At 34.1% G+C, this 144,179-nt stretch overlaps 1 protein-coding gene across 4 annotated transcripts; it reads left to right on the forward strand.

The window, feature by feature from the left end:
* Positions 1-8,126: 8,126 nt before the first annotated feature.
* On the forward strand, positions 8,127-115,277 carry LOC123549170 (small conductance calcium-activated potassium channel protein 2-like). 4 transcript variants are annotated; one of them, XM_045337039.2, is made up of 2 exons: positions 8,127-8,294; positions 113,014-115,277. In XM_045337039.2, exons 1-2 carry the CDS (start codon positions 8,271-8,273, stop codon positions 114,412-114,414), a joined length of 1,425 nt encoding a protein of 474 aa, XP_045192974.2. In that variant the 5' UTR covers positions 8,127-8,270; the 3' UTR covers positions 114,415-115,277. The 4 variants fall into 4 exon arrangements, with proteins under 4 accessions (XP_045192974.2, XP_045192971.2, XP_045192973.2 ...); XM_045337036.2 differs by lacking the exon at positions 8,127-8,294 and adding an exon at positions 10,130-10,461; XM_045337038.2 differs by lacking the exon at positions 8,127-8,294 and adding an exon at positions 16,505-16,662.
* The last annotated feature ends 28,902 nt before the right edge of the window (positions 115,278-144,179 follow it).

The raw sequence follows: 144,179 nt of genomic DNA on the forward strand, positions 1-144,179 counted from the left end.
ATTTGTTGTGGTTTCTCGTTTGTTTTGTTCTTATTTGATTAACGTCACACCGACACTTTTTTTATGATGGAGTAAAACGCCAGGGGCCGCTTTGTAAATTATTTCAGAAAGGTCGTATACATAAGTAGAACCATCGGCCTTCCATAAGCCATCTGGATGGCTCCTCAAATGACAGTTTTCTACACGTAAGTAAGATTTCGAACCTACGGCGTAGAGGGCAAGTGATTCCAAGTTAGCACTCCTCGATATCTCTTGTGTTAGTCTATTTGGCAAAAAGTGAAATGTTGCAAGCACGAAATGGCAGAATTTAAAACTGCTTTAGGATTAACATTAAACACTTTTCAGGCTCTTGCTAATGATGCAAGCTTCAGGGCTGCGAGGCATCGTCTCTACCACGCTACAACGGCTATCGAAGTTAATGTTACCATCGGTGGAGCAAAAGAAAGAGTTGTGGTCATAATAAAGGGACGCTTTGCACCTAGAGACACTTGGATTTTGAACCCAGGAAGTGGAAGGTCTTTTTTTTCTAGCCTAAAGGGTTTTACATCACATCGACATAATAATAGATCATATGGCGATCGATCTTTTGACGGTAGAGGAAGACCAAAGCATTATTTCATCACATCACGGGCGGAAACCTTTGTAGAACCGCCGACCTTAGGTATTCAGCTGGATGTCTTCCTCACATGAAGAATATTTAACGCCCCAAGAGAGTCGGTGATGTGCAAGTGTTTCGAAGTTGGCTCCCTTAATCAAAGTCGAAAGTCTCGATATCTTTTAAGTTTACAAAGCATCAGTACTATAACTTTCTTGATCCTAGATACCTCTTATATATAATACATATTTTGATTAATATATAGATTTTTTATTTATTTCATTTTTTATTACCTATATAAATTCTGTAAAATTCGGCTTGTATTTCACAAGTAAACATGAACAGGAAGAAAAAATTCGTAATGTATCTTTTGTATGTTGCCGGACTACTTTCATTCTTATACATGACCTGACACAGTTCTATAAATAGCGCACATAAAACCTTCACTAAGTTCCATCTTAACATCGATACATTGAAGATTTCGATCAATGACAAAACAACAAACAAAAAGGTGGAGGTATATAATAAAAGTGTCATTATTACAGTAGCTAGATCTGGGATTTTGTATTCGACTCTCGTGTTTTTTGCAAGGTCGGATCACATTCAGCGCTTGCTTGCCCCGTGGGATCCGATCAGGCAAAAGTCCACTCAAGTCGAATACAGCATCCCAGATCGTGCTACTATTATTATAACCCTATTATATTTTTATGATAATTTTAACCAGATGCTAAGATATCCATGGCATTTTATTCTTAGTTTCTCTAAAGTATCGTGCAGGGAGGTATTTCTACATTCTCATTCAAAGAAATAAAGAAATATTGAAATATTTCAAATATCTTCTTTAGAAACACAATGTATGATTTATTGTTAGTACACACTTATTCTAGATGGTTCGGTGTGGAAACCAATTATGACCACTGGACCACACAACCACTGAGCGATAATAAGAGGTAAATAATCCGCGGTTTTTATTTTTGTTTGCTAATGTTTAATCATATGATCAAAATAATAGTTTATAAATAAATTGTCGCATATAATGTTTCAAATATAAATGAAAATATTTACACAAATTTTAGTTTAATTCATTTTATTCTGTCAGATTGAATGGTTTACTAACATCTGCCAAATCAAGGCTACATTTTCTGTAATCACCAAATAGTATAATTTTTCTTCAGTGACACAGCAGTTAATGCGATGATAGAGTTAGGACGGAAAGATGTATCACTATTGAATCTTTTTCAAGATATGTCAACCACACATGTATTGAACTCGTGAGTACTAAAACTATATATTTTGTAAATAACATTCTTTCAATTATTTTCATACCTGTAAACTAACCAAAAAGTTTGGTAAAAATTTTTATAAAATAAATGCATCAAGTCAAAATAGACATTTTTTAATGAATTATATCATACATAATAGGTACTACTGAATCGAATAACAAATTAATCCAGATATTTTATTTTATAACGTAAAATCACCATCTTACCGGCAGAGTGATTCCGGTCCAGTGTTGCAGAGCATAATGAAAACTTTGTTGTATGTGCGTATTGCACTGTTCAGTATGAAATCATGTTAGGATCATAATTGTGCAAAAATCGGCTCAATGTGATCAAATTTGGAATAATGCACTTTTAGCTTCAACAAGTCGAAGCACTGAAATGATGAAAAAAGTCGATGTATCACACTAGCACTGTGTCACTGTTATGGTATCATTTCATGTTTAGTGCCGACCCAATATTTTCTCATGTCGTATCGCTATATCGTCTGCCTTAGTTTATTAAATGGCTCCGTACTTCCCTACTCAGTTCAAACCTTTATATCTATTATACTTTTACAATTTCAGGAACACAGTTTATCACGTTGTTATGTCTGCAGCAGAGCCGTCGTTGATGCAGACTTGGATCAGAATCTAGAGCTTATAAACGAATTAATCAGACTAGAAACATTTTTTAACCTAATAGATAAGGACATTGGCCCCTTATGTATAAATAGTCAAGTACAAGATGTTTCTCATAAAGTTAACTTCAAATTATATTCACTTGTTCTTATTATTTCAACCAATTCATTCCTTTAATTAATCTTAATCGCAACTTATAACAGCATACGAAACATATATATATTACTCAACACAACAATTGTAAGTTTACTGATATATACATTGAATTCCGAAAAAAGGCAACAAAGAGGGCCAACACTTTTTTACAGTCCAGTGCCTTTAAAATCTCACCATTTTCAAAGAACTTTTATAAAGGGTATGTTCGTTCCGGACTTAAGTGATCTGGAATAGATCTTAAACTTAATCGGGTTTTCTTGAAAATTTGCATATGTACTATCTAACCAGTTTAGTTACTTTATCGATAAGATAATACGGCGTTCTATTAGCACAGTTTCAAAGGTGTTTGTAAACACTAGTGTAAACAAACAAGTTACAATGCCGCCTGTTAATTAAAAATTCGTTTCTGAGAAAGAAATCTTCATGAAACATCAACGGGCACAAATCTTGGCATTTAATGAAGTAAGACTTAGTGATGAACAAATTTTAAAGTGTATGATTGTGCATATCTGAGCTCTTGGTGAGAAAATAGAAGTGTTGTTGGAAGAACATTGGACATGTCAGTTATCTTGAACGTTCCGGTCGGCCTTTGAAAATTTTGAATAGGTTAAGAAGGTGATTGGCGATGTGAAGTATAAACGTGGAAAATCGACAAGAAAACTTCATCGAAACGTCGTCAAAACATGAGAGAAAGCGTTTGTCACAAAACTGTGCATATTTAATTACGGAAAACCAAAACTTGGAAGCCTATTAAACGCCAAAAGTCCCAGATTTTAACCAAAAATTAAATAAATGAAAGGTTTTCGTTTGCAACGAAATATCAACACCTACAGCCAGAAGAATAAGAGAAATATATATTTTCGGATTAAAGCATCAAGTATGTGTTTCTTCACCCCTGTCATAAAAATGATAAAATTTGGGGTCCCAGGGAGATGAGGTCATTTTTACAAGTGGTGATATGAGCCATGAGGTCTTATTGATTTTCTAGCCTTCATATTGTTAATTACAGTCGAGCATTGTCAGACTAAGATCCTTGAGAAAGACCTTAACCCAACTCTAAAACGGTATTCGTGTACTGGTTGGACTGACAGAAAAAAGATCGTTCCAGGCTCAAAGGGTGTTTTACCCAACAAGATGGGGCTACACTTAACATCACATTAAGCACGCAAGTGTGGTGCTTAAACAGTTTTAACTCTTACATTAGAAAGATGAATGGCCTTGGAATTCACATGACGTAAATCTCATAGAGAACCGAGGTATATAAGGACCCCTCTCAAACAACGATGACGCAATTTCGACGTCGACTATGTCTGGTGTGGAACAAGATATATCCAACTCATCCAAGGACTCCGATTCATTCTATGTCTGAGCGTCTTAAAATGTCAAACATGCAGGTGGTCTCTCTGAGCATTAAATGTCAAATGTCAGTTTTCTCTATTATTTCAGGTCATTTTCATTTCGATTTGCAGTGTCCCAGTGCTGAAATTTCACTTAACTAGGTTGGACGTAGTTTGTTTTCAGCAATTGTTTAATTTTGTTTTCTACAAATAGTATTCATTTTTAAAGAGGGACAACTTGAGAATGTTTTAAGTATCTATCGTACGGGACAGTACGGCAGAATATGTAATGGTCAGGTAGATTGTTAGTAAAGATTTTATTCGTTTATGAAATATTTCTGTGTTTTGAACCTTAAACAGTGCCTGTTTCAATACACATACATACGTTCATACATACATGCATACTATAATAATCTGTTACTGGTGGTAGATGAGGATGAAAATATCAGGTTCGAGTGTAATGAGGCTTGTTACCGCTAAACAATTACATAAGAGCCATATATTTCCATTTGCATCTACTAATATAACAAGTGGTAGGTTATTTTTTATTGCATACCATATTAACAAAATGTTAGAATGAACAAAGCAAATTGAGATACTGTCTCTGTAGCACTCTTTCTTACAGTAGCGTATTTAAATAAGTAGCGAGAAGCAAATGTTCATAAGCAAAAGTAACGCCATGACGACTTTTAATGACGCACAACAACAAACATTTTGTTAAGTTTATAATATGTAGCGTACGTTTGTTTTTCTTTTCTTTAAATACTTTATTTTGAATCGAGAAATAGACTATAAGGAACGGAGAGCTACTATCAAAGTATTTGATTTTATCGTATTTTGCATAAACGTTCCATATTAAGTGCACGGATCATAAGTTGTCATTAACAGCACGAGAGTCATCTGGTATAATGGGAGTGAATAATACATCGACAGGATTAAGGTGTAAGCAAATCACTTTCTGATTATTTATCATTTGAAAACTGTTTGTTTACTGGAAAAATACAAAACCCTATTTCAAAAGTGACTTAGCACATTAAATATACCATACTGTGGCATATATCTTTGTTTAAAGACTCCACATACATTGTATATTGCATTTCTATGTTTTAAAGCCGTCACATACTGACCAGTTTGGTTTGTTGTTAGCCATATACTAGATGTACACTGTCTTAAAAACCATCTTAAAATATACATACACGGTATAAGCAAACGTACCGGATACCTATTAGGTTTATTAGGAGTACATCCATCTCATTCTTCCTTACAAAGACAAGATAAAAATAGAGATGAATGAACGTACTCGCGGACGTTCCAACATATGGGTATTCATGTGAATGTACAACAGGCACATTATCCTAGATATTGTTTGAGTAACTAGAATTTAGGATAGGTCTTATATTGATGTACGGTACTATATGCTCAAATTCATACATGTTGGCGTACAATATATGATAATGTAGATAGATGTTTACACTTGATAATTTTGCTGTCTAAACGTCAATACCAAGAAATAGTCCATTAACATTTCTGGCATTTAGCAGACGGACAGACATTCATTTTTTGTGGATAAAGAGACGAGATAGTCAAGTAATTATTCCAGATCTGATCGGAGTATACGAAAACACACAATAGAGAATGAAACATTTTCAGGGGAGAAAAAACGCCAAGATGTTGCAGAAAGTACCTAATGGTGTACTTAAAACCTAAAAATGCAGGGAAATGACAGCTTTTATCTGCACAAGAGATCCCATCATCATTTAATAGTGAATGGTTCAGGATATGAGTCTCCATACGCGTAAAAATACATATGTTTAGTTAAAGTTTGGCTGGATAAAACTGATGATGCAACTGTTGATATTTGCAAAGGTTATTAAACTAAACATATGAGCCGCGCCATGAGAAAACCAACATAGTGGCTTTGCGACCAGCATGGAACCAGACCAGTCTGCGTATCCGCGCAGTCTGGTCAGGATCCATGCAGTTCGCTTTCAAAGCCTACTGCAATTAGGAAACCGTTAGCGAACAGCATGGATCCTGACCAGACTGCGCGGTTACGTTAGTGGAATGGCTCTAAGACGTCGAATGGTAAAAACATTGACATCTACGTTATAAATAATATATTATCAACCGGTGTCAGTTATTTACGAAAAAAGAGAAAATTCGTATTTATCTCATAGACTTTCAGAAAATTTAGAGAGTCCGAAACAAAAATCCACTCACGTCTGTTTTGAAGGATTTAAGAGGAAAGCAATCTGATCGCGTCAACAAACAGGAAAGAGTAGCGACACGCTGTTAACTGATTTTTTTTAAAATAATTCTTTATTAAGATAAAACGAATGTAGCGATTGATGTATGTTTTGTTTATTGAAATCATTTTTGAAATAATGCTTCAATTATCAATAAAATCTACAAAAAAGGTTCCCTGGAAGCAAAGAATGCAAACAAGAAGAATAATAGCAGAAAGCGGATTTCTATTACACATGTTGAATGGACTCCATGATCCCAAAAGACAAGAAAATTTAACAATACTGAATCCAAGTACGAGGAGACTTTTTACAGCAGCCACATGACAAATCTGTAAAAAGATCCTTTCTAGTCACGTAAAATTTCAAATTTGAAAGCTTCTTCATTTCAGTTTAATAATATTTTATTGCAATTAATATATACAATGGCTTGGGCACCAGTTGTATCAACATTATTAAAATCCTCTCCAAGAAAATTAACAAAACAATGGCAACTTGCAAGAAAAAAAAACAATCATGTGGTTTCATTTCAAGAAGGAGTTCCAGTCATTTCCCTAGCAGTAAATAGATAACAGCCTGTATTTTCAGTTGTGAAGACAAGCGAGGGATATTTAGACATATGACCGATTCACGAGATTCAAATGTAGAGTTTGACCAACTTATGTATAATTAGGCTGTACCTAATTAATAACTGTTTCTAATCGTTAAGTGAGTATTACACAATTTCAAGGATAGGATTCAACTTAAAATATAATTTGGGCATGGCGGCTCAAATGTATTGGAAACTTACTTCATTTTTTTTTTGTCAGTATAAAATATTATTCATAATCGTTTTATTTCCGTAACTTTTTTAAAATAAACTTTTTTCCTTGCATACCAGACAGGATTTTCCCGAGCTTCTGTCGTGAGTCATCTTACATATCCCGGGATGTAAGATGACTCACGTGCTGCAATTTATGAATGAATGCGTAAATTTAAACGCTGTTGTAGCAAAATGGTGCTTAAAAGAAAAGCATTCATTTTACTTTATTTCACCTATTTTAAAGAATACAGTAAGCAAGAAAAAGAATATATTGCTGGTAGAAAGAGATGATGGAAATATCTTGCTCTCAGGTAACTGTTTTGCGGAAACTCGGCAGAGCCTCGAAACCGCCGATACAATTAGTCACAAGCCAGATATTTCCATCCGTACCTTCAGCTAGTGAAAGATTCTTTGGTTTCACAATTTAGTATTGTCAGTACGTAGTACGCAATAAAGCTGCTGTGAATAATGCCCCCCCCCCCCCCACCCCCCGTCCCTTGATGCTTTTTTCAAGCAGAGTAACATGTCCTTTGTTTGCAGCATAAATCCCTTTAAAGATATCCAGTGCGCATATTTTACTAAGATAGTTTCTTTTTAGATACTATACTAGTATTTGAATGCAGAAAAATTTCTTAAATGGATATAAATTGACTATAAATATAAAACTAACTGTTTATTTACAACTGAACGCATGCAATACAGACATTTATTTAAAAAGACTTCCAGTTTTAGCGATTTTATACTCTGCTTAGCCTAACACACAGTACTGCTAATGCAAACAAACATGTTAATTTTATGTTTTAAATTACATATATAGTATTAATATTATTCATTTTGAGATAAAAAAGTTACTTTCTTTGCATCTTTCACCCATATACTGTGGTTTTGTTTGACCCATGTATATATATTTTTTGCGGTGTATGCTATTTACCTAATGAATCCAAGATAAGGATTAGCCAGCTGTTCCCAGTTTATTTTTGTACGGCGCTTTTGTTCTAGAATGTACAATCGATGTCCTTTTCTTCCTTGCCCTTTAGGATTTCACTGCAAATCTTTCAGTGCAATCTGTTACTGGATAATTAATATATTTTATGCTATTTGTATAGGTATTGTCAACCCATAAAAGGCCGTATTATACAAAGCGGTGATGAATTATCCCGGTATAGAGATGAGTGAACGTTATTTTTTTCGGAAGCTGAACGGATATTTGTAATCTTTTAATTAAAGTTGAAGAAAAATGGATGGAATGGAGAGCGATAAGGTAAACTTACTTTTTTTCATATGTTATGTTATAGTATTAGTCTAGTATATGGAACGTCTAATGAATGCGTGTAGAAATATGATATTGAAGAAAGAAAATCTGGAATAATTTGATGGAATTGGTATCTGAGTTCATATAATGTAATGTATAACTAATCACAAAATTCGGCTGACTGAATATCATATATATTTAGCTAAATATTTATCTTATTCTATACCTGTTTTCTTCTTCATATCAGCGCTTAACATTTTATGATATGTGACCATCCAAATGTGTTTCAATATTAGGCGGCGCAATAACTTTGGTTCTAATATCCATATGTTGACAAAACGATAAAATCAGTTTACCGAAAGAATTAAACATTTTACGTTTCATAGAAGAAATCATGTCCGTCTGTATTACATTTTTTTGAGAAAAAAAATCGACTAGAATAAAAAAAAATGATGTAACAGTGTGCTCAACAATACGGAATATTTCAATTATAATTAATTTTAATTGACTGAAGCGTTTCGAAAAGAAAATGTATAAAGCAATTATAGATACCTTAATATTTTGACGTTCTTTTCACAAAATGTTTATTTTAAACATAAACCGTGTGACGTGTATAGATCACGTTTTCCTATATTTTGATTCCGGTCGTGCTAACATTTCGCCCGGTTGTCTTCAATAACAATTGTGGGAGTACAATGCATTTGTCTAAACCCATTATTATGTCTATATTTAACCAAATACAGATAATCTTTTTTCATGCGAAATTTGCTTTAGTACACGTAGTATAGTAGTAATTCACTATGATAACAATAATTTCGAGTACCATCAAAGAAATGACACACATATTCAAAGCTATATAATTGTTCATGCTCTTTGAAATAGATTAAAAGAAAAAAATCTGAAATGAGCTTAGATTAAAGCACAGCTTAGTCAGTGGAGAGGACTTGAACTCTTTTTAGAAACGAATAAAAACACATTGAATGTGTTATATATATTTGAAGCATATCAGCAAAAACAGACACTAAGAAAAATAAACATAATAATCATAAAATGAGCCGTATTATGAGAAAACCAATATAGTTCATTTGCGACCAGCATGGATCCAGACCAGCCTGCGCATCCGCTGAGCCTGGTTAGGATTCATGCTGTTTACTCTAATTGCAATAGGCTTTGAAAGCGAACAGCATGGCTCGGATACATGCTGGCCGCAAATGCACTATGTTGGTTTTCTCATTGTGCGGCTCAAAAATTAAATATATTTTAGTTGTGTACATATTTCATTAGAATAATTGGTTGTTTAAATCGTCGGCAAAATGTGTTACTTCCGTTTTTTTATTTGTTGCAATTCCAAATAATTACCGAATAATAATGAACTTTGCCATTTCAATGCAGGCATTTAAGTCATCAATTAAAAATGGCCCGGTTGTAAAGCCAAACGCAACCAATACAGGATAGATGTATTTTTTCTTATATGTATGAAAAAAAAAAAACAACAACAAATAAACAACCGCAATTATACCAGATAAGGCGTGACAAGTGAGGAACATGCGTGTATAAGCTGTCATACTTGATACTGGTAAAAATCTATCTCTAAACTTGTACGTGGTCCTACACTATTTCACTGAAAAAGCTCGTTCTTTTAACAATACTTTTATCGATTTAGATATCAGATCTACCATGTTTTACTTATTCTAATATTTTAATAATAGTGGGTGAATTTGTATTGCTTAATTTGTGTATACGTAAAATATCAATAGTACGTTAAAATAGCCACCAAATGATGTTTTAAACGGACTTGCTACATGAGCAGTAGGATATATATGGACGTACTTAAATCTAACCTTGTGAAATTTTAGTGGAATAATAACACGTGCAATAATGAAGTGCCGGTACTCTAGAACAAAATAATATTAGCTTTATAAAGCTCGAATGGACTAGTTATTTGCAGATTTAGGGATGCTAGAGAAATAATACGGCTACATTGATGAAAAATAGTATGACTATTTATCTTAAAAAGACCTAAATGAGATTTTAACTTACATTAGTGTTATAAAAAGTCTAAGCTTGTATGATGGCGACAGGTTTGATAGAGCTCAGAAATTTTGGAGATTTTTCAAGTTTGCATGGTAATCCAAGCACATCGTCACAGGGGTTACAAGACAGAGAGGCGCGCCAGGTCAGTGTTACAAAAATATAAATGCATTTTTTTATATCTAATAATTTATTTTAAACTATTTGAGTTTTTGAGCCTGATTTGCCCGGTCGATATCGCCTGTACATTAAATCAAAAATAGAACATATAAATCGCCATTAATAGATAGCAATTTAGATATTGGTAATAAAAATAATAATAATAAATTAATATTGCAAACGACATTTGTAATACACTATGGAATGCTACCTTATATTATATTATTGAAGAGAAATATGTCAGTTTAATTGAACTGGTGTATGGATTCCTGGCTGTGCACAACGGCTTTGCAAACCACCTTCATATTTGCAGCGGAAATTTAAATCTTTAAGCCATTGTTAAAGTCAATATTTTCAAACGTACGACTCTATTAAGTCGCAACCGAATTATTTATTTGAATACTTAGGTTTGCAATTTTATAGTGGGAAAACAAATAATGTATTTTTGTATCTAACAGAAATGAGGCAAAATAAAGTCAAAACAAAATGGTAAAATCTGTTTCAGTACTAATAGTACTTTAGAGAATGATTATAATATAGCTCTTATGATCTTTTTGCAAATGATAATATACACTTAATCGAATAAATATTTTTAAAAAAAGAGAACTTGACTTTTGACAACTACCGGGGTTGATAAATTACTAAAGAAAATGTACGCTTTATTCATTGTTGGCTTAAAAATATCACAATTATTGCTTTGAAATTTGATACTACCGCCATCTTTAACAAACATAATGAAAGTATAATTATATTTACTAAAGCGTTGAATTTCTTACGGGACTTGTCATGGCCTAAATAATAACCTTTCGTGTATTTTGGTATCTTAAATGACGTGACTATTACCCGCTTCTAAAATTCAACGAGTGAATATTTATAATGAAGATGAATTTAATTCAACCAATTTTAATGTATAGTTCATTGACAATAATTTGATTTTAGCGCGTTATGATATATTCTAATAGAAGTGATTGTGGGTTTATGATGAAATCATTGTGTATTGTATATAAAATACAAAAGAAATATTACAGTCAAATGTATTTACATTATTATAATAATGGCAAATATTTTGTCAATAAAACCAATATATCTTGTTTCTCTATTTTGACAAATAATTAATATTGTACCAGTTTATAACATGAAAATAGAGTACTTTATGATACTGTTGGTCACTGTGTACTTACTGTGCAGTTTATTTTTTTAAAGATTAAATTATCTCGATGGCACAACATCTTATCTCGAGCGCACGACATCTGATCTCGTCGTGCGCTTGAGATAAGATGTCGTGCGCACGATATAAGATGTCGAACGTTTGAAATAAGATGTCGAGCGTTTGAAATAAGATATCGTGGGTATGAGATAAGATGTCGAGCGCTCGAAATAAGATGTTGTGCGAACGAGATAAGATGTTGAGCGCTCGAGATAGAGTGTCGAGATCTTGAGATAAGATGTCGTTTGCACGAGATAAAATGTCGTGCGCTCGACATAAGATCTCGAACGCACGAGATAATATAAACTTAAAAAATAGTGCATGTCCTAAACATACAAACGTATGTACTGAGCAGTGACTGCCCTTTAAAATATAGGCTCTTCAATGTTGTAGGGTTGTTTTGGTCTGCATGAATTATAAAATAAACCGCACCATGGGAAAAACCACCATAGTGGTTTTGCGACCAGCATGGATCCAGACCAGCTTGTCCATCCGCGCAGTCTGGTCAAGATCCATGCTGTTCGCTAACAGTTTCTCTTATTCTAATAGGCTTTGAAAGCGAACAGTATGGATCCAGACCAGACTGCGCGGATGCGAAGCAAAGCCACTATGTTGATTTTCTCATGGTGCGGCTCTTTTGTAGTCGTTAATTCTGGCCTATAGAGAGGGAACGTATACATTTGTCCGAGCATGCACAAGGAATAGATATTCCTGTATTTTATTGTCTAAAATAGCGCGGATATATGTGACGTCACCTAGTGCTGGCACTATCATGACGACATAAACTATAAAAATAATATCAGGAAATAACCGAATCTATTTGACACCACGATCTATTTTGAATGTGGCATGCAAGAAGAATTATCTAACATGTCTGTTTGTGTAAGACAACTATTTTCCCTGCCCTCGGGACAGCTTAAATAAAAAAACTTCTCGCTAACGCTCGGTCTTTCATTCCACACTGTTCCTCGGGAATCTGCGTCATATGATCGAAGTGTGTGACAGGTACGTCGGTACGAATGCGTGTGAACGTATAACATGCTCTCTATATAATAGGATTATTATAACAGTAGCTCGATCTGGGATGCTGTATTCGGATCGAGTGGATTTTTGCCAGATCAGATCTCACGAGGCGCGCAAGCGCCGAGTGTGATCCGACCTTGCAATATCCACGATAGCCGAATACAAAGTCCCAGATCTAGCTACTGTTATAATGACCCTTTTATTATATACATTTGCCCTTTTGTTTGTTGTTTTGTTATTTGACGAAATCTTCAATGTTTATCGATTTTAAATGGAACTAAGTGGAGTTTTTATGTGCGCTATTTATAGAACTGTGTCAGGTTATGCATATTTAATTTAATGAAAGTAGTCCGGCAGCAATCAATACGGAAGGTACAATACGGAATTTAAAAGGTACAATACGGATTTTTCGTCTGTCTGTTCATATTTAATTGTGAAATACAAGCAGATTTTTTACAGAATTTATATAGGTATATAATAAATTGAACTATGGTACGAATTTCTCACATATCTCTTATAATCTTTTTTGAACAAGTTAATTGGTATCTTTTATCTCTTCATGTTATTCTCTCACAAAGTTCGTCTATTTATAGAAAATAACAATAATGTTCCGCAGTTACATCGACACAAATTCGTGAAGTGATATAAATATAGTTGCAGTACAAGGAAAATAACAAAATATGTCTTTGCTTTGCAATTTACACAAGTCAAGTCAAATATTTTATTGGCATAAACATACATATGTCCATCGCCAAATTACTGTGTGGCGGTTTATACATTTATGTACAATATTATAAGAACAGAAAAGTGTAGTATAAACAATTTTCATGATAACATATCTCTATGACATAAATTTAACACACATAAATAAAAAATTAAATATAAAGTTAACTAATTTCATTCAGTCTTTTTTGAGTCGCCATGTATATAAACTTTGCTAAATTAACAATCACATTTTTCTATGTAGATTTCATTATTGTTTTAAATTTATTTATATTAGACCAAGAACAATAATATCTAGGTAAAGATGTTTTTCTCAAATTATTATAAAATGGACACACTAATAAAAAATGATACTCTGTTTCAACTTGTTTCATATTACATTTAGTACAGAGACGTTGGTTTCTTTCAATATTTCTAAATCTACCCTCGTCAGTCGCTAATTTATGTGAAGAACACCTAAACCTTTATAAAGCTATACGATGTTTCACATTATTAACATAATCTAGATATTTTTCATGAGAAAACTCCTGTTTAAATAAATTGTAACTTTCCAATTTAGAGAAGGTACTAAGTTCTGCACACCATTGTTGTAATTGTTGATCATATATTCTTTGTTCAATATTTAAGATATGTGTATTTGTAACAGTTTCAGCATCCCACAAATATAAAAATCCTAAGTCTGACAATATTTTTTTTTACATTTTTTGACCAATCATTCAACAGATTTCCATTTGCATCTTTTAAAAACATCAGTCTGTACAATAGGGAGTTAGGGGATTTCAAAATTCGGTACCAGCATCTAATGATTCTGACTTTTCTTAATACTGATAATGGGAATCTTCCAAATTCGCCGAGAACTGCAGATGTTGTAGTCTGTTGGCGTACACCAAGAACTTGTTCCAAATATTTTAAATGAACTTTTTCAATGTCTGGTGCTTTATGAAAACCCCATATCTCTGATTCACATGTAAGGATCGGTAAAATCATACTATCAAATAATTTTGTCTTTTCTGTGATATTCAAAGCAATAGCATCAAATAAAGAATTCAAAGAGTAAAGTGCCTTTAATGCTTGATTAGACAAAGCTTTTTGGGCTTGGTAAAAATTACCATTAGACGTTAATGTTACACCAAGATAAGTGAACGTCTTTACAACTTTAAGTAATATATTGTTATAATGTACTTCAAATTTTCATTTCTATTTCCGGATTTAAAAACAATAGCAACAGTTTTATCCACATTCACACAGAAGAGAAGAGCAAATTGGAGATTGTTTGTAAACGCTCAGTATTTTATTGGAATAAACGTAGCTAAAATTGCTCAAATTAAAATGATTTCAAACGCATACGAAAACTTAATTAATTGAGATCATTAATAAGAAATGGAAATTGTTGACTGATCAAGTTCACCACATGATTCGAAACTGTTTTGTTTAACTGGGTTTCCGTAACGAAACATTGGTTGTCTTTAAATGATAATCTGATTGTGTATTAGTATCTTTCTACTGCACAATAAAATCATATCATATCTTTCTCCAGTATCAGATTTTTCTGATTGTGACTAAGTTCACCACATGATTCGAAACTGTTTTGTTTACGTCCGAAACCCGATTGCTCTGTTACTGCACTCTACAACTTTAGAAGAGTGTCCATTAATCTGGGTTTCTCTTTATATTCATCATTGAGAAGACGCTTACCTAAACAAAGAAGTAATGAACTTACACTTGTAGCTACTCGTACACTGACACTTTAAATTTTCCAGCATGTTTTCATTTCAACCAAAAATAGCATAGAATGTATACGACACTGAAAATGATAAAGTCAGTAAAACTACGTGTAAGATATTGGTAAAAAGCATGAAAAATGTTGATTGTCTGCATTATTTCGAACGCGTTACAACATTTTATTCCCTTCTGTACGGTATTTTTGGTAATTTATAACATTACTTAATTTTTAAAAGTCTCTTTAACAAATACATATTCGGAGATATTCTGAGATAGTTTATTTGAGCCATGCATGAGAAAACCAACATAGTGGCTTTGTGACCAGCATGGATCCAGACCAGCCTGCGCATCCGCGTAGTCTGGTCAGGGTCCATGCTGTTCACTAACAGTTTCTCTAATTGTTATATGCTTTGAAAGCGAACAGCATGGATCCTGATCAGATTGCGCGGATAGGCAGGCTGGTCTCGATCCATGCTGGTCGCAAAGCCACTATGCTTGTTTTCTCATGGTGCGGCTCAATTATGTTACCCTGAAAGCTCAAAACTCAAGTTGTAGCTTATCGTTCATTTAGGCACTGCACTGTTACTAAGGTTTGTGTATTTACCATGGTTAGAACATTTCCGTAACGAAGCATTGGTTGTCTTTAAATGATAATCTGATTGTGTATCAGTATCTTTCTACTGCACAATAAAATCATATCATATCTTTCTCCAGTATCAGCTTTTTCTGAATGTGACTAAAAAAGATCTGGTGCGCCTGAGATATATTACAGACTCCGGTATATACCGGATTCAAACTATTTTTATGTCAAGTATTAATGTATATATTTTGTATTCATGCGGACATGCGCGAATTGTGCGCTCCGATGATAATGATTTTGTGACATGCGCAGAACGTCTGCACCATATCTGTAATGAGAAACATCGATTGATAATGATCCAAATGTGATTTAGGCAAAGGACAATACAATTTTGCGTTTGCCTTCGATACTGCTTTAACAGCGTCTCTATTTCATTTTGTTGGCTAAATTTGGTAAACGTATTCATGGTTTGAAACATTTTGCTTATTTTGCGCTTTGACTTACTTACAGTTAACACACTTTTCTGTTGTATGTGTGTGGTTGTATGCCAGGCTGGTTGCTCTCATTACGAACTGGTGCGTTGTTGTTTAGTTTTGTTAGGGACAAATCAAGTATATACAGGTTTAATTTCTAACACCATCTGGCTAAAACCCATTTAACAACAAGAATGGCACCATTATTAACGCACTAACAACTTCTTTCATATCGTTAATTGATTTACCTACATATAGGAAGCATCAAGTAAACGATGCGTCATAGGAACATATCCTGTATAGGCAACAGGATTAGTTTGTTGTTAAATTAATTAATCAGCAACAATTTTCTTTATAAAAACTTAAGTATTACATGAAAGAAGATAACTAGGATATCAAACAGAAATGTTTCAGGAAGATGAACGTTCTAGAAAACGTAGGATTAAGGAGGAAGTATTGGTGAGTGCATGTATATAACATTTCATTTCGTCAGATTTGGAATAATCATATACTCTGAGTTGCATACTCTTGAAATGTTTCATTACATATATACTGTGATGGTTTAGGTGCATTCAGTGATTATACTTCGCTACTTGAATTTTATTAACAATAAGACTGATTGCAGTGTCGGTGCAAAAGGTATTATGTCTCTTTATGTAACTAATCAGTTGCATTTCTATGAAAGGAAAACTTTATAGAGGATGTATAAACATTTTCTTTATCCTCGTATATTCAAAGACATAAAAATACGTCATAAATGTTTTAGCATATTAATTCAAGTTAACTTTTACATTATTATTCACTGAAATGCACTATAGGGTAGTTAACAAAAACAAATCCAAATATTTTATTCTTTATTATAGAGATTAAAATAATTTAAATGGTGATTAAAATAACACATATAATAAAGAATTTAAATAAAATGCATATATCAACAATCAAATATGTTTTATACCTTCTGGCTGAGATTGTATTCTACGTAAAAAATAAGGCGCCAAGTGCATTATTATTAAAGAATTTTCTTCGTCGTATAAGGACAGTCTATAGAAATTATATGAAAGTCAGATTATGTCAGATTATGTCTTTTACAGATACGATGTTATTTATCTATATGAATTACAAGTCTCTTAATATATAGCAATGGTGTGCAAACAGTCTAGAAACATTCACCTATATACTTTTTGCTGTTTTAGTTTCGAGCAAGCATGTTATCTCATAGCGTGTATGCCAAGCCCTTTTATGAATATAATACTGCAGTGACGATAATATTAACATGAGGAGTACTTCAATTTCTATATTCTTTTAGCAGAACACGATAAATGATCGAGAGTTACCAACTGCTCATTGATTACACCAATTGCTTCGATTCAAAGACAATAGAATATTCAATTCTGTAGTAACTATAAATATTCCCTGTATCATACCAGTCTACTAAACAAGAACGAATATTTCACTCTCTTCATCTATATTACCATGATAGTTTTGCAACTGAATGGGCGCAGCAATATCATACATATGATCTATACGTCTAAACGTTACTTCTGGTATCCTCTTACAAAACTCTTTCACGGCGGGTATCGCTATAGATGGCAATAAATTGGCTATTTTTCGGCAGAAGTAGGAAGGTAAACGGATGTAATTCAATGCAATGTTGATAACTGAAGTCAGTATCAATCTACAGAATCAATGCCTTCCACAAATCAGTACCATTCCTTTGAAATCTTGATAGTTTACACTATATTATAACGGATTTAATTACTTGCAAGTTTATGTGCACTGCTATTATCAGACAGACCGATCAGTTATAGTTTTTTTTCAAAGTACACTCATAGACACGAAAACTAGAGAAAAGACTGTATAATACCAGGAACTGTTTGTTTCACACGAAATGCTGTTCTACAAATAGTAATTATTATTATTATTATTATTATTATTATTATTATTATTATACCAGATTTATATAGCGCCCTTTTCATGATAAATACGTTCAAAGGCGCTTTACATATAGCAAACGCAGCCACACAGGGCGCGAAAATCATCCTCTACTAGTACAGACACAGAGCGATCTGACGAGAGGGACAGAGTGAGATAAAGCCCCCAGAACAGACAGAGAGATCTTTTTAGATACAGACTTGTCCGGCTAACTTAGCCCAGCTCTTTGCGAATAGACAGTCTGGTAGTAATTATGAAAGGTGTATACTATCTCCACATTTAATGCAATTTTACCACAAAAATGTCTCTTTGGTCGTGCATACCAGCAGCCATCAGACATATCTGAAAGCACTCGTGCGACTAGAAGGAAATAATTTCGTATTGATTCATCATTGAATGTTACACTTTTTCCTCGTATATCAATATTACAGACAATTTTCATCGATGCAGTGCAGACATCTCTGCATGGAATTGCGCATTTTTTGTTAGAGGAATAGATATATTATGATACCAGCATCCAATATTCTTTATCTGATTTGGGAAGGAAAACGTCAATGTATCTTATTAAGGTAGTGTACCTGGAATGCCAGACGGGAAATGACGTATTTTCCGTATGCGATTTCGGCAATTTCCAGTATTAACGGAAACACCATATTCGCGTTCCGAAGAATGCCGCATTTCCTAACGAGGAAACGTAATTATACGAACATTTCAGAGTTTGATTACGGAACCACTACCTTCAAGACATTGCATGGATTGAAATACTAGTACTTTATCATTGCTATATATCTATGTAAACCGAAGCTTAACCTAAAGCCTGCTGGCGGCGAATTATTCTGCCTTTGCGACCAGTGCAGACCAAGATTAGCTGGCACGTCCGTGCAGTCTAATCCTGGTTTGCACTGTTCGCCATTCAGTCAGTAATTTTTTAGTGAACACCCCTTTGAATAATAAATGGTATTGCCCAAATTGAACGATGAACCAGTCCATTTTAGAAGTTTAGCAGGGTAAGGGTTCAGTTAGAATGAGATCAGTTTTAAAGAAACCTCGCCACAATTCGGTTAAATGTTGGATCTTGACTGAAGAATAAAATGATATAATTATCATTTACTCGTAAACCATTGCACTTCTTTTGATTTACAGAATGTATTTATATAGCTACTGAAATTAGTGTAATAGATAAATAAATGAAAATAAATAAAAAGAATCAGAAATATACAAAAAAGTTATTGCATGGCATTTAATAAATCAGAAATAGACCTTTTAAGAGCCTATGTTTTGTTTGTCAAGTGTCAGATAAGAAAGAAATAAGAATCCATATTTACTAAACAGCAGCGACGTGCTTTGATATTGTAGATGACTCGCTGTACAGGCCAAAATTAACTCACTCAGACACGATAATATCTTTTCGGATATTATAGCTTGTGCCGTAGAGAGAAACATAGTTCACTTCCTATTTCTAGACACTCATTTATCTTAAAATAGCATTTTAAAGATTTCTTTTAAATAAGATACTTCGTGTGAGTGGAAACTGACGAGCTAAATGGAATGAAAAGTGGGCTTCGACTAAGGAATGTATCATTACAGTATAGTTTAATACCAGAACTACGTCACAAAAAGAGGCGGTTGACGTATTTAACCTGAAATTTCATTATGTTGGAATTTTGAGATGGTATCGAAGTAAGCTTTGCGCAGACATTATATTCCAACATTATCCTTTTCTTTATTTTTCTCTGTGTTAACAGTATGTAAGTAGAAACAATGTCATTTAATAAGCAAGGAAAAACAAACAATTTGATTTCATTTTTTCCAACATTTTAAACAACTGTTTATGAAAGCTGACGGCGGAATAATTGATTAAATGGAATTCTTTGTTTATTGATTCCTAAAATACTAGAGTGCAATTAATCATCAAGAGAAACAAACAAAATATTACAGTAACCTTGAGGGAATATATAGTGTATTTGAAAAATCTGTGGTTGACAGTGTTATATATAGCAAGAATATAGGAAAACGTTTACGTCTATTGGCTTTAACGAGTGTTACCCTGAGGGAAATAACATTCCTGTAAACATCTTTAAAGAGGACAGATGTTTTGTTAAGAAATTTTATGGTGTCAGAGAGTCCAATCAATTTCTTACCTTTATGCACTCGTTACGCTGCATTGTGAGAAGTGTTGCACATTCCATTACCTACCTCAAACAGGCTCGATCATAAGAATCTTCTTAAAGTGTATTATCTACTTTGAGGACTGTAGTGCATTAAAATTAATCAAGTAGACATGAGCACATAAAGACGTACAACGTGCGTAATTCTATTCTTTCTTTAAAATGGAAGTAAGAACTTCAAGTATATATCTCTTTAAAACGGGTCATCTTTTGCTACAAAGGTTCTAGTGTTAATATAATCAATCAAGTCTAGAGTTATAGGAAATAACTTGTAATTCTTATTTTTCTTTCAAATGAAAGTAAGAAGAATATATCTCTATAAACATGACACGGCTGCTTTAAAGATTCTATTCTTAATGCAGTGAAGTCTGTAAGTAACAGGAAATAACTTAACCACATTAAAATACCTAACTACATTAATGATCACAAATTACCCACAATTCCTGTAAAATTCGCCAAAACACGCAGAAAGAATGAAACTTGAAGTGTGTTAAAGAGACTTAGCTGAGGTATTTTGCCCCAGCATTAAAATACAGAATGACATGTCAAATGATGAAATAATACGTCATAGCTTATATATCTCTTTAGCCACATCTTATTTGTATTTGACATTTATAATTAATTGAAACGGGCTAGATAAGCTACTATCGACCTGAAATATCGATAGTGTACCCAGCTGCTGTATTCTGTTGTATTTATACATTTTTCCATAGTTTATTGTCCGTAAATATTGACCCCGGCGCTCATTAACCTTCGTCAGTAGTTTCGTGCGTTTTCGTTACTTGCTTTAAAAGTATCTGTATTCCTAAAGTAACCAATATACTTAACCAATGGTACGGTGGTCTAGTTGTAAGCGTAGTAACTACCATGCCAGGTTATCAAGGGTTCGAATTCACTTCAGACCGTATTTTTCTTAATACATGAACAATCTAGTGCAATTTTATCGATTTTGTTTTTATTCTTAGATAATGATGTAGGTTTTTTATTGTTTTCATTTATCATCATTTGCATCAACTGTTATTATCATATCCATTCGCTCCGGTCAATATATCCCTGTGTCTGTGAATATCATTTCACTAGTCAATACTTGTATATTATCATATTTCCTATAAATAAACCACTTCGCATTGGTCAAAAACTGAACAGCTACCTTTCACAAAAGTATATGTTATAGTATTTAACGTGTCTTTGATTTTCTATGTGGATACAAGGTCAAACTTTAAATCTTTGGCCAGGACACTCATACCATACTCCGCTGTATGCGTTCTCTACGATTTTCCGTTAGGACAATCGATATTTCTATTTTTTGAACCCTGTATCTCGAAAGTCGAAATCATGAAATTACGATGGTGAAAGTTGAAATCACGATGGTAAGAACACGAAACTGCATTGGAGAAAGTCGAAATCACGAAACCATGATGATGAAAACGCGATATCATTTTGCATTTTAACCATCGTTGTTTTGTGTTTCACCATTGTGGTTTCGACTTTCTCCATCGAACTTCGACTTTCGAAATTCACTATCGTAGTTTCGACTTTAATCATCGTAACTTCATGATTTCGGCTTTCGAGATATAGGGTTTAGAAATAGCGATAGTCCTAACGAAACACCGTAGTTCACTGATCGGATTTTGTTATTAGGGTGTTGACATGATTATGGCATTGTTTACTTACATGTTTTATACGTTGTTGCCTTTTCAATTCCCTTTTTCTTGGAAATACCAGCGCTATACATGTAGTTACACGTATTGATCATCATTGATAAATAGAGTGGCAAAACATTTCTAGAATGATAGACTTGACTTTCTTTTTCTGCCGCTTTCTGTTTTCAGAGCAGTTTAAGCCAGGCAATAGAACCGCAAAAAGTATATTTATGTTGTTTTTTCCCGAAAAAAAACCACACATAGAAATGGCGAAGTACGACTTGTTACTATTGCTACTTCTCTCTTAAAATGGAATAAAATCCTACACTACATCTTTGTACCCTATCACAAATCGTTGTTATTAGCTAGTAATTTACAATGTGGGAACTAACAGGAAATCGAAGAGCTTTAGTTATACTGATACTTGCGTTGAATTGATTATAGCCACTCGCTGTTTATAGCCAACATTGTGTTTCCTAACAGTAGTTATATACAATGGCGACAGGATAATGTGTACAGTGTTATGAAATATGAAACATATATGTTATAGATATTATACAGTAATACAAAAGAATTAGTTCATTAGTTAAAATTTATTCAACGTTCAACGATCTCAAAATAATGCAGATATAGACAATGAGCATTTATGTTTGCACACTAGTATTTTCATCCCTCCGCCGAAAGGCGAAGAGGGTATGGGAATAGATTCCGTGCGTCCCTGCGTCCTTGGCACTTTTTGCCGGGGTACAAGTCCAAACATATATCAGCAAAATTTTATTTCCATAAACCTTCTATCCGGAGCATAACTGCTTTATACAAAAGGGATATTATCAAACGTCGTACAATGACAGAGACTATTAAGAGAAATATCAGTTTACATGAACCATAACTCTTCTTTGTTTACTTTTTGAATTATCTCACTTTTCTGTTTGGTCATAACGTTGTGGTCAAGAATATAATTTGAAAGCCGTTGAGGGAATATTGCTAAAATTTCACAGAATTACTGAGGCCATTTAGAGGTAATGCAGTGTACAAGAACTAAATTTCGAGGGCTTGGTGCAAAACTATTGTAAGTGTATATAAATAAAGAACAAGATACAATAGTTTTGCGCCAAGCCCTCGTAATGTTCTACCTTGCTCACTTATCTCTCTTGTTTGATTTGGTGATATAGATTTTTTTCTAAAGCGTAACTCAAAACCTATGAAAGAGATATCATTAAAATTTCATACAATGACAGAAACCAGTTAGACGAAGAAACATAACTACCGTACTGAATTTCTGAATTATCTCATTTTTGGTTGCGGGTTTATCCAGGCGAATTAATTTTCTTTACGCATGCAAAATTAAATTCGGATCATGTTTATTATAATTAGGTAATGGAATGTAATAAGATTTTCATAATGCAAACCCGCCAATATGGATAATAATTATAATAATAATAATAAAAATAATAATAGAGTATTGTTCTTCTTTTGATTCTTGTGAATGAAGAATAGATGTTGAAACAAGAAATTTCATTATTGCGCAGTTTTTGTGTGTGTGTGTGTGTGTGTGGGGGGGGGGGGGGGGGGGGGGGGGGGGGGAAGGGGGTGTAGAGAATCAAGTAATTATGGTGGTATTAAAATAAACATATTAAAGAACAATCACTCAGAATATATATATTATCCTCAGGGGAAATAATGATAAATTTGAATGTGTTGAAGGTATTACGAAGATGGCGAGGAATTTTGTTGAACCATTATGTCCCAAGAGACAAATTATGTTCGCGAAAATAGCTATTGTGCATGTTCAGCTTCAAAGTAAATATTCAAGATAAAGTCATTGCATATACAAAATGCAATGCATCACAAAAATATAATTATAGAAGGGAAAAAACACGGAAATTTCTTTGGATCTGCAAGAAGTTGCAGAATAGGCAAAGAGAGGCAACAATAATTTCACAGACGGGCATTTCTTAGGAAATTTATCTAAATAAATTATAGTTTTCAACGAATGTCTTTTACAAGTATATCATTTCTTACACCTCCAGTAAAATTCTAACACAAATCTAACTCCCAGTGAACACAAATAAATGTAAATGATCAACTGCTATAATTTCACTCAAATCCATTACTGAACCATGGTGACCCAAATCTAATAATTTAAAACCACCTTTAATCCATTTTGCTAATTAAAACCAGCTATTTATCACCATACAGACCATACCAATCTTATTCATCCCCATATTGTTTCAAAGTCTAATTGTTTTTATTTGTAATGTTTTGTTTTTAAACAAATCATTACAAATTCTTATTATTTAAAGAAGAATTTTCAGTAGTTAGATAATGCGGAATTTAATGTTCGTAACAACCATCCCTTTTTTAGATGACACGAGAAGAACTTCTGTCATTTAAGCTTCAAATGAACTTTCATTATGTGCCTCCCTGAACCCAATAATGTCTTCATTATAACAAACTAAACCAGTTATTCGCTACTCGAGTACACAATTGGATCACCTATTCCAGCAATTGAATGTTCCGCCTCGTGTTCGTCTATCAGGAACTCAATCAATCAATCAATCAATCAGTACTGAACATACAGACGCAGATATATTATTGAGTTTCATTTAGATTCTTAGTTACAAGTACTTCAATGGTAAAAATAATCTTATCGATTTGGAAGACTTCGCATGTTTAGAGGAATAAAACCGAAGTCCCCTAGTCAACTCGTCCCCGATTTGGTCATTTCTCCGCCTCGGCGATTTCAAATTGGTCATTTCGTCCCCCTTTTTCAGCCCCTTTTTTAAACGTATTTTTGAAAAAAAATCAAAATATGATAAATTAAGTCGTATTTTTTTCAAATAAGTATATTTAATGCTAAAAATATACACAAGTTTTCGTTTCGTTTGTTTTAAGAACATTTTTTCTTCAAAAATGATCGATTTAACAAAGAGGATTTTCTGATATTTTCTGTCCTTTTTTTTTTGTAAGTCTGCTACAACATATTGCTTTTTAATGATCAGAACAGAACAGAACAGATCTTTTATTTGATAAACAAAGATTACAAAACATACATTTTGTAATAACATGTGAACAAATATATATATATATATATATATACACGTATATACACACAAAGGTTGATACGGGTCAATATGGATGTGGGGATGGTGATCACACATTTTTAAATCAGCAGGAATGACAATCTATGTTAAGTCAATTTAGAAGTCCTTTAGTAATACATAATTTTCTAAAGATATTAATGGGTCAGTGCACTTACTTTTAAGCTGCTTTATATAATTATTGTTACAGGTAGGCAAAACGAGAACTTTCCTAGAAACAGATTAGAACAAAATAAACTTAAATTTGTTACTCCTCATCGTCATTAATCATCTCTGTTTTTTAAGACTATGTACAATATTTTAAATAAGATATGATCTTGGACTGAAATAGTAATGAAGTATTAGTGTTACATCATAATACTAGGCTACTACTAGAAGACAGCATAATATCTATAGTAAAAAAGGAACTACAAAAAAGAAATCAACAGCTGTGTTTCGTATTCAAAATGTTAGTAACATATATTGTCAATTTACCGTATTTGCATACTATTGAGTAGCCCGCCTTTCTGATTGATTGACACATCATGTGACCAATTTCGCTGTTAATATTCGTATTTGATGCGGCTTATTTTCAAACTCTTGAATAAGATTAAACGTTTTTGTAACAAATAATTTCCTCAAAACATTTCATTAGTCAATCAACAACTTCTCATGCAATTAAATACCATTAACACCTTCCAATCAGTCCAATCAACGACTTTTAATGTGATTAAATGACAAAATTTTATCATGAGGGTGTCGAAATGACCAATTTTAGGGGACGAAATAACCAAATCGGGGACGAGTTGACTGGAGGACGAGTTGACTTGATACCCTTGAGAAAAGAAAAATAGAGTGACGTGTTAGTCTAGCTAACGTTGAAGACTAACAAGTAGCCATAGATAGATCATCCAAATATAAATCTATCCAAAGTGTGACTTAATAGGGCTTGTTCCTGAAATGTGGGTTTTCCTAAGTGATATTCATTCTCGCTATTTTGCGGTTAAACACGAGAACATCTAGTAATATGACTATACATGAGAACTGCTAATAATATGACTTTATGCGATAGCTGCTGGAAATGTGGCTAAATACGAGAGCAACTAGTACTGCAACTATACACGATAGCTGTTAGTGATTCGGTCATATTATTTTTTTTTTGGTGGCTATACGCGAGAACTGATAGTATTGCGGCTATACAAGTGAGCTGCAAGTAACACAGCCATATTGGTTCCTGGAATGAGGCTTTTCCTAAGTATTATTCATTCTCGCTATTTTGCGGTTATATATAAGAGCTGCTAGTAATATGACTATACACGAGAGCTGCTAGTATTTTGACTATATACGAAATCTGCCAGTAATATGACTATACATGTGAGCTATTGTATTTTGGCTATATACGAGAGCTGCTAGTGATATGACTATACACGAGAGCTGCTTGTATTTTGGCTATATACTGGAGCTGCTAGTAATATGACTATACACGAGAGCTGCTTGTATTTTGGCTATATACGGGAGCTACTAGTAATATGACTATACACGAGAGCTGCTAGTATTTTGACTATATACGAAATCTGCCAGTAATATGACTATACACGTGAGCTGCTTGTATTCTGGCTATATACGAGAGCTGCTAGTGATATGACTATACACGAGAGCTGCTTGTATTTTGGCTATATACGGGAGCTGCTAGTAATATGACTATACACGAGAGCTGCTTGTATTTTGGCTATATACGAAAGCTGCCAGTAATATGACTATACACGAGAGCTGCTTGTATTTTGGCTATATACGGGAGCTACTAGTAATATGACTAAACACGATAGCTGCTTGTAATTTTGGCTATATACGAAAGCTGCCAGTAATATGACTATACACGAGAGCTGCATGTATTTTGGCTATATACGAGAGCTGCTAGTGATATGACCATACACGAGAGCTGCTTTTATTTTTGGCTATATACGAAAGCTGCCAGTAATATGACTATACACGAGAGCTGCTAGTATTTTGACTATATACGGATGCTACTTGTAATGTGTCTACACACGAGAGCTGTTAGTATTTTGGCTATATACGGGAGCTACTAGTAATATGACTATACACGACAGCGTTAGTATTTTGACTATATACGGGAGCTACTTGTAATGTGTCTACACACGAGAGCTGCTAGTATTTTGGCTATATACGGGAGCTGCTAGTAATATGACTATACACGACAGCTGCTAGTATTTTGACTATATACGGGAGCTACTTTTAATGTGTGTATACAGACGAGAGCTGCCAGTAGTTCGACTATATACAGGAGCTGCTAGTGATATGACTAGACTCGATAGCTGCTAGTAGTTTGCTATATACGGGAGCTGCTTGTAATATGTCTACACATGAGAGCTGCTAGTGTTTTTACTATATACGGGAGCTACTGGTAATATGACTATACACGAGAGCTGCTAGTATTTTGGCTACATACAGGAGCTGCTAGTACTATGACTATATACGAGAGCTGCTAGTGATGTGGATATACACATGAGCTGCTGGTAATATTACTATACACGAGAAATGCTAACAATGCGGCTATACACGTGAGGTGCTAGTAATGCGTCTATACACATGAGGTGCTAGTATTGCGGCTATACATTTTAGGTGCTAGTAATGCGGCGTTATATAGGAGCTGCTAATAATTAGGATTTAATGCGGTTATATAAAACTGCTTAGAATTGAGAGCTGTCAGTACCTATATAAAACGATTTAGAAATGGAAACGTCTGATAGTGCGGCTATATGTACAATTGTTGAGGGACATGTAATACAGAAAGGACGTATTTGCTTATAAGAGGTAATTATAAAGTTCCTGGAATGTTGACTTTAACGTAGGGGTTATTTACTTTATATGGAATATAAACATTTCTGATGATACATGTGAATTATACGCTCGATATTCAACCGCAATGTTAACGTCATGCACAACACATAAAAACAATTAAGTAGTACGCAACGGAAACAAGTATCCCAACCATAATCTACGCCGGAACGCATAGAACAGCGTACTGGCATTGAGTTTTGGTAAGAGTGACTTCGACAAGCACGCAGAAGTTTCTCAAGACCTCAGACCTATAGACTTTTCTATATATCCAAGACGCTGATTTTCGCGGAGTGAAATTTTACAATTTCAAAGGCACAAGACGATTGATCAGGTGGGACATAAGGTGCATTCAAGTCATGTTTTAAAAAGCGTAACATCACTATTTTTACGTGCGTGTCATATTGTATATTTGACCCTTGTTAAATGTGTTATTTTATTGTCAATGATTGAACTTTTCGCAGCGCATATCAACGCTATTGAAAACTTACATGATACCCTCTTTTATTAATCCCCCGCCGTGGCGGAGGGATTATAGGAATGGTCTGCGTCCGTCCTTCCGTCCGTCCTTCCGTCCGTAACAAAAAAAATGTCCGGTCCATATCTTTTGAACCCATTGACATATTTCCATTATATTAACAACAAATGTTAAACTCACCAAGGCGATGTGCAGAACCCATGTTCCAACTGCGCTGGGTCAAGGTCAAGGTCCCACTTGGGGATCAAAGGTCATGGGGTGATATTTCGTGTCCGGTCCATATCTTTTGAACCCCTTTACATAATTCCATTATATTAACACCAAATGTTTAACCCGCCAAGGCGATGTACAGAACCCATGTTCCAACTGCGCTAGGTCATGGTCAAGGTCACACTTGGGGATCAAAGGTCATGGGATGATATTTTGTGTCTGATCTCTAACTTTTTAACACCTTGAAGGATTTTGAAGATACTTGACACAAATGTTCATCACATCAAGATGACTTGCAGTGCGCATGTTTCGGATGGCCAGCTTCAAGGTCAAGGTCAGAGGTGAAAGGTCATATGTGTATATTGCTCACCATTACCATGGTGTTGGTTTTTATTAATTTTTGTTTTCCTTTCGCAGTTCTCTTTTCTGTTCACTTACATTTCTTTTTATTGAATATCTTCCCTTTAATGATACTATAAATAGCTTTTTTGCAACATTTTTACTATTGGTTGTAGGGAAAAAACGAGACCACTTTTATGTGGTATCTCCTAAACCCCTTGAAGGATTTTCATGAAACTTGGGTCAAATGATCACCTCATCAAGACGTTGTGCAGAATTCATGAGTCAGCCATGTCAGTTCAAGGTCAAGGTCACAGCTAAAAGCAAAGGTTTACCCTTTCACTATCCATAGCAGTGGCGGGGGATTTAGCTGTCTTTCAGACTGCCTTGTTCAATAAGATTTTCATTATAGCAAATAAAACAGATAAAGTACGTGTCAATGCCATATTATAACACATGTTTCGCCAGTTAAATGAACCTCTAGGCATTACGCAGTATAGCACAGAACGAAAACGAAGCGGACAATAAATGATTGGATTAGAAGGCGCATCAGCTGTAGACTTGCCGCCATCTGATAACCAAATTTGAAGATTAAACAAATGATTTGAGAGAGTGACAATTGAACAACAGTCGGCATGCTTCTGGAAATGTTGTAAGCAGTACAGATCATCGATATTTTTGTATTACAACATCTGCAACATCATAAATAGTTTCACCCTATGTTCGACTGTCATTTCAGAGAAAATAGCAAGGGATCTGTAGAATAAACTGAAGTTGAAAAAATTATTTTACTTCGATGTGCTGTAACGACTGGTCATGCATTTTGATCATTAACGCCATTCATTTCATAATAGCTGGTCTAAGGGGCTATAGGGGTGTTGCAAATTTCATTACCTCTCAGGAAATGATAAAGTCAGACGGAATCTGCTAATTTTAGCTTCGTAACATTCGCCAAAAAATAATCAGTATGCATTCAGCAGTATTCGCGTGAATAGTCGCAGTCGTAAAATGGCCGTATTGTTACTTAATTGTAAATAAGTATAACACGGTCTTTACCTGTCTCAGATTTCTAAATGAAATATTTTGCACATCAAATGTACGAAAAAAAAAAACCACCTGATACTAACAACTTTCTCATCGCGTCTAGTCGCATAATATGATAAATATACACCTATTATAGCAGGTCTCACTAGGTAAACAATTTGGGTCATTTTTGCCATCACATTTAGTGTCCTGAAACCAATATTTAACTCTTTTTCTTCGTAAAATCGACAGAAGTGGCAAGCTTCGATGTCATACAATGAAGTGCTATGTATAAGCAATACTTATACTCTTCACTCCTCTGACATTTCTGAAAGTTGTTTTTCTATTGATTTTTTCCGCAATCAAACATTAACTGTGACATGACAATCTATTTGATAATTTTAGAGTTAGCATCACGGAAAACTTGATTTCCTGATTTCTAGACATTCATTTACACTCCTAAATAGCATTTATAGATTTGTTTTACATATGAGAGCCTTCGTGTCAGGCTAAATGGAATGAAAAATTGCCGTCGGCTTTAAAAGGTATCGTATGGTATTGGCATTACGTCATGAAGAAGGCCGATAACGTTCTAAGCTGAAAATATTATTTCCTCGGAAATCGGGTGATGTCGAAAATATTTTGTGCAAATATTAAGTTAGATACTGCCCCGTTTGATTTTTGTTTGAAACGTACATTCTGATTATAAACTATACATTAAGTATATTTTAAATGAATAAGGTTCATAACTAAGATTGTAAACATTTCATATCGTTAGATAATATGCTTATGGTCACTAGTAATAAGTATGCAAATGTATTTATTAATTCTACAAACATTTAGAAGATGAAACTGTATTTGTGTTACTGTCACTGCGAAGTTGGAACCCAATGCTAAAGGGCACTTAAATTTACTGAGGGCTCAAATTCATTTATTGATGCTCTCATAGTAATAAATTTAGGCACCGAAAAGGACTTTAATTGACTTGACATGATCGTCCATTTGAGGAAGGTCAGTTCTCAGTTAACAGGAATGTCTGTGAAATTTAATTTTTTCAATTATTACAGTATTGCTTTCTCGAGTAATGCAACCATACTGAGTTATGCTGTTTAACTAGATTTCGTTTACTAATTTCCCTTCTGTATGTGAAAAATTCATTTTTCAATAAAAGAAATAAGGATATAATTACATTATGTCTGTGGCAGTTCATTGTTCAGTCTTACACACACAAATGAGAAAAAAGTCATTGAAAAAAAAAATCCTCGATTATGCCTGTTTTGCGATAAGAAGAATACGAATCTTAAGTGTTTTTAGTAATCTCTCAGGAAAATATTTTTCAATGGCAACCGCTTTCATCATTTCATCAGCTTATGGAATAAAACATCTGTGAATAAATCCTTTGGAAACACAGAACGTAAAATAAAATAATAAAAAAACAGTAGCAGACTTGGTAAGACTGAGTCGTGCAACAGTCTTAAATCACGCAGCCTAGCACCGGTTAGTGCCAAACTTTATTTCTTCGTGATTCCAATGGACCAGAAAATATAACAACACTATGTCCAAGTACGAGTAGACATTTTTACAGCTGCCACGCGGCACTTAAAGACTGCTGTTGTGATAGTTAATAAAACCTGTGAAGAGGTCATTTAGAAGCATAGAACGCAGTTAAGTTACAAAGACTCCTCTATTTGATTGAGTCTGTTCATAAGAAAACAGGTAACTGATCGAGAGGTCCACTTTGTTTTGTTTTACTAAGCACTGACATATCTTGTCGCCACTTCATACGCTGACATACAATTCGAGAAAACCTTCTGCAAATTTATTGTAAAATTTGGATGATACCTGCAGCTGGTCGTTTCCCGTCCTTTTCACCAAATAGCACTAAAGCACTAGTCAAGGTTGACTCAATCAATTTCTAACGCTTTAACGGTATATGTAAGTTGAGCGGAATAATTGAAAGAAATAAATTCTTTGTGAATTGATTCCTATAGCATGACAGTCAATTTATTCATCAATAAAACAGAAATGCTCTATCCACAGGAGAATAAATGATGCATTTGAACTATGGATGGAGGAAGTAATTCCCAGAAAAAATCTCTTTAAGGTGACAGTTGCTGTTATTCATCAGTTTCTAGTTAAACTTTTTGTATTGACTTTACCTTGAAGGCTGCAGAACAACACGTCTTGTAAATACAGTTTTGTCTTCTAATATTGGAAGTAAAAGGTATATTTGCTTTTTAATCTTTAAAGTGGATATTATTTATTTAATTCATGGTACACCGAATAATCACCAAATTCAGTATTTTACGAATGTCGCAGCCAGTAGTTTTAAAGTATTAGTGTTACTGGCTGAAATATATTTTAACATTATAATTTTAAAACAAATTTTAGTGTTATGTTTATTTCAACCAAATTTCAGCCAAACATCATTACGTCATGCTCAGCACCATCGGGGGAAAATGTTTATTAATATGTTTGAACTATAAGAGTTATTTATTTCTATTATATTAAAAAGGTGCTGATATTTTTAATTTCTGTAAGAAATAATCTTATTTGATATTTTAACTGTGGAAAGGGCGTATAGATGTATGCTGTAAAGATTAAGTGTATGAAATATTTTGCTTCAACAAAGATGGATGAATTCTTAATACAGATTGCACTAAATGGAGTTTTGCGACCGATATATTTCAGTAGACAGTTTTGTAGGGAATATTTCTCCGCAAGTCAGGTAACAAAACGACTTGGGTTTACGTCAGTATATGCACCATACTTTTTAATAATAGCAAACAATTTATTTTAGTTTTTCAGTCATTTTAGTTTATAATTTAAATTACTTACAAAATTGAAAAGAAAATTCAAACTAGCCCCCTTAATCAACGCATAATTTTACAAAATGCTTATAGATCTACGAGTAGGGATTTCCACGGCCATGGCCATTAATAAGTAATACCATAAAATTTTAATTAGATAAAGTAAATAACCGTTGAATAATTATTCACTGAAGAACTATTTTTCGTTTATTAGGTTTTTAATATTATTTTTATATATAAATGCGCTACAACTAAAATGAATTGTATTTAACATAATAGGCAATAAATAATTTAAAAATGTAATCATTTATATCCTCTGTTTCACTGCTGTATTTTTTTTTCATAACTTAATGTTCTAAATAACAAGCCAAGTTCATTTAATCTTGAATTTAGCTTTCGTCACAACCACCCACTTTTTAGATGAACGGGGTAAAACCTCCCTTAAGACATAAATAAATCGTCATTACGTGCCTTCCTGCACCCAATAATGATTTCATTACACCAAACGAAACCAATTATCCGCTACTCGAGTACACAACTAAATCACATATTTCAGCAACTGAATGTACTGCTTACTGGTCATCTGTCAGGAAGTATCAATCAGTGATAACATATAATGTATAGAAGCAGTAATTATAGTTTCATTTAGTGCCCTTAGAAAAAAAGAATTATATACTGCTATAGGAACTGCTATAGGAAATTCAGTATTCTTAGCCAATATCCGTATCGTACTAAACTTGTTATCTGTAATTCACATGTAACATGTATCAAGTATACTTACAATTAATTTAAGTATACTTAAAAACACTTTACGTTTTTCCGCCATGCAACGTAACGTTAACTTCATGGCGTCACGTCCGTTGTTTTATTATGCATTTATCCTGATGAAGGCGTAAGCACTGACACAAAAGATAAATATTCACGTGTTGTTGTTGAATTTTGCCATCGTTTATTTAGTTCCCTTATAAAACACCCGGTTTAATCAAAAAGGAAAATGATCTTTAAAATGTTATAGTTTTATCGGAATTAACCCGACATAAGAGTAATTACAAAAGAAATGTAAGTAAGCGTACAAATTCCTTAAACGTTGTCTGTGAATAAGTCTGTGAATCAACCGTCATCCCGCCGTAAGTCAGTAGTTGACCCAACTACAAGCCGGTTCAACGTGTGCCTATAATATCGTCAAATTCTAAGACAATATGTCTGTGGTGGCATAACAGCAATAAAATGTCCGTTGCTTATCTATTCTGTATAATAGTTTTACATATATCAAAAGCACGGAGTAAGGACACGTGTAATACTTACTATTGTTTTTGTGGATTAGATAAATGTTTATAACTGTCGGTTATACTACACATTACATGAACTAGATAATAAACTTCGATGTGTAATTTGGTGGTTACTTTAGAACAGATTATTGGGATAAACTATATGGTTTTGTTTAGAATCGTTTCTATTATAAGAAATTAATGTATTTATCATGAAAACTGCAATCATGTCGATCGCATGTTAATTCAAGATAAAAGTCCCTTTTGAGCCAGTGTTTTGGGATGCAAGAGATGTTGCCATCTGATTCCCTCATAGTAAGAGACAAAATCAAACCGAGAAATGAAAACTGAGGTATTCCGCTGTCGAATCGGTTCTGTTTTTAGGACAGGATGACGGTCTCAGTTTGGACAAAAAATGAAATTGCACAGGGAAAAAGTTAATATACATGGCCTGTGAAATATATTTTACGCCTGTTGAATTGCTTTCATCTGTCACGGAACTGATTGATACTAGTATACCACTAAACACGATTTAGAATTGCAAATGATATTTCAAGCCTTAGTATTATTGGGCCATCGTGACCTTAGTTTTCGTTCCACTGTTGAAATGAAAGTGTATTTGAACATTTAGCTTGGGAAATACAATTAAATGTATTCTTTTGCTGACTCAGCTCAGTCGTTAGTTAAGAAGGATGATGATTTCATTTTGGTGACTAAAATGTGTAATTCTGCATAGCTGAAGTTAAGATACAAGGCTTATTAAGTATATTTCCACAGACTGAAATGTTTCAGGCTTTCACAAAACTCGTGCTTATACAGCTGAACGGAAGTCAGAACCACGCACGATATTACAAGCCTTAGTAATATCGGGACACTGTGACAAGTATTAGTATCTCCATTTCATTGAAAGTATATCTGTTTGATTAATCCTGTGATCTACAAGCTGAGGTATTCCGCTGTGCAATTGGTTCAGTGGTTAGGACAGGATGAAGGTCTCAGTTTGGTCAAAAACGTAAATTTTGCAGACCAAACGTTGATATAATACAACTTTACGTTGGTTGAATTGTTTTCGTCTCTCACTGAACTTACCGATAAACCACTCAATACATCCCACACGATAATACTAGCCATAGCAATATCGGGCCACCTTGACTTTAGTTTTTGTCGCTCTGTTGCAATAAAAGTATACTAGTATGTGAATATCAAGCTTGGGAAGTACATTATATGTATTCTGTTGCAGAATGAATTCAGTCGTTAGGGAAGAATGACGATTTTATTTTGGCGAAGAAGATGTGTACTTTTGCAAAGCAATATTTAATATACGAGGTTTATGAAGTATATTTCAAATGGCTGAAATGTGTTTCACAAAACTAATGCTTAAACTCAAATCTAAAATATGAGGTATCCCGGTGTCGAAGTCTAGTGACCCTAATGTCGAAGTGGCCCGATATTTTGACCCTAGCTGACACCTAGGTTATCAAAAGAATTGCACTTAAAAATAGACCCTGTCCTTACTCACATATTCCAAATCTCCCTCAATACTGGTATGTCCCTAATGACTCGAATCATGCAAAATCCTAGAACCTCAAGCCTTAGTAATATCGGGCCTCTGTTAATTAAGTGTTTGTCTCTCTATTGCAATTAAAGTGCGTCTGTGTAATTAAGCATGTGACCTAAAATTATATTTGTTTCGCTACCAAATCGGTTCTGTAATAGTAAATGTCAAATATGCAAATTTTGATATCTGGTACTAGGTTTATTAGTTTGAGCTCAATATAAAATACACATAGTTTTAACGGTAAAAAAGTTATGGAAATATACATTGAATTTACCGACTATTCTTTTAAAGATTTCGACCCAAAACTGCTATTTTTTCTGACCCTCCCCCCCCCCCCCCCCACCCCCACCGCACAGTAGGAAAATTCGCCGATTTGGGAGGGTCCTATTCCCGTCAGTTTCACTGCCTGTATCGAAAAGTTAATTGGTGCTTTGGCATCTAGGACCATAGTTATTTTTTACTTAAATTTCCAACGACACCTTTGACATTAAAATGATATTTTTTATAAGCAGGTCTCAACGCAAGTTAGAACAGACATTTGTTTTTTATTATGATTATAGAACTGTGGATTTCTACGTATAACTAATTGCTTTGTAACATACAAATGCTTGAATCGGTTTCGCTGGCTCTTAGAAGGTGCACAGGTGTGCACTATTTTGGTGAAACAATTGATATTTTGATAAGCACGTGCACGTCTCAACGCAAGTTAGAAATGCACAGGATATTACAAGCCTTAGTAATACCGATTCAGTGCAAAACAAATGTTTGTTGCTCTGTTCAAATAAAATGAAGCTTCTGTATTAAGAATCTGAACAAGACTTTGAGGGATTTTGCTGCCAAATCGGTTATTATAAGTAGTTAGGGCTGGATGATGGCTTCAATTTTGACAAATTCCTCCATCATTTACAAAATTACAATCATCAATTTACGGCCATGATTATGAGAGCGTTATACTCGTAAGACTGTTCTGATCTTTCTCGTTTGGTTAGTGACAAATCAAAGGTATTTCCGTTTAGCTTATCCTATGCTCTTTCAAACGACATGTTTTACATTAAAATGCACATTTGTATTCGTTGGCCACATTATGTTAAATAGAATCAAGTATGGCCCGGGTACATTTTCTGAACAGAAGAGATTTGTGTTCCATATACATTTGGTTTCATCAATATGTTATTCATTATGATTATGGAACTGTGGAATTCCACGTATAACTAATTGCTGTGTAGCATTAAAAATGCTTCAATCGGTTTCCCTAGCTCATTAAAGGTGCACAGGTGTGCGCTATTTTGGTGAAACAATTGAAGTACGTCTCAACGTAAGTTTTTTAAAGCACAGGATATTACAAGCCTTAGTAATATTGGTGTACTGCAACACAAGTATTTGTTGTTCTGTTCAAATGGAAAAGTAGCTTCTGTATTAAGGATCTGAACTGGTTAAGTAGTTACGGCTGGATGATGGTTTCAATTTTGACAAGTTTCTCCATCATTTACAAACTTACAAGCAAATGTTATCGACGTCTCAAAAAAACTGTGCAAATAAGAAACTTTGTTTATCTGCAGTCAAAACCCAGAAAATATTCGTCTCTTGGGTGAGAAATAAATACAATAAAATACGTACAGTATTTAAAGAGAAAGTATATAATAAAATCCAGTAATTGCTACACGTTAAATCTCTGGAGTCTCTTGATGTGAGTTGCTTCATGCCAAATTGCATTGTTGTCAGAAGTTTATTTGAAGTATACAAGATACTAAATAAAATATATAATGTTAAGTGTCAGCCTTATTTAAGTTACATCTTTGGCATTTGTATAGGTAACGTTGCTTGGTAACCATTATTATGCTCTTAAATCAGATAAGTTTGGCTTTTGAAATGCAGACAGATATAATCACAGCACATAGTGTTATTTGAACGTTAACAAGATCGTGTCTTCATGTTGATTTGAATCCAGAAATGAAGGACATCTTCCACCTCATCAGATAGCAGTTACATCTTTATGGATTCATACTTGTATGGCAACTTTACATTTCCTTAATCAAAAGAAGCACTTTGGTGCGTTACTTCGCCGAGGTTCAGTTACAAATTCAAACTTATATAGTAACGTCATTTAATTTAATAAACTATTTGTATTATTTGATATGATGCCAATATTCAAATTTGACTAAATTGACTAAACGCTTGGACTTTTCCAAGAAGACACCTATACTTTTATGAGTATAACAAACCCTTTAATAAACAAGATTCTTGAAAGCTGCTTTCAACACACCTAAACATGCTTTAGTTAACAAGTGTAAATATTTTGAAACGTGATAACGTTCTAATACAAAAGGGCCTAGTTGAAAAAGTCCGCAAGAAGTTAATAATTTTTTAACGTATAATATGTTATAATTTATTGATTTGTCGGTAATTGTTGTTTAAAATCGTTGATTAACTGTTCTTGAAATTATTGGTGCTTCATACGTGTAAAATATTAAATGTGGATCTTGTAATATATGCATTGTCACCATTTACCATGTTTTCAAATTAACATTATTTTCCATATATCGATAAGCTTTATTGTGATAATCAATAACGGTACAACTAGATATAAAGCAGCATTGAAGTTGCATGCAAATATATACATATGTACCGCAAATAAACAAAATGTAATTTCTAGGTCTGTAGCCTTTTTGACAGTAACTATCTGTCTTAAATTGTACAGATATTTATTGAATGGAAGCTGCTGTATAAACGATCCCAGTAGTAAGGAATTCCTTATTAAACCACGTCGTCATTGAAACAGACAGCATATCTTTCACCCTAACTACTACATCATATGGATGACAATTTGGTCTAAAGTTATTGCTGAAAACTAGAAAGCGGCGGGTTTGTTTTTCATTGATTTCTTTCTTTGTGGAATGAATCAAGAGTAATTATTTCTACGTCAAAGTCAGAACAAAATCACACACTTCCTAATGAGGTGCGGTGGGAAGTCAAAATGGTTATACAATTGATTAATTGAATTTACTGGCTGTTCTGTTTTATATAATCAGTCTTTGTCTGGCACTCTATTGCACAACGCCAAATCTGGTTACACTTTGTGCATTTGGTAACATATTGTTATTTGGACTCAATGTTGCTTTATATTCGGGCATTTTGTAGACATGAGTCTATTCAATGTATCTGGCTTATGCCGATGACATTCTTTATGGTGTCACAAGTGATATTTAGTTGCTCCTCAAACCTAATACCTTGTAAGCAAAGAGTATTTCGCGATGTATTTTATTTGACTATTTTCGGCGCTTTTTTTGGTGAAGAAAAATTTCGTCATATTCCCAACTTAATTTTATGTTAATTGAACATATTTCACCGATAACGATAACTGTTTCTTCCTCTCATTTCAAAAGTACTCCTGTTATAAAATGACTCAATCGTACAAGAGATTTCATACGATAATAGAAGCTGTTGACTTAAAAAAAATAAAAATAAATGTTAAATTGATCACGGTGGTGTTGAGTATAGAAAAAAAAACAAACACAAAAACATTATATTTTAAAATATATGGGGAATGAATTAATAATTTGAGCCACCAACAAAGGGAAGTGTAGTATACATTATAAGGACCTGAAGGGAATTGCATACATTGGTTGTAATATCATAATCCCCAAGAGCAAAATTTCATTTGTGAAATAACAGATGTTTTGACTGATCAATTTCAACGTAAATATTTCTGGTGCCTCTTTTGAAAGCTGCATTTAATGAAATCAGACATAGAGTGTACCCAAGTGCATATCAAAGAGCGTATGCAATACGTTTTAAAATTATTGAAAATAACTGCTTCTGTCATTAGCAATTTATACACTGGAGAATATATATACGCCGCAGGAATAAAGAGAAATGTGACAGCAAATCATTTAAGGCAATACAGATGTTATATCGTAGTGGAACTTTGTCATCAATTGCAATACCCTGTTTCGAGGTAAAAAGGAAATTGCTTCAAGAAATAAGCAAATGATTTATTGTATCCGTTAACAACTGCAATATACAGTTGAAACCCGATATCTGGAACTCGCTTATCTAAAAATTCCGGCTATCTCGAAGATATTTCGAGTCCCGGCGCAAAATATAATTTTAATCGAATTTCGGGTATCAATAAGAAAAACGCTCGAAATACCGAGCTTCAGCTGTATGTAGAGCAATGCCACAAGTAGAATTGAAGTACATCAAAGAGTTTACAAGTTTACATTTTCATGCGGTTAACGCCTATAACGCATTGGACTTCGTTGCAGTTTTTCTGATGTTCTGCACTTGCGGATAAAACCTTTTCTCCAATGTATTCTTGATTTAACCCGAATTAGATCTGAAATAATTTTGTGTATGTTGGTGAACTTGGCCTAAATGTTTTATGGTTTAACCTCTTCCAAAGTTTTATAAACAGCTCCGCTTTATTGTACATAAGCATTGCAAAATCTTTAAACACCATCTGCTCCTTAACACCTGATCTAAGGTTTAGATGATCCTCGGGGTGGGGGGTGGGGGGTCCATCAAAATTGTTCAAATTATTATTTGTCACCCCACCCCACAATAAAAAATAAACATAGCCGTCACTGGATGTGCTCACTTTTCCCTATATGTATTCAATGGACATTTTGAAAATCTTTTCAGAAGAAAAATGTGGTCCGATTTTAACTCAGTTTCATACGAACGATCATTGTTTATCTCTTTACCAAGAATTTTCAAATTGTTCTGATTCATCAAAGAATATGAGAGGCCATCGATATGCCTCATCTTGGGTCATTATTATACATAGCAGAAAAAAATAAGACCACATCTATTTGTCAATTATTTAGCATTTATTTGCATGACAGAATGGTCACTGAGATATATTTGAATATGGGAGACATGACAATATGTGTTCTGACCAGAAATTTCTTTGCTTAATAAATTTGATGTGGAACGAATTTCACAGCTTCGTACATTTTGTTCCCGGTTTGGTAAAGATAGAAAAACTTTTAAAAGTTATATAGTGTACAACGTATGTAGGTACGAGAAAATTAAAGTTTTAAGGTGAAAAGAAAGACAAACCATTACTAACAAGTGAATGAAGTATTGCCATGCAATACAAAGTCCCCTACTGAAAGGCACCTAATTTTCTCTACTGCAGTATAACATAATGAACTGATATCTGTCAATGATGTATAAACAATATTGTACTACATATACAGTATGTTATAACAACACACTTGGATTAAAATGTGCATATATAAAAACCCACAGTTGTTTTAATATTGAATTTGTTTGGCTGATTATAAAAATGTTATCATGTAAGTTATTTATAGTAACAACAAAGGGAAATTAATCTTTAACAAAAAAAAATCAATATAATATAAGTCCACAAGAAACTCTTTACCAGGTAGAGATAGGTCAAAATACACCTAAAACTTGGATGTAACATGCATGCTGTACCACAGAAAAGTGGTCTCGATTTTTCTCTACCGCCAGAAATAAAAAAGTTACAATAAAATCTATTTATAGTAATAACAAAGGGACGTAATTCTAAAAACAAGGGTGCCTCATGGTGGTGAACATTTGGTCCAAGTTACATCAAAATCCCTCCATGCATGAAGAAGAAATGTTCCGTACAAAGTCATTCTTGAATTTGACCTTTGACCTCTAAATATGACCTTGACCTTAGACCTAGGGACCTGGTTCTTGCACACGACATGTTGTCTCATCCAGGGGAATATTTGTGCCAACTGATATCTAAATCCTGTTTTGCAAGTTATAGACCGGACAGGAAAAAAATCCTCTTGACCGTTGATCTCAAAGTGTGACCTTGACCTTTAAGCTAGGGTACTGGGTGTTGCGCATGACACGCCATCTCATCATGGGGAACATTTATGCCAAGTAATATTGTAATCCCTTGATGGATGACAGAGTTCTGGATCGGACAGGGAAAAAACCTTATTGACCTTTGACCTCCAGCTGTGACCTTGACCTTTGAGCTAAGGGTCTGGGCTTTGCGCATGAAAGTTGTCTCATCATGGGGAACATTTATGCTAAGTAATATTAAAATCCCTTCATGGATGGCAAAGTTATGGACGGGACAGGAAAAAAACTCTGTTGACCTTTGACCCCCAATTGTGACCTTGACCTTTGAGTAAGGGGTCCGGGATTTGCGCATGACACGTCGTCTCGTCATGGGGAACACTTGTGCTAAGTGATATTAAAATCCCTTAACGAAAGTCAGAGTTATGGACCGGACACGAAACAGACCCTGTTCATGCTATGTTAACATTTGAACTGCTAAGTGTGACCTTGACCTTTGAGCTAGGGGTCTGAATGTTGTGCATGACACATCGTCTTATTATGAGGTACATTTGTGCCAAGTAATATTAAAATCCCTTCATGGATGGGAGAGTTATGGACCGGACAGGAAAAAAGCCTTGTTGACCTTTGACCTCCAAATGTGACCTTGATCTTTAAGCTAGGGGTCCAGGTTTTCCGCATGACATGTCGTCTCCTCATGGGAAACATTTGTGCCAAGTAATATTAAAATCTCTTCATGGATGGGAGAGTTATGGACCGGACAGGAAAAAAGCCCTGTTGACCTTTGACCTCCATTTGTGACCTTGACCTTTGAGCTAGGGGTCCGGGATTTGCGCATGACACGTCATCTCATTATGGGGAACATTTGTGTTAAGTAATACTAAAATCCCTTCAAGGATGGGAGAGTTATGGACCGGACAGGAAAAAAGCCCTGTTGACCTTTGACCTCCAATTGTGACCTTGACCTTTGAGCTAGGGGTCCGGATTTTGCGCATGACACTCGTCTCATCATGGAAACATTTGTGCCAAGTAATATTAAAATCCCTTCATGGATACAGAGTAATGACCGACACGAAATTGCGGACAGACGGACGGACGGAATGACGGAAAAGTGCATTCCTATAGTCCCCGAAACTGGTTTTCAACCAGTAGGGGACTAATAAAAGTATTACCTCTGATAGAAAAAATCTTCTGTACATGAATATTAATTACAATGTTATACATAACGCTGTGATTAGTATAATATTTCATAGTAAATCATTAAAATAGCTTGCAGTACATATATAATTCTAACAAACTGACACCCGTTATGGTATACTCAAACTTGTTTTAAGATGTAATCTTAAGTTTAAAAATTTCATTGATGACATATGCAAAATCAGTTGGTAGAGTGTTTTCTATTTGGCAACAACTTTGAGGTAGTTACGCCATTTATTATTGATTCAGAAAAGTTTAACACGTTGCACTGCATGATAATTCGTGCAGGCATATTTTTGCACGTTGACTGTCGATCTAAGTATTTTATATGAGCGGCCTATCTTAAATTTCAAATTTACAAATTAATCTTTCAAAGAGCAACATCGTTATATAAAAGGCATCTATCAGTTAAAAAAAGGGTGAAAAAACATCATTGGAATTGGTAAATCATGTTCTAAACAAATTCCTGAAACCAGGACGATAAAAACTTGCTCATAATGAGACCAAAATCTAGAAAGCGATAATTTCACTCTTCAGTAATTACTTTCTCACTGGAAACTGGGGTAATAATTCCAAAATCAAAGTCAAAATGAGATCACTTCCCTGCAATATTATGTCAATCACACAAACTTAGAAACGGGGATAATTGTTAAAGGCGTTTTACAGGCTTTGCTATGGCATGCCGTAAGCTGAACTGTTAACGATAGGGAAAAATACGAAAGATGGAGGATTGTCGACAGATATAGGTGGCTAATGGCTTGATTTTGTGGGGATGTATAACGTCTGGAATTTCAGAAAGTCATCGGGGAATCTAGAGGATTTATAGTCTTGAAGTTTAATACATTTCAATCTTAACAAAAACTGTGACAAGGTTCCCTAGAAATCAGTTTTATGATAGTTAAAAGACAATCAGCATCAAAGCAATATGAGGACGTAATATAACGAATTTCATAAACTACTTTTGTGTTAGGACAACAAAACACATGTACTGCTGGGCAAATTACATGTAAGTCATTTATTCAGGAAAATACTGCATTTGGTGATGCAAGCATGAAATTTGGCATGTGTACTCGTCTGAGCTTCCTTCTTTAAAAAAACCCGTTAGCCACTTGAAATTCAAGAAGGCCGCCACAGGAAGTTGATTTTTGACTTGAACAAACCTAAATCGAGTTCTTTTTTGTCAATTTTGAGGAAAAGATATCTTTTAAGATGTTTTGAGTGTGCAAAACCTATTTTTGAGACACAATAAGACTGGTTTCAAAATCCAGTATGGCGTCTTTTTTTCAAGATGGCCGCTGTTTTATATGAAAGAACTAATTTGCCATTAATACTGACGTTCCTAGTTGAATCAAATCTAATGTTATAGTCGAATAACATATTTAGAGTGTTGAAGAACTTTAGGAACTGACGGCGAACTAAGGCGTAGCTTTTCCGGCGGGACGGTGATGACGACGGCGGCGGTGGCGTCAACGTTAAGTTTGTATGTCAAGTCCTTATCTCAGACTCTACTCTGTTTATTGGGTTGAAACTTCACACATGCCTTTGTGGCCATTAGGCGCTATACCAGGCCAAGTTCCATAACTCTGACCTAGATTTTAACAGAATTATTTCTCTTTTTAACTTAGAATTTTCAACGTTAGTTCTTCGTATTAAGTATTTTTCTCAGAAACTATTAGGTTTATAGGGTTGAAACTTCACATGCGCCTTCATGGTCATTAGGCACTGTACAAAACCAAGTTCCATAACTTGGACATGAATGTTAAAAAATTATTCCCCTTTCAAAATTAGAAATTGTAACGTTAAGTTTTTGTGTCTCTACATGGAACGTTATTCAATTATGTCCCTTTATGGTCGTCACTGCTGATTAGAACTTGTGGTCCAGCTTTATATAGCGCAGACATTTTTAAAATTAAAGTGTATATAGCAATCCATGTAGACTCATCAATTTTGATAAACAGAAGGCCTCCTTTGTGTCATAGATGAAACAATGCAGATCTACTGTACTTGTTTCCACTGGAAGGCATGTCTCAAGACTTTATATTTTTGCCAAATAGTTGTCACATTTGCAGCTGTATAAATCCATAAACGGGAGTTTATGACCATGAAGGCATGTGTGAAGTTTCAACCCAATTTAAACAGTAGTTTCTGAGAAAAAAATACTTAATACGAAGACTTAATGTTGAAAATTCTAATGTTTAAAAGGGGGATAAAATGTATGTCAGAGTTATGGAACTTGTCTTTGAACAGCGCCTAATGATTACAAAGACGTGTGTGAAATTTCAATCCAATAAACAGAGTAGTTTCTGAGAAAAAAAAACTTGACATACAACCCTTATGTTGACGTCACCGCCGCCGTCGTCATTGCTGTCGCCTTCGGAAAAGCTACGCCTCTGTCCGCCATCAGTTTTAAAAGTCGCAGGTGAGACAAAACTGTCGTTCAACACTCTAAATATGTTATTTGTCCGTAACATTAAAATTGATTTGACTAGGAACGTCAGTATCAATGACAAATACGTGCTTTTTACATGAAACGGTGGCCATCTTGAAAAAAAGACTCCATATTGGATTTTGAAACCAGTCTTTTGTGTATCAACAAAAGGTTTTGCACACGCAAAGCATCTTAAGAGATTTTTTTTTCTCAAAATTGACAAAAATAAACCCTGTATAGGTCTGTTCAAGTCAAAAATCAACTTCCTGTGGCGGCCATCTTGAAAAATGGCTGCCATTTTGAATTTTCAAGTGGCTAACGGGCTTTTTGAAAAAGGTAGGCTCAGACGAGTACACATGCCAAATTTCATGCTTGCATCACCAAATGCAGTATTGTTTCAGTTATCTGCCCAGCTATTCCAGTATGCAAACGTATAGATACCCCGAATACGTTGTGAGGTAATAACAGCTTATCCATTAACAATGCTAATTTATGAATATTCTTTAAGGTCATAGGCCAGAGCGTACATACATTGTACTTTACTTTTATATCATTAAGAATTTTTGGAACATGAACATCACTTTCTTCAAGATATAAGAAAAATTATTTAATGAGTTCTAGTATCCAATAAGGACTTCAGTATAGGAAATGAAACTAATTATTTGCTAGTCAAGTTCACAACTAAATCACTCGCTTCACCAAATAAATGCACAGCTTTGCGCCCGAAAGGAAAGAAATTCAATTAATTTGTCCGATACATAAGGACAAGATCCTTAGAGGAACTTTTACATATATATCATTTTATATACATGCAATATTTGCAGAAGATTTTTGCAGCTGTAGACCGATGTAAAAAGAAATTATTGGTGATAGCATCTCTATCATTTTATGATAGCCAGCTTTGAATTTTAGAAGACATGTCAAACCACACATGACCTGCCGGGTGTATTGAGTCTTTTGATTTAAATAAGAAAACAGTCTCTTCGAACCTCGTTTAGACAAAACAGTAGCTTGAACAGGACATTTATTAATGCCGTATGTTAGTAAATAATTTACAAAATGGACAGTGTAATAAATCTAAAAATTAATCAAATAACAGTTCTTGTATAAATCTTGGTATTTATACAAAACTGACTTAGTAGTGTGGAGGGATTGTCAAAAGAAACTATAAAACCTAACATTATTCCATTCAAGAACATCTATTTAAAAAGGGACTGGATGGGGTGATTCCTGACTACGTTAAATAAGAAAACAAAATAACAAAAGAAAGATATTTATAATACAAAATAATTCCAGAAATCCTCTATTTTACAGCCGATTTCTATTTCAGGACAGATATAAAGACAGACATCCAATAAAATAGCTGTAGCGGAGGAAAGGGAAATTATCATACAAGGTTAGCTTGATGATATAGGTACTTTGTGCGGTCCGTTTATTAGTCCCCTACTGGTTGAAATCCAGTTTCGGGGACTATAGGAATGCGCTTTTCCGTCCGTCCATCATTCCGTCCGTCCGTCCTTCCGTCCGTGCCCGCGAAATGATGGTTAAGTGACTGCATAACGGTACTTTCTCTTTGATGTCATTCATTCCGTTCTGTTTATGTGACCTTTTTTTTATGTGACTGTTAGAACAATAGAGAGAACAATGGGGGTGTCACATAAATACCGTTTCGTTAGAACTTCCGTCCGCAATTTCGTGTCCGGTCCATAACTCTGTCAACCATCAAGGGATTTTAATATTACTTGGCACAAATGTTCCCCATGGTGAGTAAAGTGTCGTGAGCAAAACCCGGACCCCTAGCTTAAAGGTCAAGGTCACAAATTGAGGTCAAAGGTCAACAGGGCTTTTTTCCTGTCCGGTCCGTAACTCTGCCATCCATGAAGGGATTTTAATATTACTTGGCACAAATATACCTCATAATAAGACGATGTGTCATGCATAACTTTCAGACCCCTACCTCAAAGGTCAATGTCACACTTGGCAGTCAAATGTTAATATGGCATCAACAGGGTCTGTTTCCTGTCTGGTCCATAACTCTGTCATCCATGAAGGGATTTTAATATTACTTGGCACTAATGTTCCCCATGATGAGACGACGTGTCATGCGCAAAACCCGGACCCCTAGCTGAAAGGTCAAGGTCACAATTTGAGGTCAAATGTCTAAGGTCAAAGTCAAGCTTAGAGGTCAAGAATGACTTTGTCCGGAGCATTTCTTCTTTATGCATGGAGGGATTTTGATGTAACTGGGCACAAATGTTCACCACTATGAGGCACTCTCGTTTTTTAGAGTTATTTCCCTTAGTTTTTACTATAAATAGCTTATATTGTAACTTACTTATTTCAGGCCGTAGGGAAAAATCGAGACCAGTTTTCTGTGGTACAACATGCATGTTACATCCAATTTTAGGTGTATTTTGACCTATCTCTACCTGGTAAAGAGTTTTGTGTGGACTTATATGGATTTTATTTTTTTACCTTTTTGATAATCGGCCAAATATGCTATATGAAAACAACTATAGGGTTTCATATATACAAATTTTAATCCAAGACTTTTGTTTTTAGCATACTGTATATATAGTACAATATTGTTTATACATCATTGACAGATACCAGTTCATTATGCTATACTGCAGTAGGGGACTTTGTATTGCATGGCAATACTTCATTCACTTGTTATGTTAATGTTTAAGAGAACTGGGACTGGAAGATTTGCGAAGTAATATAACATCGATCAGTTACGCAAACATTTAGAAAGAGTCTCTTTGTGGTTTTTATATAGCAAATGCTGGTTCAAAACTTGACATTGCATTTGCCATTATTCGTAAGGAAAGCAAGGTAAATAACGCCTCCATGAAATTCGACAGATTCGGTCATTTAAGTTGTTTTAAACAAAAATCTTATCCTAATACCGACCCGACTGGCAGGAATAAAAGATTTTAACATGAAATAGTGAAATACGTTATGCTACATTGTACTGGATTTATTTTGCTTAATTGCCTCTACAGAGGAATATTCTATTCAGGTTTTCATGCGATGCAGGCTACTAAATAAGTCACCTGAGCTAGAAATGGACACTTTGGTCTGTTGTATGTAGGTTGGGTGTCTGTGACCATTACCTTGAACTTGTCTTAAAGAGAAATGGTCTGTAAGAACATCACCGCTAGTTTGTTATGATACGCTATCGCTGTCCATATAATTTGCAAAGATTAAGATTTAGACATAGTTTCAAATTCTGTTTAACGTTTCAAGAATTTCAAAATGGCGAGTATATTACAAAGATATATCAGACGACTAAAAAGATATATGTCCTGGTATATTAAGATATTGATGACATTCTATTTTTGCAAATAATGTTTTGTTGGTGTCGAGAAACATATGTCTCACCAAGCATATTTTCTACTTGTGCTGCAGGGGGCCTCCATGGCCGAGTGGGTAAGGTCGCTGACTTCAAATTACTTGCCCCTCATCGATGTGGGTTCGAGCCTCACTCGGGGCGTTGAATTATTCATGTGAGGAAGCCATCCATCTGGCTTACGGAAGGTCGGTGGTTCTACCCATGTGCCCGCTCTTGATGAAATAATGCACGAAGGGGCACCTGGGGTCTTCATTCACCATCAAAGCTGGAAAGTCGCCAAATGACCTATAATTGTGTCGGTGTGACGTTAAACCCAACAAAATAAATAAATGAATACTTGTGCTGCAGGAGGGGCCTCCGTAGGCGAGTGGTTAAGGACGCTGACTTCTAATCACTTTCCCTTCATTAATGTGGGTTCGAGACTCTGTTGTGGTGTTAAAATTCTTTATGTGAGGAAGCTATCCAGCTGACTTCCAGCGGAAGGTCGCTTGTTCTACCCAGGTGCCAGCCAGTGATGAAATCACGCAGGTAGGGGTCTTTTTCCATCTTCAAAACTGGAATGTCGCCATGTGATCTATAATTGTGTCCGTGTGACGTTAAACCCAACAAAAACAAAAGAAATCTACTTGCACTACGAATACTTATCCAGAAATACTTCTTTTAAATTGCGTTTGATATTGGCGCGTGATATTGGCACGATATTATCTATACACAACCAGTCGACATCTATTAAGCTTTAAAATGGATCCAAATCAAAATAAGTGGTAATAAATTAAACCGACAAGAGACTGAATTATAAACATTTTTTTGTCAAAAGGGCATTACAGCATCAGCATGAAGTCTTCTCTGTGCTCCCAGTATTGTTTGTATTCCACGAAAGAAATGACTGAAATATTCGCATTTGGTAATGAAAAATCCATTTAATTGCCATTGAAGGTTTGTTTGTGGTGACGAGACAAACCGATGTTATTGCTGGATGAACTTCGTACATTCGCTATAAATTACCATAAAAAATACGCGAAAGTTATATTTTATAATATTTATCAGTAGTAAGATAAATTACAGAGAAACATCTGCCTTAAATATATATCCTTGATTGTTTTTACGGATAACATTTTTAAGATTGTACATCTATATATTTCAACATATACTCTATTTATTTCAGTATCCAATGCTTAGATGCTGAAATATTTAGACTTTTATCGAATTTTGTTTCATTATTTGCTTGGGGCCATAACTCTACAATCCGCTTGCAGTCAGAACAAGAGCTGTCACAGGAGACAGCGCACTCGACTATTTCGATGCTGGATAGTGAAACTGGGCACATCTCAGGAAACTAGAGTGTTGTGGATGAAGATATTGCACAGTAGCCTGAGTCTAGGTCAAAAATATCAACTTAAAGTAATAACAGAGGTAAAGATAAAATGTATCAAAAAACTATATAAGTATATCCTAAGCAAAAAGGGGCATAATTCATTAAATATTGGTGCCAGAGTTATGCACCTTGTGTCATATGGTGTGGGTGATGATGTTGAACAACTACAGTCGAACTTCGATGGCTCGAACTCGAGGGTCCCGTTGAAATAAGTTCGAGTTTTCCGTTGTTCGAGCCATCCAAATGGCGGCCATTTTGAATTTGGGAATTCGAGGGCATGATGTGTTACAAACCTTACATCGTAATATATTGTCATATTGTACCTACATGTGTGTATGATACGATGATTTGTAAAAACAAACGCTGAAATAGTCTTTATTATTTATTTTCAAACATGACATAGATACGAAAAAAACATAGATAAAACACTAATATATAATCATAAGAATTTGGTGAAGACAGCATCAAATAAGAAGACATGAATAGCAAACCTTTATGAATCATAGTCCAGTGCAAATATTTTCAAATATAAACACGTTAAAACGCAAACAATTAATTCACGGACATGTACAGAGAAATATTTGAAAACAGTACTAAGTGACGTCACATGTAGACATAGGCTATAAATAGACACATGAAATCTACACAACTAATAAGCATACGTCAGTTTATTTATAAATAATATCAGTGAGTCATGTACAGTATACAGTTTTACAGTTTATTTTTTTAATAAAACCTTGATGGAGGACTGAACCGCCGTGCGTTTGTTGAACTCTAATTTGGAGAGAGATTTGTACATAGTTCTAACACATGAGATTGAGTTTTTCACATTTGATGATGGCGTTATATATTTTGTTTCTAAAGTTTTTTTTATCTTATTTTCGTTTTGTTCCTTGCTTTCCAGTAGCCGAGTTAGCTATCCCCCCGTTTCCGGGTATTTTACTAAGTTATTCAGCCATGCTAAGGCAGTATGAAAGTTAACATCGAATCTCCCGTTTTTATGCAGAAAAAATAAAGACAGACATTGCTCAATTATTTTAAATAATTTTATTCGTATTAATCAAAGCCCATGAAAGCATTGCAGTGAACGAAAGTCACTTTGTTTAATTTGTTTGTCGTATACCGACGCTAATTACATAAACGTGTGAAAATTACGCACGCGCCAGTTAAAAGGGAAGCTTGGCGAATGTCAGGCAGAGGTGTGAAAAACTTTGTAAACACAAGCCATTCCGGCGACAAATTGGCTGTTCGACTGAATAGGTGTAATTATCACTGTAATTGAGCCGAAGGGACCACCAAATGAGTTCGAGAGTTCGAATTTTTGAAGTTCGAGCGATCCGAGGTAGAACTATATAGAATAAAGAAGGAATAAATTCGGGACCGGGCGAAGAGTTCGAGCGATCCCGGGTGTTCGAATGATCCGAGTTCGAGCCATTGAAGTTCAACTGTATTTTAAGTTTGAATCAAATCCATTCAGTAATAACAGAGATAGAGTGAAAGTGCATAAAACTTTAACCTGAAATTCTATGTAAAAAGGGGAAATAATTCATGAAAAATTGTGCCAGAGTTATGCATCTTGTGTCATATAATGTGGGTGATGATGTTGAACAACTATTTTAAGTTTGAATCAAATCCATTCAGTAATAACAGAGGTAGAGTGAAAGTGCACCAACACTTTAACCTGAAATTCAAAGTAAAAAGGGGGAATAATTCATGAAAAAATGATGCCAGAGTTATGCACCTTGTGTCATATGATGTGGGTGATGATGCTGAAGAACTATTTTAAGTTTGAATCAAATCCATTCAGTAATAACAGAGATAGAGTGAAAGTGCATCAAAACTTTAACCTGAAAATCTAAGTGAAAAGGGGGGATAATTCATGAAATATTGGTGCCAGAGTTATGGTCCTTATGCCAGATGATGTGGATGATGATGAGGAATAAGTATTTCAAGTTTGAATCAAATCCATGAAGTAATTACAGAGATAAGTTGAAAAAAGAGAAAGTGTAAAAAAAGACTTTAACCAAGGTTGGGACGCGGAAAGACGCCGACGCCGACGCCGGGGCGAGTAGGATAGCTCTACTTATACTTCGTATAGTCGAGCTAAAAATAGTCCTTTACACACGTTTCTAAAGCATATGCTTAAAGGTTAAGTGCAACCTCTGCAGAGCAACACCCATTGGGAGATACAAATATTGACTGTTATGCAGAGGTTGTTGTTCTGGAGAGGTAAATTTGATAGTATATTCCAGTTTAGGGAAATTTTGATGATGTTGTTATAGAGAGGTTTTTGCTTAAGAGAGGGCCGCTCTGCAGAGCTATATACGTATTCATTCGTAGCCACATGATACAAAGCTACATTTTCTTTATGGTCCGCCGTCTTACCTGTCAACTGGAACTTCGTTTGTTTTATTGCATTTGCATTTCCTCCCAGAGAGAAACCGTCCAGTGTGCTTTTTACCGATTAAAACATGTCCCCCATCTAGTTTGTTCCAGTTCTGTTACCGTCTGTAAAATGTTCAACTTTTATTTAATGAAAAACGATAAACGGACCAGCCACAGCACAATAAGTTGCGCAATAACATCTGCCGAAAATGCCTTTTCCGACATTTTGGCATTATACGTTACGTTTTGTAGTTTTATCCACTCATTGGCACCTGCTCGCCATTATAACATCTTCCATAATAGCCGCTGACGGGATTTTATAAAAAAGGAAAACATTGTGTAAATTTTACTTTGCAAAGAAAAACATTGCGGTAGAATATTCTCTTACCGTAGTTCTATACCTTTTTTTTCTATACCTTCTTCTAGCTTTATTTCATTTGAATAAGATGTACCGTGTGTTTATGTTCAAATCGCAAATACCAAGTTTTATCTTTTTTGCACAAAATGGTTTACTATTCAGGTAAAATTAAATAATGCTGTCAACAACATGTTAGATGAATGCACAGCCATTTCCATGTACTGATCGATCCAATAAAATCCAGTCATGCTAGTACATGTCTGCTAATGACATTAAAGCTCATTTGGTTACCTCTTTGCCTAATAAAGTATGTCCATCAGGCTGTTATGTACTTCTACGGGCAATTATCACCTGCATAAGTTCTAAAGCCTTATTGAATACATTACTATATGAGCCGTGCCATGGGAAAACCAACATAGTGGGTTTGCGACCAGCATGGATCCAGACCAGCCTGCGCATCTGCGCAGTCTGGTCAGGATCCATGCTGTTCGCTAACAGTTTCTCCAATTCCAATAGGCTTTAAAAGCGAACAGCATGGAGCCTGACCAGACTGCGCGGATGCACAGGCTGGGCTGGATCCATGCTGGTCGCAAAGCCACTATGTTGGTTTTCTCATGGCACGACTCATATACATTTGTGCTGCATTTTGAGCCATGTCCCGTGAAGATGCATTTTTACTGCACTAAATTTACAGACTATATACTAGTACTGTACTGATAAGTTTATTTTATTATATTTTCATTTCGTGTAGTCAATGAACGTTCGTGTTATAAGAGCTTCCAGGTAATTGTTAAATATCTGACTATATTTTCATACGTTCGGCAGCAAGAGAAATTGACCATGTTGTAAGTGTGATTGAAGGAAATCTAATATAACAAGAAACTATGGCAGTGTGACCAGTCTAACATGAGCTTGCTCATAATAAAGACTTAAAAGAATAGGTTTTAAATACTTTACTACTTAGTTTTCTCTTGTCACGCTCGGCTATATCTCTCGTAAAAGTGTTGCATGTGGTACATGTATCGACTCGGTAAAAGATATTTCTGTATTACAGAGAAACAAACAAACAGCCTCTACTTAATCATAAACTATAAAATGAATATACAATACATTTTGTCAAAAACCTAAAAAAAAAACGTTATGCAATGTCTTCTTTCAATATTTTCGGGACATTTGCATTTTATTGAGAACATGCCAATAACATATCGTGCGATATAAAATTGATGAAATCCTAAAAGACAGAACTAATACAATAAATAGAAAATGTAGGAAGAAATGTGACGGTTTATTGACATTTGAGCGAGATATTTCAAATGTGATATATTTTCTTTTCATTTGCTTTGTCATTAGTAAAACTTGGTACCGCTACATGACTACATATTTCATGTTTGAAAAGACCTTATAATTAGATGATTACTAGTGGAAAGCACGATACACTTAATACATTAAACATTAAATCTCTACTTATTTCCGATTTAATAAAACCTGTCTATTGTTTATCAATGGTCATCATTCGTAGCGTAATGCCTACAACATTGAGATTTCACAAAACAAATTTCATGCATTCTAAGAAAAGTTGTAATATTAATGGTTAAATAGACATGTGACATTTTAGACTCTCTTTTCTTCAATAAAGATGTAAGTACTAAGACCAGATAGAGCTCTTCAAGACGAAAATCTAAATATTGTTAAGAATAGACCTAAGCCATTTTGGAATTAAGCCGACGACTAAGAAATCAAGAGTCATGCCAATAATTTATGTTTCACACATGAAAATTTGCAGTAATTTAAAAAACATTATGTTAAAACACAAGTGTTCCTAGTCTCTGTACAAACCTGCGATAAAAGAAGTTCACGCCGTAAGTTCTGTATGAAGAGAACAAATATCTCTGAAGTTATTATCAGTTGTTAGAAAGCTGTAATTGCTTGCAGAAAACGGACCAGTATTTGTACAGAAATCCAGGAATACTGATAAGGATGACAGACTTCCTTTGCCTGTCTGAAATACTGAAGCCAAATGGCGGCGTCTGACCATTACCAAAACAAAATCTGACGGTGTTTAACACCTGATGGGGAACGCTCTGAAAAGACTTTTTTCTATGCTGCAACATTAATTGGTCTTTCTTTATACAAATTCCTTTAAAACAGAAAAAATACAAAATATCAACTCTGATCCATATAAAATTGAGCAAGAATAATTGTAAAAAGACATAACTAATCTGAGTAAGTCGTCAACTAGACATGCACACTCAATGCTTCAGGACATACAGATCACAATTATACTTCGAAGAGTATGGATGATATTTGTACAATAAAATGTACTCGCATTTTTCCTTCTGTCTTACTAATTAGATGGTTTCGTTAAATCCGCTCAGAGACTTTGATGTTCTTCATGATACGAATTTAAAGAGGGAAGTTTTGTAAATTTGTGTTATTGTAAATGCCTTCAGGTCTTCGGCGACTGAATTTCTGCTACGGAGATAAATGATCCAACTTTTCTAGTTTTTTCTTACATTAGAATTAATGCACAATTTCGTTTCAACAGCAATTTCCCCAATATCAAAATTTATGTTTATATAATACAACATTTACAACTCATACCTTTTATATACTTTAGAATATCCGAAAATATCTTACAACCACCTTTTATCTGGAGCTTACAAATAAAGCCACACTTTATGAAATATCTTGTCGGAGGAATAAACAGTAGCTATCTAATCTATTTCAGAAACAGATATTTTGTTTGATTAAAGTATAAGCAACAAAGTGAAGGTCGTATTGCAATTGTTCAAGGATTTGATAGTTGAGGAAGGCTGAAGGTGCCCCTCCGTACATTGATTCAGGCATGGGCAGAAACCTGGTTGGAACTTTCTCACTTGGAGAATTCTATACCTAAGTGAAGTTTCAAACCTTGATTGGTGAGGGGTAGTTGACTTGAAGTAAGATACTTTAACAACTTGGCCACGGGGGCCCAAAAGTTTCTGTTTAATATATTCTGATAACTTAATTTAAATGAATGTCATTGCGTTTTGAAAAAATGCAAAAAGCAGACTATACTTCTATGTTATGTTATTGAAATATAATGCCTAAGATGAAAAATCAAAAATACACTTAATAATAAATATAGCAAGAAATGTAATTGAAATGAATTGAAACGAAGAAAGTATAGCAGTAAAACAGATAATAATAACTTCAGTTCGACAACATAATGATATAACAATTTTCAATTATATTTTCTGTCATATCAATGATACATATTAATCGAAGGCGTTGGTGTATTTTCCCGGAGAAACGCATTCATTACCATTAATGCACAGACACACCTATGATTTTGCAGAAATAATTCTGCGTTGCGATGTTTTGATAAATTTCTTTTTTGCCAGCTTCGAAATTTCAAGCATAATTTGCCAACATTGAAATACGTTAGATCATTTCCCCCATTTCAAAGTCAAAGATCGGTTGTAAATCTTCCCTGTCTCGGGTTGATTGATCGTGAACCAAGTTTGTCACATTTGCATTTCTGAGTTTAGAATTTATTTTCCAAAATACCCCTTGAATTTACAAAGTTTATTTTTATATTACATATCATCCAAGTTGCGTTCTTAGAAAGATAATAGCATGAGCAATCACCGAGACATAAATTAATGCTCCCACGAATTATAAATACCTAAATAAATACATTTGTCACACGAGAGTCAAATATGTAAAACTGAACTATATCGTCCGAATAGCAACACAATAATACTTCTAACAAAAATATAGTATTTACAAACTGCCCTTTTTGATTACACATTAGTACTTCTAGTGCTATACTAAGATCTTCGGTAATTATCCACACCTTCTGATAAAAATACCTTTCTCAATTTTCATATGAACTATTCTGAACTTTGATAAAATCCTACAGACATATTTTTTTAATGTATAGATTAAACGTCAGTAGAATGAGTTCTAATCATAATAGGTAGTTAAGTTGAGAATTTGGTTGTGGATTTTGAAAGAAATTTCCAAATGACTCCATTCCATTTTATATATGTGTAAATGTGTTTCGTTGACAAGCTTTTTAGAACTGACATTCCTTCATATTAATTTGAATATTCAGAAAACAAAGAAACAGTTTTATGGAAGAACAGCTAAGAAACACGTTTATTTCATGAAAAGAAAACGGCCTACAGAATTTGTCAGTCAGTGCTGGTACATGAGTCCAAGGGTTTATTTACTAATCAGTTCCTAACCTTACCATTCATTTTCCAGTGTCTGGCTAGTCTCATGTTTGAATATCGGAATTGCTTGTCTGGAAAATAAGCTATGACAGTAAATTTACCTAGTTATAGGCAGATGATGCATCAAAGTAGCTACAATTGGATTCCTTACATTCTCGTTACTTTACCGCAAAGTAATCTACAAATGTGTATTTGTCTGTAAATATATATACTTGCACTATGTTTATCCAAAGGGATATTGAATGTTGAAAGACTGTCTAGATTTTACTCTATTTTGTTTCATTAACGTTTCGGACTGCTGGCCTTACTAAAATGATGAATTTCCAAGGAATATTCTACATGTATGCGTTCTTCGAATGCAACGGCAAATACAATACAATGACAGAACTGAAGTAAATATGTAACATATTATTAATTTTCTCTAATGGAATTGTCTCAAAAGTATAAAATTATATATATATATATATATATATATAATTATATATATATATATATATATATATATATATCCTATGGGCACATTTGATTACATCAAGCTGTACACTGATTAAGCTTATATAAACTGATTTTGTTCTGTACAATTATTGTTATAATAATAGTAATCATTATGTATCATAAGCAAATCGGGAAGAAATATATTTATGATAATTGATATATTTTTTGTATTTTAACACCTTATCTGTATTGGAATTGAAGCATTGTATTGCATAAAATTACGCAGGTATAAAAAATATTAAAATGAATACGTGCCTTTTATGTGTAAGAAATGAACGTATGCAGTGAATTTCTTAAATCAAAGGGATATATTTCCCTTTAAACACAGCAGATACTGACATACATTATTTATCAAAAAATAAAACACAAAAAACTACTTTTTGCCATAAGGGAACCACTCCGCATTTAAACAAATTTACAATTTGAATGGCCGCATAAGATTTCTTTTGAAATTATATTCAATATTGGCATCAGCATCATGCACAAAAGTTAAAACTATTATTCATTTAACCACCAGTCGATACCTTTTAAGGTTTGGATTGGAGCTAATTTCAATATAAATGGTAATGAACCGTCTAGGGATTGAGTTATAAACATTTCTTTGACAAACGTGCAAAACCGCATTGATATAGCCTCTAAATGCTCTACCATTTTTTCTGAAGAGAATAATAGTGTTTGTTTTCCATGAAAGAAATATTCGTTTAAGATAAATGACTTATTCATTAAATTGTCATGTAACATTCGCGTGTAATAATAAATCATACCGACCACGGTGTAATAGCTTAAGGAATTTTTTGCATTTGCCACACATTACCATAATAAGTTATGCAAAAATAATCTTTTTACTCACATCTGTCTGTAAACACTAATGGGATGAGTTCAACTGCTTATAACATTTATCAATAAAATGGCATCTTGCATAGAATCTGCTGTCTGGACACTTTTACAGTATACATTACATTATGTCTATTTATATAGCGAAATATTTCTGCGTTTCTTTATGTGTCTCACAAATCTTGTAAACAGCAAAGCAGCAATTTATATGATAAGATTTTCTGTATTGTTCTTTTCAGATATATCTTACGTAATAAAATGCCTTTTTTCGGCGACGCCGTCTAAATTCGTTTTCGTTACCTATGCCACGTGACTTCAGTTTGCAAATCAAAGTACTTGATAACGCATTATAGAATATTTATCAAAATGGAAGATTTATGCAACACTCTGCCTGATTGGACGAGAGTGTCAATTTCTTTCACTCTGTTGATTGTGCTACGCTGAGTGAAATGTAGACAAAGCGTTTATCCTAAACGACGCTGTTCACAGTTTTAAAGCTAACTTTGGCTTAGTATATTTAGCAAGAATATTGATAGATCTCAAAATTATAAGTAAGTTTAATAAATATGATAAAAACCTGTTCAAATACCAACATATATCAAATTTAAGAAAGAGCTGAATACGGTCTGCGTATCACATGAATAAGGGTGTGATAAGAGTCTTTTGTGTAGAGAAGTGCTTTTTAAAAGAGTTTCCTTGTTACAATTGTCGTCTGTATATGAAAAGGTTTCTTGCTTTTGTGACTTATTCAGATTGTATATTAAAATGAGTATTTGTTTGCTTTGATATATTTGTCATAAATTATTTAACTGATTTATCATATATGAATATTTTTCTTTAGTATGGTATGCAAATATTGAACTCAGCTGAAATCTGTTTTATTATATATATGCTATATAATGACTGAATCTCATGACACTGAAATGAAGGTACGCTGCAAAGTTCATCTATGTGATATGACTACGGTCAAACTTTGCTTATGAAACAGAAATTATATTGAAATAATTACAATTGTATGTTTTGTTTGACCTTCACTTTTTTATAGGTGTGACGTCATTGTCCAAAGATTCATGAATACCGGATATGCATTTGTTGAAAGCGGGATCAGTTGACCTATTTTAGAAATAAATAAAAATAATAAATAAAAAAAACCTTTAATAGATTTTTTCTCATGTATTCTAATCAAACTTGATTTGTAGGATCTTTTATTAGGCCCGCAGCCAACTTTGTTCAGCTGGGACATTTAACCCCTTTTAGGGGCTGCTAGAGCTAAAACTAGAAATGCCTTTATACAGCGTCTCATGAACAGCTTGGTGGATCTTTGTCATACTTGGTCTGGAGCATCATTAGAAGGTCCTCTTCCAAATTTATTTATATAGGAACTTGGGCACTATTAGGGACCACTATAGCTAAAAGCAGATATGCCTTTCTTCGCATTAACCACTAAAATGTAATGGATTTTTATCAAACTCGATGTGTAACAATATCGTAAGGTCTCCTGCTATTTTGTTACAAATGGTGATAGGGACCAATTTAGCTAAAAATATAAACACGTTTAATGACCTCTTCTCATGAACCGCTTCATGAATCTTCATCAAACTACTGCTGTAATTATTCGTCTAAGGATAAACGAAACAAAATTGCAACCCTACGAAACCTTTGCGAAAAATTAAAAGAGAACCATTTAAATTGTTAAAGTGCGGTATTTATTTTTGCAATTTGAAAAATGTTAGATGAAAGATGAATGTTAGATGAAAAATTCATAAACTTTTTTCCTTATTACAATTCGCCGACCATCATTTTTAATGATATTTCTTGTTTGTATTTGTTACCGTCATGTCTATAAGAGCTAGTATCTTGTCAACAATTCAACACATCACATCTTACGAAGCATTTAAAGCTTTACAATCCGACTTCTTCATATGTATCATAGGACATTGATATATGAAACAGTTTAGGTCATGAAATTCGAGCTGCAAATCTGCTGTCAAGTTTTAAATGTTTGTTCGAAATTTCCATCTCTTCAAAACTGTACTTTGTAAGAGAACTAAAATTTTCTACAAATAATGCAAAGTCTTAGATATTATTGCAGTGATTTGAGCTTTCATTTATTTTGTAACCGTCTATCTCAGAATGCAACCAATTTATGTGCAGAAGGTACTGAATGCATCATTTACTATTTGTACAAAAATAGAAATGATGGGATAAAATTTTCCAACTATCTAAGTTATACAAAATACAACAATCGTACAAAAATACAGTTCAGACTTAGTTATTTAATAAAAAAAACACGTTTTGGTTTTATCTAATTTTATAATAATTATATGCAAACGAAATAATTAGTAAAACGGCTAATTGTTCAAAAACGGGTACTGTTCTATTCTTTACGGTCAATAATTCAAGATCACTTAACTGAGATATTTGCCGTTCTAGTCAACAAAGGTGGCTATATTAGTAACTTGCGTAGAAATGTTTTGGACATTTGTAAATTAACAGTTTCAATCAGTACATATTTAACAATGCAGTATAAAAGCAACGCTTACACAACTACTGGAGTATCTTGTGTTTCTATGTGCACAGTTTCGACAGCACAAGAGTTATCTGGAATTGGCGTATAGTTGTCGGAGGGGTACAATCACTGGAAACGCCAGTCTGGAGTGCAAAAGAAATAACTTCTGAAATGATTTTGGAATTAACAAAGTTGTTACTTATTTTACTACATTTAGGATGAAATATCTTCTTTGAATGTAGCTGGATGTGACGTATTTAAAACATTGATTAATAGATATTGTTATCGATATCTTTAAGTTATATCCAACAATGTACATAAACCGTAGAATATCTTAACAGTAAAGCTGGTAACTATAAATGAACGTTTATAACATAAATGGTGAAACACTTTTCACCGATGTTAATTTTCTATCATCTCCGGCGTATTTTATCGGCAAAATGCCTGTGTAGTCAAACCTTCATTGTTTCAGACAAAATAATAAAATGTGATATATTTTAACTTCTCAAATTAGTCCGTTTTCCCGCTTTAAAGTCGAAGATCAACTTTCAAAAACAATAAAGTTTTCCATTTCCGGCATGATCGATACTAGACAAAGTCTCTTCCATTTGTGCTTTCGAGTTTTCTGAAATATTCATTGATTTTACAGTTGTTTTAAGTATAATTTACAAATAATTTCAATTCGAGGTATTTGTAAGCACGTATTTATTATGGGATTATTTTTTCTTTTGGTTTTGGCATTCGTGCATGTGTAAACCGCAGTCCCGAGGGATATTATGTTAAATGTGTACGCTATTCGGTGGGGTTTACATATGCATCGACGCCAGAAAAATATATACATTTAAACATGTTTCCGTACCGATTTTCCATTTTAATGATTTTTTTTTTCTCCGTAACAAACATTTTGAAAACAACTATTTATCAAACTTTAAATCGAAACCATGATCATCGAATACGATGTGATCTGACGGAGTACATGATTGTAAACATAGGATTACACTTGTTTATGTCGGTCGAAAATAACAAAGGTTTCCGGATATACTATCAGTTCCGGCATTGGCACAACGCTGAAAAACGGACATTGATAGGAAAATAGTGAACAAGAGATTCATTGATGTGTGAACGTCATCCATTGCTCGAATTAATAGACTCATCAATATAATATATATTTTTTTAACAGCGTAGTCACCGTATACATGTGAAATCAAACCTTTTCTAAATACATATGTTCATTTTGCTTTTAGAAAATAACAAAATCAAAATACGAAAACATAACATATATATAGAAAAATGGATATTTAACACACATGTAGAAGATTTAGAAAACTCTTTTTTTAATACTTATGTTTTATCATAGCCATGGCTGTGACTAATATATCTTATAGTTTGCCGCCACATATCCGTAATTTTGTAATCACACTGTTAAGTTATGTTTTGCGCTACTTGTAACCACCCACTCAGAACTGTCACAAGGCAAGCTTATAGAGGTGCCTGAAAGTAAATTATTTTGGTTAATTCGGTTTATCCTTCACCTTTTTATTTGTAGCAGATACCCAACACAATGTCATGACAAACGTTCACGGGGTGCCTGTTATATTTATTTTTCAATTACTGATAACATAGTTGATGCATTGCTACTTGGTATAGAAACAAATAGTTCACGTATTTGTTGCCTAAAATACATAATGCTGTCATGAAAAGCAATTAAAATATGAACAGATTTAATACATCAGTTTAACATTAAATATTTCATGAATCTGTTGTCTTAAATAACATACTTTTTGACATGAAACGCAATTAAAACATAAACAATTAATACATAAATTTAACAGTGTGACGATGATGCCTTACGCTCAAAAATGTCCGCGCGCAATGGTTCCACGATTTAGATAAATTAAAGTGTTGTAAAGGTTACAGATTTAAAGTTGATATAAATCATATTTATAACTTAAGGTATGACCCACCTATGTTCAAACGTTCAAAACAATGTTACAGCAATTTACTGTATCCAGTGAGAGACTTTTTGCAAAATTTTAACGACTTTTATTGTGCCGTTTTTTTTATTATAAATTTTGTATAATTCATGATATTTCCTCAAGCTCAAATAGAGACAAATTTCAAAGTGATGGACACTGACCAAAAATCCGCAAATAATTCATTTTACCATTAATTTTGATAAAAGAAACATCAAATTATTTGTAGTTAAAGATGTACTAAATATATGATCTTTTTCAGTTACATCCATAATCAATGCTAATATTATTTTGTTGACAAAATAAAACTGTGACTATCGATTTTTCTAAGGTGCCTCAAGTAAATGGATTTAATAAAACAGAATTTTAACGCCAACATTGAAACATTAAGGCCGTGTCCTGTGGGACTCTTTTAAATTTTGCTCACTTCATTGAAAAATAGCATTTGGGGCAGAAATAAAACCTACCTAGATTTCTTCCACAATATATAATCTAAAGTGTAAAGGCAAAATAAAGAACTTTTACCTTATGTATCTCAGTATTTTAAAAGATGTCTAACTCTGCCCCCTTCTGTTTCAGAGGTAAATTTACTTTGAACAGCAAGAAATTACTTATCACATGGAAATGTTTCACTTCTGTAGAATAAATCAATAATAAGTCTTGAAAAAAGTAAAAACTAACTAGAAAAAAAGGAATATAAGAAAAAAAATTGGTCCCAGTGGGGCTTGAACCTATGCCCCCTGAAAAAATTAAGTCAAAATAACTGTATTGTAGGAATTGAATGCTCCTCACTAGGTACACTATTACATGGGTCATACCTTAACGGGATATGCCATAAACATCATCATTCACTGGAGTTGTAATTCAAATCTTTTGAGCATGTGCTCATGTAGAGGTTCTTTGATAGCTGGATGTCTGTGGTCAATCAATCCGTCTGTCCGTTCATTCGTCGTCCACAATGTGCCTCTAACATCATTTGATGCCGTTTTACCAAACTTGGACAGACGCATACTGTGACTTCTCAATAACTTGTTCATTTTATTCCAATTTACCAAACAACATGGCCGCCAGAGGTAAAAATAGTGAAACAATCTTTGATATTTTTCTTGTACAAAGCCACAATGCCCAGAGTATACAGTATCGTCTAGTGGTGTTCTACAAAATTTGTTCAAATAATATTCCAGGGGTTAAAATTGTCCACACCCTGTACATGTTTTACACATATTCATACAAGAACGATTAAAAAATATTGTCTAAAATACTACGGGATAGAGCTTAGATATCTGGCGTGTTTCTTTGCGTATGGGTTCTCTACCAAGTTTGTTTAACTCATGTCCCTCTGGGTAAATTGGCCTTGTCCTAATGTTCAGCTATAATTTTGAAAAGCTTTGAAAACTTTCTTGTCTGAAACATCAAGTCCTTGACCTAAGGCATTTGGTCTGGAGCTTTGTGTATTGTTTTTTTACCAGTTCCTCTTGGGTAGAAACTGCCCCTGCCCTTGGGTAGCTTATTTTTCATGAGCATATACAGGAAGACTAAATTTAGTATTATTACAGTCTAAAACTGCAACGCCCTGAGCTTAGATACTTAGAATGAGGCATAGTCTAGTAATACTCTTCAAAATTTGGCCAAAAGTCAAAAATTGCCACTTCGTTGAAACATTTGTTTCATTTAAATATAAATAGAAAAAAACTCACCACTTACCGAATTTCATTAATTTTATTTAATGGGTCTAGGTCAACGTATTGCAACCAACGAAAAATTATTGTTGCACAACCGTAGGCATTTTTGCTCTACACAGCTACTGACCTAAACAAAATCGCTCATGTGAAATTGCACTGCCTGGTGAATAACAACTTGAACGATTTGTGTGATCACTTTCTCATATATACTGTAATTAGCTATGTACATTGTTACTTGTTTGTTCAATTTCCTTCTCATTACCAACTGTACGATTTTTATATCTAAGTTTCAACCATATTTTATTACGATATTTACATTCTTAATTGATAATGCAGATATTATATGTTGCATTCTGTTACACCCTCCTCAACCATTACCTTTAATTAAATTTATATATCGTATTGTAAAACCAACATTTAAACAATAAGCAGCATATGTCCATTTTGGTCAGGTAAGCGATATATGGCCGCCATGGACCCTCTAGATTTGGTAACATCGCATAATTATGAAATCAGTCAAAGAGCTATAAAAATAAATAGATCGGCAACTTGAAAGGCATATAGAGAAAATATTACCAACCTCACGTGGGAACTGAATGAGATCTCGTTTTACTGGTGTATGAAACAGACAGCAGAAGGATAAAAATTTGTGTCGTGAAAAACTTTCTATCGGATCGTTTGTTTATACTGATAATGGTGTCTTTTTAATGTTATTAGTATTTTCTACATGGGGAAGGGATGAATTTATGATTGGAAGTCTGAGAAATCAACAGTTGTCGTTTGAAAATTGGACCCGATTCGGTTTATTACGTGCCGGCCGTATCACCAGTGTAATACTTTAATGAACGTCTGTTGATTTGATCACGAGTGATCAAGACAGCAAACGCTCGCTAACACGAGCTTACGCGAGATTATCTCGTGTTGCCATACTGTGTATTTTATGTGTGTGTGTGTGTGTTCGGGTTTAACGTCTTTCTCAACAATTTTTCAGTCATATGAACGACGGTATACTTCATTGAATCAGTATAATAGTATTTTTTCAATGTATCATAAAAAAGTTATAAAGTACCGCTTACCGCTCTACATTTCAATTTACATTCATTATGGATGCAAAAGTGGGCAATTATTTTGTCTTTTATACTGCAGATTTCCAGCATTCAACTGCAGATCGATGCATCATTTCTCCCCAGTGTCAGTAAATCAGAAACGAGCATTCATTTGCTTAAGAAATTTATATGATACCGTTATGACTTTTAATCCGTTAAGAACAGACAGTAAAACATATTAGAACCCTTGCTTAGAAACAGAATGCGCAAATACAGAAGAACCTTTGATGGAAAATATTGATTTAAGGGCTATATACCTCTATGTGTCCACGGTCTTAACAATGGACAATTGAACTCCTTCGTTTGTACCATCTGTCAGCCAAACCGACAAAAAATCTTATCTAAAATAGCCTTTAGGTTCTGCTTAAAATTTGCTTTATACTTCAATGCGTCTTACAACGGCTTATAATACGTACAGTAGCTTACAGCTAAGTACATCCAAAATTGAATATTTTTTTGTATATAACATATTCCAACATATTACAGCTTGCTTCAAGGGACTTCTCCTTGCTTGTTAAAAGTTTGCACATTTCAAAAACACGTCCGAAATGATGTCAGTTATAGTCTGCAGAAAGTTAGAGAACTTTAAATGTTTAATGCCTTTACCCGAGAAGCTTAGAGAACCTTTTATGCATTTATCCGAGAAGTTAAGAGAGCTTAATATTCCTTTGCCCGAGATGCTGTGTGAACTTTAATACCTCTACCCGAGAGGCTAAGCAAATCCTAGAAGCTTAGATAAATGTAATACATTTACCCGAGAAGCTAAGAGAAATTTAATGCCTTTACCCGAGATAATACCTTTACCCGAGATAATACCTTTACCCGAAGAAAAGAAGAACTTTAATGCCAAAGAAGCTAAGAGAACTTACCCGAGAAAATGTTGCGCCCTTATTCTTGTCATGCACAAAGTGGCAACAGTCTTACAGAAGGACTAAAGAAAGAAATACTACTGTCTTAAAATGTATTTTCATATTTGATTTGTAAGCGATTGACTAGTTGTGGTAGGCTAATAAATGAAACGCATTTGTCGTCTGTGTGGAGTGAAAATTGATGCTATATTTCCTGTAGAATTTATGTCATAGTAAACTGATTTGAACAAAAAGGTAGACTACATGTATAAGTAAGCAAGACATTCGTCAAACGTTTCCCAATCAGTTAAACACAACACACTGCCCAGTGGAATACATGTCACATACATGTAGTATACAAATATATGTTAGTAGAAATATTTTATAAAGCAAGAGAATGGAGACTCGCTGAGATGCTATGAAAACCGAATACAAATATAGAATCAGAGTTAGGAAAATCAGTTAACAAAGCTTTCACATTTACAGACAAAGAGGTAAATTGTCATTAATTATGTCAAACCTACCACTCAGTACACGACACTTAGCCTCAGTTTAAAAATCTAAAAGTGAATGACCATGTTGATTAATAAATTTATTTATCATACTGCCTTTTGGTATGTAATCTAATCAGTTCTAATATGGGGGTTAATGTCTGCCGCGATACACATATTGTCCGCCTCACATTTCATACACACTTAGCAAAGCATATGTGAACAAAACCCTAAAGGGGAGCGGTGGTCTAGTTGATAAGGTGTCGGCCGCTCAATCCAGGGGTTATGGGTTCGAGCCCCGCAGTGGTCATGACCATGTCTTCTCATATGACACCAGAACTGGTTTTTCCAGGAAGCGGACACGAGAGTGGTTACAAAAAGCTTGAAGCTTTCATCACAACCGAGCTAAAACAAAATAGTATATTAAACTAAACCCCTTAGAGCGTAACGATCTCGGGTAGAGTTTTCTGGTGGTAAATAACATGAGTATACCTATATTCCTAAGCATTAGTGTATTAATTTGGTATATAATATCCCGTCATGAATTTGATCACTTATAAAAATATTGGTATTGTCATAAATATGCAACCAGATGTTTTTTTCAGTTTGAGCATTTCTTTGTACTTTGGTGAAAGTAAGTACATACAAAGTGTAATTAGTTACACTAATGATAAATAGAGAAAATACATCTTCGTTTAGAGAAGTAATTATACTTTAGCGTATTTCATTATTATAAATGGTCCAACCACACAAGTTAACAAGAACTTTTTTAATTGATTCACGTTCTTGTTGCTGGTGTTGAACTTGCGATCTGATTAGGCCGTAGGTATTCATGAGCAACACATGTCCGCTAGGCAGTTGACAAAGTATTACCCTGGCTTTTAGTTTAATTAATCGTTCGGCGTGATAATTGCTTTTTTTTTCAACTACATACTGTTATAGTTCTTGGGGTCTATAAGATTTGCTTTGTTATCAAGCACCTGTATTTTTACCTTAAGTCTTTTGGAAACTTAGTTTCGTTTACGGCGGTCGGTTTTTAAATCTCGCTCGAATTCTCGTAACTCTGTGAGCATATTGTACGGAACTTGGTCAATTGACGCTACTCGATGATGCCTTCTGTTTTCTGCATGATATCCTTGCCTTATTTTACAGGTAGTCCGATTGCAATAACAGGGCGTTTCGTGTCATTTAAAGGATTGCTTTGCAATGTACGATAGTTCCCGCTTTTTTTCGTTGGTGGTGTTCAATGATTGCACATTCGTTCCGGACTCCATTGCGTATAGCCTAATCGGCACATATTTATTTGTTCTTAGTAGTTGGTCAGTATCATATATAGCTCTCACAAAACAAATCAATTGACAGTTCATCTCGTAAGAGCCTGATTTTGTGTCAGTCAAATCTGTTTTAAACTGTTTTAAACTTTTTTCCGTCTTCTCTTTAAATTCTGTAACTGCTGAGAGTAGTAGTGTATCTAATTGTTTTGTCATACTGTTAAAAGCCTCCATATATCTTAAGAATCCCTAGGTCCGTTGGACACCATGTTTGAATGTTTAAAATTCAAAGTAGGATTACTGTTCTTGTATCATTTACGAACAATGTCTTGGTGTTTATGGGATAAGGATCTTTTTCAGGTCCTTACGTTATTGAATTTGTATCCCTTTAAAATGCCATTCCGTGTGGCTTTTTTCAAGTTTAACCCATATTTTTAATCGGTGGGCCTCCGATTTTGACCTGTTTAGCGCTAATGGTGTCTTTCCGATCTACTACCGCCTCTTTGTTTCCTTTTCCTATACAATCGATATGTTTTGTCAGATTTAAATAGAATGTTTTGTGAAATCTTCTCGGATGCGTTAAGGTTAATGGATTCAAATGCTCTGAAGTTTTAGTGATTCATTTCTGAAGAAAGTGGACTAGCGCGTCTTTATATTTCAGTTGTCAAGGATTAATTTTCTACTTTATACAGCTTAGGTTGGCCTGTAAAAGTTTTTACATGCACATTTGTTTCACTTTTTTCACTGAGTTAGCTTTCTTTTAACATATGTGTAGCAATATAAAATCATATACTGGTATGCTTCTCAAAACTCCTTTTATATACACAGCTGTTTTATATCAGCATAATACAGAAACTCCGTTTAAGTTTGGTTCGAAAAAAATCCAGTTACTATACATAAATCTTAAAGACCATAAACTGTACAGACCGCCTCGGTAGCCTAGTGGTAGAGCGTTCGCTTCGAGTGCGGGAGGTCGTGGATTCGATCCCTGGCCGCGTCATACCAAAGACGTAAAAAAATGGTACTAGTAGCTTCCTCGCTTGGCGCTCAGCTAGGACTGGTAAGCCCGGTGTCAGTATAATGTGACTGGGTTGGGTATCATGCCACGTGTCTACGGCGTGATATTCCAGTGAGGCAGCACAATAAAGTTGGGCATTGTGCTCACTGCTACAAGTAGACACCGTCGTTTATATGACTGAAAAAATGTTGAAAAAGACGTTAAACCCGAACACACACACACCCACACATAAACTGTACATGTTGTGTATTATCTTTAAAATAAAAATGTACTCAAAAATGGTATTCTGAACATATTAATGTCCGCTCCCATGATCCATCATAAGTCAAAGTATTGTGAAAGTTACTGTTCTGCAGCTGCCAAAAAAAAAAAAAAAAACGTTTGATAGTTTTACGTTATATGTCATTAATGGTCAAATTTAATTCAATACAGTTTGTAGCTTCTTTTTTTACAGATTCACATTAAACAACCATACAATTTGATTTCTTATCAATGTAACTTTTTTACAGTATAGCTTTACAATACCATCTGGCGCTTTCCGTGTCCAATTTAACACTAATTGCAGCTGCAAAAGACGACAATTACTTTGTCATTACTCATTATGTATACTTCGAGCACAAAACTGCCAATCGATGCACAATTCCCTCCAGTTAAATTAAATGAAAATCGTAGACTGCATTTATTTACGGAATTTATTTGGTACCGTTACGACCTTTAATCAGTTTAGACCAGACAGAAAAAAAGAAAATATAAATATATGAAGTCACCATAGCGATCTAAAGACTAAGCTTGTAAATAACAGTTGTATTGACATGCCTGAGGTGTGCTGTGATTCGTGACACAAAGCCCGACGAACAATATGTTTTAATACATTAATTCACTGTGTATAACGAATATGCCCCCAAAAACGTGAAAATGGAAAATTTAACTGTTTCTTTTACGTCATCAATTAATATTGCGATTTCCAAAATAGCCAGCCCACTATTTCGATCACAGTTAAGTACTTGCGATACAGTTATATTACACTTATAGCTAAATATATCAAGGCATTCTTTGATTTTAATAGGGAATATTTGTATATGCAGGTGTGTTTTTATTACAAACATATAAATGTTAACACTTTACAAATGCAAAACAATGCATGTGCTGATTTCTTTTTTTATTTTTTATTTTTTTTTCGTGATATTTATGACTGTTGCTTATGCATTTTTTTTTTTGTTGCATATAAGAATCTAATTTAATAATGATCAGTTTCACTTACTAAGTTATATTCTCATTCAACGATAAAGTATCTATAGCCATTATTGATATTATTGCATTTAATGTTCACTCGATGAAACATATTTTTTACCCTACGTCGAAATAAATACATGCATATAAAACAAACAAATTAATACAATGATATTAAATGTCTAATGTTTGACTCCCCCGCGGAAATAGAACTATGAAATTTGGAACATAAAGCGGTAACACGCGTAGTTGTAGACAGATGATGCAATGTGTTGCAGCTAAATAGATATATTACATTCACAATACATTGCTATGATAAAGTACGCAAAGTAATCCGCACAATCAATTGTTAATACATCGGATCCGGATACCTATTTGGAAATTTCACTCATGTAATTGCGACATTTTATGCAGACATGCATCTGTTAGTGACCTTTTTACATCATTCAGGATAATGCATTGCATTTAGGAACTCTAGGTCAAAATAAAGAAAAGCACACGTTTTGTACAAAATACTGTAATAAATAAATAAATGAATAAATTATGTTCCTACAATAAAGACAGATGAAACAGCTGTCCAAATAAATGTTTTGCGTAAGTGCATGACTAGAAAAGTTCTATTTTCGATATTGCGCATGAACTTTTACATCAGAGCCATAAAGTGAGGTTATCAGTAACGTCAGAATCAGTGAAACAAGACATTAATTTATTATATACCTATATAAATTCTGTAAAAAATCGGCTTGTATTTCACAATTAAATATTCCGTATTGTACATTTTAAATTCAGTATTGTACCTTCCGTATTGTATGCTGCCGGACTATTTTCATTAATATGCATGATTCGACACATTTCTATAAATAGTGCACATAAAAACTTCACTAAGTTCCATTTAATATCGATAAACATTGAAGATTTCGTTCAAGAACAAAATAAGAATCAAAATGGTAAAGGTATATAATAAAAGGGTCATTATAACAGTAGCTAGATCTGGGACTTTGTATTCGGCTCTTGTGGATTTTGCAAGGTCGAATCACACTCGGCGCTTGCGCGCCTCGTAAGATCCGATCTGGAAAATTCCACTCGAGCCGAATACTGCATCCCAAATCAAGCTGCTGTTATAATAACACTATTATATTGTATGTACGTAACGGGAAATATGGCAGCCATATTTCGAACAAAGGCAATATGAACCTTTAATAGACCATTTTTGCAGCGAGTTCTTACATCGTTATTTATTTATTTAAGTATCATCTGACAAATTTACATATATTTGAGAACTTCTGATTGAGTTATTATACTTCATATATAAAACTTAAAGCCCATAAGCTTTAAATGTTATTAGTTTGATTATAAATAGACGTATCTAAAAATGTGCTACTATAAAAGTGATATAACGTTGCTTCAGTTTTGATAACAATTGAGAAATAAATTTTAGTTTACAGCCAATGGAAGTTCATTTTTGAAGACTGTTTAGTAATACAGTGTACGCCCACAAAGTGTTTAATATAGATTTGTCATTATTGTTGCGTATAGCTTCACAGACAAATTATCTAAATTGATCTTGTCTTAAAATGAGTTAGGAAACGTCGTTTAGCCACGTCCAAGCGGCCTTTCTTTCCGTCTCTATCCCAGATAATGTAGAAAAGAGACATGGCAAGATAGGATAAGATTGTATGAAAGGTAACGTGCAGTAGATCCTAAGCAGTAGATCTAGAGTTATGTGCTCTTGAAATATATAAAATGACACATCTATATGTTTATTCTCTACCGTCTTTATTTTTTTTAAACAAAACCGAATAACATTTACACATCATGTCCATACTCGGCGGGCTTGGCTCAGATTTAATATATATGAGATTAGAACATCTACAGTTAAATGTCATTGATCAAAGAACTAATAAATACGTCTTGTCTTGTATAGCCTAACGCCTTTTTTAAAACAATACAATATCTTACAATATTTACATTTTGATTTTTCAAAATATTGTTTTACTAGTGCGGTATGCAAAGCTTTTCGTAGGAGACTACAATTAGAGTAAAATCCATTTAAACATTACAAGGTCCTGTTCATATGATGCATAGAAATATTGGCAGTCTATATCTATCTAAGTCTTTTTTTGCGTGATGCTTCAAAAATGCAATTTCGTTTGGAACTATATTCGATATTGGCATTAAAATCGTGCACAAAAATACAAGATTTTGTCTATACAACCGCCCACCAATATCTATTAAGATTAAGATTGAGATCCGTTTCAACATAAATGGTAATGGAGCGACTAGGGACTGAATTATAAACCAATTTCTTTGACAAATGTGCAAAATCCTCATCAATATTTCTTTTACATTTTCCAATTGTTATGTTTGATAAGAGTGTATGTATTCCATGAACAAAATATTTATTCAGTCCACCAAGTTGTCATGTAACATTCGTATGTGGTGATAAGACAATTCGACCATAATGTAAATTGATTTCCTATACCATTATAAATTATGCAAAAGCAATGTTTTACTCATATCTACATCTCTATTATATTACTACTGAATTGCCTAGATAACAAACATCACTGATGGATTATTTGTTTTAATGTATATGATATTTTTTAAGCAACATGACATATTCCATATGATCTGCGCCATTCAGTATACGTTACATTATTTTTACATACGTGTGTGTCGTAAAATATTATTGTTTCTTTTTATAAGTGGTTCACAAACCATTTAATGTTTTATGTAACAGGTAGAGCAAAATATACCGTTTAATGACTGCTCCTCGTATTGAAAAAGTCGATCAAGCCGTGAAACAGCGTCAAAGTCAGATGTATTACAGTAGTGTGATCTCAAAAATGATATGATGTTACTGAAACCCAACGACAGAAAACGTGTTATAATATTCCGCAAAGTTTAAATTGCAAACAACTCTCCTTGAAAACTAATGCTGATTTATATGTATATAAGGTACTTGGGCTGTTGTAAGCTATGATGGCAAGGCTGTTTGAAATTTTCGTACACGGGCATTAATGGACGACACGCAAATTATACGATTATTTCGCTTTTAAATTATAGGTGATACCTCACGCAATTGTTTTGGAATATCATGTCATAAGATCTCCAAAACCGTCAAAGGAGTTGATATTTTGTTATGGTTACAATTTTGAATTCTAATAAACCAATAATAGCGTACCGGATATGTCATAAATGGCTAGATAACGTAATGCATTATAACGCTTATATCTCGTTAGTCATTACTTGAGCCGTGCCATGGGAAAACCAACATAGTGGCTTTGCGACCAGCATGGATCCAGACCAGCCTGCGCATCCGCGCAGTCTGGTCAGGATCCATACTGGTCGCTTCCAAGCCTATTGCAATTAGAGAAACCGTTAGCGAACATCATAGATCCTGACCAGACTGCGCGGATGCGCAGGCTGGTCTGGATACATGCTGGTCGCAAAGACACTATGTTGATTTTCTCATGGCGCGGCTCACTCATCTTTAAGTTTACATTCACGGCTCAGTGCAATGTTATTACATTTATGTAGTTCTGCACGTTTGATACAAATATTGTTGTACAAAATAGACTTTACTGAACCATATTTATTTCAAAGCATTATTGTAACCGAAGGAAATAGATAGAGGCGTGTACTTGATTTTTACTTAAACCGTCATCAAAATAATGGCCAATCGGTCAGTTTCCATGACAGGTTTCTTCAGGATATCACAGTTAGGTTTCTATAGGATATCACAGTTAGGTTTCTATAGGATATCACAGTTAGATTTCTGTATGATCTCACAGTTAGGTTTCTATATGATATCACACTTTAGATTACATTTTAAATTAAAGAAGAAATTTCACAGATCTAGATTTTAATGAGTAGGTTTAGCTATTTTAAATCATGGGCCAAATGAAAAGTATATGTCTTCATAATTCGCCAAACATCAAACGCAGTCTTTACATTGTTGCCTATTTTATGTCATTATTTAGTACTTTTTTTCTTTTCATGAAAACCAATCTATTGTCTAAAAAACCAACTTTACGAAAGACAGTATCGCTGTTCGTTTAACTCTTAATACATGGGATATATTCCGAGCTACATTCGTGCTACCTGTACACTAATCTAGGTTTTCCGGATAAATGACATTACGCCGTTTATTCCGATTAATATGCAGAACTACCTTAAATGTTCTTTGCAAACTGCTTTACGCTTTTAAGTTCACTTTTGCATTCATTCAGCTGCAAACGATGACAATTATTTTGTCTTTCATTTTCCGATTTCCGGCACAAACCGCAAATCGATGAACAATTTCTTTCCAATTTAAGTAAATCAGAAACGAAGATTCAATTGGTTTAAGGAATTTATCTGATACCGATATCACTTTTTATCAATTAAGATCTTGTGAGAAGCTTTGCTCAGGAAAATGCTGAGCAAATACGAAAAGACATTTTCTTGCATCGCGATATAGGCAAATGATTGTAGTTTGAAGATGCTCAAAATTTGCTCTTAATTTAGCTTTGAATACATAAACATAAATTATTGGGTATTATGACCTGCCAAATATTTCTATCATACTAGTACCATTTTATTACAGTACCTTGATCAAAATGGGGAGTGTCTGTGTATTTTATTGTTTTGTAATATGCATAGGATATATTGTTTTCGTTGTTTTTATGTTCAGTACTAAGCCATCATTTTAATTGGGAAACATATGCCATTTCCATGGAAATACACATTACTGCATCACTGAAGGGGCCTTGTATACTACCGTATGAACACATCTGCGATGTCTCTAAATTGTATTTAAGTACTTGTAGCATGTGCAGATAATCCGGGGCTAGAGGGCGTGGATGGTAGCGTGCATCTCCACCACCGTCCATGTACAGGCTGTAACAGAGTCTGAAGCATTTTATACTTTGTCGAACTGTGCGGCCAGTGGAGTTTCTACTTTTTCTATTGCATATTTTCATTCTTTCATGTTGATTGCTGCGGCATAAACTCATAAAGTATTCTTGTCTTCTCGTAAGCAAGTAGAAATGGGCCGACATGAGACATGTTACGTCATAATAATTGACTTCAGAGTGATATATCATCGGTCCCAATGTCAACAGTTCTTTGTTGCCGATTTTAACACTGTTGATTTCGTTCTTAGTATTGAACTTAAAGACAAATCAGATTACGCAAGAACTAAAAATATGACTGTTATTAACAAAGAAATTATCATGCCATAATTTTCACTTGAACAAAGCTACACTTAAGCATACTAAAAATAATCCGAAAATCTTATCACAGTATTATATATACTTCTATAAACGCATATATATACATTTATACCATCAACAACATCGGAATATACTTCTGCCGCATTTAGAAAATTTAAAAGAATTTTCAACTCCCATGTAGCTATTTCAGTTTTTTGTTTTCACCATAAATTTATGACGCCATTAGTCCTTTATTGTGAAATTCCGCGTTGAGCTATTTAAAAGGATGAACTTTGGTTGGCATGACATAAAAGAGCATTTGCCTGTTTTGCATATAAGCTCAAAATATCTTTCGCTTTTGACACAGGATTTTACATGTAATCTCTTGCTTTTGTGGTACTCGGAAAATATTGCTCTTCGAAAGATATTTCAACTATATATTGATTCTCTGACACAAACTTATTAATATGGTTTCACTACATTTTGAAATGTCTCATTTGTCTCCAGTTTGAAAGCAGAAATTATTTGTCTGGAAATAAGCAATGGACATTGAAACCGAAACGTTCATTCACTTAGTTGTGGACTGATGGTGCAACAAAGTGGTCACAATGTACTGTAGTTGTATGGTATCCCTTACATTCCTGCATTACCGTGAAATAATCTTCACATCAGCATATGTCTGCAAACTATCTAGATACAAATGAAATGCATTAACTAATGGAATTGTCTCGACGGCATAAAATATAATACGAATAAATAACTAAATATAATACAGAAACTGCTTGACAAAGGGCACTTTTACGGTATTCGGGATATTACAAGTTTTATCATTCAGCTTCACAAAACGTTAAATACACATTTTGCTCTGCTATGAGTTGATATTATATAAAGAAACCTATGGTGACTTATTTATGTTGCGTTGTTAATTTCGATTTGTCGCACTGGCTCCCGCTTTAAATTTTGTACGCACGCAATCACGCCAAATGTCCTTAATCAGTCACCATAGAAAATGCCGTTGTGATAATTATACATTAAAGATGACTGAAATGTGTATTTTTTGACATATTTATAATTAATGTGTGTTACTACGGTACCTAAAACCTACGGACTATTTTAGTTAATACAGATATTATATGCAATGTGAATAATGAGGTATATATTTATTTTTGAATAAAAATGCGTTAGGAACTAGTTTGTTTTGAAGAGGTAAAAACATATCAGTGTAGACGTTGACAGCAAGTGAAAAGATTGAAAATGTTGTAAATGATGAGACATCTTATTGACATATGAATGAAAGCTTCGTTGTTTGTGATGATTTAGGTGAATATCAGATTCTAATATGAGCCGTGCCATGAGAAAACCAACATAGTGGCTTTGCGACCAGCATCCGCGCAGTCTGGTCAGGATCCATGCTGTTCGCTTACAGTTTCTCTAATTCCAGTAGGCTTTGAAAGCGAACAGCATGGATCCTGACCAGACTGCGCGGTAGTTTAAAAAAAGCTTTAAAACTAAGTTACTGACAGATTCTATGAAACACATGAGAATCAATTGTTTATCTAAAACTTAAAAGCGTTCGAAACGGTATATTAGCGGTAAATCGCCTTAATTATAAAGTTTAAAGTGAGGTCATTTTTAGCCATAATCTCAAATTCAGTCACATTCAGGCTCCTTACATTTATAACAATTAATGTATCTACAATTTTTATTGTACAGAAACTATGTTAATTTATCATAGGTAAAAGTATTATGTATATCAGACATCGCCTTTGTTGAAATTGGAGTTACTTTAAAACTCCATATGTTCCGAGAGCATAAAATGACAAGCTTTCGAAGTTTTAACGAAGTTTGAATTAAAACTTGCTGCAGCTAAGACACATCGGCTGCATTTACCCAAAAAAGAATTTTCATGAACACCACGGCATTATTGTAAAATATATTATGTGCGGACACTAACTACAGTAATAGATGTCCATGTCTTTAAATAAATCTGTGCGAAATAAACTGTAATGCATTTTACATTTAGATTCACTTGTGCTGTAAAGAACAAGGAATTTTGAAAAGGCAGAGATGTCTGCAAAATCGACATTTGCAAAATCAATAATTTTCTCACATTTCTCTCTTTTGTAAGATTTAAATAGAATGTTTCTTGAATTCCTCTCGGATACACTTTGATTAATTGCTATTAATGTTATTTCGTCTATACCCAGAGGTTCAGAGATTAAATTTCTATAAAAGTGAATTAGCCCGTCTTGTTGTTACAAAATTTGCAAGGATTAATTATTTGTCTCGAAAATAAAGAATAGTTTAATCTAAGTTGAACTATAAAGTTTCTACTACTCAAACTTTTTTCAGCATCTTCACATTATTTCCGCTTTTGAAATAAATTACAATTACCATCTACCTATTATGTACAGTAAATAAATATAAAAATCCAAATTTTCAAATATAATAAGCAAAATGTTTAAAAGGTCACCATATATCCAATTAAATCTTTTCAAAAGATTTTAACAATATGAAAGGAAACTTATTCAATTTTGTATAAAAATGATGTTGATAATTTTTTTCTGAACAATTACTTACACTACGTAATATATTTACAGTATTACAGACTTGAGGATTAAGCTGCGTGTAAAAAAAGTGAAATTTATCATTGTATAAAAAGGAAAAGTTGATTGTAGATTGAAGACATTCGTATGCAAATGAGGATGAATCCAAGCAAAGAGAATGGAGGTTGACTTTATCCAGATTATTTCCAAAGTACTCAGGTTAATATAGGAAGGACTATAGCTGATTAGCTTTTTAAACGTATTGAGAAAACATTATTTACCCACTGAAAGTTGAAACAGCAACAATAAATAGAAACATTTAACGATCAATAAATAATTTTAAGCACAGATGTTGATGTTGATAGGTAAACGTTCGTATTTATATGAATGATTTGTTGTTCAGCAACGGAAATTTCAAACTTATTTTATCTAAAGTGGAGGTAATTTGTAAAGTTTCAGTTTTAAAATGCTCCTGTGAAATATTCGAGTAATTTTACTTTAATGTGTTCTGTTACTGATTTCTATTTGTTTCAAGAATTTAACAAAATCTGCAATATTAATATGCAGCGTCTACTAACAAGAATAAAGTAGACTAAGTATTAATTTTAACATGCGACTAATGACAATATCCAGAAAATGACTGAAGTACACTTAATATTAAAATTTATGCATCTTTTAGTCAGATAACTGTTGCGATAAGTATTATAAACTGAACAGACGTTATGTATTTGTTGTTATACATGTTCAAAAATATCTAAACATCCACTCTTAAGTATTCGCAATTCCTTTGGATATATTTCACTAACTTACTAACACTAGACTTTTTCTTAAGGGTTTAAGCGATACACTCCCCTGTGCGATGGCTACACTGAATCTTTATAATCTTAGAAAATATCATATTTTCGGAATCAAATAATACCACATTAATGTAACTGTGTGGGTTGAAATAATGTAGAGACTTACCCTAGCCCATATTTACTTCAGGGAAACAACCTTTTTATGATATTATGCAATAACACTCATCAATATTTCGAAGCCCTTATCAATATCCGCACAGGGGTTGAATGTGCTGACAAGGTAGCAAAGATATAACCGCTTCTATGTTTTACAATATTTATATCTGACGAGAATGATAGTGCTTTTATTTGATGATCTAGATGAAAGACAAATCCATTAACTTGCCATATTACTTCCGTATGAGGTGGTAAGTGAAATTGACCATGGTGTTATAGCTAAATAGATTTCATACTTTCGCCATACATTACCATGATAAATTATGCAAAAGTAATCTTTTTACACATATCTGTGTGTAAGTCTTGATACTGAATTTCCTATATTAACAAATATCACTAATGGGATTGTTTCATCTGTATAAATACGATATTTTGGCATCAAAATGATATATATGCTCCTTAAAGGACACTTATATTATACGTGATATATAAGCCCTACTTCTTTGTCAAATATCTGCTTATTTTTCTGGTGCTTAAAGATCATTTCATTTATTTGCGGCTGTAGGAATATTTCTATACGAGCGACAGATGCTCCATTGATATCTAAATCATGTTTTAAGAGTTGGGGCTATCTAAAAGATGATTCTTCACTTCTTAATAAAATCTGGAAATTAGATCCCTCGGAAGCATCGAGAACAAGGCAAACAATGAAAATTGCAGACTCGGTTTGATTGAGTCTGTTCATGGGCAGTAATGGAAAATGCAACACTGCCCACGCCCCCTAGCACCGGCTTTAAGCAGTATTCAATCTTCAAATCTAAATGAATTGAAATCAATGATCCCGAAGGACCAGAAAATATAACAACACTGAGATGAAGATTAAGACACACATAATTTACAAAAAAATATAAAAATAACCAAACAAGGCTGTATGGGATGAGGCTGTGACTTTAGTATAAAAGTTTTAAATAGAAAATATGGCCTAGTTTAACTGTTATATATATCGTTTTATATTGTACAAGTTATGAAAAGACAATGCTCCAGATGTATGGAAGCATTATGCAGGAAACGATTGAGCTATACGTACTCGAGAGTGCTTGAACATATGTAGTAAGTTGTATTTAGTACGAGTTCATGTACAAACACAAGGATACAAAGCTAAGTTTTAAGGAAGTGAAGAAAGACCTCCGAATTTTAGCTCATTTGTATATAAAGATTTTATTTTTTTTATCATACATGAAGCTGAAAGACCCCCTAAACTTGACGACAGAGATATGTAAAAACAAATTTAATGCTACGCAATATGTTGATAATAACTCTATGAATTTTTAGCTCCAAAAGACATGTAGTTAACCTATTGTTGACATAAGTAGCAATTTAAAAGAAGCAATGTATCTTATATAGTTCCATTTTGAACTTTAAGATAAAACTGAAACTGAAACTGCTTTATTTGATTTAACGCCTAAATGTACACATAGTATATTCACCGGCGTTGTACATTAAATTATACCAGATTTATATAGCGCCAAAGGCGCTTTACATAGTTCAAATGCAGCCACACAGGGCGCATAATTCATCCTTTACTAGTACAGACACAGAGCGATCTGACCAGAGGGACAGAGTGAGACAAAGCCCCCACGACAGAGAGATCATAAATCAGATACAGGCTTATCCGGCTAACTTAGCCTAGCTCGTTTCGAATAGACAGCCTGGTTCTTTAACGTGCCCAGTGTATAGCACTGATACACGCAAGGATTGCCTGGGTTCCTGACCAGTTCACCTCTAGTTGGTCCGTCTACGGTCAAATATGTTCTATGAAATTTTAAATGATTGGTAAGGTTACTGTTCTTAAGTTAATAACACCAAGATAACTGAATAATGTTATTTAAAATAGCTTCATCTCAGTTATAAGTTTTATTATATAAAGTAATGTCTTTTCAATATAGCATAATAGTATAGTTTTACAATACCGCTTCACGACCACAGAAGCTCCAATGGAAGCAATTTATGTTGCTTTTCATATTCAGATTTCCAGTCCAAAACTGCAAATTGATGTATCATTCGAGGGCATTATTTTGAAAGAAACTTGAACGCGCATGGACTTATGAAGTAAATATCACAGTCATAGAACGTATTATGATAAAGGCGACTAGTTGTCTTAAGCAAATACGTGCAACGCATTATATCGTCTGCACGGGATGCAATTTTGTTTCCTTTGGAATTGATAGGAAGTTAATTAAGGGTGAGAAAAAGGCAGGAATATCCATTTTAAAACTGCTATTTCTAACATCATTACGATTTTCACATTTCTCTATTCTGCCAGATTTTAATTGAATGTTTCGTGAAGTCTTCCCCAATTTGTTTAGATTTACTGATACAGATGTTCTATTGTCTATGCCCCTACACTTCAATGATTAAGTGAATTCGCCTGTGTTCCGATTTCGAAGTTTTGGAGGCTTAATAACATACCTTGAAAATAAAGATTTATTAACATTTTAGATTAAGATCTTTTTTATCAAATAGCAATAAAGATAAAAGAAGATCGTTTTGAAATGCGTAACAAAACGAAGCAAAATGTTACCAGACTCCGTTTGATAGTCTGGTCATGAGAGGTAATACAATTTTTAGAACTAGTCAAGACATTTGTGGAATTTATTACAACAGTATGCAGAAATATTGAATGTGATTCATGATTCCAAATGGCCAGTGATTATAATTTTGATATCATCAAATGCATGTAGACACATAACAAAATGGTGTAAATATATCTGTAATTCGTTTTCTTATGTTTTCAAAGCGGCGATCCTTTTGTATAGAAGAAATTTTATGACACAATAAAAGGAAATATTTAAATACTTCAATGAATTAATAAAATCAGAAATATGTTTTAATTCTTAGATAATGTTAATTAATATGTAATATCCAGTCATATCTAAAAGACATATACCTTGAGATGAAGTTTTTTTATTGTTTTTTGTTTTTTAAATAAAAGGGAAATTACAAATTTCAATCTATTTACAACAGGCAATCACAGTAAGAAGTTTTTAGCCCAAATGTCACTCACAGCGACTTTTATCTTGGCTTACCTAATTACCAGACAAATTTTAATTTTTAAGAGTAATTTGTTGACCGGAGGCAAGTTTAATTGTTAAGTCTTAATATTGTACACGTGTATGACTAGAAACAATTTACAGTTTCAAGGTAACTGTTACATTAACCTTTAATGTAATGACTTCTTTATGGAAAGAAATAATAAGATAACTCTAGGAAATCATCATGTGAAGTTAAAATACTTGTATGCCATTAAATGTTAAAGATATTGATCAGAAATGAACAGACAAAGACCTTGAACATTCATAAAGTGCTTCGTACTAATGGTAAGATATAATTAATTAAAATTTATATAGGACCATAAAGTCTTCAGTTTATGACCTGAAACCATTTGCAGTAACAATGTCAATGTGACATTGACATGCTGACCCCCAAGCACCAGGGCTTAGCTTCTGGCATTACTTGATGACAGGAAATTCCTATGAGTTTCAAAACAATAGAACTATATCTTCCTTAGTTATTTTACTCACAGGGTCACTTTGACCTTGACCTTTGTCCTAAATATGTAACGGTCAAATACTAACCCAAGCAGTAATTCTGTACATTTTGGAAGTTGGAGACCCATTTGTTATCCAGTTATGTAGCAAAAACAATCATTGTACCCTAAAACATTATTGCTCAGCAATTAACTACTGACGAATGAAGATAGCCAATAAGTCTTATGAATTTAGAAGAAGTAGTCTATTTCTATGTGTTTTAGTTATTGATCTGAAAGACGTTTCACTGTGAAGGCACTTTGGCCTGAAGGAAATGTGATACCAGTTTCAATAAATAGTGCAGTTCAGGCGTGCGAATAAGTTTGCATTTAAACCAACTTTACTGATTTGGTGACTTTTATGGAATTTGCACACTCCTTACTGTTAGCCGCTTTGTCGTAATTAGTCTGATATAAAGTAGATGATGTGTTGGTACAGATTATATCTATAAGAATTTATATTGTGATCTTGTTTACTCGTGGAGCTCATTCATAGGGAAGCTAAGTGTTCACTTAGATATAGACGGATGGTGCAACAAAGTGGTCACAATGTACTGTAGCTATATGGTATCCCTTACATTCCTGCATTACCGTGGAATAATCTTCACATCAGCGCATGTCTGTAAACTATCTAGATACATATGAAATGCATTAACTAATGGAATTGTCTCGACGGCATAAAATATAATACGGATAAATAACTAAATATAATACAGAAACTGCTTGACAAAGGACACTTTTACGGTATTCGGGATATTACAAGTTTTATCATTCAGCTTCACAAGACGTTAAATACACATTTTGCTCTGCTATGAGTAGATATTATATAAAGAAACCTATGGTGACTGATTTTGGAGTGTTATTTATGACGCGTTGTTAATTTCGATTTTTCGCACTGGCTCCCGCTTGAAATTTTGTACGCACGCAATCACGCCAAATGTCCTTATCAGTCACCATAGAAAATTACGTTAAGATAATAATATATTAAAGATGACTGAAATGTGTATTTTTGACATATTTATAATGAATGTGTATTATTACAGTACCTAAAACCTACGGACTATTTTAGTTAATACAGATATTATATGCAATGTGAATAATGAGGCCTATATTTATTTTTGTATAAAAATGCGTTACGAACTAGTTTATTTTGAAGAGGTAAAACACATCAGTGTAGACGTTGACAGCAAGTGAAAAAATTGAAAATGTTGTAAATGATGAGACATCTTATTGACGTATGAATGAAAGCTTCGTTGTTTGTGTTGATGTAGGTGAATATCAGATTCTACTATGAGCCGTGTCATGAGAAAACCAATATAGTCGCTTTGCGACCAGCATGGATCATGGAAGCTAAGTGTTCTGAATTTAATTATTGTCACCCTTCATATAAAATGATATGGGCTTACGTGTGTTCTCTTCTGGGGTATCTGGGGAAAGAAAGACACACGCAGACAGCAAATGTAATTATTTACAAAGGGAGAGACAAAGATTCTGGCTGTGCGCATGCGTGACGGAAATTGGCGGTGATGTCAACATATTCAAATTGAGGCCTGTCACCGTGGTTAAACTACATGTTAGTTAATGATATAAGAAAATGATATTTATGTGGATGTATAATGGATATAAAATGGAATTATAGGAATGAAATATAGGAAAAATGGAAAAATGCTTGATAGTAATTCATATAGGATATATACAGACAAATGACCCTGCGACATAATGAAATACGAAAATATCTTAATCTTACAATTATACCAGTTGTCAGTCTGGTTACGAATTACTAATATCTAATTAATATAGTACGATTCCATTTAAATTTTTAAAAATTTAGAAATTTTTAAATGATTTGTTGATAATGTACAGTTACTGTGAACAAATATTGTATATCAGTTAAATATAAAATAAAACACAAAACAGTAAGTGTTTTAGTATATAATATATCATGATTTATTTACTTCATTTTTACTTTCGCTCTACAAACATTAGTTGAATATAGATTTGTCATACAGCGCAAACTGCGGGCTGTCAATTTTTTCGACAGAGTCATGAGTTACTAGGATTAATCAGCCTGGAAAATGTGATAGTTACTAAGTCGACCGATTAACCAGCTGTACATGTATTTGACCGTTGGCGAACTTACGTTTAATTTACCAAGATTCACACGACAATTCATTGCAGATAAATTCAGCTTTAGTCTTAGTAAGTGACTACATTCTCAAATTTAGACACAAGGTATTTGCTTAATTAGAATTGTTAAACAATATATGGAATATTTAAAGCATACTTTGGTAGTAGCCGTTTCTTTTCAGATCTTTTTCAAATTTTACCTTTTACCTAATAGTATTAAATTAGCAATCTAATATATTTGAACAACAGAATTTGGTCTCAAAATATCCCGATCAAAAGACATGTTCCTTTTATTACAAAATTATGACAAACCAAATAAAAAATATTTATTGTTCATTGCACAAAACAAATATAATATAATTTTGCAGCAGTTATTGATTTCTTATAACACAAAAGCTAGCATGTGGTACTAATCAGTCAAAAAGTTAAAATTTAACTTAATTCAAAGAATATGCGCAAAATATACTTCTTCTAGAAAGTCGGTTTTCGCAAATTACGAGGGATGTGGATTAATATAAGATCTCACCAACTTTCCTCTTAAGTTGAACGTTGATTATTTTGAACATGATATTCAAAAGGAAGACAGAAACTGATACTTACTACGCAAAACTGTGGTTAACACAACTCTTAATATTCTTTACACGTCTAACATTCCTCTAAGTAATGGAATGTTATCAGTGACAATTATTTTTCAACAAAGTCGTTGTTTTTAATGTCAAAAAACTTTCATAACACAAGTGCAAAACTAAAGATCATAAGCCAAATGATTGAGATAAGCGATTGAGCGCACCAAATGCATTCATAGCCATGCACCTCAAATACAGCTTCTGTAATGACACCGTATTGACTTTAATAGGTTTAACGCTCTGAGACTGGCTCATGTAAACAGATCGTAGTGATTAAACTCTTACGCGTACTTCGTTACTGTTATTTTTTTCTGAGACAATTCAAACTCATCATGTGAACATATACGTTCATTATTGCAAATGAATGCAATTTTCCTGCCATGCATTGTCAGAACTAAATCATACACTTCATGAAATCAAAGCGTCATTTTCTGCCAATCTCAATAAATTAGAAACGGAGGTTCAACTGATAATTGATTTTGTACGGGCCTAAACCAATTAAGACCATAGAATAAAAACACATACAAGACGTTAAGCTTATAAATAGCGGAAATGGCGGTGCTAAACGAATATAAGATAGCGTCTGCTTGTGCGAATGTGATATAAAATCTATATTTGTATGATCTGAAATAGAATTAGTCTGTAATTATAAACCTCCTTATAATACACAGCTTTTAAGACAATGAAACCACATGCCCACAAATATTTAAAGGTCATAAGTTTCCATTATAGCCAGTAGTAGGATGGAGGACATTCCCAATATGGCAGCTAGAAACCATGGATAAATTTCAAGTCTTCCCACTCAACTTCGCTTTTGGAAAGTAGAAGCTGTTTATACCACTTGTTTAATGAGATATGCCACTTTCATGATAGCCAGTACCGAGGGTATCTATTATCTAAGAATGTTTATTGCTTCTTCACGCTGTTGTGTCTGTCGTAGGATTTACTGCTGGTAGTTTAGTACTTTTGTTTCTTGTCTGTTATTCTGTCATACCTGGATCAAGCATATGATTTAAACTGTTTAACTTAAAATCGCTGGTAATTATATCAAATAAATGACAGTAAATGTGAATCATTTTATAGAATGAAATTATATGTTACAGTCTAGATTATTGCTTTTGTAGTGATTTTCTCCAGTTTGCATCTTAATAAAAAATATCGCCATGTTATTTTGAGAAGTAGTGCCCTAAGGAAATGCACACATTGATATAGATACAAAACTAAAGATGACACTTCATATAGATACCATCCCCAGCTTTTATTATATTTGACTGGCTTATTATAGTAGGTTGTCCCCCTTGAAAATTATCCGATACGCAATATTGGTTTCCCTATTGACATTACTTTGAGCAATAGATTATATAGGAAATTTATTTGTAATGATTAATTTCTAATATGTCTTTTGGTTTGTGAATATTTTACCAGATATGACAGGAAACTTCAATTTCTTCTCTTCAATTTAATGTGAAAATATTTATTCTAACTGAACATCTTCTTGCTTCCACTTTTGTTTTAAAAGTATCACCGTTGCTTATATTGAACATATAGTGAAAAACAGTAAACTTTTCAATTTCTTCTACTTTAGAGGCAAATAAATCATATTTTCCAAAGCATGACAATTTATTATCACATATGTAGGTATTTTTGACTTTATAAACAATACAATAATATAATTTTAAGTGTAATAGGGTAAAGGCTTCCTGCTTCCATTTTACTTCAAAGTGTACCAAGAAATAAAAAAAACTTGTGGATTTCTTAAAGTTCTGATGTAACTTAAACCGTGTTAATTTACGGAACTGCATATACCAACAACTGATGTACGATTCAATATAGTCTTTAAAATAATAACGTTCAGAATTGTCTAATTGATAAAAAAAATACAAAAGAATGAAAAGAACAGAATAGAACAAGCAGAACTTTGATTTTTCACCAAACTTTTTATGGAAACAATACGAATGAACATAAATTACATAATTTCCGACTGAAAGCTAAATATCTTTGGAATATTGAAACATTCGACAACAGGAGAAAAACTACTTCAAAGAATACTTTTCTAATGAAATAGTGTAATTTGCAAGTTAGGCCCTCACTGAAAGCTGGTTCAGTGAAGAGAGGGGGGAGAGAATGTGTAAATTTATTTAAACAAAAGACACAGCATGATTTCCACGATGTGCAAAGACAGGGTGAAATTAACAGACGCGCAATATCATGTCTACTTTAGAAATGAAATCCAAGCTTGAAAAAAAAACAATTGCATGCTTTCCATGAGTTTGCACGGTAGGATTATCTCTTTAGAACGACCTACATTTTTTGCCACGGTTTTGTTCGTGGAAAACATGAAAAACAGTCACCTTTACAGCTAAAGACTTCAGTTTACACGATAAATTTGATTTCATGATTGAATTGTATAGTATGTACAAACACATATCTGAATGGCATGTTTGATTTATGTATAATCAAGTAACTTGGACACTATAAATAAGTAGACAGGATGAATCAGAGCTAATTGTTTAAAAAAATGGGTTAGGATCTCTATGATACACGTAGAAAAAATCAGAAACTTGATTCATAATTCAATAGATTCTTTCTTTCTTTGATTTCTATGGAAAACCTTGGATCAAGACCAGTTAATAAAACATGTGTGCGCGTGTTTTAGTAACATGTATGTTTTTTAAGTTTGTTAAATTGCTCGGGTTTTTCTTTGCCATTGCCTGTCAAATACAGTATTGTTTAGTTTATTACTTTAATTTATTGTAATACCATGTTTTAAAAGGCAAACTTCTAGACATGAAAGTTAAACAAAAGTACCGTTATATGGACAAGAACAATCAGTCAAAATGGAATACATGTATCTTCACACAAGTTTCGTTTTTCTCGAGGAAAACTATTATGTATACATGCGTTTGTGGGAAAGCTCGTTTATGAACTAATTTTCGGATTTCAATGTTCGCAGGATTCAAAAAAAAAGTTTCAAAAGAAAAGAAATTTATTTAAATGTTTTCATTTTCTGTTACATGACAGCACGAATTTAGCAATATCATAAGCTAACATAGTGTTTTTTACAGAAATGTTTTATATCTTTACATGAATAATACTTCTATATGAATCTATAAAACAACATGATTTATATAAAAAAAAACTGGCTACATGTTTTGTTGCTTTCTATGGAGTAACATGCGACCCTTATTTCCGTGTATTACCTAAAGCAAAATGCATGTATTAGATCAATGCAAAATCCATGACAGAATTATTGACTTAGGTAATGAAAGACACGACTTGAGCTAATGTAAGGGAGGAAATCCAGTTTGAAGGGAATTGCTTTAACACAGTCAATAATTAAGGGAGAGAATTCTTGCAAATTCTCGTTAAAAGCTGACCATGCATATATTATGATATGTATTTGAAACATAAAATGTTTGGCATTATAGAAAGCATTTGGCAAGATTTTGGAAAGAAAACAAGATCAACGTGATGTTGTCTCAAGTAAACTCATATCTGTTAGCATCAAAATTTCAATGATTTGCTAATTTAGTTGCAAATGATCTTTGTCAGATCTCAAACCTGGTTTGCGAATTATTTCGTGATTACACAGAATAACAGGAGAATTGCTTAATACGACTGATAATTTTTCCTATCATTTTCGAGATTGACAAATTCTACCATTTGGAGCCCTTCTTCTACTAGTTCGCAATATTTTTCGGCGACGCCGTCTAAATTCGTTTTCGTTACCTATGCCACGTGACTTCAGTTAGCAAATCAAACTACTTGATAACGCATTATAGATAATTTATCAAAATGGAAGATTTATGCAACACTCTGCCTGATTGGACGAGAGTGTCAATTTCTTTCACTCTGTTGACTGTGCTACGCTGAGTGAAATGTAGACAAAGCTTTTATCTTAAACGACGCTGTTCACAGTTTTAAAACTAACTTTGGCTCAGTATATTTAGCAAGAATATTGCTATATCTCAAAATGATAAGTAAGTTTAATAAATATGATTAAAACCTGTTCAAATACCAACATATATCAAATTAAAGAAAGAGCTTGCTTTTGTGACTTATTCAATTTGCATATTAAAATGAGTACTTGTTTGCTTTGATATATTTGTTATAAATTATTTAACTGATTTATTATATATGAATATCTTTCTTTAGTATCCAAAGATTCATGAATAGCGAATATGCATTTGTTAAAACGGGATCAGTTGGCCTATTTTAGAAATAAATAAAAATAATAAATAAAAAAATCCTTTAATTGACATTTTCTCATGTATTCTAATCAAACTTGATTTGTAGCATCTTTATTAGGCCCGCAGCCAATTTTGTTCAGCTGGGACATTTAACCCCTTTTAGGGGCTGCTAGAGCTAAAACTAGAAATGCCTTTATACAGCGTCTCATGAACAGATTGGTGGATCTTTGTCATACTTGGTCTGGAGCATCATTATAAGGTCCTCTTCCAAATTAATTTATATAGGAACTTGGACCCTATTAGGGACCACTATAGCTAAAAGTAGATATGCCTTTCTTCGCATTAACCACTAAAATGTAATGAATTTTTATCAAACTCGATGTGTAACAATATCGTAAGGTATCTTGCTATTTTGTTACAAATGGGGGTAGGGACCAGTTTAGCTAAAAATATAAACACGTTTAATGACCTATTCTCATGAACCGCTTCATGAATCTTCATCAAACTACTGCTGTAATTATTCGTCTAAGGATAAACGAAACAAAATTGCAACCCTACGAAACCTTTGCGAAAAATTAAAAGAGAACCATTTAAATTGTAAAAGTGCGGTGTTTAGTTTTGCAAAATGTTAGATGAAAGATGAATGTTAGATGAAAAATTCATAAACTTCTTTCCTTATTACAATTCGCCGACCATCATTTTTAAAGATATTTCTTGTTCTTGCATAATATTCATTTTTAAAAGCCACATATATTGTATTGCTTTTAACACTACCAGAATCTAAAACATTGAAACGAATGTATGATCACTGCAATCTTGCTTCCCCAACATGTCTGCTGCTACAGTGTACATGTATAGTATCTGCCTGTTTAATAGGAAACGATGTTCTGATTTTCCACTAGAGTATGCAATGTGCGTACTTCCCAGAATCGTTGTGAATTTGTTGAAACTCCTCTTGCACCCTTTCTTTTATAGTTACTTTTATAAGTGCTATTCACGCAAATATTCTGGCATTAAACAAATATTTTTGCAAGAGACACGAAGCTTAACGATCCGGCAAAACTCTTTCAACTCTTCATTCAAAAAATATTACTTAAGTAAATGCAACCAATATATCGCATCATTTGCATGCATTGTCCTCTTCAATGAAAGTCACAGAGACATAGGGATTTATGGGTTATCAACAACCTAGCTTGATTGTCTGACATTAATGTTGCGATTTCTAAACAGCAATTACAAATTGCAAAATGTAAACAGTATCATACAGAATTATGTTATGGCATTATGTAACTCCCACGACGTCAAACATGTGACAAAATGTAATAAACCGACATATTTCATTTATGAAAAGATTACATAGATGAAAAAAGTCTTTGCTTTGCTCATGAAAATTCATTTAGCGTTGGAAGCTGTAAATATTGAGTCACACTGGGAAAATGTTCACGTTTGATAAGAAACGGATTACTAATTAGTAATTTAGTAATTTGATGATAGGCTTCATCTTTTAAAACATCTGTGTTAGTGCTCTCAGAAATATAAAGATAAGAAAATGCCACGTTTTCTCTGTTGGAAGAGCTCATTATTATAAAACAAGAACAAGTTTGATATTAGGCATACATGTACTGGTTCGGAATCCACAATACCTCGATAACCAAATTGACAATAAGGGCACAACATACTGAGGCATCGCGTTAGAAAGATCGGTGTCAAAACATCAGTGGGGAGTTTAAACTGGTTAATTGCCCGCAAACCTTCACTCTTTATCCCTACCATGTACCAATGTAAAAATGTTTAATAAAAGTCATGGGCTGTATCCCTTACGCACTCAATGGTTAAAAAAGATACGATATATGAAAACAACAATGTTCAAGTCAAAGTATGTTGAATCAAAATTTTAAGACCCTAAAGCGACAAGGGGCAATTTATTCGAAGACAGCCGCATGCCGTTGTAGCCATAGAGAATTGAATATCCTAACAGCAGTTCTCGAAGGACTGAAAAGATTAATGTGGCTTTTGTAATGTGTTATGTTGAAATTTGTTAACTTTTGATTATCGTTGTATAAAAGTACACGCTATTGACATTAAAAGTAATTCAAAAGTAAACGTATTGATCTAAAACAGACACTTCAACGCTGTGACAATGACGTAATGACCTTACAATTTTCCGTTCCCGCGATCCAGTGATCTATAAAAAGTCCCACTCTTGTCAAGACAACTATTTTGAAGTTTATAAAAACAAATGTTTAATAGCTCTACAACAAATGGTTAAAATATCTTTCAATATTCTTCTATCTCATTTATATCCACTCCTGTTTTTTAGTATGTGATAACAGTAGGCTTTGTCCAAGTCTCCACTTTTACATTCATTACTTAGGAGCTTGTCTATCCGAATAACAAGTTAACATAATTTTGATATGTCTTGGGTCTGCTCTGATTCGAAATATCGAGACATGAATAAATGCACTCACAAACTCTGAGTATTTAAGTACGTTAATACAATATTGGAATAAAAATGTGCCTATAATGGATTAAAATGGAAAATCAAACTGTTAGGTCTGCGTCATTGCTCAGTATCTCCGATAAATATACATGTACCTTTCAAAAGTTATATTTAAAGTCTGCCAATAGTTTCAATCACATTTTAATTCTTCTAGTGCTGTTTTACAACATTTTCAATCGCTTTCAGCTAAATATGCCCCATTGTTACCAAAATATGGAATGTCTAAAAACATACATTTGTTCAAGATTATAAAATACAAGGGCTAAATAATGCAATACATCCTATTGATTACATTTAGTTCTTTACTTGTCAGTAAGTGTATGTTGATATCCGATTAAATAATGACTAACCTGTAAAAGCTGTACAGAGAGGTTCACATACAAAAGAATTTTACATGTTTGGTTATATCTAGACTGGGATTTGGAATTCACTCCCTCCAAGTGTCAAGTTATCCACGTCACAAGAAGGAAACATCCTATTCCCTCACAATACTACCTGCATAATACACTACTAGAATCTGTCGCCTCAGCAGAATGCCTTGGCGTGGATATCTCAAATGATCACTCGAGGGACGTCCTCATGTATAGGTCAACCAAAATGGCAAACCAAACTCTAGGTTTCCTTCGCAGAAATATTAAGGTAAACTCCAAACCCCTTAAGTCCATGGCATATCAGACCCTCGTCAGATCTCAGCCGGAATATAGCTCCGAAGTCTGGTCACCATACACACAAACCCAAATAGACCAGATAGAAGCGGTCCAAAGACGGGCAGCGCTTTGGGCTATGTCCTACTTTGGTCGCACCTCCAGTGTCACTGATATGTTATACAGCCTAAAATGACGCAGGCTAGATCTCCGGCGCATTGACTCCCGACTCTCTCTTATGTACAAAATTGCAGATCAACTAGTTGCAATCCCGTTGGAAGATTATCTCATCCCCCTAACAAGGCAATCGCGTCATTATCATCCACTGTCTTACAGGTTAATCTCTGCAACCACTGACTACTACAAATCGTCCTTTTTCCCCAGGACTATAGTCCTATGGAATAATCTTCCACCTGACATTCCCTTTCTTCCAAAACTTGAGCAGTTCAGTGCCGCTGTTTGCAACATTGAACACATTACACCATAACCTTGCTCTTCACCCCTGTTTTCATCTTTTAAATTACTAACAAATTTTCTTTTCCCTTTTATTTTGGCCCGGTTTTCTTTTATTTTCTACTAACAATCTTTGTGGCTTGACGCGCACGAAAATGTCTACGTCCCTGTAAAGGGTTAGACAGTACTGGAAGATAGAGAGATAGAAGAAAATTATGTAAAATTGCAGTTTAGAATTAAGTAAAACACTATATTTGTAGCTGTATATAAACGTTCTAGAACTTTTAAGTTATAGTAGGTCTCTATGACTTTTGGTGTGTGTTGAATGAGGTGTTTGTGGCGTGTGTTGAATGAGGTGTGCTAAACACTCTTGGCAACATTGCTGTGCTTGCATTGGCAAATATTAGCGTACACTACATTATATATTATTGACATTTATTTTTTTATTTGGGGTGGTGGGGGGGGGGGGGGTACAGAGTTATGAAATGATTCAATTCCTTTCAATTTACCGACTTGTAAATTACTTGGCATACAGATTTTTGATATGAGACGACGAACACAGTATCTTATATTTCTTGCGACTTGCCTCGGTCCAAAGCGTAAAAAGATCAAGCGAGAGAAGCATAGACTTTGACATACATACCAAAAGAGCTTGAAAATATTTGAAATGATGTGACATTTTATTTGCCTGCTAAAGAAAGGCGAAGTTATCGCTCTTTTCCATTTTTTCTTCTCTTTTTTTGCCATCATAGGTCAAATCAGGTTCTATGGAGATCAGATGTTTTATACGGACTCGTACAGAATATCTTTGCAAATGCTAATTGATTGTTTACACTGCTTCAATGCAAACACGAAGACGGACCCATTTCATGATAAAAGATGAAGAAAGAATTCTAACTGCTTGTATAATTGTTTGCTAGTAAAAGTTGTTATTTCGTTAACACTTACTAGTCAAGTTGTATACGGCAAATAGCTCAGTCTCATAATATGCAGGTACTTTGAAAGAATAGTTATCCTCATTGTTGTGATTCGAACCCACAAAGAAAACGATATGTTGAACGTTTTTCGGCATGCCCTACATCTGAGCTATTCTGTTACTGGTACGAATAGTAGAATTTGTAGTATTTGACAGGTTACACAAATGTTGAAGTCTCTGTTTTTATTTAACTGTATTTGTACTTACATTTGTAAAATTACGTTATTGTTGAAGAAAAGTTTATTATGTTTTGTGAAATGTTTTATTAAGTAGTGTGCTATATTATCAAATGTTGTGGTATATCATAATTCATTGTTATATATATTGTCATGTATGATATATTGTCATGTATATATCAGAATTGATTTAGGAATTAAATGCAATTTCGTGCGTTTATACCGATATAAACAACATTTGGACATTTTGCAAATCGAGATTGATGGATTTGCAAGAAGTCCTAATGTGGTTTATATCCGTATAAAGTAGCATTTAATTCTTATATTTACATGTTTACACTAGCTTGCTGCAAATATTAATGGTTTGCTTTCCAGGAGTACCAGAAAATCAAATTTATTGTCAGGATACCGATCTTTTAAACATATACAATGTAATATACACATTTTTATGGTATATTTTCATGTTTTTTTTGTATATTGTATTGCAAATGTATATATCACAATTTGTTGTGGTATAATATCATGTTTTGTTGTTATTGCACATGTACACATCATATTTTATTATCGTATCTTTTAATGTATTGTATATTAAAAATGTATAATTAATTAGGAAGCTTCTAGAAATGGGGAAAATTTTACTGCCTTTACTAAAAACATTGTGCATTTATTCTATCTGTGCAAAACAAGAGACTGTCACACATTTATGTACAGTATCACCGTCACCGACTAAAGAAGAAGATAAATGGGTGGATTTTTAATCTGTAAACGAGCCCATTTATTGTGTTACACAAATACATATAACTCATTATGGCTTCTGTGTGGGATAAACAGACTTGCATTATATCCTATATTTTAAACAATGTTTTTGGAAAAGGCAGTGTGATATAATCGATATTTGCAAAACATTAAGTTTCCAACATTTCTCCGTTCTGTTAGATTTGAATAGAGTGTTTTTTTATAAAATCTTCTCGAATGTGCTGAGATTTGTGAATACTAATGTTCCTATGTCTAGGCCCTGAGGTTTCAGAGATTAAATTTCTAACGAAAAGTAATTGTTATAATTCATACATTGAAAATGAAGATTGATTCAGTTCCGGATTTCGGATATTTTCAACTTCTTTCGAAAAGAATGATAACAATATAGTACAGTTTATAAGAAGACTCTTCGGAAGCACAAAACCTATTTAAGCAATGCATTCTATAGTCTTAAAGGAACAGAGAGTATTACTACATTTGACGATCGCCACACAACACTTAAAATGCTGTTGTGAGATAAGAAGATCTTAGGGAAACATAGAAGGCACAATGCAAACTAATAGCAGACCCGGTTTGACAAAACTTGTTTTGAAATTAATATATCATAAAGTCATTTACCAATTATGCCATGAATATTAATAGTTTAGCGGTCAAAATCAAGCCTGTATCTCCTAGACCGAACTTTATAGTCAAATTCTTTAACAGGGCACACTTCTAACATTTTTATTGTATTCATGATAAAACATCAGTTATCCAATTTACACTTCAGAAGTTCTTAAATTGTTACCAAACTTCTTGCCATCAGTACCACTAAAAGTCAATTTCCTTCAAGTTGGTTGAACTTCAATATTTAGTTAAAATTACTGTATTAAATTTGCCGAAATTTGTCTCGAAGGTCGTTTTCTTCCGCCCACCCATTTCTACAAGGGCATTATTTGTACAAAGGCAAAAAGCCATTCAATAAATATTTTTTTTAAAAAGCATGCATGACATTAGAAATAATTTTCACAGATATTTCCCTTAGTTTAGACTTTAGCTCATCAAACATGTGTAGAATATGAAACGGCAATAATTTCTATGATATCAGCCATGTAATAGAATAAACAGAACTTAGAAAAGAGATATTGACAGAGCGTTTAGATCGAGACCCCAGTTGTACAAATGTGTGGCCGATGGCGAGTTCAAATTTACGAAGACACTCACGAACGCTCAAAGGCTCACACACATTGTCGATAAACATTCTGTTTAGCCTTAATATATAATTCTGTTCTTGAATTCAACATCAGTTAAAGTCCTTGCTTCATCCAGACTGATAAATTATGTATGGGTGAATTTAAAGCATACTTTTGTGGCCATTTCTTCCGTTTTTTAATTGATATCTCTGTAATCTAAAGAAATTTATATATTTATACAAACTTCTATATTGATGTAACGATACAATTTTTAAAGCAATGCATTTGGTAAAATGATTGATTTCTGCGGTTTATTCATCAATCAAAGAATATTACTCGACTGAATTCAACGGATATATCACATCAAATGCACATAAAGTTTCCTTTAAAGAGGGTCAGTTTGCGCAAAAAGAAGAGTGTAGAGCATCAATAACTTTTAATGGAAGTTTGCAGTTAACCTATCGATTTTTGAACATAATAATCGACAAAATGACAGGGACAAAAACTTCCTACGTAATGTCGTGATTACTGTTACTAGTCCTTTTCAAAGAGTAAAGGTAGTGAAATGTTTGCAGTAACAACTTTGTTTCAGCCTTTTGTCGAACAAGACGAATTCGTTCTCTTTAATGTATCATAACTTTTAAAAAATAAGTATACTTCAACAAAATCAAGAAAAATAATGTAAGTAAAAGCAGACTCCCTAGATGCATTTAGTGAACCCAGCAATAAAATTATCACGCATCATAGCAAATATATCAACTTCTGAAATGACACCGTATTTACTGTAATAAGAATAACTTTCGTATTACCTTATGACTATCATCATGATTCACTCGCTCTCTTAAATGGATGTTGTGATTTTACTTCGTTACTGTCAGAACTTTTTGAGATAATTTGAACCATTGTATCCACATATACACTCATTATTGCAAACGAATGCAATTATTCTGTCATTTATTCTTAAGACATAATCAGGATAGACTTCAGCAAATCAATGCGCCATTTTTTGCCAGTCTCAGTAAATTAGAAACGGAGGTTCAATTGATTAAAGAAATTTATCTGATATGGCCTTTAATCGATTTGGACAAGAGAATAGAAACATCTGTTAGGTGTTTAGCTCATAAACAGCGGCAATAACAGTTCTGAACAAATATAAATTAAAGTCTGCTGGCGCGAACGTGATTTAAAAACTTTATTAGAACGATCTGATATACCATATTTAATGGTTTATAAATCTACTAATGATACTCATTACTGAAATGTTGCTTTTTATTTGGATATGAAAATATTCCCGGGATTGGTAAAGGTCATAATGTTCAATATGGTCAGAATTTCTAAAAATGACGGCTAGGAACTGCAACTAAAATTAAAGTCTGCCCACTATTTCGAGCGTTTGTCTCTACTCAAGGCTGTTTTTGGAAAGGGAAAGCTGTTTATAGCACTTGTTTATTGAGATATATTACTTTCACGAGAAGCACGGGGGTATAATTATCTGAGAGTATTTATTGTTTTATACGCTCCTGATTTTGTCATTCGGGATCTTCCTATTGTGTGATTCCTTTTGTTTCGATGTCGAGTCAAATATATTCAAGTTATATTCTGCATATTCATGTATTTATGTAACTATATTTAAATATCGCAGAAATGATGCCAAATATAATCTGACTATAATATGAAATAGAAAAAGTGGAAACTCCACAGGCCGCTGACGTGCATGTATCAGATTGTTATAAATTCTCGTTTGTAGTGAAGCTTATTGTTAGTCCTTTCGAAATTTAGTATCCGCAAGAAACGCTTTTGAAAACAATTTTAAGAATGCATAAAATATTAAAGATGACCTTTAATAAAGATACATATAATAAAAGTTTAATACATAATGCAATAAATCCCTAATATTGTAATACTGTTTTTTTTTAAAAATGACGTTTTCGTGCAATATTAGTGTGAAGCAATATATAATTCAGTTTGCAAAATCTAGTAAAGAACTTTGTAGTGAGATATTGTCTAAACTATTGTCAGTTGATTTGCTAATTTTGTGACTGATTATCTCGGCATGCTTAATCTCAATCCTAGTTTGTCAACTTTTCTTGAATTTTAACAGTATCATCTGACTATTCCCTGAATTGATGTAGATTTTCTTGCGCTCATGTTTTTGGCTTTGTTTTATCAGTTTTTAATTTGATGAATTTAATCGTTTGGTGCCCTTTGTCTACTTTTTCCGATATGTCTGTTTCCGAAGTAATAATTTTATATTTAGTTCTGTGGTGCTATTTGCAAAACTTATAATTCTAAAGTTGAACGTCTGTTTAACCCTTAGCCTGCTGGCGGCAGATGATTCTGCCTTTGCGATCCGTGCAGTCTGATCATGGTCTGCACTGTTCGCTATTCAGTCAGTAAATTTTCAGTGAAAACCCCTTTGAATAATAAGTGGTACTGTCCAAATTGAAAGATGGACCAGTCCATTATAGAAATATAGCAGGTTAAGGGTTAAAGACTCCGGCCACGTTTTCCTACGAGACTGATTATCCAAAGAACTTCATGTACTATTTTCTTTCGCTGCTATAGTTTGTAGAAAATATAATCATAAGTGTATAATGTGCATAGTTAACAACACTGGCGAATAAAGTCGTTTTAAGCGTTTTATAAACTATGCTGACAATCACTTGCAATCCTTTTCTTTTGTAGTTACCTCGATGAGAGTAAAGCATGCAACATTCTGGTATAATACAAACTTGTTTTGAAGAGCTATAAAGGTTAACGATCGGGTTAAATTTATTCCACTCTTCATTCAAACAATATTACATAAGTTGATGCAACCAATACATCACTTAAATTGCAAGTATTGTCTCTTCTAACAGGAGACATTTCTGCACATAAACGAAAGTATAGGGTTTTATGGGTTATCAATAATCTAGATAATTTGTGTGACGTTAATGTTTCGATTTTTAGACTGAAAAATCAACATAATGAAAACAGTTTCACACTTGGGAGTATATAAAGTCATGATCAATTAAAGTATTAACAGAATATGATAGATTTTTGTCTAAGAGTTATTGGAAATCTATCAAAGTCAGAGAAACATTATAATGTACAAAAGGCCAATCATTAACAAACAATGGTGCAATATTTTGGACGTTCTGGGACTGTGATCTTGAGTGGTTGTTTTGGGATATCGGAAATATTGTTTTTATATACGCTTGTTTGAATTCAGTAATTTCATTATGTGTTAATATTTAACTTTTGATTTATGATCCTGTCTATGCAGTACAAAGTAAATCCTTGAATAAATAAAAAAAGATGTTCGAAAAAAAATCACATTTGTTTTAATGATTTACAGTGGCACAAACATTCTGTGTGCCTCTGTCGGCATCATGTTTAATTTTGGTTCCGTTGACGAAAATATACATGAATAGTTCATTAATAGCAATTAAAGCATTGCGACAGAGGTGTCTATTATAAGACGACTGGCAATACCTTTAAAGACAGTATTGGTATTTTCCTTTGGACCAATATCTTCCCGTGAAGAGAACTTTCTATCCGAGAAACAATACTACTTTCGCATGGCTTCAAAGAATGTGTTGTAATTTCTGGAAAAGCTTGTGTGAAATCATTTTCTCTTGAAAATATTTCTAATGATTTTATTTATAACAATCTGGAATAACAATGAATAAATACATGGATAGAAGGATGCGCATACGGCAGATCTTTCACGATTTTGTGGTACGTTAACGGTTGTCTTTTTCTTTTTCCTTATATTCAAAATTGTCGCTTAAAAATGAGCGTTAGGCATATTTATTTGCATAGCAATATGATGTATTGGGTTTTGGGTTGTTAAAGATACGGAATTTCGTAATGAACATAGGTAAATAGTGCATATTTGAATAATTTATGACGCTTTATAGACGTTTAGTGGGAATTGTTGGTAGAACTTCAGAAATACTACATAGCCTTCAAACACGTAAACAAACATGTTTTAAAGGAGTCGTCAAGTGATTCAGGGGAATGATTTACTGACTCTATTTACAAAAAAAAATCTTCTTTTTTTTCTTTCAAATGTGTAGAAATGATATCTAAATCATTACCCGAGCAACAGATCTTTTATACTGAACATACGTTGCTACCTATTTAAAACATTTTGAATCATCAGGCACACCAATTATAGATCTTTTATCGCAAAAAAAAAAATGATGAAATACTTTTATGGTATCTAATTACCAGAAGGGTACTTTAGAGACACTTACACGGTTTAACAATGTCGAATATAAATGGATAGTGTCAAGTAGGGAGACCGGGGCTAGTTGGAACGAGGATTAGAGTATTTTGCAATAGTTAAAATAATCATGTTCGTAGATACTGTTTAAGCAAACGATGGAAAGAACAAATTTTCAAAATATATAAGAGGCAGATAGAGATAGAGAAATTTCTGGGGGTTTTTTATCGGGAACTGGTTTGTGAGGTAAGCACTTAGTTTTGACTTTCCCCGAACTTGGGGTAAACTTAAATTTTACAGGAGATTGAGCAAATCTGCCTTGGAAGCTATATATGTTTAAACAGTAAAATTTGTCACTTGAAATAGTTGTTAACACAGTATGAATTATCACGGCAGCATACAATGTTTGAAAAATGCATGTCACATGAAATGAAATTTGTCGTGAAGTTATCATTTGATCAAAATGTAAGAACACTATATTTCGTGTGATGTTCCAGTCAACGTTAAGCCAGTGTCACATAGTTTGATCACATGCTCACTGGAAAGGTAGTTCTGTATACAAACTTTCTCACGTAAATAGTTTTTCATTCATGAAGCAGCGCTCAAATGCAGTAATAAAAGAAACATTTAACAGACAATTTCACTTTCGTGCTTTGAAAACAGATTTTCTTGAGTATCACTTTACAAGCGATTTTCATCGATCGAGTTCTCAAACAAGAGCAGCGGGAATCTTAATGTTTTTGTTAAACAAAATATTCCCACCAACGTGTTCCACAACTACCCCGATATGAACGCGGACTTTGGAATTTTATGTGTGTGATATTTAAATTTATGCAAGAACTTTACATCGAATTTTAGTACGTTTTAACGCAGTAATTAGTTTTGTTAGCACTGACACTGTAAATTTTTAATAAACTATCACAGCATCTTTGACCGTATCTTAAAAGATAATGATTAAATTTCAATCTGAAATCTAACATAATGTGTGGGCTAAAACTGTTTTTGTCCTTTCCTTATATACTTGTTTTATCGCAAAATTGAACCTTTCACTTTAATGAAGCACGTTTTCATATATAGCTGTTGTCAAGGGAAGTTAGTTAACATAACATGTTTGATATATCCTTAGGACACCGGGCACATTTTTATGCAATCTCGCCAGGCATATGTATGTTTTGACAACACAGAAAATGACGTAACTCGACCTTAAGCTATTTCCGGAAATAAAGAATATGAAAATAGACATGCAAAACTTGAAAACGAAAGTCGCCTTTGGATTGGTCGATAGTCATGAGTCCGTATTTGAGAGCTGCAGACCTAGACATTTCAGAAATATTTTCAAAATGAATTTCGTGTAATAAATGTTGATTCTACGGAAGCGTGAAAGGGCCATCAGACGCTAATACGTTTTATCACGTTACAGGTGCGGAAAGGATATGTATACTGTATGTTCACTGGTAAAAGGGATATTTAGATTTCCTTGTGTGATTGTTGGCTTCATTGTCGAAGGTAAAGGTCTAAACATTTTCAAGGGAATTTTAGGGATTATTTTGCGCTCAAATCCTTTTGTTCAGCTATATTTCTGCAATAGAGGTTTTAGTGCCCTAATTTAAACTTCAGTCTCACAGTATAACAGCTCACAAACCGAGCTGCAACACCACAGTGTTAGTGCCAAAACCCAAACCTCATAACAAAAAATTGCTCACAACTTCAGCCTCATAGCATATTGGTAATGCATTTACTTCGACCTGACAACATCACTGCTCATAACTTAAATGCAGCCTCACAGCATAACATTTCAACCTATACTTCGAGTTAATGATCCTACCTCAGCTGTAGCCTCATGGAATAAATGATTTTCCTAAAACATCAGCCTTATTGTACATCCGTTTATATCCAACTTAGATCACCAAGAGTAACTGGTCATGCCCAAATTGTAACTGCACTGATTTAAACTGTAACTTAACAGAAACACCATTCTTAAACTTTGAACATACAGAATAACCGCTCGTATTTAGACCTCCATGTCAGAGAATTACCCTTCATACATAAACTTTTACCTCACAGAATAACCACTTGTACTTTAGACTCTTCCACGCGTTAAATACTACATATTACCCTCTGTATTCGATAAGACAGATCGATGTAACAGACTAACTTTAACCTTTGTCTCACAGAATTACTGTTCATACTTAAAACTTTAGCCTCACAGAATAACCACTCGTATTTAAACCTTTGTCTCACAGAATAACCGTTCATACTTAAACTTTGGCCTCACAGAATTACCGCTCGTAATGACTTTGGGCTCACAGAATAACCGCTCGTACTTAGACTTGTGTCTCACAGAATAACCGTTCATACTTAAACTTTGGGCTCACAGAATAACCATTATTGAAACTTTTATTCTCAAAGAATAACTGCTCATTTGTAAAAGTCTGCCTCAAGGAGAAACCTACGTACCCAAACACATTCTCGCAGAATAAAAGGTCGTTCTCAGACCACACGTACAGTTTAAGCATTCAACTCCAAACATAACGTGCTCATACCTAAACGGTAGCCTAAAGAAATAATTACTATACTGTGTAAGTGGTGCCTTTAACTTCTATTGTCCCTTGTGTCCTACTCGGCAATATTGGTCAATTTACAGGGAAAAACTAATGACGATTGTAAATAACTCTGACACGTCATTTATAATTCATTCTCTCTTTCCTGATTGTACATCTTCATTGAGGACTAATGTTGGAATGAAAGTTTTCATAACACAATTTTTATCGGATTTGTATTGAATTGTTCCTTGACAATTAAATGCTAGATTTTCGGATATAAAATTTCACTTGATATTTCTAAAAAGGTATTTTAGTTGCAATCGATTCATTGTAAACCTTTTTAATTTTACTGTGACTGACAATTCTGCGAAAGTGATCCTTCGAAAAAATGTTTTCTTATTTGCAAGAACGGTAAGTTATTTACCGTCCTTTGACTAAAGATCTTAACATGAAATAAAATTAGTTTTTTTTAAATTTTATTGCTAATTGCAAAATTTATTTTCTTTTGTTGTTTAAATGTTCAATAACCTTTAGCCTGCTAAATTCCTATAATGGACTGGTCCATCATTCAATTTGGGCAATACCATTTATCATTTGAAGGGGCGTTTACTGAAAATTTACTGACTGAATAGCGAACAGTGCAGACCATGATCAGATTGCAAGGATGTGCAGGCTGATCTTGGTCTGCGCTGGCCGCAAAGGCAGAATCACTTGCCGCCAGCAGGCTAATGGTTAAGTAAGATATTTGTGCATGATAAAATCTCATAATTTTGAAGTGAAAATGGCTATTGTTAAAATATATGCAGAGTTAAAGCTTACAAACAGAGAAAATTAAAATGATTGTAAAACTTTTAGATAGTATGCAAAGAGGACTTTAATGGACACCTTTTTATCATATTATAAAAAGCAAAAACAAAAATAAACGTTTTCAGTGAAGGCAAGATCAATATTCCACTAGGGTATTGGCGTAAGTTTACTTAAGGCCTTTACTTCTTTATATGTCTTTGTATTATGTCAACATATTATTTTCAAAGGATTCTAAAAATGTTCTGCTAGAAGAAAACCTTTTAATATTTCATTATCAGCCTGACAATATTCTTGGTTCGCGTCATTTGCTTTGTTTTATGTTTGCCAGATAGAAACGGACCGTAAAATACAAGAAAAATAAATTGCTGTAACAAAAAATATGGAACGAACAATAGAAATTGCCAGAATCTTTAATTCATTTATACAGGAAACGCTTAACTCAACCGTTCCCTATATAGTATTTCCAACAAATGTAATGTGTGAAAAGATGTTATCTTAACTGTAGTTCAGTAAGATTTTAATGATGTGTGAAATCTGTACCTTTTGCAAAATATTTTTTTTTTGCATAAAACGAGCACTTCGGTAACTCACACTAAGTACGTGTCCTATATTTTGGACAACGTTGCATGGGCCTGGATTTCGAGATAATACTATCAACAACAAAATATAAAAATCTTCTCAATTTCCTTTTACGTACAGCCAATATGGCTTGACTGAATCACCTTGTTGAAAGAATATTTTCCGTGTAATATTTCGTTTAAAAAATAAGAATCTAAAGTAAATCAAAAACCTTAATTAATAGACATATTCTCTTCGTCCGTAGTCATCTCCATTCTGGAATACCAAATATCCAAGTTTTCCTAATATCATGTTTAATGTATCTAAATTCGAACGAAATTCGCAGAACAATTCAGTAGAATATAATTTATTCTTTCCGATGATTCGAGAAAAGTAGAGCCAACTAACGGCCAAAATTTCAGACGAGAAATTTAATAAAATATTATTATTCCACCAGTTCAAGAAAATATAAGAAGATAGCTTACGGAAGGTAACTGGTTCTATCGAAGTGACCGCCCGTGCATGATATGATACCCGAAGGATACATGAGGTATATCTGTATCATGAAAAGCTGGAAATTTGCCATATAAGTAAACAAATATATTGATCTAGAGGAAAAGGAATTTATCAAAATTAAAAGCGTCGACCAGATTAATTGTTCTTCGTTTAAGTTGTTCTCACTGATCGTGTTTCAAAGATAAAACTTGGAACTTCTGAAACTCTTTTCTCCTTTCATGTGGTTTTGATAAGAAACCAATAAACATGTAGCTACATAATAACTTTACCCAGTGTTTAGATCAATATGAATGCGTGGGTGTTAATGACACACGCGTCTTCCATGTATATTTGACATCGGGCTTTGTCATCTACAGTAACTATGTCTGCAGAAATTCTGTCTTCCAATCTTCCTTGATACATTTTATAATGTAACCCTCGCTTTGGCCTAGCCGATCCATCATTGAACTCCCATGACTTGCTTTTAACACAACTGCTGACGTAATTCTAATGAAGGTGTAAATATGTTGCTTAGCATTGGGAATAAGGGTGAAAACATTCGATTAAAATGATCTTTCACACGCTGGTTCCGTGTAAAGGCTAAGAGTCTCATGGAAATATTCTCGCAGGTAGTAGGTAGTTCTTTGTGTAGAGACGAGATATATTGCAGGAATTTTCGACTGCGTGTGATAGTACTTGTGTACATGCACCTTCCCGAAAACAAGAATAATTCAGGCATTTTCATCATTATTCAATGATATATGCATTGATTTTTATGCACGACAGATGCATGATATCTAAGCACTAAACATTTCACGCTTGTGCTATTACCCGGACATGGAAACCACCGACCACCTGCTAGTCAGATATTCTGCTTTATCGAACAGAAGCGGTAATTCTGTTATTTCACCATCCCTTTCCAAATGTATAATATACAACACATAAGGGAAGACGTTAATTGCAAAACTGAAACCGGCATAGTGTCAAGACAAATCCGATACCGTTACAAACAGAGGAAGTAATTGTGTAGATCAAAGCGTTGGAATTGTTATTTTGTAAAATAGGATGCGATAGATAACCTAATAGATATATCTCTCATGTACTCGACACTTAAACATTACTGAATAATGGTAAATGCGAATTTTGTTGTCAAGAATTTTTGGAAATCGGTGTAAAAATGAGTTCGTCGCATTTTGCATATTTTGTAATTTCCATGCATTAGTTGGAGATATAATTGACAAGTAAAACAAGTTGTTACGTAGAGTCAAACTCCTGTCAGAAAATGATTGTTTTCTTATTTACATGTACTTTTAACAACTTACTCTCTTTAATTCTGTATATAAAGCTTTATGATCGTTTACATTTTCGCTAAAATCTTCAAATGTCTATACTTAAAAACTATATAAACCCATACCTTTAGGAAAGATCTTTTAAATCTCTTAACACATTAAACAAATTTTAGTCCTTATAACTACAAATGTATAATACATCACTAAGGGAATACAACGTTTTATCCATTTTTGACCAGGGGTTACAGCTAAGGATGGCACCCGCCTCCTCCCTAGTACCACAAACGCTTTACCGTATTTATTAACCTTTAGCATGCTGGCAGCAAGTGATTTTGCTTTTGTGAACAGTACAGACCAAGATCAGTGCAGGCTGATTCTTGATCTACACGGTTCGCTATTCAGTTAATAAATTTTCAGTGAACCCCCTTTAGAATAATAAGTGATACTACCCAAATTGAATGATGGACCAGTCCAGTTTAGAAATTAAGCAGGGTAAAGGTTAATAAACTGTTCCCTGCTTGAGAGAATTCTGTCACACATTTACTTGAGACCAAAACTCTGTGATTAGGTATTACTTCCTTTTGCTTCGGCTTACAGTTTGATTTCAAAGGTTCAATGGTAGCGCGCCAAATGTCCTCAGCAGATATCCAGTTCAGTTTTCAATTTTCGCAAAAGGACTAGACTTAATGGTTGTAATTTTGTTTTATCAAAATTGAAAGGTTCTGAAACTGGAACTTTTTATAACAATACAATTAGAGTCCGGGAACATAAAGTCTAGTAAATAAAGTCGACGTTAAGGCGCATATTAAAATAAATTGTTAAGAACGAATAGATACTATTTATTATTTATTTGTTTGAATCACTTTGTACATGCTTTGTCGTTTATATGAATTAGAGATTTAAGGTTAACTGTGATAAAAAAAGTACTTTTTATACTATATACATGTATTATATCTTTTGCTTAAACCTTATAAATTTTGTTATACTGGGCTATCCACTTGACAGGAAAATCATTATTTTAATGATATACCATATTGAATTTTAGAACATAAGTTATTCTTATAAAGACATAATGATCCCGAACATTTAAGACGGGTATCCAGTTCTACATAGCTTTGATTGGTCATCAAAAGTCACAAGATCTCGTAGTTTATTACTTCTTGATGTAATATTTGTGTTGACTTCAACAGAGTGAACTCTTTGTGGGTAGTGTTTAATTTGTGTCGGATTCAACATGTTCATCTCTTTTTTATCTGTCTGGTTGTGAGGGATAACGCATTTTTTTTGTGTTATAACATTTGCAGAATCCCGAGGGAGTGGTTGGTAATCGAGCCCGTTACGGCGAGGGTACCTACGATTCCCAAGGGATTCTGAAGATGTTATAACACGAAAAGAACATGCGCTAACGCTATTCAAGCATAAAACGAGTAAAACCCAGGTAAATGAATATGAGCCATGCCATGAGAAAACCAACATAGTGGGTTTGCGACCAGCATGGATCCAGACCAGCCTGCGCATCCGCGCAGTCTGGTCAGGCTCCATGCTGTTCGCTTTTAAAGTCTATTGGAATTGGAGAAACTGTTAGCGAACAGCATGGATCCTGACCAGACTGCGCGGATGCGCAGGCTGGTCTGGATCCATGCTGGTCGCAAAGCCACTATGTTGGTTTTCTCATGGCGCGGCTCATATTGTCCCTCAACGTCATTAAATTTCCATGAAATGCGCGGTAAAGTCTACGTTTTTTTTCACGTTGACGTCATTTCCTTTTGAATTATCCGTTTTAAGGCCGTAAGACGTTTACGCTTTGCCACGGAACGCGCATATATAAAAAGGTGTTATAACAGCACGTGAGCGCGAGAATCTTTGTTAACACACGTTTTCTCTCATTAGCAGCGGAAGTAGCACCAGAAGGATCTTTCTGCATTGATATATTTATCGCCCCATTTTTTCCAAACGGCTAACAGATGAATCTGTGCTAATTTAGAAACTTTAAATTTACTTACATAATGTTTGCAGTATTTATTGAAAATTACCATTCAGCCACGAAGCAGTTTGACAATATATGTGCAACACTATTTTTCTGTTTCATCAACGTTTTCCTAATGTTTGCACTGTTATTAGAGCTATTGGTTAATAACGCTTACACTGATGACATGCACACTTCTGATCGTTTGAAATGCGTCAAAGTATGTAATTAAACGCTTCTGCGTTTTACTCGCATGTGGAAACATTAGGATTTAAGACTGGCAATACTAATTTATTGCAAGTCGATTTGTAGTGTAATTTTACATATGTCGTTAGCAAAGATCGTTTGTTTTTGTAGTTCTAAAGCAAATGTTTTATGTTATCTAACTCTCTCATTTGAAATGCCGATCATTAAACGAACTAGTTTTGTTTCCACTTAAGCGGCACATATCGGACATCAAACCTAGGCTAGAATTTTTAAGGATTAAAAATGTGTGCATTTAGATGGGTATAAACCGCATTGGGATTTCTTGTAAATCCATGAATCGCAAAGTTATTCTGCACTTGTTTTCAAAAACATGTAGTAGAATAATTAGAATTCACGTTTTAAATCCCAGAGAAGCTTAAACATTTTATTCTACGTTAACTTGTACATTTTAAGGGATAAAACTTAAATCCAAATTTAAATGAATACTGCTTCTTCAGAAAATGTTTTCTTTCAAATGTATGAAGTCAATCTAAGATCGTAAACTTTTTAAACCTTTTATGATTTGCAGGTCAAATATCCCAACACGTTTCAAATTTAGAAAACAAAACTCTTATTGCGGTAATTGATTGGTTGATTTATTTCAGTATATAAAATACATGGTATGGTACAACACACGCGAATCCCCTTATTTCCATTCTGGTCCTGGATGAATGATGACATGTCCTAGCAAAGCACAACTAGCTCTAACTTGAGCAAATTTATCAGCAGTTTAAAATAAGTATCACAGTAAAGGAATCACAATATAAATAACAATCCAGGGGTTGTAGGTTCGAGCCCCACTGGGGTCACGATATAATTAATAATTATGTATGTCATTTGTAGATAACACGTTTCTAAGTTAAATCTTCAAGGCCGTACGAAAATGCATGTGTACATACCCACATTGAAACATGGAGTCATATTTCTCCTTCGGAATCTGAAGCCACGTTGTATGTGGACGCAAGTACGGACCTTCGGCGCAATTTATTAAAAACAGTTTCTTCCGCAACGTAGTAGATAATGGAATATCGACAATATTGATTTGGGGGTAATTTACGCGGTGATTTTTCACTTCACGCCAACTTTCAATTTAACGTTAGAACAAGATTCTGTATTTGCTGTTTTTCCACGGAGTGAGAATCACATAATTCCTTGTATTATATCATTAGGAAAGTGGCGCCTATGTCTCGGCTTTACTTAACTTGACGAATGACGTAGACTAGATAATCATTAAGCTGGACAAGTCAAAATCTATGATTAGCAACGCTAAACACATAGTCTGAAAAACAATGACATTTTTACAAATGTGCTAAAACAAGTTCGTTTAATATTAGTCTGAATGTTGTTATTAAGCGGCAGGGAGCATTGACGGTCAAATTTAGTTTAGCTTTATTTTTGTACACATTTTTTTTTTCGTTCTGGTGGAAAGACAACTGGCAGAGTGGTCGAAGCGGACTCGATGCTATGCTCCGTCATTCAGTCTTACATGTCCGTAATAAAATGAATAATAGCATGTAAAATTGTTCACGAGAAAACCATGATGGTCCACCGGCTTCTTCTATCATTAAATACGCCAGCTCTAGGTTGAACGTTCTAAATAAGAAATGTGAATATCTTACACAATAGACAAATTTTCAGTAAACATAATTTTGATTATGTATGTTGATATATTTGTAGTATGGTTGAACTAAACGTGGAAAATGTTGCGAATATTACTAAGCTTGAATCACACTGCCCCGGATAGGCTTGAGGATGAGTTCCGGATTTCCATCCCCGGATTGCTCCGGATGTGTAAGAAAAAATATATGTTTTGCGAATTTGTTACGTTATAAATCTCTACTGGTATCGAAACAGAACCTTAATTAACCTTATCAGAACCGGAATAAAATCGTAATAGCTCGTATTTTTTCACCACAGTGATTGTCTTCCGGACTGTTCCGATCTTTTAAGATCTGGTACGATCTATTCAGACCTGTTACGGATTTATTACGGATTCCTTGCGGATATATTATCCGTGCATGTTCAAAACTTCGCACCCTTGCCCCCGGATGCCCCCGATGTCTGAATGGATACACCGGATGACTTACGAATGAGATAGGAGTTCTACGGATACGTTACGGGTGCTATCCGGAACTCATCCGCAAGCCCATCCGGGGCAGTGTGATTTTAGCTGAAAGCAGTCCGGTCAGTAAAAATTTAGAGTAAAATTTGTTAAAAATCTAGATTCGATATAAAACTTGGTCTTGATTGATTAACATTCTAAGCTGCTTATAAGTATACAAACGATTTTAACATAACACAGTAATTACCCTAAGGGGTACCAAATGTTTAAAGACTCTATAGTTTTCACTCAATTGTATTAACGTTTCGGCCTTAAGGCCTTTATCAAAATGACAAATTCCGAGAATTACTCTACGTCATGGCGTCTCATAATATAACAACATTTGAAATCAATCAAATGTTTTTCAAGTGTTGTTATATTATGAGACGCCATGATATATATGTAGAGTAATTCTCTGAATTTGTCATTTTGATAAAGGCCTTAAGGCCGAAACGTTAATAAAACTGAGTAAAAACTATAGAGATTTTAACATAGTTATAAGACTAGCCTGGGTAATATTAAACTTCCCCCAAGCCTATTCACGGTCACAGTACGAGGTCCCATGAGACATATCTAAAGTTCAAACATTACGACTGCTTCGTCTATTTAAAACTGAGTGGGTTTCATTATTTATATACAGTAACCATTTGGGTGGTCATTAAAAATATTTGTTCGTAATATTTTGTTTCAATGAAACAAAGCGGTATCATGCGTACTTAAAAATTACGGATGGGAACGAATACTGAAATCGATATTCGAATATTCGGTTTGCCATATTCGAATATTCGGTTTGTTTTAATGTAAGCTTTAAATTCTTATTAAGTGATAGGCATATACACAATATATTCCGTAGTTTAAAAGGTGAATCATCGTACGTAATAAGGCCTAAAAATGTTTTGTTTCGGGTAACCCGCCGACCCTAGCGTTTTTTTTGTTGTTTTTTTTTTCACGATTCTGTCGGTATAATCATGAACATATTTAACTAATTCAGTGTTTTAGCTTCAAAATGATACAAAAAAAAACAACAACATCCTGTTGCTTTATATAAGCGTCTGTGCTCTCATTTTACTTGTCAACTGTGGCACTTTTTCTATCCTTTGAACTGTAAAGACATTTACTATATTGAAACAGATCTATTCTCATACGGGTTATTTGTAGAATTTATTTACAAATATATACTAACAAAAATCTGTGAAAGTTATAACATATTTTTCTACGGCATGCCATAAGTAACAAGAACCACAATGAAAAGAAAAGAAAATGTTATATTCAGAAACTCTTTTTGTGTTATCCATGGTGCTGAGGTGCATAATATTGTTGATTACATGTATGTGTATTTGATTATTTCGTTATACAAAATGAGCCGTGCCGTGAGAAAACCAACATAGTGGGTGTGCGACCAGCATGGATCCAGACCAGCCTGCGCATCCGCGCAGTCTGGTCAGGATCAATACTGTTCGCTTTTGAAGCCTACTGCAATTAGAGAAACCATCAGCGAACAGCATGGATCCTGACCAGACTGCGCGGATGCGCAGGCTGGTCTGGATCCATGCTGGTCGCAAACTCACTATGTTGATTTTCTCATGGCACGGCTCAAATGTTGTTTGTTAGCATGAATGCACTACAATTTCTATCTAACCATCAAAAACACATTGCATTGCGTAATTTGTGTGACTGCATGCAAAATAAGCGTGTGTTTTTTCCGAGTATCGGAGAAGCATAGCCATTTGTTTGCTAAAATATGTAAACAGATTCCAAGTTTATTACATGTCATGACTGAAATTGAATAATAAATATTGATTCAAAGCCGTGAATTTTCTTATCTTAACTACAACATCACGTTGAATCACTTTAATTCTGTGATTATTTATCGTACTAAATGTTTCTTACATGTAGATATAAACTCTAGAAACAAGAACAAAAATCAGTTTCCATTTTCAAAGAACGCAGAACCTTTTTAACAAAACCCAGTGGCAGGGTTTGTATATCAAGACCCAGACAATTGAATTCGAATGTCTAACACCCAAACGAACAGATTTGCGTGTATCGTTGCTATATATTGGATATAATAAAGAACCAGATTGTCTATTCATTCAGAGCTAGGCTAAGTAAGCCAGTCATGCTTGTATCTTTCTTCTCATTTCTACGGATCATCTCTGCTTAGATCGCTCTAAATTTGGCTTCCTTATAGTGGCTGCATTTGTATATAAAACACATCTGAACGCGTTTATCATGAAAATGGTGTTATATAAATCTAGTATTTATATTATTATATAATAATGAATGATAGAGATTTATGCAAACTATATAAGAAATTGAGACATGGTAGACTAAGAAAGAAGTATAAATAAGTTTATCAAAGTCTTCAGCATCTTGAAACGAGTTATGGGTATAAAATAGTATTTATCACAGAATAGTTGCGTATATGCGTATAATATTAACATATAAACTTAAGGTCATGTTCGCAAAGTGTAAATTAACCTATATATTGGATTTTCTATATATGTATGTATTTGTCATTTCTATAACCATGATTTCTTTTGCAAGAGCACCTAACATAATTATTTTTACTAGGGAAATGTTTTTTGTTGTTTTTTTTTTTCAGCGGGTAATGCACGTTTATTGGTGTATAAAAATATAGAACAAAATGCAATAACCCTTTGAAGCATGGAAGCCATATCACGCATACTCTAACCTTATACTATAAGGCTGTAGCGTCTAGGCTAATCTAGTTATTACTTTAATTGCAGAGCAAGATGAGCGGCAGTACAGTAATTGAAGACCCAGGAATTCCACTGGTTGGGAAAGCTAACGGAAAGTTTCGGAGATACGTCGGAAATGAGGATGATAACGTAACTGGATCTCCCGGCGAAGTTGCTCACGATTCCTCCGCGTTTGGTGTATCAAGCCGATATGACAATATTGGATACAAACTAGGAAGGAGAAAACAACTAATAAATCGTAGACGAATGATTGTGGACATAGAGTTCATCATGGCGTTGTTTGGAATTGCTCTGATGCTTGTAGAGACAGAATGCTTTATACGCGGGGTCTTTACAAAGACAGACGCGGGCTCGATTATTATCAAATCTTTGATATCGCTGTCGACTGTAGTTCTTCTAGTAGCAATTATATTATACCATGCGACGGGTGTGCAGATTCAGATGGCTGACAATAGTTGGGAAGACTGGAGGTTAGCTATGCATTTTCCAGTTTCTTATTTGAAGATTTTGCTGGAATTGTTGATATGCAGTATTCATCCGATACCAGGTGACATAAGAGTTCCGGCATATGGAGTTGATGGCCGATATCGCATGGTTTCTCTGGACGCCATATTTTCCATACTTATGCTCGCGCGGCTTTACTTAATCGGAAAGTTCACCGTTGTTCACCACCGTCTATTGACTGACACATCAACACAAAGCCTTGGGGCATTGAACAAAGTAAAAATAAACACAGTATTTGTTTTCAAGGCTCTTATGTCCACAATGCCAGGAACTATGCTTGTTTCGCTAATGCTCGCAATTCTTATAATAGGCAGCTGGGCATTGAGGACCTGTGAAATATATTATCACCCAGGCTCACCTGAGAGCAGCTATTTGAATTCGATGTGGCTCGTTGCTATTACTTTTCTCACAATTGGATATGGAGATTTTACACCAAGCACGTACTGTGGACGATTTGTCTCTGTCCTTACTGGGCTAATGGGCGTTGGCACAACTGCTCTTCTTGTAGCTGTTTTAGCTTCCAAATTAGAACAAAGCAGACCTGAAAAATACGTTCACAACTTTGTGTCGCGTGTTCAGCTGGATAAAGTTAGGAAAAATGCTGCCTCTGATGTCATTAAATATGCTTTGAGTCTTTGGCGTATGAAACGTCAAGGTATATCCGACGGAACTCGCAGAACACGCGTTTACGGGAAACTTTTACAGTCTATCTATACAATGAGAGAAGCGAAAAATGAGAAAATATCTATTGGTGAAAGTTCTGTCGGTATTGTAGAGGTTTCAAAATCAGTTAATGATGTTTTTGAAATTGTGGAACAGTTACAAGAAGAACAAACAAACCTTCAGACTAGAGTAATTGACATTGAAGAAAAGATTTCAAATATTGATAAAAAGTTAGATGTTCTAATTTCGGGAAGTCGATAAGTAAAACGAATGCCATTTTCTAACACTATGCCCTGTGCTATATGCATTACAACGGTGTGGAAAGAAACTTTATTGTAAAACTTATATTTCAACGTTACAAAAAGTAAACTTAGCGTAGCGTATTTATGAGCCAAAACAAGTGATATGTCTGTATTAATAATTTAGTGTTGTGGTCTTGGTATTAGAATATAGAAGATGTGGTTCTGGGAATTTTCATATATACATTACGTGTTACATCATATCAGTACGTTTAATTTCGAGTCTAGAACGTACTGGGTTTTGTTACCCTTTTTTTGGTTTCCCATGAGAATATATTAGGAGTTCGAAAAGAAATGGTGCGTTCTAGGATTGTGGACGTTTATAACACGTCAAAATCGCTTTATTTTCAAGCCAAAGATATATGCTTCAGGAACGCGCCCCTGCTACAAATCCTTTGCGAGAGATATACTAGTATACGCTTAGAAACCAAGTTCGGACGGAAAGTTAGAGAAATGACGTTTTATAAAAAAAGACACAGTATCCTATAAGAGTTAAGCTACTTGAATTATTCTAAGATTGACCTTGAAAACAGAGTCATTTCCAAATCTGAACATAAGCCGTATGTGGTAAACAATTCTGTTAAAATGTCGTACTTTCTTTTTTACAACCATTGTCATGATATTATTGAGAAGCTTGTTTTAAAATTGTTATTTTTGGACGTATTTATTATTTTTGTTTGTTGTACTGTGAAACATTTACACGGAGTTTATATTTTGTTGTCTGTTGATATAATGTAAAAGTATGTTATAGTGTGTGTTAAAGATTTTGTTAAGTATATAAACTTGTATGTATCATAACATAGAAATAAATTAGGTCTAAGTTGGTTTGGATGTTACTTTACGTACTCTTGTGGCTTTGTTAAACTATGTCCCTAATAGACATTTGCGAATTAAGACGAAGCGGAGTGTGAACAGCACCTGAGACGATCGATTTTTTCACGGGGGCCATCTCAACATTATTATATCATTTGCGGTAGAAAAAAATCGTGAAAGATGATATGCCTGGTTTATTATGCCACCACTACGCGGTAGGGGATGAAGATTTGGCTTTATCTGTTCGTCCATCCGTCTGTCCGTCAGAGAATATTTGTAATACACATATCATAGAAAGTATTGATCGACCGTTGCAGAAAGAATGATATTGTGTTGGAATGTTATTCAACATTAGGAATTGTGTATCTAAGATTTTAGTACATCTGAGCACAAAGTGCTAACATCTGAGCACAAAGTGCTCAAAGTGAGCTCGTTGTCCGACGTCGTCCGTCGTTTTACAATTTCAATGATAACTTAGAGCTTGAAATTTGTTATCCAATCTTAAAAAATACTTAGTCAGAATGTTGTGCTGATAAAATTTCGCCAATGTTTGACACTGGGTCATTATGTGACTAGATAAGGTCATAGGAAAGCCTTGTTAACAACAATCTAAATTCCATGTTTTTACTAAGCCAAATTATATATATAAAAAAAACTTGTTTACACACACGATTCCATTTTCAAAAATCCTCATTTTACAAAATAAAGAAAAATATTCTGGTTTTACTGCAAAAAAGGAGCTTGGGGGGGGGGGGGGGGGGGGGCGGGTGAATCTACGTGTGAGCAAAGGTCATGTACTAATTAATAATTGATATATGGAAATTCTAGCTAAAGTACGTTTTGAAATATTAGAATTTTCGTCTGCTCATAATATGATTTAAATGTTGAGATGCCCCCTTAAAATATCGATCGTCTTGGGTGTCCACAGTTAACTTCGTCTTAATTCACAAATGTCTAATACGTATAAATCAACCAATCCATATGGTAAAAATATTAACGAAAATGTATTTGACAGTAGATAAATTGTCGGCGCAAACTGTGTATAAGATTTCATGATAAACAAATTAACAATTGTAAAATCAACGATCCGTACCAAGATGTAGCAAAATAAAGGCCAGGTATGTTCATTTATTCAGACTGGACGTACTTTACTTTTTGTAATGAAATGGGATTAATACGCGCACCGGTAGAGTAAAAATGTAAACAGTGGACTTAATAATGTCTAGGATACAATGAACGAATGACTCGTTCTTAGTCATAATACTAGAGAGGTATTACTTTGTAACGCTTGAAATCATCTAAAACCTTGCAGTATGGACAAAGCTCGATGTCTTCGGCGTTTTTCTGCAGCTAAAGATACAAATATAAAAGATTCGATCTAAGTTATTGTACCCCCCCGACAACAAAGTTGTAAGGGGGGTATATTGGTTTCAGGTTGTCTATCTGTCCGTCCGTCTGTCTGTCTGTCTGTCCGTCCGTAGACACAATCTTGTGCGCACCATCTCTCCTCATCCCCTTGACACAATTTAATGAAACTTCACACAAGTAATCAGTAACAACATTAGTTGTGCATAGGGCATGTAAGGTTCTTTCAGAAAAAAAAATTGCAGAGTTACGGGACTTTGTTTTTTGTTACTATACTATATACATAGACACAATCTTGTGCGCACCATCTCTCCTCATCCCCTTGACACAGTTTTATGAAACTTCACACAAGTGATCACTAACAACAGTAGTTGTGCATGGGACATGTTAGGTTCTTTCAGAAAAAAAAATGCAGAGTTACGGGACTTTGTTTTTTTGTTACTATACTATATACATAGACACAGTTTCGTGCGCACCATCTCTCCTCATCCTCTTGACACAATTTAATGAAACTTCACACAAGTGATTAGTAACAACAGTAGTTGTGCATGGGACATGTTAGGTTCTTTCAGAAAACAATTTGCAGAGTTACGGGACTTTGTTTTTTGTTACTATACTATAAACATAGACACAATCTTTTGCGCACCATCTCTCCTCATCCCCTTGACACAATTTAATGAAACTTCACACAAGTGATCAGTAACAACAGCAGTTGTGCATGGGACATGTTAGGTTCTTTCAGCGACAAAAATTGCAGAGTTATGGGACTTTGTTTCTTGTTAACATACTATGTACATACAGTCTGCATATGCAATCTTGTGCGCGCCTAATCTTCCGAACCCTTGCACACACTTTAATGAAACTTCACACAAGTGATCAGTACCAACCCTAGTTGTACGTTCTTTTAAATAAATATTCTGCATAGTTATGGGACTTTGTTTTTTGTTACTATATTGTATACATACAGTCTATATACATACAGTCCACATAATTATGCAATCTGATGTGCGTCAAATTGCAATGTACTGTGTCAGTGCATGTAGGGGGGGGGGGGTACATTCATCACCTTTAGTGATAGCTCTAGTTTTTCACTGGTACTACCAGTTAGTAATTTCATACTCTAAAACACGTCAAAGTAACTTGGGCGGTTTTGACGGAATAAAACTGTTATACTAGTACACCGAAACAGACAATATCAAATATATTATGTCCCTTCACGCTCTACATGTCAGGAAAAGTTATATTTTCTTGATCACAAAATTTTCTATGATATGAAAATCAAATACTCATAACTTTGCACTTTTGCTTCAAATGATATAAATGTATCTATATTTGAGAAATGTCTGGACATTTTCATTCATTTCAAGGCTTTTTGATTTTAAACCTGTGTTTAATTTCAAACCTATGTTTTGCAAAATAACTAGATACTATCGTTTTTTCTATAGGCATTAACTAACAAACCCTACCTCACAATTAGATGAGCCGTGCCATGAGAAAACCAACATAGTGGCTTTGCGACCAGCATGGATCCATGCTGTTCGCTTTCAAAGCTTATAGTTATTAGAGAAACTGTTATCGAACAGCATGGATCCTGACCAGACTGCGCGGATGCGCAGGCTGGTCTGGATCCATGCTGGTCGCAAAGCCACTATGTTGGTTTTGTCATGGCGCGGCTCAGATATCGTTCTTCATGAAAAGGCATGAAAACAAATCCTATATCACAAACATCTAGAGAAACCTTCGTCTTAAGTAGTCGTACTTATAAGTATAGAACCATGAATATTCAAAACTTACATGGCAAGTAGAGGTCGTATTTGTATATTTGTCTATATGCACGAATAAGCAAAATCTTCATTACAAGTAGATGTTGTACTTCATCCGGAGTCACGGAGATATAAAAGTCTTTTTTTTTTCTTGAGACATGAAGAGTCAAAACTTGCATCTACAAAGATGTCGTTCTTGCATCCAGAAGCAGCCTACATCAAATATAAATTCCGTTCTTTACTTAAGGTCATAGATAAACACATTCTACATAACAGGTAGATGTCGTACAAGCATCTAGAGGTATGAATAAACAAAAGTTGCCTCACAATGAGAAATAAAGGCACGAATAATCAAAACGTACATCACAAGTAGATGTCGTACTTGCCTCTACAGACACGAATACAGGTAACAAAAACACAAGTAGATGTACTTGTCTCTACAGACACGAATAAACGTAACAAAAACACAAGTAGATGTACTTGTCTCTACAGACACGAATACACGTAACAAAAACACAAGTAGATGTACTTGTCTCTACAGACATGAATACACGTAACAAAATCACAAGAAGATGTACTTGGCTCTACAGACACGAATAAACGTAACAAAAACACAAGTAAATGTACTTGGCTCTACAGACACGAATACACGTAACAAAAACACAAGTAAATGTACTTGGCTCTACAGACACGAATACACGTAACAAAAACACAAGTAAATGTACTGGCCTCTACAGACACGAATACACGTAACAAAAACACAAGTAAATGTACTTGGCTTTACAGACACGAATAAACGTAACATAAACACAAGTAAATGTACTTGTCTCTACAGACACGAATAGACGTAACAAAAACACAAGTAAATGTACTTGGCTCTACAGACACGAATAAACGTAACAAAAACACAAGTAAATGTACTTGGCTCTACAGACACGAATATACGTAACAAAAACACAAGTAAATGTACTTGGCTCCACAGACACGAATAAACATAACATAATCACAAGTAAATGTACTTGTCTCTACAGACACGAATAAACGTAACAAAATCACAAGTAGATGTCGTACTTGCCTCTACAGACACGAATAAACGTAACAAAACCACAAGTAGATGTACTTGCCTCTACAAACAGGAATAAACGTAACAATATTACAAGTAATGTACTTGTCTCTTCAGACACGAATAAACGTAACAAAATCACGAGTAGATGTCGTACTTGCCTCTACAGACACGAATAAATATAACAAAATCACAAGTAGATGTCGCACTTGCCTCTACAGACACACTTAAACATAACAAAATCTCATGTAGATGTTGTACTCGCCTCTTCAGACACACATAAACGTAAAATATCACATGTAGATGTCGTACATGTCTCTACAGACACAAATAAACATAACAAAATCACAAGTAGATGTCGCATTTGTCTCTACAGACACGAATAAACATAACAAAATCACAAGTAAATGTACTTGTCTCTACAGACACGAATAAACATAGCAAAATCACAAGTAGATGACGTACTTGCCTCTACAGACACAAATAAACATAACAAAATCACAAGTAGACATATTTGCCTCTACAGACAAGAATAAACGTAAAAAAATAACAAGTAGAAGTCGTACTTATCTCTACAGACACACATAAACGTAACAAAATCATAATTAAGTAGATGCACTTGCCTCTACAGACACGAATAAACATAACAAAATCACAAGTAGATGTACTTGCCTCTACAGACACGAAAAAAAATAACAAAATCACAAGCAGATGTCGTACTTGCCTCTACAGACAAGAATAGACATAACAAAATCACAAGTAGATGACGTACTTGCCTCTACAGACACAAATAAACGTAACAAAATCACAAGTAGATGTACTTGCCTCTACAGACACGAAAAAAGATAACAAAATCACAAGTAGATGTCGTACTTGCCTCTACAGACACGAATAAACATAACAAAATCACAAGTAGATGACGTACTTGCCTCTACAGACACGAATAAACACAACAAAATCACAAGTAGACATATTTGCCTCTACAGACACGAGTAAACGTAAAAACAAATAACAAGCAGATGTCGTACTTATCTCTACAGACACACATAAACGTAACAAAATCATAATGAAGTAGATGCACTTGCCTCTACAGACACGAATAAACATAACAAAATCACAAGTAGATGTACTTGCCTCTACAGACACGAAAAAACATAACAAAATCACAAGTAGATGTCGTACTTGCCTTTACAGACACAAATAAACGTAACAAAACCACAAGTAGATGTACTTGCCTCTACAGACACGAATAAACATTACAAAATCACAAGTAGACATATTTGACTCTACAGACACGAATAAACATAACAAAATAACAAGTAGAAGTCGTACTTGCCTCTACAGACACACATAAACGTAACAAAATCATAATTAAGTAGATGCACTTGCCTCTACAGACACGAATAAACATAACAAAATCACAAGTAGATGTACTTGCCTCTACAGACACGAAAAAACATAACAAAATCACAAGTAGATGTCGTACTTGCCTTTACAGACACAAATAAACGTAACAAAATCACAAGTAGATGTCGTACTGGTCTCCTTAAACACACATAAACATAACAAAATCACAAGTAGATGTCGTACTTGCTTCTACAGACACGAATAGACATAACAAAATCACAAGCAGATGTCTTACTTGCATCTACGAGGGTTGTTCAAAAATAACGTAGACTTTATCTCTAGTTTTATTAATTAGTTTAATGAAACAAAACAAAAAATATACCGTCGTTATTCGCAATCTTTTTACTCACTGCACTGCAAATTTGACGTGATTCTGATCATACAGATAGGAGTTACGCCACTTCGAAAACACCCGGTGATCATTTACAGTTAACGACGTCGTGCCTTCATCAAGATGCTTTCATTAGGTTTCATTATTCAATATTTGTAATTGATTTATTGATTTTGATGAACAACGCCTAAGTCATAATGAATTGTTTGGTTAGAATACTGAAAAGTATGAACACTTATGCCAAGCATCTCAGACAGGGTGCTAAACGTGAGTACTTGGTCTTTATCCAAGGCGTCATACATTGACGTGAACGCGGAATCATGGATATTTTGTTTTCTCCTTTCATCTCTACTGTTTTTAAGCAAGTATGAGACATTTGCGAATCGTTTGTACCACTTGCAAATCAGGAAACTGCTTCATTAGTTTACAAATTTCAATTGCTTTGCGCCAAAATTTCTACATAACTAAAAGACTGCCTTATTATCTATGCGAGTCGATAACGACATAACGTGCATTGTAAAGTGATACTGACTTAGTTTAAATGTTGTTTACTTTTGCCTCCTACGTCCGAATGATGCCATACTTTCGGTGCTTGGCGCCCTGACGTGTTGCTGTACTTTGACATACTTTCGGGCGAACAAATGTTTCATCTGTGCAAATATTATCGATTAAATTCAAATCAAGATAGATGAAAAAGCGACTGCGCCGGTAATGCGTAGCTATGGTTATTAAAACTTTCCACGCGCTTCGCCTATCAGCGAAAATGTTACAAAGAATGTATAAGATTGCGAATTACAATGATATATTTCACATTGCTTTTTACATAATATGCGTCTTCTGACACTAAAAGTCTACGTTATTTTTAACTGCCTTCGTACAGGCACGGAAACAAAACCTACATCAGAAGTAGATGTCGATCTTGCATGACTTTGTAAGGAAACTTTATAAGAACACGATTGGAAATATATAATATATTTTTATACATTTTTTCACGTCTTTCAGCTAAACAAGAATAAAACTACTAGAAGGCTACACTCGGGCATTTTATCACTGGAGACATTAAGCGTTTCGCCGAGAACATAAACAACAATAAGGTGAATACAGTTCGGCTTTGAAATTGTCGGATTTCCATACAAACTGCTGTCTGCTGAAATAAAAGTTATTTACTGGGCAATCTTTGTCCGGGATATTTCATTGTGGCGGTTAATCAGAAACAGCTGTGCGACTAATTGATTCTTACGGTGGAAACAAACGTTAGGAATAGACCAGTATAGCTCTAGGTCACAAGACAAAGTGTAGAAGAATTCTGCATATTCATAAGTTGCCTGAATAATTCCGGACAAACAGAAATGTCGGGAAATATTTTTTTTACATTGAATTATGGTTGAAATGTTGTTTTATGTTTAATATGTTCGAAGATGTGTGCAAATAAAGATAATTTTATTCAACAATTGTACCAGAGTTATGGCATTTTGATGTGTTTGACGCAGAACATTCGGAACACGCTTCTAAGTCTACGTAGTGAAAAAGTGTAGTGTGCCGGAATGTTTAGAACGTGTGTAAAACTTAAAACCTGGTGCGGATAGAACAGACACGTGATAAATATTCTCAGTAGTGCTGCCTGGTATCAGACCAGAACGGTGTGCTATGTTAGTCATTTGACAACAATTGGAAGGTTACTGCAGAATTTTTAAAACATTATATAGTTACACATAGTATAGCTATAACAGTTGTGAAAACTGTGCGAAACGCAAAGAAAAATTTATTCAGAATACAACGTTAACGGTACGGTACGTTTCCCGACAGGTTTGAATTATATCACGGAGGCCTGAATGTACCCCGTTTTTCACGCAGTCTGGTCAGGATCCATACTGTTCGCTAACAGTATCTTTAATTATAAAAGGGTTTGAAAGCGAACAGCATGGATCCTGACCAGACTGCGCGGATGCTCAGGTTGGTTCGGATCCATGCTGGTCGCAAATGCACTATGTTGGTTTTCTCATAGTGCGGCTAAATTACTATTTGTTAAAAGATTTAGCTACCCATTATATGCAACTGCTTTAATCTATTATTATAAGAAATGTTTCGATACAAATTGCACATCATTACTTATTTCAAATAACAGTGATCCACCCCAAGACATTATAAATCTTGAAAAAGAATTATGTAGACAGTACAAGTGACACAATAGATCTACAAATGTTTCTATAATATTTTCATGACAAAACTATGAACGTAGACTTGCTATCTTTCATTACCTAACATTTAACGGCCACTTAAATGTACTCCGTTGGCGTGAAGAACTCAGATGTCAGCATAAAACACAGATTGCGTGTCAATATTCCACAAAACCGGTAAACTGAAATAGTAAAAGTTTTGAGCATATTGTCAATAAAATATTTACATTGGTAGATTTTACAGTCCTCTCCCTGCTTAGTTTTACAAGTAAATGTCAGTGTTTTATTCGTTTGAAGCAGTGTACAGTTCTATAATATCTTAGGACTGTGAAAACATGTCACTTAGGTCCCGCTATATTCTATTCGGACATCCAAAAAAAAACAACTGAATTCCAGTTCTACGAAACAGTCTTAATGATATAGCACATTATATTAAGTAATATAGATTCCCTAAATTTTGAGGACGCCGCATCGTCTCATAATCTTAAACTATGTCTAAATTGTCTATCTTCACGGAATATATATTTTGAACCGAAAATACTAAACAAACACAGGACTACCTGGTGATTATGCAAATTAGTGTACGTACATAGGATGGTAGGTCTGATACTAAGTAAGAAATAAGGAATTACAATCTGTCTGTGTTTCGCTCAGAAATAGTTGAAGATAAACAAAACTTATTACGTGAAAACTTCTCGATATTTTCACGTTTATGACTACGTCATTGAATTACGAATTCATGATGAGGTAATATATCAACAAACTCATTCTGTAATTAAGTTATAACACATGTATATATTATTAATATGATAGGCTGTGCTAATAACAGTTGCTTTATGTTTAATTTTTAAAAAAATAATGACTTGACAATCTATAGATCTGTAGCAGTAACTAAACAAGTATATGTTCATTTCTCAAAACATTGTATTACTACCCTCCGTCGCTTTAACTGAGACGCAACCATTTTTAATGTTCAGCCAAACATTATTGTAAATATTTGAAGCAATAGGTTTGATAACAAAATAAACATTAAGCTGTAATATATATTTCTGATTTTTAGTTTTGAAATGATTCATCCGTGAAAACTAAGTAAATTTTAAATGAATTAGTATAAAACAAAAATATGACGCACTTTAGAAGGGTAACACTTTTTTAAAGAAAAGATACGAAGTTAAAGAAATGGACAAGATATAAGATATTTTAAATGTAAGGTTATTTGTAGCTATAAAATACGACCTGAAACTTGTGACAAGTCTGATAAAACCTATATGTCATTTATGTAATAAAGAAAATGGCACTAAAGCCCATGAAAAGCTTCATATTATCCATAGATACTTAAAAATGAGAAAAAGCACTACCATGGAACCACATGCTCCGCGACAAATGTACTTTAAGCTTATACTAGAAAGCTAATGCACATACGAATACAATTATAAACTATGCAGACTTCTACGCTTATACCATAATTACCCATTTCTTTCAGCATAACTTACCTTTATAGGGTCATGTACTTCAGTCAGATTCGGTTAAAAGCTGGTAAATTAGAACATAGGTTCTAAAGACATAAGTTCATAATTACCCTGCCGGATTATGGGGTGCATAATCAATAACGACCTGAGGGGCACCTTCCTTTTTCTCAGAGAAGTTTAACCTTTTCCTTTTCTCAGTTGTTTGAAATATTACAATGGATTTAAATCTGAATATGTTAGTTAGTCCTAGCTTTGAGGTCGAATAGTCGTGGGATTAACCAAGCCTCATCATTCTTCTTTAACATAAACTTCCGCTTCAAAAATGTGAGGAAGTGTTAAATATGAATTGCCATCTGCGTATGTATTGACTGTAACGCAGATTCAGCCTAACCATATCCTCAAAACGGAAATATGAATCAATTAGAGTGTGCAGTAATTGGGGCATCTCTCCGGTATGAATGTTAAAGTTTAATATGTACCGGAAGTTCATTTATACACATTCAAAGTGATTTAAAGTCGATATGATTAAAAACTAAACATGTAATTATTCTTATGCATAGAACTTATACGATTATAACAAATTAATAATAAAATATAAATTAATAATAATATAGCTTGCTAGAATTTAGCGAATAACATCCTTTTTCTGCGACATAAGTTATGCTAAATTATATAATAAAATGAATATTTCTGATATTTTCACCTATTTTATATCTTGTCCACCTGTTGTGAAGTTGTCTAAGCTCCTCTGTATACCCAGTATTGTTCTAATATAAAAAATACAAGGTAAAGGTAACACAGGACACCCCTAACAAAGCCATAGATCCATGCATCGCAAAGTAGGTATACGACAAAAAGAAACTGTGACAAACAAAATATAGCAGATGGGTTGTTTAAAAAAATCAAACAAGTTTATTTCAATTATATGCAAAATACAAAAATGGGATAGGAGTATATAACGTTTAGGGATGTTGGGGAAATTGGAAAACAAGCAAGGAAAGAATATTCAACGCGGAAAGCCATGCTCGAAAAACGCAGTTTCCCTACACCGCAAACCACAGATTCTGAAGCAAAAACACATGCACGCACGCACACACGTTCACAAGTTGGAAGCAGTGAATTGCGTTTCTTTAAAAACGACTAGAAGACAAAATCTTATATGGTTTTATACGATCTGAAAATAAAAAGTCTCTACATTTCCATACCATTAAGTTGCTGATCTTTTATGGAAGTTTTCAGTAAAATCAGTCGCCCCGCTGACTTGTATTAAATGGGACTTAACAACTCAGTAATGAAAAAATGGTAACAATTATGTCCACAGAAAGTTAAAGCTTCATTAGTACATTCAGTTAGCAAAAGGCTGCAAAAATTCTCTTTATTTTTGTCTTTATATGTCATCCTCATTAACTAATTAATTATTTCAAAATCATTTTAACGATTTACTCCCTTCCGCTAATAGAAGGATATCCTACAAAATCATAATTATGCCATAAGTTTGTACCACTTGTAATTTTCACTTTATCCATATTTACGGAAAAAGTTTCGCCAAAATATTAAAACGAGTCGCTTTAAAGAGAATAATTCAATTTTGACGACTGACGTGAAATGACAGCGACACTGAATCATTAAGAAATGACTTTTGACAAGCGCTACAATGCACTGAAAGACAATTAACGCACTGATGTAAAGGTTAATCAGAAACATTGGACGAAAGACGAAAGACGCCAAAAGCACACGTGGTTTTATAGAATTGTTGATATAACTTGCTATCGACTACAAATTTCTACAGAACAAATATAGTAATAGCCAGAAATTCCAAGATTACGGAATGAAATTTATTTTCAAAATGCCACATCTTTTTTTCAAAATATTTCAAATATAATGACACATTCTTATTTAATGAAATTGTCCTGTTCCTTGAAAGGAATGTTCTTAACAGAGCAAAACCAACAACAATAAAGCATTCCGTCACCCGGGACTTGAAACGTTAAAATCAATTTTGCAAATGAATCCAAACACTGGATCTGTCCGATTTCAATACAAATAACCGTCAGCAAATATGGACAATATGGGAATTTCTTTCCTCGAGTATTTGTTCCTGGCGTTTAATCATAGATAAAATATTTCCAGACTATAGGGGAAACAGCTGTTCGGACTAACTGATTCCCACAATGCAATGGGCATAGTGTACACATTATGTTTGATAAAGCAAAGAAGAAAATGGCCATAAAACACTTACAAGCTCCCATACACCTAAATTAATACTTGAAGATATGCAGGATATAAAGCAATTCTTAACCCTTACCCTGCTAAATTTCTATAATGGACTGGTCCATCTTCCTAATTGGGCAGTACCCTTTATCATTCGAAGGGATGTTTACTGAAAATTTACTGACTGAATAGCGAACAGTGGAGACCATGATCAGACTTGGTCTCCACTGGTTGCCAAGGCAGAATCAATCGTGTCCAGCATGGTAATGGTTAATGGACATGCAATTTAATTTAATTTAGTTACGTTAAATAAGATACGTTCATGACAAAGATTTTTCACTTTAAATATGTATGCCTATAAAGGAAGCTACCATGTCAGAAATACTTTGGTCATGATGACTTTTCAATTATTGATTGAGGTATAGAACTGCAAAACACTCAACTACATAATCAGCTCGTGTGTAACGTTATCAAATCACACATTTATATGCTGATACATATGTATCCTTAAAACTCTACACAAGACTGATAAAGCCAATTTCATAAAGTCAATCACTGAATCTTTTAAAATTAATTTCAAACACAAGTTGGGCAGCTTATGTGGTCTTATTAAAAAACAAAGACAAATATCAAACAGGGAATGCCACGTACCAAAAACGCAGCCTCCCCAAAACGAAACCCACAACACGCAGACGCGTACACCACAAACACACACACACACACATACACATACACGCGCACACACACAAAGCCAACACATTAGGACAAAACGAACAAACAAAGGAACACAGTGGGGCACCGCCTTGGAACGGTCAGTGGCAAAAACACCACTGGGGAGCTTAAACCGGTTTATGGTGCGCAAACTCTATAGGGTTTTGATAAGGCGAGCTAGATCAAAGTTGTATTGTATTAAGTTTATGGTTCAACAAGAAAATCTTATTTATAAATGTGAGTTATCATTCATGATCAATGTCTTCGTATTGTTCTTGGTACATTTAGAACATCGCAAATTCAAAGCTATATATAGAAGCAAATGAACTCTTGAGAAATCGAATCCTGAATCTTTGAAATCCAAATATAATAAAATCAAATTGACATACAAGGGATATTCTATTGTACTGATTGTTCAAAACACGATCTCAAGGTATGCTTTGCTGCCGCCGATCAAAATTACATTTTCCAACTAATGCAACAATATGTTTAGCTAAGGCAAAAACACTTAATATTATATAATATTATATCAAAGTACAGCGTATTTGTAGACAAGTACATTAACTTTTCCGACTCATTTTCTGTTTTGCAGTCTATCCAAATCCAAAATGTGGAAAAATCCAATTATCCAAAGTATACTTCTTTTAAAATTCAATCTTATTTCGGTTTCCAAGTAATATTGATATTGATGGAAACGACGATGCTATAACAGCAGAGATATCCCATTTTATACAATGCAATCTTGTTTGAAAAAATACCATATACTGATTTTAAATCAAATATCACCACGGTGGCAATCTTTATGGAACAGTGCTTTGTTCAATAAACTTCGTGATGTTAAACCCAATTTTGGTGATGACAGTAAGGGAACAGACCTGTTTGTAGGGAAAACGTTGTTCTTTCTCTTAGTCGAATAGGCCATTAACGTTTGACTCCTCCTTATCTTCTGACGAAAAAAGACCAAACTGAATATATACCACTTATAACGATACATATTGTCATTGCTTTGTTGACTTCCTCGCTCCGCAGCGTAGTGTAAATTAAGAAGAAACCTTATTTAATAGACAGGCACCTAGCATAAATTCTGAACATGAAATATTTTATTTGCATTTTTATCACTGATACTGTAACACTATACATGCATTTTCTAGTACATGTTACATTATTTTAAGTGATGTTTTTCACCTTCGTTTCTAATTCAACTTCTCGGCGATATATGACTTATTCCTGTCGATTCACCGTAAAATCTAGCTTACTCATCACATTTTGACAGAGCACATCTCCAACCTATCCTACCAATCTTCTAAGGAAACTACTGACACTACGTCTCGTAATTACAATGTAGATGAAGATATGTTGATTGCCACCGGGAATTTGGGTGATAAAATTCAATGATCATTTCCGATTCGCTTGTATTCCTGTAAGTGTTTGAATGATTTTACTGTTTATTGGGAAGTAAACACAAAACAGAAGTCGGTGTAGAAGAAGTAAAGCTGCAGTTGATTGTCTTTTTATCGCTGTATAAAAATGGTCTTCAGAGCGTAGACAACAAGGTAAATCACTTTACATGAAAAGTAACACCCAGCAACGCAAACATCCATAGGTCACACCTCATATAAATGGAGGTAGGCATACATTTACATACATTTATAGGTATACACAAAGGCCTTAAATAGTCAAACTATTTTCACGTGCAGGTCATAGAAAGCTGTAAAAACACACCTCATTTATGTTCCAAAATACTTCTTAGTTTCTCCAAAGTGTAAAATGGTATGTCTTTAAAATTTATGCATTTCTCACAGACAGACAGATTGATCGGTACATGCACACACACCCTCTCCCCTCCACCACACACACATACAAGATAACTGTAGGGCTAATACACATTTTCAAGGGGCAGGACGTGAAAGTGGTTGCACACTTGGTTCAAGCGAGCGAAACGGTTGCAATCTTACAAAATGGCGGATATTTTCTGAAATTATCGCGTGTTCGCTTGCTTTTTAATTAGGTAAGTGGGTTTCTATGGTATTTTTGACTCTATGGATATGTGCATGCATCAGTTCTATGTCTACGTCACACTCGATTTTGTGTTTCAGCGTCGTAGATTTCGGATTCTCGAAGTTACCGAAGTTATAAAATGGTCATGTTTTGATATTTGAATGGCGTCGTTTCTTGCCGTTTTTTTACATTCTAATGACCAAACTAGCCTGTTTGGGGCCCTTAAACGAGACAAAACAACAAATTGTAAAGAATTCTATAAACGTTTGGTTCTGCATGTTTTAGGGGGATATTGCTATACCCAAATAAATCTTGTTCAAGTTCTTTTTTGTTGACTTGTACTTCAAGCAATTTCTGACGCAAACTTTTTCTGGAAATAACGTCCAACTCTCGGAGAATGTTTATTGTGCAATTGGTTGAAGAGGCAAATCATGAATTTTCTCCAAGTTGCAGCAGACAGCGCGGAATTTCATAATTCTATTTCTTTTATTTTTTTCGTAAAATATTAGTACATGTAGTTTTGATAGAAAAAAAAAACAACACATTTATATACAACAGTGATGTAATAACATAATGACATAAATGCATACGTTATGTTTCATTTGTATGATACATGTACAAAAATATATCCCGGTCTTAAAATATCATTATGACGTAAAACGTTTTGAACTCATTAGAAGTTATAATTGTTGTTTATCCACCTGCGCAATTTTGTGTCGATATTACATGATCATGATACGGGCACGAAAGAAAGCTATTGAGTGTTGGTGATAAGATACGTGTAAAAAATGCCCCTTTACGGATTCCGGCATAGTTCATATTTTGTTTCTGAAACATAAATCGTCGTCTTTGAATATCTTATAAGACATACGTACTGTGTATCAAAACAATGAATAAATCGATATTAACACGTTGTATAATGAGAGTAAAACTGAGATAAAATGTTTAAGTCATCTAAGTGACAGTGTAACATATGCAGAAACATATATGTACATTTGTAGTTCCCATCATTTTAGCACGTGCTTAATTTTGTCGTTTAAAGTTTCTGATTGGATAATTGAATGGGTTTAAACAGAAAGAAGAAGTGCCACATGCACCTTCGGAAAAGGCAAAACCAAAGTGTTTCAAAGGATGGTAGCGATGTACCCGTATTTTATCACGTGTTTCGTTTCAATTCGGCATTATTGTTGGTTGGATAGCTTAATTGGTATCCAAAAAGATGTAATCTTGGACACAAGCAACTTTATTAAGGCAGAATTGAAAACAGTAGAGTTGGCATTTAAACTTGTGGTGGCAATCAACAGACAACATCATATGTGTGTTCATTTTCAGAGAAGACGGATTTAATCGCAGCCGAACATTTACTTGTTATAGTTTATCAACTTCAATCCCCTGAATACAGCATAACTGTTGTTTTACTTCGTGAGTTCTTTCAAAATATAGTCTTAGTGGTCTCGTCAACTTTGTAATGTGACCTAACTGGTTGAACACATCTCGGTATATCATTCAATTTTCTTAATGTTCCATACTTTGGTACGCTTCTATTCCTTCAGCTAAACTCGTGATCTCTGAAATGAAAAAGTAACACTGGTAATTTGTGTAATATGTTGCTATGTAATATAAAATTAATATAATATAAAGAACTGAGCATAAAACTGTATACACTTTTGCAATAAACGCTTTTGTTTTGTTTCTAACAATTAAAATAAATTTTGCAAGTAACTTGACGGCATTTCAATGTTTGTCATTGCCATTCATTTCTGTAGCAATACCTATACGTCTCCTGTATTATGGCACTACACTGCAATTAATTTACTTTTCATTACTTGTTGGTAACCAACATTGCTTGTGTGCAATATATATAATATTACGCCAAAAAAAATATATCTGACTTTAGGTTGCTAAAATTGTTGGTTCAGTATAGGAATAGAAAACAAGAATAGGCTTACAAAATTTTACCAATTGTCTTTGACACCAATAACACTTACCTAACGGTTATTTCTGATATACGTGTTAGCGTAGTTTGTTCAATTAATGGAGATTTATGTTCATGTTCTCGGGCCATAATAGCGTCTGGTGTTCATAGCATCTAGACCTGAAAAGATCTGAAAGAAAACAACTGCATGGTAAAGTCGTTGTCTGTATAGCGTGTATAGCTCGACAAAATCCAAAAAGACAAAATGTACCGAGACAATGTCTCCGAAAGTTTAGTTTTATTTCTCCTTGCAATCCAGACAGCTGAATCTATAAACAGGGAATATGTTAAAATTATGTAGGAACATTAACTCTAATCCTACCAGGTTTCATGAAAACAAGATAAGTTTTTATTTTATCAACAGTTATATTACAATATCAAAGGGTCGTTTAATGTTGTAAAAATGTACGACCTTAAACAGGAAAGAAATGTACCACGAATTGCACAATTAACGTTCTCCGAGAGTTGGACGTTATTTTACCAGAAAAAGTTTGCCTCAGAAATTGCTTGAAGTACAAGCTTGCAACAAAAAAGAGCTTGAACAAGATTTATTTGGGTATAGCACTATCCCTAAAACATGCAGAATCAAACGTTTATAGACTTCTTCACAATTAGTTGTTTTGTCTCGTTTAAAGGCCCTAAAACAGACTAGTTTGGTCATTAGAATGCAAAAAACGGCAAGAAACGACACTATTCAAATATCAAAACATGGACATGACCATTTTATAACTTCAATAACTTCGAGAATCCGAAATCTTTGACTCTGAAACACAAAACCGAGTGTGACGTAGACATAGAACTGATGCATGCATATATCCATAGAGTCCAAAATACCATAGAAACCCACTTACCTGCGGCCGATAAAAAAGCAAGCGAACCCGCGATAATTTCAGAAAATATCCGCCATTTTGTACGTTTGCAACCGTTTCGCTGGCTTGAACCAAGTGTGCAACCACTTTCACGTCCTGCCACTTGATTTTTATGTATTAACGTCCGGCGAAGCCCGCGGAAATGTTTGTGGCCAAGACCGAAGTTCGATGTCACAAACATAGCCCACGTGCTTCTGCTGAAGTTAATACACAAAACAAAAATGTATTTGTCGCTATTCTTGCATAAAAAAACATGGTAAAACGACTAAAGTTATTGTTTTCATATGTGATGACTTAACGATTCCAGTATAATTTTTATTTACGATTCTGTTGTTCTTCACGCCTATAGTAAAACTACAGAGCTACTTCTTTAAGAGGTATACGGCAAAACTGCTCTGCCCAAAACTTCCGAGAGTGCACCGTCGCGATAAAGAACATCAAAGGTGAGTGTTTTCATATTTTTCTTGCATTTTCAAAAGCCAGTGTATACGAATATTAAAAATCGGGAATGGTAGGCGATGTAGATATGATTTAACTTTACAGAGAACTTTAATTTGGGGCAAATTCATTTTTAAATTTGTGGCCGTGGTGATGTTTACAAACAAGCTGATTTAGCAGTAAATTTGGCCATTTCGTCATGAAAGCACTTTCATTGTCAAATATTTACATTTTAACTAATATTAAGAAGCAAACCGAGTAGGCGTGAGATAGCTGTAAAATATACAATGCACTTGGAAATAAAGTATTACCGAAAATGGTTCGGGAGTAAAATTATTCACTTTTTATTGTGAGAGATAGCTCTGTCGTGAAGGAGATAGTCATGTCGCTAAGGAGATAGCTCTGTGTTGCATGAACAAAACTCTGTGTTCATAATTTAAACGTTTTAATATTTACTTTAAATTGTCCTCATTTGAAATAATATAAAGTTACTGTTCCATTTGATATAAATATGTATGAATTTACAGTGTATTGTTTTAATAAAGGTTTTTCATGAGGTTATAATTGTAAATTTTAAGTAGTTGTACATTCTGTTAATCTTTTTGCTCAGGTGAGTTATTGTGATCGCTCGATATCGTCGTCAGTCGTCTGTCTGTCTCTCTGTCAACATTTAGCTTGTGTATGCAATAGAGGTTGTATTTTTCATTGATCTTCATGAAATTTAGTCAAAATGGTTGTCTTGTTTAAATCTAGGTCAGGTAAGAAAATGTATTATCTGGGGTCAGAAACTAGGTCACTAGGTCAAATTTAAGAAATACCTTATGTATGCAATAGGAACTGCATTTCACTCTCTATCTGTTTTCTTCATTTGTCACATATGTCGTCGGAAAATGGAAACGATAAAAGATGTCGGATATTGGCTTGATGCCAATGGGTTAGGGAATTACAGGGATACATTTGAAGGTGTATTTATTATCATTATACATAAAAGTAGTAACTTTTGGTGTTTTTTTTTTTTTTTTGCCAAGGGCGTGCTTGATTCGCATTCTCCGGGATCTTTGGAATATTCCGAATGACCCATAGTGAATCAAGCGTTTTGTAGAAATTATGATGGAAAAGTCTGCAAAATTACTTGCATCAATATCCTAGTGGGTATGTGAATATTGTAATTTACGATGATTCCGAGTCCGGCCGTAAGTGGAGATGGAGATGATCATTGATGTGTAAAAGCAGGGCCCCTTAAAATCTGACAGGAGTAATAGTTTTCGCTTTGTGTGTGCCCCACTAAATAGCGAGTTTTCGCCCCGAGACCCACCGAGCGAAAAAAAAAAAAACAAAAAAAAAAACAACAAACAAACAAAAATAAAAAAACAGAATTAACAAGTTAAAATCATGGGGACTATCTAGCGGGGCGCGGAGAAAAGATATGATAACTAGCTTGGTCGTGGGGCGAGATCTAGTAACTGAAATTTCGGGGATGGGGGGAAACACGATGTTTAAGCTGCGGTAATTATTTATGTTTTCGTCCCGCGCCCCCTCTAAATAGTGAGTTTTCGCACCGCACCATTTCAACTTGTTTATATTTGTTTTTTCGCTCTGCGGGTCGCGTTTCGAAAACGCGAATGGCGGAAATCAGCCACCATACAAGAGAGTAATGCAGTCCGCAAGGGGACCAGGTTTCACATTTCTCTCATATATGATTTTTTGACATTTGATGCCCTATGGGGGACTGCAGTAGCTTTGCATGGTTAGTATCAGATGCCCGCACTTTCTTACATACCTAATGTGCATATGTGTATTTGCACACAAACGACAAGTAATGAAATCCTGAGGTATCTATTACAGCTTACTAAATTTCTGCAGTTAATTGTCAAAAAGTGATATATGCTACAATACAGTACAGTGACATTAAAGTGGACGTAAGTTTATCGTTACTTCTGTATTCATTTTGATAAATTTGGACAAAGAGGTATAACTTGTAGTCAAAGTATACATGTATTAGATCTAGCTAATGTTTATAAATAGTGGATACTCATCATATTGCTGAGAGTTTTTGTAATTACCTTATATTTTTATGCATTTTATCATTTACATACTACTTTGCTTTATCAGTATATTTACATAAGATGTACGCGCGTAAGCCTAAACAATTTAGTCTTTTGTTTTAATATTGATATATAGAAAATGTATCTGTTTCTGAAGGATTACATACATATGTAATATTTTGTATTTAAATACATGTCACTGTTGCTATGGGATCACTGTTTGTAGCGTAAAGAAACACACTTACTCTTGTAAGAATTCTAGGTTCAAGTCCTAGCGAGAAGCCCTTTGCACATTGACAAATCTTTATATGTACATAAACAGCTAACCAGTTCTCTAGCCTGACTTTAAATTTTGCAGTTTACTTTTTAAGCAGAATTAGTATTTATTCATATAAATAAACATTTCGTTTGCTATTAAATTTACAGTTTTTATCCTGACAAGATATCGCATAGAAATAGATTGACTGATATGAATTAATACTGACAGAGCAGAAGGATCCAGTTACTTATGCAGAAAAAATAGCTAAGTCATAAATACTTGTGGGGGACTAATAATTGTCATGGACTTCATCGTTGTGTAATTAATTTCTAACAGGTCAATAACAATACCATTATTTTTGTCTTCCATAAAATTAATTTATATCAATGGTTTCTGGTTCCCCTTAATACATTGACAAAAAAGTTCAAAGTATTAAGTATTATCTGATCAAGTCAAGGGTGTCATTGGATGCCATCCAACTCATTGTTGCCAGATTTTGGACATATACAGTGAGTCATCATAAAAAATGCGGCATCCACAGACTTTGCCTGGAGCATATCTTCTTCATGTATGCAGGGATTTTGATGAAACTTGGCACAGTTGTTCACAATCATGAGACGGAGTGTCATATGTAAGAAACAGGTCCCTAGGTCTAATTTCAAGGTCACATTTAGAGGTCAAAGGTCAGATTCAAGAATGACTTTGTCCGGAGCATCTCTTCTTCATGCATAGAGGGATTTTGATGAAATTTGGCACAATTGTTTACCACCAGGAGACGGAGTGTCATGCGCAAGAACCAGGTCCCTTGGTCTAAGGTCAAGGTCACACTTAGAGGTCAAATAATACAAGAATGACAACTTTGTCAGGAGCATGTCTTCTTCAAGCATGGAAGGAATTTGATATAACTTGGCACAAATGTTCACCACCACGAAACGGAGTGTCATGCGCAAGAACCAGATCCCTAGGTCAAAGGTCAAGGTCACACTTAGAGACCAAAGGTCAGAATCAAGAATGACTTTGTCCGATGCTTTTCTTCTTCATGCATGGAGGGATTTTGATGTCACTTTGCACAATTGTACACCATCATGAGACGAAGTGGTCATGCGCAGGTCACTTCTATAGAATTACTTCCCTTTGTTGTTACTACAAATAGCTTATATTATGACTTTTTCATTACTTAATCGATACCACTTTTCTGTAGTAAAATATGCATGTTACATCCAATTTTGAGGTGTATTTTGACCTATCTCTACCTGGTAGGATTTTTGTGTGGACTTGCAATTTTTTTTATTTTTTTATAAGATTAATTTGCCTTATATAATCATACAACCAATTCTTCAACAGAAACCTTTCTTTTAATAAACTCTTGACGGGCGTATTTTGTGACTATCGCACCCTTGTTACAAAATAAGTTGCTTTCACACTTCTGTTTCTTCTTACCCTTCACTTTTGCTTACATTTTTAAAACCTGTCACATAGTGATAAGATGAGCTGTTGTGACCGTTTGATGTCCATATTAAGTCGTGTTTCCATCAACAATTTCTAAAAGGACCTTGACCTTACTCTTTCAAATTATGGGCCCAGGGTCAAAATTGTACTTTTTTACAAACCATAAGGCTTAGAGCTTGTATCGCTACAATTCTCTTGATTGCTGTGCAATCTCTTTTGCTGCATTTGCAACAAATTTTTTACTTGTTAAACATAGTTATGGGTAAGTTTAAGAAATCGTTATGTTATGTTCTAAACAGAACGCATGATAAATGAAAACAAGGCCGTTATCTTAATTAGTCAAAAGTTATTCAATACATAATTAGCAGAATCTCGCCTTGTATACTTCCCTTATTCCTCAAGTGTATTTAGTTTAAAGGTAAATACATAGTATTTTCGCTGTTTATAAATGACATAAAGCAATGGGTCCTGTTTAACAAAATTTAATATGAATATCGACCTTAAAATTACATGAACACGTACACGATATATGGTACAATAAAAGGGAGTTTAAAATATAACTCACAGTATGTGTTATATTTTTCTAACTTATCTGAAAACCAAAACCTGAACAAAAGCCAAATTAAAGTTGCAAAAGAATGAAACGTCACGCTTTCCTTACCTGTAATAAGATCGAGTTTACAAGGTATAAAATAGGTGACATTTCACAATATTTCTTAATATTTTTACAGCTTACACCTCATGCTGTAATAAAAGAAGGATTTGCTATACGAAAAAATCTTATCGTTGTAACGAAAGGGCGTTGCATTCAGGTCAAAGTATAATACACACTGCCGCTTATAAAACCAAATTTTTTGCCAAAGTCTTTCCATAACGTGGAACTGGTGTGCTGGAAAAGTGAAGGTTTCTTCATCTTATGAATGAATGTCAATACTTACGCAGCTAGAGTCTGCATGTGCAGTTTACAAGGGAACATTACAATACTACAAAACTGATGCCAATGTCTCGAGTAAAACGTGTGTAGTGCACAGGAGAAAATATCTGGACTGGAGGCTTATTGACAGCACTAAAATACGCAGATGTACTATACGAATGTATGTTCATTACTCTTTGCGCCATCATTTGTCTTTTTGTCTCTGAACTTATTTTGTTATTTGGCCGCATTTGTTTTTCTTGTGTAATGTCTGAAAACTTTGATTATGATTTATATGCCTACATTTGAATACATGCTCGTCTTTCTTCTACTGCAAATTAGACCTTTGCTAGACCTTTGCAAGAACTCAGTTGATGCGATCAGCTGTTTATAGATACAACATAAATTTACATCTAATATAATAGAATCTAAGCTTTGATATTTACTGTGACCGATACAAACATACTTTAAAAGCAATATCCATCGGCAAATATGTAACAATACAACATACGGCCCCTAGCACCTGCTTAAGCCGAATTTATAATATCGTAAAAGTGAATGTACTCCAAGATCCCAAAGGACCAGAAAATATATAACTTCAAATTCAATATTAGCTCCACTTAAGCTCATTGCTCATAATACTTATTTCTTGCTGCATTGATCGAAAAACTGTTATGTGCAACACAATATTGTTTGACTTTCCTTCAGAAACTGTCTAGACAAGTTAAGTGTGTCTTGCTTATGCAGTAAACAACGAAAAATTAATCATGCACGTAATATACATTGCAATGTAAGTAAAAGTTGTTACAAACAAGTCGGAATAAAATGTCAAGGTTAAGTTATAAAATACGGATCTTATGGTATCTTATCATACTAAAGTGCAACATTTCGAATAGAAATTGATCAATTTTCAATGAAAAGAGAACTAATGGAGGAGTTAATATTACAAACTGAGACGACGTCTCATTTATCGTTAGAGATTGACAGGTATCCAATTATTTTAATGAAAATTATCCTTTCTCTTCCTTAAGTTTTCTACAGTTGATGTGTTATTATACCATTCCGTTTCTTTTCTGTTCAAATAATGAATGATTTCATCAAAAGTATTTGATCACAGGCAACGAAACTGTTGGTCAGCACACCAATAAACAAAAGAATATGCATAATATACGTAAAGATAATGACAACTGCAAACAGAGAATAGGGACACTGTGGTTTTAAAAGTGTTTGGTGCACTTAAAATTCCTTCAGTGTGTCAAATGATACAATTCCCCGCTGTGCTAATTACTTGTATGCGTGACTAAATATCCAACTGCATATAATAAAACCTCGATCCTCAGCTATAGTACGCAAATGCATTCAATGACTTCATTGAATTCAAAAACAATAAAAGTTCTACTCTTGCAATATAAAGTCACATTTCTCCGTTCGGTTTTAGGATAAATCGTTCCGAAAGAAGTCACCGCATAATGGAATAGTAAGACAAAATGATGCTTATCTGAAAATGGGTCAAACACTCTATATTCACTTTTTACCGGCTTTCAAACATGTAATCTAACATATGTTGAAGTGTGCGTCGGTAGTTAGAATGTGGTTTGACACAATGACGTGTCGCCTTGTAAAGTTTCGGAATAGCAGGAGCGAATTATCTGCCAAAAGCTTTTGATGAAGTTCAATGAAATGACTAAAACTGAGTAGAGCTACGAAATATTGATTAAAGCCACACATTTCATTCTTCAAACAAGATTAACTTAGTTTTTCATCACATTTAATCAATTTGTCTCTAATAGTAATTATTACGAATGACCCAATTGCTAAATGTCTCTTAAAGTCTAAAAGGTTTGCGGTCTGAATTTTAAAATCGGCTTAAATATCTGAGAGATTGGTGTGCATTAAAGGCATTTATATTCAATTGTTTATTAAAATGTTTAAAGATCTTTATGGTTATACATTCTAACATTGTGTTCATAATACTGGCATTTCTGCTGCCTCTGGGTGGCCTTTCTTTCATTTAGGCCTTATTATAATTTGATTAACAGAAGGCCGAATTTAATTATTTACAAGAAAATCGCATTTATCAATTATCGGCCATGATTATATGAGCGCTATACTCATGAGACTCTCCTGGCCTTTTTTCTTTAGCGTAGAGCAAAATCAAAGGTGTCCCCGTTTAGCAGTTCCTATGCCTTTTCCTTCGAGACCTTTTACTTTAAATTGCATGTTTGCATAATCTATTTTAGCCCCTGAACGTTTTCCGAATAAAAGCGATTATTGTAAATTATAGGCATTTATATTCAATAGGTTATTAAAATGTTTATAGATATTAGTGGTTATATATTCTAAAATTGTGTTTATAATACTGGCATTTATGCTGTTTCCCGGAGGTCTTTCTTTCATTTAGGCCTTAATATGATTTATTTTACAGAAGGTCGAATTCAATAATTTACAAGAAAAAAGCAGTTACCAATTTGCGGCCATGATTGTAAGAGAGCGTTATAGTCATGAGACTCTCCTGCCTTTTTTTGTTCTTAAGAGTCCAAACAAAGATGTCTCTGCTTAGCTGTTGCTATGGCCTTTCCAACGAGATCCTTGTTTGCACTCGTACATAGTATCAAATTAAACATAGCATATTTTGGCCCCTGTGAATTAAAGATATTGGTGTACATTACAAGCATTTGTATTGAATGAATCTCATAATTCTACATTCTTACATTGTGTTACTAATACTGGCACATTTGTTGCCTTTCTGTGGCCTTTCTTTTATTAAGGCCTTATTATAATTTGTTTTACAGAAGGCCGAATTCAGTCATTTACAAGAAATTTGCAGTTACCAATTGCACTAAACTTTTCTCCTATTGTCCGAATACTTAAAGAAATATTAACAAATAATAACAATTCTTAAACTTGTGTTTACGCACACGAATACTATGTAGTTTATAGAAAAGTTATAAACAAAGTGCTTATTTTGATCAAATATTTGTAAATTCTGTTATAGGATACAATGCAATACAAGTACATGTAAAGCAAGGTGCATGCTTGGTTAGTGACCCCTCTGCAGTTTTCTAGACTACTCAAGTCTGTGATGCTTCTTTCGTAAATCCTACAATAAACGGACGTAGAGAGTGTTTTTATTGTTGTTTTTATTGCAGCTGGTTTATTCGTGTATTTTAAAGTTATGATCTTTGTGCACGGACTTCAGACAGTCAAGTTATTGAGATTGTGCACTGGTACCTCGGAATTACCCTATCTTATTATCTTAAATGTTTGACTTAATACAGTCTGGTATTTTTCACTAATGTTGGAGCTTATTTCAGCGGGAAAATTACATTAATTACACTATTTTGTCTGACTAGTTGCAAACAGGATATATTTATGATGGGCTTGCCACAGACGAGACAAACTCCCAGTCTTCATTAAATAAACTAATCACCGTCCTTATTTTCCCTTTTGTCCATTTCGTTTTATATGCTATATATTGTCTTTATGTTGTAGGTGCTAATGCCTTTAACCCCGACCTCTTTTTCATACCCTTACTCCTTTTTATGACTCTTCCCCCTACTTTTGATGACCACCACTCACTGTATTTTAACCCTCCCCACCCCACTTATTTTTCATCCCATCGTCATTTGTAAAACATGTATTATAATTTAATTGTATTTGATGATTGGTAATGTAATACTGTAGGTCGCTGACTTCGTATCACTTTCCACGCACCGCTGTGGGTTCGAAATCGCACTTACGACTTTGATGTAGTTTCCATCTGGCATAAGGAATGTCGGTGGTGCTACACAGATGCATGCCCATGCCTTATATAATGCATGCAGGGACCCCTGGGTTTCTTCACGTAGCATCAAAAGCTAGAATGTCGCCATATGACCGTTAATTTTGTTTGTGTCACGCTAAACCCGGCAAATAAAAGAAATGAAATTGTTGTCCACCACGCAAATTTATGTAGACAAAATTTTTGTACGTTAATTTCAGAAGTCTAGGAAATGAAACTTTGGCGAAGAAAATCCTCTCTCAATGCGATGCTGTAGATAAGAAATATGCCATATGAAAGTTTCCAGACCAAATTGACGTGCCTGGATTACAAAGGTCTTTAAGAGATTGTATAGGAATGCTGCGTACATTGATATATGATATGAAGTTAATTTACATCGCAATATAATGCTTTACACAAAAGTTAGTTTTAAATTACAAAATCAACTGAAGAAATGCTTCAGGTATATCAGGAATTTTCATTTATTTAAATAATGTGCATTTATATTACATAATCAAGACAGCTTCAGTTGAATACCAACAAGGTGTAAACTATTGCTTCTCTTTAGAATTACACCACCTGCATGATTTATATCTTTTTCAATAATGCTCAGAACTTTAACGGTCGTAATATTTTATTATAGTCTTCATCATTTGCATTGCATGTTTAGTGTTCAGCCTTTCTGCACTAAGACACTACGTTTTCCTCTTGGAATATGATGAGGGGACAGCTGAGGACTCCGTGAAAATTAACCGATTAAATACCCGAAGAAGCAGACTGAATTAAAACGGTTCCCCCAATCCCTACATCGCCGTAGTCTTAATGGTGTTTCTGTTGGCGTTCTGGCTTCGGCAAAGGTACTGAGAAAATCTGTTTGCGTTTTCCTGGGTTTTCTTTTATACATCGTTACATATCTGTAATATTAATTTCACTGCCTTGTATCTTGGTTTTCGAGAGCGAGGTTTGGGGCCAAATAGCCGTTTAAATTACAATTTGCGGTTTTGGCAATGACCGTACCAAGACAACGCCCAGCTGTGTTTCTTCTTGATGTATGTTTGCGTGTATGTTTCAACTCTATTTTTGATTTGATAACTTCCGTTTCTTTCTGACTATGAGTATACAGTCTTAAAACACATTTACAGGTTCGTTTCAAGGTTTTACTATATGGATAAATTTCTCAAAATGTTTCGCTTGTCGGTTAAGTCACGATCACACTGAAGGGCATATGTTATCTTTACAAATGCAAAATAGGATGTACTGACATTAACATTTAATCATACAACACAACTATACTGTTTCCTGGCAAACATTATAAATAACTTTACTAACAGCAACATATAAGAATACTTTGTCACTAGAGTAGTCTCCCTGGCCGAGTGGTCAGGGTCGCTGACTCCTAATCACTTACCCTCACCAATGTAGGTTCGATCCTCACTAGGAGCATTGAATAATTTAAGATAGTAAGCCATCCAGCTGACTCTCGGAAGGTCGTTGGTTCTATCCAGGTGCCGCCCACGAGGAAATAATATACGGAAGGGTACCTGGGATCTTCTTCAATCATCAAAGCTGAAAAGTTGCCATATTACTTGAATTTTGTCGGTGCGATGTTAAACCCAGTAAAACAAACAAACAAACTAGAATGACGTTTGCACCATTCAACAAGGACAACCACACACCAATTTAAAAAATAGCCGCACAGTAACACAGTAACGCAGACTTTGTTTTTTATTCTACTATATGTACTTTTCTTTGCACAAAATGTTACAGAAATATTTGATATATAAGTTTACCGCGAATAATTCAAGTGCAGACTTTGCCAGAAAGTTTTAACAAGTTCCAAACTATCACAATTTTGATTACTTGCGTTTTAATCAGGGTATTGAAATACTCTGTTAGCTTTCATATTTATCAACACTAAATAGTTTTTAAAGAGTTATTTATACTTTCTGTTGGGAGTTGAAGAAAGAGTACATTCAATAAAATATCACAATCTATTCAAATGAATTCCGAACTGCAGTACAAAACAATTTTAACGGACATAAAAGGGTCATGGTGACTATTGGTTTCTCACTTAAACAATAATCATTGTAGTCAGTGGAATAAAGTTTCGGCAATTACTTTGGAATGCTCTAAAAGTTAAAGGACCGTCTACTACATTTATTTTACCATTTTACTACAGCGTGATTTTAATTTCATAGTTTCATACGAAGACTTACAAGTTGTGATGTTGCCAATTTATACCACCGTATAGGTCATTAACATGTGGATTTGTGTAATTAACGTCTCATACCGTCTTGCCGACATATCAGAGAGTATAGACTGTGTTTAAATGAAGATTTAGAGAAAAGCTAACTCCACGGCATTTCTTGGCAGATACTGATTTGATAACGTAGAATTTCCAGACTGACTTCTTTCATTTAAACGTATTACAAGGCTGGACATATTGGAACGTAACTTGAATTTCATCGGGAAATGACGTTATATTTTATATAAGACGATTCTTTGAAAACATAAAACACGGCCTATTAACTTCTACTTTTATTCTAGCCAGATTTGTTCTTTCTGTTGTTTTTCTTTGATTAAATAACGTAAAAAACATTGAATCCTCTAAATACAGAATTATTTTTGTTCAAATAAACTTCTGTTTAAAAAGTCAAGGAGATTATGTAGAAATCGGAACATATTGGAAGTTTTCAATTTCTTTTCATTGT

Source organism: Mercenaria mercenaria, chromosome 6 (assembly GCF_021730395.1).
Source record: "Mercenaria mercenaria strain notata chromosome 6, MADL_Memer_1, whole genome shotgun sequence".
Lineage (NCBI taxonomy): Eukaryota > Metazoa > Mollusca > Bivalvia > Venerida > Veneridae > Mercenaria > Mercenaria mercenaria.

Excerpts from the sequence above, each read along its gene's own strand:
- LOC123549170 (XM_045337036.2), top strand. The coding sequence starts at position 10,354 with ATGATGGCGACAGGTTTGATAGAGCTCAGAAATTTTGGAGATTTTTCA. Across the intron at positions 10,462-113,013 it reads AAGACAGAGAGGCGCGCCAG|AGCAAGATGAGCGGCAGTAC; the intron begins GTCAGTGTTACA and ends CTTTAATTGCAG.